The 144,179-nt window shown below is 28.8% G+C and overlaps 1 long non-coding RNA gene across 1 annotated transcript; it reads right to left on the minus strand.

The window, feature by feature from the left end:
* Positions 1 to 39,830: 39,830 nt before the first annotated feature.
* Positions 39,831 to 108,718, minus strand: LOC142328166 (uncharacterized). Its single transcript, XR_012757208.1, has 3 exons — positions 108,640 to 108,718; positions 67,826 to 67,937; positions 39,831 to 39,955 (listed from the first exon to the last, which is right to left on the minus strand). It is a non-coding gene; the product is annotated as an uncharacterized LOC142328166 (long non-coding RNA).
* Between the last annotated feature and the right edge of the window lie 35,461 nt (positions 108,719 to 144,179).

A 144,179-nucleotide genomic window follows, 5' to 3' on the forward strand; every position in this document is an offset into this window, starting at 1 on the left:
GAGCAGCTCAAATCCGAGCGAAATCTTTCACTAACCATAACTCGTAAACAAAGCATTTTAGAACATGTATTATATGAAATTTTTCAATTATTCTCAATAGTAAATTAGGTTATGAAAGTTTCGGAACAACGTGATACACCTTTGTGTGTGTGTGTGTGTGTGTGTGTGCGCGCGCGCGATATTTACTGGTGGCAATTTTTTTTTTCTTTCACTGTAGTAGATTTCTGCATTTTTGTTTTGAAATACCATTATAAAAATGTGTTTTTATTTTTGAATCTTTATTATTTCTGTATTTTACTTTGATAGCTTTTTATTTTTTGGTGTTCTTCGAAGTTAACGTGTTTTAATTTTTGGTAATACCACATTCTTTTTAATGTTAGAAGATGAAAAAAATTATATCTTTAAACAATGAATGTGACAGAGAATATTTAAAAAGAGATAAATACACGCATAAAATAATAAAGTAAATAATTATTATATTTACAAGTTCAGAAAAATAATACATTTAAAAAAAACGGTTGAAAATTTCAAGTTTCCAATTTTCTTTTTTACTTCCTTGTACGAAGAAAAAGAAGTATTGTGATCGTAAAACATCTCGGTTTTCAGATTACAACGGAAATATCCATTCTGACTAGTTTCGGCGTGACGTCTGTACGTACGTATGTGTGTATATATCTCTCATAACTCAAAAACAGTTAGCCGTAGAATGTTGAAATTTTGAATTTAGGACTGCTGTAACATCTAATTGTGTACCTGCCCTTTTGATTTCATATGACTAAACCAAAAGTGTCCAAAAAAGCACAAAACCAAAGAAAATTGTATTTTGGACTTTTTCTTAACTGCAGCCTTCATTGAGAGCTTTTCAACGATATATCACAAATGGTACCTATTGGTTCCAGAGTTATAGCCCAATAAAAGTTTAATTAATGAAATATTTGGGATTTACAAGGAGAAGGCAGATCGTTTTAAATCCGACTTCATCTCTTTTTATAACTTTTTTTTTTTTAATTTGATTATACTGATTTATTAATTATTAACTTCCGATTATAAAAAAAAAATCAATAAATAATTACAATAAGTTATTAATGATATCAAATTTCCATTTTATGTACTTTTCATTTAAAAAAACACGTGTATATGAAATTTAATAGGCGTACAAGGAAGACATGTGGTGTCCACATCAGATTTTTCTTTATATAACAGCAATACGTGATCCAATTATGGCTGTTGAATGAATATTTTTAGTATATGAAAAATTTCAAATCTGACAGGAATTCAAACCTAAAACCGGATGTAAGGAAGAAACCTATCACTCACTTGCAGAGGTGGACTGTTTGATAATTAATTTTGTTTTCATTCTTTTCTCCTATTTATTTGGCACATGATTTTTTTAGATTTAATCAATAAGAGTTTAATATTTTAAATAATCTGGATATCCTAATAAGTTTTCCCCAGCAAACTTTTTAATAAAATTTCCTATTCGGAAGGCCACATAATTTTTTTTTACAATATCTTATTGAAGGGTCTAGATTCAAGTTTTCGGGAGATTAGAATTATTTTATTTTACACTTTCCCTTCTTCCTCTATCTGATTGATTTATTTGTAGATTTCTAAACTTCATAATGTCTGATCATATTAAAAGTAAAAAGTAAAAATTCTTCATGAAATTTAATACTTTACAAAACGCAAGGTGTAAGTTAACTTAATTGCTAAAATTTGTAACATAATTTTATTTTATTTTAATGTTATTTATTTATCTTTGTGTGCAATAACATAAAGATAAAAAGAATGATTATGTATTAAATCATGACATGAGGAACCAATGAATGATCTCTTCAATAATTGCTTTGACAAGAAACTTCTTTTAGAACTGATACAGTATTTGTTTCAGTTGCATATGCTATTTATAAGTCATAATAAATAGCCGGCCTCCGTAGCGCGAGTGGTAGCCTCCCGGCCTTTCATCCGTTGATTTCGGGTTCGAATCCCGGTTAGGCATGGCATTTTCATACGCTACAAAAAATTTTCGTTCATATCATACTGTGAAGTAGTACTTAACGGTAGTCCCTCAGGTTAAAAAAAAAAAGTCATAAAGAATAATTTTGATTCATAGTACCAGATGCTATTGTTATAACTCTTAGGATTTTTGACTGGATCAAGTGGATGTAGATAATATTTCTAACTTTTACGAACCACAAATTTGAACTCCATACATTCAGATCGTTTTTAGAAAATATTTGGATGTTAATTTGAACAAACGTTTACTGAGGTTTGTAATAAACAATGAAGAAAGGAATAATATCAAAATTTAAATGATATACGTTATAAAATCATTTATTAATGAACGTTACCGAGGCAGTAATGACAAAATTTTCAGAAATTATTATACTTTAAAAGATATTATTGCAGTTAGAAGAATTTATTGAAGCGTTACGGGAGGTTAGTGAGCGAATGAGTGAGATAGTAAATGAGTTAGGAGATACGAACCCGAATGTTTTATGGTTGAGGTCTGAAAACCTCCCACAATCGTTTACAGTATTGTCAATAAATGTAATCACCATTCGTCTATAAATCACTCGGGTATTTTACAGCGCCTGTTTGTTGAGGTGTAAAATAAACGTGTTACGAGTTTCGGACGCCGCTGCCGCCGCTGGATAGCAGACTGTCCAATGAGTAGAGGAGGAGAACAGTTAGCGTTAGTGATAGGGTTGTACGGTAAGCGGGGGGTTTACATTAAAGGTTCACGCTGTTCAGAACGATAGACTAGTACGCAATTCAAATTATGGATGAGCATATAAAACATATCAACAGATTACGAATGGGCAAAACTGTTAACAATAAAACATTATTATAATAACATATACAAATATCGTAAAATGTTAGATATTTATGAAGAATATTTGATGCAGACCGATTTGTATTAAAATCTATGTATAACAACTTCACAAAATATTAAGAAATTATAGCCTATTTATAATTACAGAAGTAAACTGACTTTTCGTTTAATCCACGTTAATAATTTTTTTAAAATTAAAGTTAAATCTTAAAATATGATGAATTTATTTTGTCAATTTAAATAACAATAAATATCTCGAGAAATGTTTAATCGATACTTACGAAATAATAATTCAAGAATGAATTATAAATATTAAAATTTTATAAAAATTAAAATTAATTTTATAAATTATTAAAATTTTAATTAATGAAATATTTGGATCTTATAAGAGGAAGAAGTCACATAGGTTCGAATCCGACTTCATCTCCTTTTTTTATTTAAATATATTGATTTATTAATAATTATTAACTTCTGATTGTAAAAAAAATTACATTTAATAATAACATTAAAAACAAATATGAAAAAATCTGAAGTTATTAGTGAAATAAAATTTTATGTACTTTTAAAAATGTGTATATATAATTTAATTGACATACAAGGAAGTCATGTGGTATGCATATGCACTTGCTACTTGCTCAAGTGTCTTCCCAATAAACACTTATATTTCAAGATTTAGATCAATCAACATCCAGATCTCCTTTTTCATTTTTTATCACCTCTATTACTCCAGATAGCTACTTTAAGGAAGTCGCTCGCGTTTTTTTCTCTCTTGTGGAATCCATTCAAATACCTTTAAAATCATCTAAATGCATCTATTCTCCGAACTTGTCCATATCATTAAACTCTTCTCTAAATCATCAATTACTATACTTGTAGAGGTCAATCGCCTCTCTTTTTATTTAATTCTTATGTATTGCAACTTAGAAACTCTGCAAGGTCTTCCTAGTGCTTCCATCTCAATAGCTACTAATCTTTTTTCATTCCCTTTCCTTATGTCCGAAGTTTTCAAACCATGAAACAGGATAATTTTATATCACAGTGGTATATACGGTACTTTTTATGTATTTTTTGACCACTAAATGGGATTAAATTTTTGAATAGCAAACCTTTCTTGAATTATACTGTATTGTGATCTCTTTTAAATTATTTCTTTACTGTGAAAGTATGGAACCAGTATATACAAATGTATTATATCCCAAGGCGATATTTCCTTCTACTTTTAAATCCTCTCCTTTAATACGAGTAATAGAATCAAACTTTTCTTCTTATTATTATCTTTATTTCCATTATTCTAAATAAAATTTCTGTTTTCATCTCTGTTTTTCTTCACGTAAAAACAAAAATTGTAATCTTCATCAGTTAAATGTGAAATTATAATTGTATGAAAATATCCAAGTATCATGAATTTGTTTGATGTTAGTTTTTTCTTTTGATTTATTTTTGAAGAATTTCTTGGAATAATAATTAAAGTAATAATAATTTATATAACGTATAATTTTTTCTTTCTACATGAAGGGTATATAAAAATTGTTAACTAAAGTAAAATCTAATTAAAAAAAGTGTATACATATATATTTACATTAAAATATTTCAAATGAGACAAAATTTTATCTAAACTCGTATTAAGCAAAACGAAAAAAAGAGATTACCTAGGATCTTATGCAATTTTTATATAAAAACACTCAACTTGAACGTTTAACAAACATTAAATATTAAGGAAAAGAGCTTCTAGAATATCACAGTATATTTTGCATCCTCAACGGAACTACAATCGATAAAACTTTCCATCTAACATAACATATCATCGAAAAACGAAACAAACACCGCTCAAAATCGAACGGTCCCTACATAGTTACATATATATACTATTGTTTACATGCCGGTGCATGGTATACATTACTCAAGCCCTTCTAAAATACTCGTTTATCATTCTAAAGCTTTTAACGGCCACCTCGTTGGATCAACGTTTACCGTATGCCCTTTAAAAAAAAAAAAAGAAAGGAAGAATGAAAGAATATATTTTCACAAATTTACTTTTTCTTTTAACATTATATATACATAGGGGATAAAAAAAAACCGAAACGACAAAACAATTTTAACTAAAAGGTTTTTTTTTAATGAACTTACTGGACTGTAAAGAAACATTTCACATACGTAGGTTTATAAATATTTATCAGTATGATATATAGAAGAGAAATTTGTTGCTTAAATAATTTCTGTTGGTATAACGTAAAAATTAAAAAAAAAAAGGAATACGAAGTCAGATGAACAGATTATATAAAATGTTTGATGAATTTACTCGAATATGTTGGTTTTCTTGAGACGTTATCAGGATTGATCTTTTCCTAAGATTTTTTAGTATGTTGAAAAGAATTCCAAATAAAATGAAATTAAGATGCATGTAAAGGAGATATTTCAATCCATGAATTTATAAGTTGTTTAAATTTTGAATCATACTTTACTCGTATTATATCCTCTGCTCTATTTTTAGTCTTATTTTAATGAATTTCTCTGAAAGTAATGATGTTCATCATATAAACTGTCTCTGTATTGAACAGAAGAAATTTGACAAACTAAGACTGATATATTTACTAAATTTCTGTGAATTTGGCGTAATGATGAAATTCTAATCTGTTCATTGAAAAAATTTTTCGGTACCGACTTTTTGTAATAAGTTTGGCATGGAATGCTTGTAATATGTTCAGTATCAACTGTGTACTTTCAGGAATGGTTTGTATAGCATATCAAGTCTTTTATTAAAATTATTTAAATAAATTTATTATTTTCCCGGCGGATATAGCTAGAATGGCGATATTAAATGGAAAAGTATGGTGATCATGTCAAAAAATGGGATATAGGGTTTTTGCAAATCTACGTATTAGTATATCTAGAAAAAGACATATGTATGTACTTTCGTATGTATGTCGTACTACCTTTTTAATTTTTTTTTTCAAAAACCCGTTAAGAAGGAGGGAACTTATCTAAAAAAAAAACGATTTAGATTTTCTTCAAAGGCATTTTAGTAAAAACTTTATTAAAAGTGAAATTGTTACCTAGACTGCATAAATAAATAACGAAAAATATTTTTTTGAGAAAATCAGCTCCACCTCTTAAAATTGAAATATATATTTTTTCTTCTTTTGATCTATCTTCATTCGGTTTAAATATTTTTTCAAATTTTTTTTAAAATTCATACAACATATATAGAGCTATCGAGAAGTATCTAAATTTTATTTAAATTACAGACCCCGGCCTAAAATTCAGAAAAATCTTTTTTATTTTTCTTATTTAGCCTCTATTGATGAGGTTGTTAAATTTGTTTATGTTTAGAAAAATGTTTTCTTAAAATTTATTCCCCACTTCAAAAACATATTTATTCTTTTTTTTTTCTATTTAATTTTAATTATTAATAGACAGGAAAGTCATTAAATACTTTGACAGGTTTTTTCTGGTTATTAATATTGATTTCAGCTACCTCTGTTTATTTTCTATTAAAACAGAAATCAATATAGTTTTCTATTTAATTTTGAGATAAATTGATCTGTTTTCTGACTACTCTTTTATCGTCTGTTATCGAAGAAGTCCATGGTCCGTGTTCTGATGATATAGGTTGTTTCTCTTAAGTTACGCTAAAAACGTTTCACACTATGCGTACAAACTCGGAATTGAAAGTATGAATAATCATTTAAAAAATACAAAAAATTTACTCGTATTCAGTGATCTTTATTGTGTTTAATTCAAGTAGTAACAGTTTATGAACTCAGTTTTGGTATTATATTAATTTTACGTAATCATAATATAGAATAAATGTATTTATACATATAAATATAAACGTAAATTTTAAATATATAAATATGTATTTGCGGAAATTTAAGTTGAATATTCTTCAGATTTTAAACGAAATCTATGCAGTCCTATTTAATTCTAATATATATAAATATAGATTTATGGCTAGTGACTTTTTCTTTTTTCTACAGATGAGTATACAAATGATTAGTAATATATACACCTAGTTATTAAATATCGTTTCAGTCTGCGATTTAATTTTTTTACTACCTTTAATAAAAAGATAATAATGACAAGAATATGAGTATTTTGTGAAAGAGTAATAAAGAAATTTCTTTTATTCAGAATTTTTAATATCAATTTATACGATGATGATTAGAATAGAATTTTTAAGGTCTATTAAGTAGATTAAATCCACACTCAAGTTGGTGGATAATACAATTTTTATTCTTTATGATAAAATATCAGGATATAATAAGAAAATGAAGATAAGAAAAGAAAATAAATAGACAAAGTCAGAATCCATGAAGTGGAACGGAGTGGTTTTACAGGGTTTTATGTCTCGTTTGGAAATGTCACAACTGCCTTTCGACCGCCTGTTATCTACTCAAGGAACTGAAAATGTCACCTGTGTTATTGGATGGAAATAAATATAGAGAAGGAGAGAATGTTTCTTTACTGCGAAATCTTGTCAACAAAATAATATCTCCCTCACCTAATGTTGACTTCTTAGCAGAAAGCATCTTTTGAAACAATGAAATAAATACAAACGATCTTTCTTATATCAACTTTTATACATCATCAGTATATTGGACCATTAACGATTATTTCTGTTTGATTACTTGATTTTCCTATTTTAGAAATAAATGTTAATATCTATTTATTTTTTCTTATTACAAGTTTAATTAATATAAAAAGTATTTAATTATAATACTGCTTAAAATTATTTGTTCTATAAACTTAAAAAAATCTGATGTGGACACCACATGACTTCCTTGAACGCCTATTAAATTACATATAAACATTTAAAAAACATAAAAAGTACATAAACTTTTATTTCATTAATAAACTTCAGATTTTTTTAATATTTTTTTTTTAATTGTTATTATTGAATTATTATTTATTGTAATTCTTTTTACTATTAGTGGTTAATAATTATTAATAAATCAATATATTTAAGTTAAAAAAACAAAAAGAAGATGAAGTTGGATTCGAACCGATGTCCCTTCCCCTTGTAAGATCCAAATATCTTAATAATTAAAACTTTATTTGGCAATAACTCTGGAACTAGTTAGAAATTAAGTACCGCTTATGATATATTGTTGAAATGCTCTCAATGAGGGCTTATTACTGCAGTTAAAAAAGTCTAAAATCCATTTTATTTTGGATTTTGGGCTTTCTTTGAAGACTTTTGGTCAAGTTGAATGCAATCAAAAAGGCAGATGCATAACTATACGAGGTGTGATAAAAAAATACGGTAAATGAATTTTTATAGCGGCAACTGCCGACGCTACATCCATATGCTGTAATTTGTCCAATTGCGTGATCAACTGAGACAGGCAGGGACAAGTTGTAACACGTTCGAGCTTGCCAGTCAGCTGCCAGAGCCGCTAGAGTGAGGTTGTGTTTATCGTGTCTGTCGCGCAACATTGATTTTGAACAACGCATTAACATTAAGTTTTGTTTTAAGTTGCAAGAGTGCCAAAGAAGCTCACGAAATGTTAGAATCGGTGTACGGCGATAATGTGGTAACTTTGAAGATTGTGTACAAGTGGTATGACTGATTTAAGCGTGCGGGACGTCCAGTAACCTCAAAAAAAGTTGAAAATGTGCAAAAAGTGGAAACAATGGTTCGTTCAAACAGGCGAATGACTATTCGAGAGCTATCGGAAGACCTTAACATCTCGTACGGATCCGTTCAAAGCATTTTAACTAATGAATTGCAAATGAGACGAGTGAGTGCTTCACTCGGGTGGTGAGTTCTTCACCACGACAACGCGCCGTGTCACACCTCGCTTCTCATTCGCGAGTTTTTGGCCGAAAAAAGTGTTCCTGTCTGTCCACATCCACCATACTCACCGCATTTAGCACCATGCGACTTTTGGCTCTTCCCAAAAATTAAAACTGTGCTTAAAGGAAAACGTTTTGACACCATTGCTGACATTGAGAGGGCCACGACCGAGCAGCTGAAAGCCCTTCCGAAAGACGCCTTCCAGAAATGCCTCCAGTCATGGAGTCAACGTTGGGATAAGTGCATTGCTAGCCAAGGACAGTACTTTGAAGGAGATTAAATCGAATTCTATGTTATTACTTTTTTTAATAAAAAATTATTTACCGTATTTTTTGATCACACCTCGTATGTTACAATAGTCCTAAATCCAAAATTTCAACATCCTATGGCTAATCGTTTTTGAGTTATGCGAGAGACATATTCACATACGTACGTACAGACGTCACGCCGAAGCTAATCAAAATGGATTCAGGGATGGTTAAAATGGATATTTCCGTTTAAATCTGAAAATATATCAATGTTTAAACAATCATCATCACCAAATAACCAGGAAATAATCAGGAAATAATATATGTTTAAATATAATAACAAAAAAGAGATAATGATGAAGGATAATTGGAAAAGAATTTTAAAAAAAATAAACAGGAATTAGACAATTTGAAATTTTACTTCATCAACAATGGTACAATAATGTCATTGTTACTAGCAGTGGAGAACTGATAATGTATTATATTTTGCTCGTGCAAGAAATAACATTTTTAATTAGTTTATACCTCCTAAAAAAAAACTGTATGTTTTCCAATCCTGTATACAGGACGTTTAATAGAAAATGGTAAGAAAATTTGAGTAGGATATCTCTAGTGTTTAAGTATTTTAAACTAACTTCATGCTTTCGATTAAAATTTTTAATTATTACTTTTTAGAATTTTTTTTTATAACGAAAAACATCCATTTCGTATTTTTTATTTATTAATTATCTCTTCATAATTTCTTTTAATTCATTTATTTATTTTCATAATTTTTTTATAATCTTTCTTCATTATTCACTAAATGATGATATTTTAATAATAAAAATGGCCTAGTTTTAGATGTAATTAATTTTATTTTTAACGATTCTTGAGCGCTTTCAAGTTTTCAAAATCAATAAATAAAATTAACTATTATATTGAAATATTTACATGCTGTTGAATAGGTTAAAAAGAATGAGAAATATTTTCTTATGTCGACAACACACGACTTCCTTTTACGCCTATTAAATTACACTTGCACTTTTTTTTTTAAATGATAATTACATAACATTTTATTTAATTAAAAACTTTTTTTTTGTTATTATTGAATTATTATCCATTATAAAAAATTTTTTAAGGTGAGAGGTTATTAATTATTATAAATCAATATATTTAAATTTAAAAAAAGTTAAAAAAAGGGGATGAAGTCTGATTCGAACAGATGTGCCTTCCCCTAAGATCCAAATATTTCGTTAATTAAAAGTTTATTTTTTGGACACTTTTGGTTCAGTCGATTGTAATCAATAGGGGAGATGCGCAACTAGATGTAACAACAGTCCCAAATCCAAAATTTCAACATCCTACGGCTAGTCGTTTTTGAGTTATGCGAAATACATACATACATACATACGTACGTACGTACGTACAGACGTCACGCCGAAACTAGTTGAAATGGATTCTGGAATGGTCAAGATGGGTATTTCCGTTGAAATCTGGAAACCAAAATTTTTCGCAATCACAATACTTACTTTACTTCGTACAAGGAAGTTTTGTGATTCAATTTTTTTGTTATTATTTGCGAGTTCGTGTTTTCCATGATATTTACCTGTAAAAATTGTTAAACATTTTTACATTTTGTACAATTAGTTTTAAGTAGAACAAGTTATGTACAGAAAAGTCTTTTTAAATTAACATTATTTCAACTAAGATGTTAATAACTTCTAATGGAGGTCTAAATGAACGGCTTTTATAGTCACTTGGATATTTCCGTACGGTGTCTATATCAGGAAATGGTCAAACTGAAGTTGTTTTCAATTGTTCATTAATTTCTGGAAGAAAACAATTTTTAATGTACGATTATCAGAAATATCTTTGTTTCCATCTGATTTATCCAAATGGAAATAAACCCACATATTATTTATTCTGGAAAAGTTATTATCATTTATAAAAAATTATATTTATGAAAAAGCCCCGTATTATTATTATTTGGTAAGAGCCTCCTTACTAGAAGAGCGGTCCTTGCGTTATTCTCCAACTGAAATTATGTGTCTTGTGCAGTAGTTTCTCACAGGATAAATCGTTCTTTTCCCCATCCACCTCTTTCCATTATTCTTGACACCTTTTTACCCTTTACCAATTGTGTTAATGAAGTGTGATACTGCTAGCTTTTCCACAATGAGAATTCTGTGAGCGGTAGAGGTAGGGTATCGTTAGAGTTATCTGTTAAGGGCCCCGATAACCGAAATTGGGATTCAATTTCTGTTCTTATGGTTAAGAAATTTGCCTGAGCCTCTTATTCCTACCTAAAATACGAAATACATCTTAACGTTATAACCTGAAAACATACACACACATTATATATATATTTTAATGATTATGTTTATTCATTCTTCCTTCACAGCTGAATAAAGTTAGTTTTTCTTAATTTAATTATAATGCACTACTATACTTCGTCTTTCTTACAAATATCTATTTACTATAAATAACTTAAAATGCGTTAATTAGTTTATAGAAATATATGTACACATTATTTTGAATCTAAGTTTTAATACTAAATTGAGAAATATCATGACACTTTTCTTTGTATTAAATTTAAATCCTGATAAAACGGTAAATAAAGATTTCATTAAAAATAAGAAGGAATATACGACAAAAAACGAATTACTGCCCAACACTTTAATAAAGAAAAACAAAAAAATATGAAATAAAAAATCGAACAAGATTTGTCAGAATAATCCATCTTCACTAATGAATTAAAATTTAATCTAAAGAAAATTATAAGCAAAAACCAAATAAAAATAAAGAAAATTACAATCCCCAATCTAGCATCCCCGTCGCGGCTTCACTCGTGCTATATGTTTACTGTATGGTCAGGGGATATTTAGCTGGTCCATAGCTCACTTCGCTCGCCCCTCCCGTCTAGCCAGAAGTCCCTGACTTTGGAACCCGCTGTATTCATTAAACTCATGCTTGTGAAAATAATAATGATAAATAAAAATGAAAGCCTGTTCACTTTATAAAAAATATCCGTGCAGTGTAATTTCTTCTGAGCAATATTTGATCTGTACAAGACCCGAAATTTTGAGTGACCTAAGAATGTGGGTTTCAAAACAGTCAACCTTCATGTTAGAAATATTAGTATTAGGTAAAAATATATTTTGCCTGGTTCTTAGCGTTACCCGATAAACACCACTAGGAAGTGACCGTAATTAATTTCTCATTTTTTTGTTGAATATTTTAACTACTTTTATGTTTTTAATCAAGTAACCGGAGACAGATGCAGCCAGTCGCAACGTACATACAGTAACGGTGGCTGTGTTGGTTGAGCTGTCGCGCCGAACTACGCCGCACTCCTTAAATAATATAATTAAAAAAATAGAAAATGGTTTTTAGATATTTATTTCAAGAGTATTTGTAAGCCCCAATCTAGTGAATATCTCGTTTAGTATAGCCGGAAATGGAAAATTTGCTATCATATATTCTTCATAGAATTTAAAATATTATCTACATGCTATTCAATTATCTAAAATTTACTCTTCCGAATTTAAATCACATCAAACTTTTAAGTAAAGTTTTTAAGACCTAAAATTTTAGTTCTAATTAAAATGTTTGAAGTTATTTTTGTTGCGATAACTCCATTAGGATTAATTTTAGTGAGTCTATCAGATTTCTTTTTTAATACAGAGTTACTTTTTGAACGAAATGGAAAATGGACAATGAAATTGTTCTTCATGAATTTCGTAAGGTAAAATAATTTAGTCCAATAGCCCTATTTTTTCCTTTATCGAGTTCACTTTTATTTGGAAAAGGTACTGTGTTATGCAAAGATCAACGATGAGTCGATTTTATTAAAATTAAATTTAAAAATCATCCCAATTTTTTTACAACATATTCAATAATTCTGGTTTGAAAAAAAAATAGAATAAAAAATCACGATAAGTGGGATGCACCAAAAATAGAGAATGGGGAACGTTCAGCATTGTCAGTCAGTAGAAGATGTATTGGAAATTGCGCGTTCTCCATCTTTCTTTTCCATTTGATTTATGGCTGTATTTTCCGTTTCCCTTAGTTTGATGGATTTCCACTGAATATCGTATGCAAAATTTTCCTTTCACATGTATATATTTGTTCATGCTTTTATTCTAACAATGTTTGGCTGACTAAGTACATTTTCTATTCGATTGATTGTAAATAAATATTTATGATAGTTTAAATTAAATAAATTTTTTAATAAATTATTTTAAACAATATCTCATAACTCAAAAATCTCCAGTTAAAACTCTAACAAAATACGTACATTAGGATGTTACGTAGTAATAAATCCCAATACTTTAACGATGAAATAATATTCTATAAATTTCCGTTGCTATGCGTTTTGATTTAAAAATATTTACGTATTATATGAATTCAAACTTCTTTATTTATTAATTAGTTTCAAATTATCAAATAAAAGAATTATTACGTATTGTTTGTAAATCTTTTTTGTGTATATATTTCTAATAACTATACAAAACAATGAAATATAAACAACATGAAGCTTGGATGATTTGATGTTCGAATTTCATTTGTGTTTTTTGTTGGTATTAACCCACAATAAACACAAATAAACACAATAAACTGAACAAAATTATTTGTTCAGTTACGGATCGGCAATAAGTCTGGATGATATTAATATATCCAAGGGATAAGGGATGATATATTATATATCCAATATATCCATTAATGGTATCTAATTTGATTTTTGGTAATTTTAGTAAAAGTAATTTTTATAAATTATTTTAACTATTATAATATTTTTCATGTGTAATTTAATGTCTGTCATATATTATACCTGTTGGATCAAAAAATGTGTTAAAATTTCGGTCTATTAATAATAGGTTGTTTAGGAAAAAAGTACCTGATATCATCATATCATGTGCTTTGCAACTGGAATGAGCAGACAATCATCTAGTCATAAACTTTATTTGCTCTCAAGGACGAACCACATCTATGATGATTTGGTTGATAATTACACAAAAAGCATTGAAAAGTTTTCCTTGGAACAAACAGGGAAACACACACATAATGTTGCATATAAGTAGGGTTACATGTAAGATGTACAAGGTACTTTCTCTTTTTTTTATTTCAGTAGGAAATAAAGGTAGCATTTTTAAGAATGATTTCCGGCATAATTATAGAAAAAGTTATGTTTTTTGAATGAGATATTTACAAAAAAAAATCTATTTGAATGAGGAAACTGTGTAGCAAAATAGTTGAAAAGCAGAATCACGTTTCTCCGGAGCAGTGCTCACGTACAAATGTAAAAATCAATTATAGCAGACCATGGAAAAATCAATTCTACCAGAGAAAACTCGAAATTTATTTCATAAAATTTAGTAAGTTAGTATAAATCCTTTAAGAAAGCTTTGATCAGTTTAAATGTAAAAATTATGATAAATAACATATATCATTTTACTTGTGTTTGCATAGAAATTTATACGCAAAAATAATCACACGTAAAATGAAATAAAAGCTTTCTTTATTTAAAAAAGGACAAATATAATGAATTGATAACGGGTGCGTAAAGCGATTGTAGCCACCCACGGTCTGTTAAGACTGTAACAAATTGAAAAGGGCGCCACCAAAATTAAATCCATCCGTGACAGGTTTTGAAAAATCCATTGAAAACCACCCTAGCGAAATCAAAATGCGCTCGTTCACTTTAAAGTAAGGGGTGAACGAGGTAAAGGGTTTTGTTATTAGATATGTAAAGTCAAAGGATTCTGCGTCAAATGTCACTCTGTATTTCTCTTTTTCATCCCCTTAAGTAACATCTGTTCTAAAATACCCTCAAAAGGCAAACACACTTGCAAGCACATACATTTATTTACATGCACACACGTAAAATATTACACACATACTAACAATATTACTAACACAGCAGTAAAACACTCATACCATATTTTAAATTCATTTCACCTTATTCAATTTTCATTAGATTGCTTAGTCAACTGTGTACACTTTAAAACCCCAAATGGCCAACTACAAAATAAAAAAAAGGGCAAGAAAGAAATGTAAAAATATAATTTTGACGGTCGTTTTTCCTTTACTGACAATGAAGCCATAAATTTGTAAAATTAAATAATGTAAAAATTGAATAATGTACTCTTTTATAATTACCTAATAAGTTAAAACCTAATACGCAATTCTTTAAATTACTAACGTGTAACTCATTCTTCAGAAAGTTTAAATAATTCAAGAAATATTACTTCTTAATTTTTTTTTTCAACAACTAGTATAATTACAATTATACGTGTTAAGGAGGTTCCTAAGGAGCTCCCAAAATAATTAATTCACAATAATAGTTACAAGTAATCTTAAAGTCCAATATAAAATTTCCAGTCCAGTCTTAAATCCTAAAAATATTTATCTCAACCCCCCGGAGTCCACAGAAACCAATCATTAATAATAAAACTAAAAATAATACTACTAGATTTGGCGTTGACAAATTTCTGACTGCCATGCAGTAGTCCCTAAGTCAACTTCATGGAGACGTCCCTGCTGTTATCGAGTATATTAATTGCTAAGTGATTGAGGTGATTTTCTGGTCTCTGCAGATATTTTACACTATGCTGCCGTACAATCTCATCAACCGACGGAAGCTCTAGATAATAGTGAATTTTCATCATTTCGCGTGAACCATGCACGATCCTTCAGCAATTGCCCTCGTTAGTTTTGGTCGCATGATTGCCTTGTAAATTAATATCTTGTTGGATAACGTGAGGCCTGAATTTTTCCGTAGCAGACAATGTAGTTAGTTCCCTATTATTCCTTGCGTTTAGTTGTTTTCTCTTCCTCATGTGACACTTCCAGGTCAAACGCCGATCTAGGTACCGCACAATCTCTGTTTGTGTGATCTAGACACCATAGAAGAACGCTTGACTAATTCCGTTCGGTTCCCAATATCCGTATCTTTTAATGGAAGACCACTAAATATACTTGATACAGGTAATTCGCCATTGCTAGGACTATGTATCACAGTCTGTTTCCTCGGCATAGTTATGGCCCTTCACTGACTATTACTAGGTTGGGATTCCATAATTACACTCTTGTTATCACTCAAATTTCCCGATAGATTGTTTGCTATGTCGTCTCTAACAAGTACGTAAATAAACGAAACAAGTAAACATAAAAAGCAAACAAACAAAAAAAATCCTTAGCAACAGAGAGGTAGATTGAAAAGATTCTCTAATACTACAAATAAAAATACCTATTGGGAAATAATTTCCAAAACGCAACTGCAGGCATTAAAAAAACATAACAAAACATAATAACATAAACATAAATTATAGTTAGAATCAACAAACACACTGCTACCATAGAGAACAGCTGATGAGAAATATCTGACAAAAATTTAAAAATATATTTTAATAAATATAAAGTAAATTTTATTTTTAAAATATATTGTTTTATATTTTTTTTTTGTTCTAATTAAAAATTTGTAGGCCTACGAAACACCGCTGGCCTTAGTATAGAAATAAGCCTTTTTCAACAAATTAAAAAAAAGTTGTACTTTTTGTTAAAAAAGGCTTATTTCTATTTCTAAAAAGCACATTCTAGACGCATATTTTGATAAAAATAAGAAACAATGGAGAGAAATGGACTATCTCAAATTCAGCAAAACATATTACATTTCATACAAATTTATTCAACAAACTTTATTAAAATTTTATGTAAAGATATCAGAGTAATATTGCAAAACATATAACAGCTAATATTAAAATTATGACGATTTAAAGAAATATATTCAAATAAACTACGTGGAAATATAATATTTAAAAAAAAAACTTCTATTTAAGTTACCAGAAAAAACTTACCACGCCCACTAAAGAAATAGCGTAATATTGAGAAAAAAGTCTGTTAAGTTATAAAGAAAACTTACCACGCCTACTACAGGAAGTTTTCTATAAAATAATAAAGAACAATCAAAATCAATACATTTGGTAAACTAAAAGAGACTTGGACACGTGAAAAACATTTTTTTTTTTATAAGATTGAGGTACATTTCTTTTTTAAAATTCAGTTATAGAAAGTATTCTCAGTTATAAAATGATTGTATTATTTGATCAGGTATAAGAAAACACAAACAAATTATTTAGTCTAAATATCATTACAAAGTATATTTTAATTTCATGTTATACACGCTTCAATTTCCTCACAAAACAGGGGGTAAGCTCGAATTTATACGAGTAGTTCAATTATTACTCATATTACTCATTAATAATACTCATTTCTACCAGGCTGAAAAAAGACCGTATAATATAAACCCAGGATTATATTATAATCCTGGGTTATATTATAAAGACAACGTTAAAATAGGAAAAGGTATCTCAGTAAATTGCCTAGGCTTTGCAGACGATTTAGCCCTACTATCCCAAAATATAGAAGAGGCGAGATATCAACTGTCAACACTGGAAGAGATTGCAGGAAAAATTGGTCTAAAAATTTCATACGAAAAAACCAAAATTATGGTGAGAGACCCACTACGCATAAGCAAAGTAAAAATAAACAATAATGACATAGAATTAGTAGAAAACTTTAAATATTTGAGGGAAAACATCACACACAACCTCCAAGAAAATCCAAACTGGAATGAAAGAATAAATAAACTCATCAAAGCCACAATAAAAACACAAAACATCTATAACAAAAAATGCATGTCCGTAGACACAAAAATAAGGCATTATAACTCAGTTATCCGACCAGAAAAGGTTTACCGACAAACTGGAAAAGATTGAAAGACAGATACTACGACGATACATCGGGAAAAGCATTAAAAAAGACGGGATTTGGAGAATTATTCCAAACGAAGAGTTTACAAAACGATCATTCCGATAACTAATAAATTTAGAAAGAAGAGAATTTCCTTTCTAGGACATATTTTCAGAATGGAAGAGACCAGACTTATCAGACGGGTAATCGAACTTTTCTGGAACAAGAAAAGCAGACCAAACTACACGAGGTACAGAAAGACCTTGTATTACAGAAAGGTAATACGAGGTACAGAAAGACATGGAGGAATTAGACATAACCCGTGAAAACCTAAAAACGAAAACCAGAAACTACGAGAAATTAAAAAATAAAGAAACAAGATTCCTATCAAAACCCAAGTAAACAATAAGCCAGGTGTACTCTGAACAAGAAAGGGCAAGATCTGAAACCCTTAGAAATTACTGGCAAAAAAGAAAAGCTGAAAAAACAATAACAAATCAGCAAGAAAAGAAAGAACTTGCCAAAAAAAATGAACTAAAGTGATCCATTATGGTCTTAAATGTAAAAAAAGGATTAATAAAAATGGTTTTTGTTTTTACCGATATATATAACTACAGAATAAATTTCATTGAAATTAATATATGCTGTATTAGTGTATATAAAATTGTACATGAGAAAATTTGATGAAGATTGTTTGAGTTGTTCCTGAGATATGCTCAAATTAAGTTCAACAGACAACATAACCTGGATTTACGGTATTGTTTTCGGTCGCATGGTGAGATTGGAAGGGGGAATGAATTTTGTGTGAGTTTTGAGGTTTGAGAATTACGAAGATAACATCATGTACAAAATTTTATGGCACGAAGATTTCAAAAATAACATTCATTTATAAAATGCGTGGCTCAAAAATCACCGAAATTAATAGACATTTATATAATACTTTACTGTCTATCGTCTTTTGTTAATTGTGGTATAATTTTAAATATAGCTGTCATGTAACTAATTCATACATAACTCAAATCAGTGGGTGCCAAATGAAAACATCAAACATAGATCATAAATCAAACGTAAAACATCAAACATATTCGTAGTTTCGAGACTGTGAATTACAACGCCACACGTTTTTTTACAACACTATAGCTCTTAAAGTAAATTGAATACAGTTGTTCTGTTACGAGTAAATTTTCCAGGACGTTCACGTACTACGCATCCGTTTAATTCTTCTTACCTTCTATTGAGTGAACTTATGAAGAACAACAGGAATAGACACCAATCCTACCACTGGTCATTATTCTTTTATTACCAGAAATAAAATTTTATATTTTTATTTTTCTCGTTTTCATATATATCGGAAAACGCAGTATTTCCACCAAATATATGGGACAAGTTTCACAACTAGTTAAGAAAGAACTGCTGTGAATATTTTCAGTTTGCATTTTAACAGTAAAATCGGACTTGAAATTTGAATTGAGTTGCTACGTAACACAAACATTCATTTCACACAAATCCTTGTTGAAATCCAGTTACCGAAATCTGATCTTACGCCCAGAAAGTTACTGCTATTTTTGTTTCATCCTATATATGTGGAGTAGGTGTTTTCTATAAATGAAACTTGGAAAGAGTTGTGTTAGAAATAGACTGACATATTAACATTTAACTTCACTTCTGAAAATCAACGCATACCAGTTCGAACCAAAGAGAAACTTTTAGAAACGCAGTCATAGTCTCATTAATGACATTATGTTCTTAATTTTTCTGTCATTAATAGGGCTTAATTTTATGAGAATTTTCAAAATACACTATTGTTATTTTTAATAAATTATAATGGCTGTCTAATTTTTTTATTTTTTCTTCGACCCATCTTGAAGACATTTGTCTATCACTGTACTAGGCTATACTTGTATTTGCAGAAAGTAATGGAAGGACGGCCTATGCAAAACATCAATCAATGTTTTACAATAGTTAATTAATCCATAATTTATTTAGTTATTTCTGGATTATATAATTAAATACAGTTTAGTAAGGTGTAAAATGGTGTTTAGTTTACCTTTAAAAGAACAGAAATTTATAGAATTCAATGAAGTTATTATTTTATTAAAAAAATGTAAATTCATTATTTAATATATATATATATATGAGAGAGAGAGAGAGAGAGAGAGAGAGAGAGAGAGAGAGAGAGAAACGTAACGTGCGTATAATTAATTAAATAATGTAAAGAACGAATTTACTCGTCAAACTTCTTAAGCTATTTAATTAATGAATAAAAAATTAAGTTAGTAAAATTTTGACATATCTAATTTAAACTAAAATAAAAAATTGAACACAGAATATCAAGATAACAATGTTAAATCAGATTGTATTAATCATTACTACAGTAGATTTTGACAGACATGTAAAAGGAGGAGTAGTCTGAAGGATATAGAAAAGAGGAAGAATACGAGTCGCTCTGGGACCATGAAATTAAAACGTCGTCAATACACGCTGAGGGAGACAATAGTGTTGGGTCGGGGTAAATCAGGATGTACAAGGGATGTTCTGCTCAGAAATGTTACTACCCGTTCCACTCTACAGGCTTTTAAACTAATTAAATTTATGGATGAAACAGTTTTAAAAAGAATATTCCATGTGGTAGGGGTTACAGTACAAGCAGATTATGATGTCCCACTGTGCCTTAAAGCATTTTATCCTTTTGTATACAATTTTTAACCTGTACTTTAATAAGACCTAAAATATTATATTCCCTCGTTAAATTCCAATAGATTTGTATAAAAAGTAATAATAATAACGATAAAATATAAGGGTATTATTATCAACTGAGTTATCTCATTTTTAAAAAATTATTTTACCATGGATGTATATATATATATATACATTCGTTAAAAAATAATAATAAAATGAGAAAGATTTTCAACGTTTATATTAAAAACTGATCCCATTTAATCAATTTAAGTAATTCTTTAATTATATTATTATTTTTTAATGTTTTACAAATTATTTTTCTTTTTTACCTGTTTTAACTATTTAGGATTGAATAAATGTATGCAGTTAGAGCTCATGAGTAATTCCCAATTTAAAATTTTACTTTTTCTTTCTTTTTCTAAAATAAACAAACTATTGTGCCTAGTTTTACATGTTTTGTTAGGTATTAATTTGTTGAACAAACGGATTTTTCTTAAGACTAAATCTTTTAATTAAGATAACAAAAACTTATAAAATATTACCCATGTTTAAAATATTCTTTCCCGAGAAAAATTATTTTGAAAATACATACATATATATATATATAAATAAAGCTGAATTTTATAAAAACAATTTGTATGAATTTAATAAAATTTTACTCTTTTGAGGGTTAAAGTACCCTATCTCGTTCATATTCACTTTTCGTAAATTTATGTATGAAAATGTAAATGTTCGTTTCTTCAAAATCTTAAATCTCCGAAAGTTCTTCACCGATTGCATTGAAATTTTGACACTACATTGCATTCAAATACACGCATGCTTTTCTATACCTACTATTATATAGATGCCATACCTACAGCGCTATGTGTTGGACGTAAAAGCAACACACGCTTTACTAAATATTTTACGATTCCAGTTCAGTGTTTCCGATATGTGTGTCCGCTATAGACTAAAAAAACTACTAGACCGATTTACGTGCGAGGAAAAAGAGAGAAAACGAAATTGGAAAAGGGAAATAGGGAAAAATCGGAAAAGGGAAGAAGGAGAAAATGGAAAAAAAATAAAAAAAAGGGAAAACGGGGAAAATTAATATAAAGGGGAAAGAGGAATAGGGAAAAGCAAACAAGTGAAAGACAATTGGGGAAAATGAAAGGGAATGGCGAAAGGAAAGGGGAAACGGGAAAGGGAAGAGGATTTGATACAAATGAAAATGGGGAAAGGGGGAAGGAAAGGGGAAAATGGAAAAGGGAGAAAGGGTAATAGGGAAAAAGGAAAGGTTAAATTTTGTTAAGTTTCGTAATGTCCATTTTGTTAATGTTTTATCAAACATTCAATTGTGTTCATTTAATCAATATACATAATCAAATCTAGCAATAGCGAAGCATTACCGGTTCTGCTAGTAGAAAATAAAGATAATCTTTAAAACAGTATATTTCCATTTAAAATAGTAAATCATAATCACTATAAATGTTTTATTTTGTATGTTCTCTGTTTTCATGGTAGCGCTCTGATTTATATCCTGAAGCTTCGGTTCGGGTCAGGTTTGGCATTTTTTCATTACCTAAAATTTAATTTCTCATTATAAAAAAAGGAGTTGGCAAGAAGCTGTAATTGGGAATTAGATGAAACTGTTGTGGAATACAAATAAATATTTATTAAATTAAATAATTTTTTATTCGTAAAACTAATATCATTAAAAAATGATAAACATTTTGCAACGTCCTGACAATATCCCGTGGGGGAAGACACCCGCCTTGTGACGATCCCTGTCTCTACACCGCCCCCTCCGTTCTTAGCACTGATGGGATTTACCGTAGGTCAATTTTAGACTCTCTAAACTTAATAACACAACATTCATCAGTTTGGCTTCTGTAAAGATGCCAAACAGACATTTCCATCTGTGTTTTTACTATCCAACTTACTATCGCCTTCGTATGGCCTCTTCCAACCACAACCAACTACCATAACTTACAACCCCCAACTATCAAATTAAACAATTCACGAAAGCGCGATCTCGGCACCTTCCTGTAACACCGAAGGTTTATACAAAAATTCTTCCTATATCTAACTTAATTGGACTATACACTCAGATCTTTTCTTAATTTAGTCTTTAAACACCAAAAATATTAATCTAGTACCAACAAAACAAGTGTTGATCGCAACGACAATTAATCATGTACTATTTCACCTTTTTTTTATACAATGAAACTACTTTTATGTTAATGAATTGCTGATAATTACTTTATACTATCCAGTCAGGGGATTTATACTTCACTCGCCCTCCTTCTAAAGTCAGGGGACGGAGCTACCGGAACCCCCACTGTGTTCGTTATCCTCATGATTATGTGAATAATACTGATAAATAATAATTAAAGCCTGAAAAGCTCTCTTTCCTCCAACACTTCCCTCATTCTTGCCGTAGAAGCTCTGAAGCTTCTACAGCTCAAGCTACAGCTCTAATCTGAACGCAGCGCTCTGGGTCAGCAGCTAACCGAGAATCACGCATTTCAGCTCTTTCATAGGGTCGAGGTGTCCTCATTAGTTTAGCAGACTTTGAATAATAAGAAAGGTTAATTCTCTTTCTTGAAGGCATGTATTTTAACTTTTGCCAATCTAATATCGTCAGCCAAAAAAAAGATAAAACAAAACCCATAAAAGTTCACTAAATGTACTTATTAAACTAATTACAATTACAATAATAATAATACAGATCTTAATTCATATCTCTTTTCTGTTACCATGGTAACAGAAATATAACTTTTTACAGAAATATAACCATAAAATGATTAATTCTGCTTAATAAATATCTTTATCTTAATCTCCATGAGGAATGTCGTCATAATTCTTATGTAAATAATGACCAAGCCCCAAGCCTCTAAGGTATAAATCTGCAAAGTTCTATGAAAGTCTGTCCAATAGTTTTTGCGTGATGCGCGCACACGATCGACTATATTATATGTAACTTTATTATATGTAGATAGATAATTCTTCAAAGTTAGAATTTTTTCGATAAATTTCTCACTTAATAAAATTATTTTTCTGCTACCTATCTATGAAAGATATATTAATTTCTATAATAAGATTTTTTTTTTATCTGTTTAACCTCATTCATCCTCTGCGCCTTTCAGAGGATGATATGTATGAATTTAAATGAAATGTAGTCTTGTACAGTCTCAGGTCGACATTTCTGAAATGTGTAGTTAACTGAAACCCAATCACCAAAGAACACCCGTATTCACGATCTAATATTCAAATCCGTATAAAAGTAACTGCCTTTACTAGGATTTGAACTTTACAACTTTCGACTTCCAAATCACTTCGCTGATTTACGAAGGCACATTCACCACTAGACCAACCCGGTAGGTTCAACAAGTTGAATTTATTTAATTATACTTTTATTCTGGTTATTCGTAACATGAAACAGTTGGAGTAAAGAGAAAAAAAATACTTTATTTTAGAAAGAGTTGAAGGAAAACTTCTTAAAAATTTAATGAAATCCTTTTTGGTAATCAGATATGAATAGTAGATTATGGATACTACCGGTGTTCTTTGGTGATTGAGATTCAATTAACCATACGTCTTAGGAATGGTCAGCCTGAGTTTTTTTTTAAATTACACATTTACTGGTACAGTTACATTAAACTTTATTATGTAATTAATAAAATGTATTAATTTTATTAGTCTTTATGTTCCCTATCTCCATTACTTTTTAATCTTTACATGGAACTAGAAGTTAATGATGTTAAAGAACAATTTAGATTCGGAGTAAAAGTACAAGGTGAAAAGATAAAGATGCTACGATTTGCTGATGATATAGTAATTCTAGCCGAGAGTAAAAAGGATTTAGAAGAAACAATGAACGGCATAAATGAAGTCCTACGCAAGAACTATCGCACGAAAATAAACAAGAACAAAACAAAAGTAATGAAATGTTGTAGAAATAACAAATATGGACCACTGAATGTGAAAATAGGAGGAGAAAAGATTACGGAGGTAGAAGAATTTTGTTATTTGGGAAGTAGAATTACTAAAGATGGACGAAGCAGGAGCGATATAAACTGCCGAATAGCACAAGCTAAACGAGCCTTCAGTAAGAAATATAATTTGTTTACATCAAAAATTAATTTAAATGTCAGGAAAAGATTTTTGAAAGTGTATGTTTGGAGTGTCGCTTTATATGGAAGTGAAACTTGGACAATCGGAGTATCTGAGAAGAAAAGATTAGAAGCTTTTGAAATATGGTGCTATAGGAGAATCTTAAAAATCAGATGGGTGGATAAAGTGACAAATGAAGAGGTATTGCGGCAAATATATGAAGAAGCATTTAGAAAAATATAGTTAAAAGAAAAAACAGACTTATAGGCCACATACTAAGGCATCCTGGAATAGTCGATTTAATATTGGAAGGACAGGTAGAAGGAAAAAAATTGTGTAGGCAGGCCACGTTTGGAATATGTAAAACAAATTGTTATGGATGTAGGATGTAGAGGGTATACTGAAATGAAACGACTAGCACTAGATAGGGAATCTTGGAGAGCTGCATCACACTAGTCAAATAACTGAAGACAAAAAAAAAAAAATAGTCTTTATTTATATCATATTTATTAGTCTTATTTTTTTCTCAGCGTTTCATCGTTTTCCTTTTTTACTAATGCGTTTATTGTTGCTGTACTCTTATTTAACTTTATTAAATACATTAATAATTCCTTAGTAAATGTTGCAAAAAAGTCAATACAGAACAAGGAGAATTTATTTACATGTTTTGACAAAATGCTGGAAGTAAATGACATGAGATAGAAAAATTTTGATACGGTTATTAAAGAGAGGGATTCCTTCATATAAGAGATACTTGGCATATTCTTATCTGCTTGAAAAACATCAGTAACGCAGTAACGGGGTAGAAAACATGGTTTCTTATCGCTAGTTCATACTAAGGTTGAGAGATTTTCTACATTGATGCTAAAGAAAGCTGTGAAAGCGCTTATCTTAAAAGATGAGGGTAGTATATATATATATATATATATATATATATATATATATTATATATATGAAGTCTATGTAATGGAAGCGGCGTCCGACTGTAAATCGTATAGCAGAAGACTTGATGTGCAGAAATCTGAGACAAACCGACTGTGAATCCCAAGCTAAATATTGGGCTACACTAATAACAGTAAAATATAAGGAGATATACACCACCCACTAGGCAGGCAGGCATTCTTAGAAAACCTCCTTCCTAACTCCTTATTCCTTACTTCTCTTCGGTGCAGTTATACAACGCCCCATTGAACTTTGTGCTTTCTAGTTTTCTTTCTCTTCCACACCCTTATTTCTCATCACTCTATTTAGCACTTTCCATTTATTTTTTTCCTTCATTATTAATAATTTTGCTTAGTTTCTCGGATATACTTTTGTTTATAAATTTTTATGCTTCTTTTTTTTTTAACATTTCATGATTATCCAAAATTTATAATCAATAAAAAGAAAAGTTACGATTTAAAAAATAGCTTTGTTATTTAAAATATAGCTTTGAAATTTTTTTATAAGTATTTCTTTCATTTTGTAAAAAAAAAATATTACACATTTTAATATTCTTACATATATATTTTTTTGTCTTCATTCATTTGACTGGTTTCATGCATTTTTCCAAAATTCCCTATCTAGTGCTAGTCGTTTCATTTCAGTATGCCTCCTATATCCTACATCCCTAACAATTTGTTTGAATCTTAAAATAACTAAAACAATACCATTTTGGCAAGCCCTTAAAATCGTATACACACACATACAATAGAATTTCTTTACGAAACTATATCAGAATAATACTAGTTTATTTTTACTTTCCTGTCTAGCGTTATAGCACCGGATCTTGACGAATATTTTCCGTATAATCGTATGCACGCGTGTATGTTCGGTGTAGCACCCTAATTCACCTTATACCTCCAGAATTACTCGACCGACTTTGACCAAACTTGGTCAGATTACTTCTATATATGGCTATTAGATTAACTTAAAAGGCCTAGGGAGTGAGGCTGTAGAGCAAGGTCACCTTCAGTATCTCGAGATTTCGCCTATTTTTCTTAGGCACATTAGTTAACAATTAAAAAATAATATTTCAAAATAATTTGCAAAACCACATTCCCATTCCAAAAGATGCTCTAAATAAACTAGTGGCTAAGTGGATATACTGCGTCATTAGTACCCCCTCTCACCACAAGGAGCGCTAGTGTAGCACTGATGTACAGCTGCAATAGTCGTCTGCTATAAGATCGGTACAATTAAATAAATGAATAATATTTAAAGTTTAAAAAAATATTTTAAGTGGCCGCTATTACCGCCACACCCGCGCAAATGAAATACGGTAAAGTAACATGATAAATCATTTAAAAAAATGTGTGTGTACGCCATGCATCAGAAAAAAGCCACGTTTGTTCTTTTAAAATAGTGAAAAATTGTACGTAAACAGAATGAATAACACAACCACGAAAAATGATTCTAATCTACATAAGCTAGAACTAAAACATATCAATGATTTGTGAATTATATTTTACTACTTTATCGCTTAGGAAATTAAGTTATTCCAGTTTTTCATTTCACGAATCACAAAATCTAATCAGTATGTGGACTAGAAACTATGTAACGTCACCTCACGACATGAAGGATAGAAGAGAATTCTGAACTTCTATTATCAATATTTTTATTATGATGAAGCTCCGTGGGTTTTCTTAGATATGTACTTTCTAGGCACTTACACTGAAAATTTATTTCATAAAATATTTTTATATTTAAGATTAATAATCATTATTAACATTTGACAATTCTTGTTTGGTTTTTAGCAAAAAAAAATACATATCAATAAAAAAAATATTTTTAAAAACATAAAAATCCCAAATGTATAAGATTACTATATCAAAATAATAACATGTAAATAAATTATTAAGTCAGTTTTACCTCTTTTTCCTAATTCTAAATTAATATTTACTTGCTTATACGAAGTAAAGGAAGTATTGTGATCGCGACTAGTTTCGGCGTGACATATGTACGTATGTGTGTACATATGTATCTCGCATAACTCAAAAACGATTAGCCGTAGGATGTTGAAATTTTGGATTTAGAACTGTTGTAACATCTAGTTTTGCACCACCCCTTTTGATTCCAATCGACTGGACCAAAATTGTCAAAAAAAAGCCCAAAATCCAAATTTTTTGGACTTTATCATAACTGCAGTAATTTTTTTTGTTTCACGCCGGAAGTGGAAAGATTTGCCTCAACCAAACGCCCAGGGTGTGTGGGGTGTGGGGTGTCGGTGTGTGGGGTGTCGGTGTGTGGGGTTCACCGACCGCCTTCTGCATTGGGACTCCCTCACGCAACGTGATGCTGGAATTGCCACCGATAGCATAACCTCAGCACCACGTGCGTCACGGCCACATCTCACAGTCATACAAATATTTACACCTCTCATTCACACTCTATTTACAAATATATATATATAAAAACTATACATAACTCTAGTGATGCCGACCCCCAGACGGCAAGGCCGCGTCCGCCGGAAGCCATCGAGATGACGAGATGACAATGCAAGGGCAGTCCCGCCATCCACCCCCAAGTGCTGGCGCCCCATCACCGCCCCCACCTGACATCTTCATTGTCCTCCACGTGTTCTTCAACTAATTTTTGCCCAAGTACTCCTCGGAACCATTGAACACATATAATCCAGCCCTCACCGGAAGAATAGCATCAACTGCATGACACCCTCCGGTGAGTCCAAATCTTCCTGAGGTTTCTCCTCCAGCCAACTTGGGCAGTCAAAAAATGTATGTCTTACGGAATCCACCGCACCGCAGTGTTGGCAGCTATCCGTCTGTCTTCTTACAATTTACGGAGGTAGGCCCCAAACGACCCGTGACCCGACAGCCACTGAGCCGTCCAGAATTCCACCTCCCCATGCGTTCTGCTAACCTACTCTGAAACATCAGGAATAACTGCAGTAATAAGCTCTCATTGACAGTTTTTCAACGATGTATCATAAGTGGTACTTATTTTCATTGACTTTAGAGTTATAGACAAATATTTGGTTTTTACAAAGGGAAAGTACATCCGTTCGAATCAGACTTCATCTCATTTTTTTTTATCTTTGTTTAATTTAATATATTTCAATAGGAGTTCAAGGAAATGATGCTGCGTCCACATCAGATTTGTACAGATCCTTAATTATATAAAAAAAAGAATAACAGTAATTAAACCAAAAGAAACATAAAATAGAAAAAAAAACGCAAAAAAAGTTACGAATAAAAAGTTTTATTCGTAACACGTTGCCGGAAATTTTTCCCAAAATATATTCAAAAAATGACCGTTAAATCATCTTCCCATCCGGTCAATAATATTTTTTTCTCATTATTGTATTGCAATTTTATTACAACCACACCTGAGAAAAATTTTAACTAATTTTCAACAGTTACAGTAACGATAAAAATAATAAGAAAAATAAGAAAGCAGTTGAAATGTTAGGCACGATGTATATTTTAGAATTTATATACTAGTAGATGAAAGAATATCAGCAGGAGGGGGTTTTTGAAACACTTCTATCTCTATCCATTAACGCCTAGAGGGTAAATAAGAGTAAGAGAGGTGAGTGAGTAAAGAGTACGGGGGATGATTACAGGGTAAGGAAGAAGGATAAGGAGAGAGAGCTTGATGATTTATGTTGAACCTTCCATAGAAATAATAATATGTTCATTCTTGGGAGGCTTTCAGCTGTTGTGGCCGCTTTATTCAAGTAAATATCGAGTGTCCTATATGGTTATAGTAAATATATATATATGTATATAATTGTATGCAAACCTATGCATATAAGGTGTTAGATAGGACTTACCCCCCGTCGGTTAGGGATGCGGGTTCTTAAAGGGCTGTCATTAGGAACGGGTCAACGATCTCACAATATATCGTTGCGACATCCTATAAGGTGACAACCATGATTAATGACCAAGGCTTAAGAATCTCGATAATAGGCGTTTCGCCATTATTATTATTATTACTATCATTATTATTATTCCAACACAAACTTATATCTGATATGCGGTATTACATGTTTATTTATTTGGATAACTCCTACATATGAAAAAGAATTCATATTTTAACTTGTTTGTGGTATAACACGTAACAACATTTCATCTACAAAAAAAATCCCTTCTTAACTTGTCAATTTTAATTGTTCTTATTAAACCTCATATGACATTTTTACAATTGATTAGATTTGTAGAGCGTATAAATAATAAAAAAGCCAGTTTTCTTTTTTTTTTACAACATGTGAGATTTGCAATAATAATAAACATTTGCATATATGATGGACAAGGTAGGCAACCGTGCAAAATATATTTTGCGATATTCATAATGCAGCAGCAACTATAGATTACAAAAGAACGTGTTTCTTTTATAATCTTACTTGTTATTTTACGTGACATTTAACGACAAACAATTAAAATTTATATTTATCTTATAATATCTTATATTACAATAGCTTAGCAACAAAATAAAATTCATTGAATTGCTTTAATCTTCTTTATTTATTTACGACAATAAAAAATTTGAATGACAAAAATTATATATGAATAGATCAAACGAACTATACGAATTTCCTTCGAACAAAATCACATGCTTCAATAAGAAGTAATAAATTATTACACAACTACAAGAATACACAATTCAATTAGCAAATCTCTGATAATGCTATACCCAAAAAAAGCAAAAAGTTAATGAAAAAAAATTTGTTTTCAACCTCAAATTGCATGGCCAGTGTTTAATGAAAGAAAAAATGAAACTAAATTGAAAAAATTTGAAACTGAAAAAATTTAATGAAAGAAATTCAACTGAATTTAAAAATAGGAGATTCTTCATAATTAAATGTGTAAATCCTTTTAATTTATATATTTATTATTTATGTTCATTCTTATTTATCCTTCATCAATTGAACCGATTTTTATTATAATTATTTTATTTTATAGAGGAAGTCCTACAGGTGACCTTATTGTAAATTTTACTACATAATTAGTGGAATAATATTACTAATAATTAGTGGAAGATTTTATAAATCAAAAAATAATATTTTCTTCAAAGGTAATGAAGGTATTTTAATTTTTCTGTTGCCTTAGTTGTTTGACATTGGATTTTATAGTAATGTAATGAAGGATGATACATTCTGTAATGACTTTAGACTTTAATTTCTTTATTAAAAGCAGAAAATATTATGTTTAAGATAGGTGGTGACCACTTAGTTGACTATTCCAAGAGGATCAATATTTCCATTATATTTATACCAATTTAAAATGGTTTTAAATTTTTTTATTAAAAGCAGAAAATATTATGTTTAAGATAGGTGGTGACCACTTAGTTGACTATTCCAAGGGGATCAATATTTCCATTATATTTATACCAATTTAAAATGGTTTTAAATGTCCTAATAAAAATGGTTTTCTGGCGCAATTTAGACAGATTCATATCATTATTTCTTGAAACTCATCAAACAAATGTCAAAAAATTTAAAGGGAATTTCACACACACACACACACACACACACACACACACACACACACACACACACACACACACACAAATTCTTTTCTTGTAAAAAATGAACTAAAAATATTAATAAAAATAATTTAAATAAATCCTAAAAAATAAACCAACAATAAATATAAAAACTAAATAAATAAATATCCTATAAATATAAAATTTGAATAGGTCATTTCAAATAAATTAAATGTCATCACTGTAAATTTTCGGGAAAAATTATTAAAAAATATTAACATTAATTTTGGCAAATTCTATTTTTTTAATTTTTACTTTTATTTAGTAAAATATCAAACTTTTATTCTGTGCTCAATTAAATTACTAAATTTAAGCGCATGAAAATTTAGAAACAAAATTATTAATTGTATTTTTCTATATTGTAATGAAGAGGTTTTTGTTATCTCTATTAGTTAATTCAACAATCAGAAACCAAAGATATTTTCTTCTTCCGTAATATAAAATCAGTGTTGTTAGATATTTGAAGATATATATATTAGACATTTTAAGATATTTAATATTGTCCTAGCACTGGTTATTTAATCTTATATAGTGGAAAAAATAATGATCCATAAAATTAAACCAAAAAACCTTTAAAAAACTTAATAACAATCAATATTTTTAAACTTTTATCGGCTCCCCTACCTCTAGTATTGCCTCCAAAGTATTTTTTTTGTGTCACCTATTCCAGGAGGACATAAAAGTATATTCGGTTAAAAATATGTAATAAATAAAACCATAGGTTTTCTCGATTTTTTGGACTGGGGGGAAAATGTTCTAAGGGGAAGCATGTACGCATGTACTAAGCTTATTATAAAGTGGGATTTTGTTCGCAAAATTTTGAGAAAATTTGTTCCCAAAAAAAATCTATCTACCCAATCCCCTGCAGATATTAACCTCACAATTTTATCAATAAATTGCTCCGCACAAGTCTCTACAAAATTTAATTTTAATTAAAATCGGTTTATTCAATCAAAAGTTTATTAAGCTTCAAACACACCAACGCACTTACAAGTCGAGAAATGCATAAAAAACATACCCCATTTTGTGACTGGTTGATTACTATACTTTTTTTCTTTCAGCACAGCTCTAGACTTATGATGCCAAGAAATTAAAAAAGTACAGATTGATAGTTTTTAACTTATCTGCAATTCAAACATACTTTATAATTAAAGATTAATAATATGAAAGAAATATATCATTAAAAAATATCAAAAAATAGTAATTATTGTGTAAAGGAAAAAAATTTATGAAAAAAAAAGGTAATAAAAAAATAAATTTAGGGACATTAATCAAAATTAAAATAGGAAAGGCAAAATGCTTAAAAAAAGTACTGTTTACAAAAGAAATACATAACTAATATGACTGAATTAATTAAAAATAAATCTAACAAATTCAAAACTTGAAAAATGTAAAGAAAAGGGTTCCTTAGTGTTCAGTTATTGTTTATTAATTTAATTTTATTATATATTTTTTAAGCTTTTTTGCATTTATTTTTTTTTGCATTTTTAATTAATTCCTCTACTACTATTTATCAGTCAAATGCGCATTTTTTCTTTCTTTTTTTTTGTAGATGTCCATTATGTTTAATCAGTCCTATTATCTTTATTGTAATTCTTTCTTTATATTTATAAAATTAATACCACTGATGAAGTACTAAGGAAATCTTAAAAGAATAATATGTCCAGATTTGTTTTAGAGAGTGAAATAAAATAGAGCGATTTTCAGATAACAGGAATAAATAATAAATATGTTGCATTTTTCCTGTTATAAAAGTAGTAAAATTTTCATTTAATTTTCTACTCAATGAAAAAAAGGGATGAACCCCTAGATGAACGTGATGAAGTACCCATATCTTCAAAGCATCATTTCTCACTAAGAATGTTTTTATTGTACTATTTCTGGATATCTCCTTCGTATTTTTCTCTTAACAAGGGGTTGGAGATTGACCAGTACGTGACGCAAGTACACCTCCTGCGGCTGCTGACCACGAAGTACCCTCTACTGTCCATAATATTAGCCTTGTTAGTTTGCGCTCTTGGGTATGATTATTATTATTGTAGTTTACACGTACCTCTCTTAGTTTCCACGCTAGTAGATATATATGGGTAATACAGAATAAAACCACAAAGGGTTTCTATTACTACTTTTATTCATTGTTATACAATGTTGTTTGTCTCTACCAAGCTGGTCATTTTGAAATTGAGAGAAGTTCTCACTGATGTGAAATAAAATTAAGCTTGATTAAAAATTTAGGTAAAGTTTAGAGTAGAATATTCCCTGGAACAAACTTTAAGGATAGTTTTTAGAGCACAAGAAACAATACTTAAGAAAAAATAGTTTCTGTATAAATAACATTGAACAAGGAAGTAAAAAGAAATTATAGCTAGAAATAGCTAGAAATTATAGCTAGAAATTATAGTCAAAATTATAGCTCTTTATGGCAGAGATTGAGAAACAAAAAAGAAAAAGATTAGAGATGCTCGTTGACATTTAATATAATAAAAAAAATTTTAAAACCAATTAGGTTGATAAAATAAAGAAGGATGAAGAAATTTACTTTAAAGCAAATTGGGTAAGAGAAAAGCTGATAACAGAATCTAATTAAAAAGAATTAGGTCGATAAATCATTCAGGTTAAGTTGATTTTGTAATGAAATGTTTTGCAGACTGTAGAACCTATAAAGAAAGAAAAAAATCAGAAAAAGATAAGTTCATATTACGTAGTAAATATTTTTAAATTAAAAAATTACAAAGAACAGAAAGGAATAGCGAGTAAATAATTTAAAAAAAATTACAAATGAATTCTTGTACTCGAGTATAGATAAATTATTGTAAAATACAGGGAAGCATAAACGCGCGCACGGTTATAAAGAACATAAAAACTCCCCCATCTCGATCTTTCTCTCTCTCATATTAATGATAATGAAAATTAAATTCAGTAATAATGAAGTAACAGAGGCAGTGGTATATGTACAGTTATACGAGTAGTGTAATTTAACAAATCTCAAATTGAATGATAAGAGTTATTTATTAAACTGAGAGATCATTAATTATCCCTCTCTTTGATGACGATCTCTGGCGGGCGCGAGTGGAACTGGATCATTTAGCCGGAGCGTGGTGGCATGGCAGACTCTACATGATTGATGTTAGACCGCCACAACTGCTGCGCTTCTTATTGAACACACGACTGACTGACTACCCCTTTCCTTCTTAAACCTTATCATTAAACATTATCAGCACTTCATTATCTTATCCCCATTTACATCTTAACAATTATTCATTTATAGAAGGTCTTTATCAACTAATGTTATTCTGTGTTCATAACTCTTCTTCATTTCAGTTAGCATTGTTATCATTCACGTTGAAATGAAAGGAAATTTATTAATTCTACAACCTTTATATGTTAGATATATCGTCCCCATTAATTTAAAACCAGAAGAAAATAAACAAGAATAATAAAAAATTAATAGGATTGTATTTAGTGAAGGTTATTGAACTTTAGTTAAAGCAAACTATCGACTAAAAAAAAATAAAGTTTAAAAAACAAGATTTCATTAATATGAACTTTAAATTTTAATACCGCTACTTATTAAATCCATTAATGTCAATTTCATAATGAAAAGATGTATAATTAATCCTCATTTGAATAATTACCAAATAAAATATTACAAAAACTTCACCTTAATTATGTTGTCGCTTAATTGATTATGTCTTCTTTATTATGATAATGAGGCCATAATTTTAAATTCTAATAAAACATTTAAAAAGGTCTTTAAAAAAATTACTAGAAAAAAATATAATACTGTGTATAAAATATATATACTCTGTAGTTAGAGTTAAATAGCAAAATATTTTAATTAATTGACAGTAGTAGATTAGAACTTCTACTTTCAAAACTTAAACTGCTAACTCACTTTGTGAGATAAAAAATGTAAAAGAGATGTTTGCCGTCAGATCACTCAGACCAAAAACGCCTTTTATAATATGAAATGTCTATTCACATCCAGTCCTATATTACTCTTAACACAAAAGCGCTTATTAAAAAGCTTTGTTTGTGAAGACATAAGACTCAGAAAAATTAGGACAATGGTAAAGTTGGAAAAACCTTCAAAGTGCGGTTGGTGTTTCGACGAATTTTCTAGATTAATAAGGTAACAAAAAACGAAAAGTTCAAACATAAATACAAGAAATCCACACTTTTATAAAAGGGCTCAAGAAACGGGTTGGTCGTTCGTTTCATCATTCGGCCTTATCCATCACAATACTAAAAATAATGGTTTGTCTTGGCGGGAACAAAAATAATCTGTCCGGTTACTTGTTCAGATCTTTTCCAAAGATCCAGCCCCTGACGGCCGAACGTGGCACGAACGCAACGCACCGGGGTAGCGCGACGGGCTCGGCGGAATCTGCAGTTGCGGGTTGGCGTGGGAACAGCGTTATATTAAGTGTGTGTGCGCGCGCGCGTGTGTGTACAATTACTTAAAGAATAAATAATTAATATTTTGAGAAATTTTTTAAGAAATAGTTAGCTCCGCAACTGCAGATGGAGCGAGCGGCCAGTGTTGCCGAGAGCTGCGGAGTCCCGGCAACGGAAGAATCAGTGGAAGAGAGGAAGTGGTCAACTAGGAAGAGCGTTCTTGATCAATATCAAAGGGTGCCATATATATTACCAAATCAAACAACTGGCTTTCGAGTGAAAACCTTTGATGGATGATCTTGCTATCCACCATCCCTTGATTTGACGAGAAAAGTAGATTTATCCATTAGAATTGTTCAATTTATTCCTTTTTTATTTCATCAATATAATGTTTTGAAATTTTTATTTACCATTCATAATTTATATAATTAACATGTATGATTTTGTACAAATGTTCATTTCCGTATATATTTACGAATTGAGGTTTACCAAATCTTAAATACTGCTGGTTAGAATTACCACTTTAGTAGTATCCTTATGTAAAAAAAGAAGCTTAGTTATATAAAAATTATGAAAATGAAAATATTCAGCCATTTGAATTGAACTTAGTAAAACTCTGTAAATGCGGGTATAAAACAAATTTCTGTATCCTTGTTTTAAAAGTTCAGTCAAATTCAAACTGGCTAAATTCATTAAACTCTAAAAAAGGGTGGGTATAGAACATATACCTGCATCCTTGATAATACTGATAATAATTTTGTTAATCTGTTTTTTGATTAAGGAAAACGAATATGAAATCAGAATCTTTCTATCACCCACCATTTTTGAAAATGTTTTAAATTTTAATTAAAGGATTTTTTTCATTTTTCAAAGTATAGTTAGTTCACGTTTTATTGTTTAACTTTTTTAACATAATTTGTAAGCTATAAATAAAAAAATACTAGGCAAAGAATTAAATCACATCATAGTCACATATTATGACATCATATCTAATACTGAAAAGTGAGCCTTCATGGCCAAAATTAATCATGTCTGTGCAGTTCAAAACACGTAGCTAAAAACACAGCTAAAAACACGTAGCTAAAAACACAGTTTGTATTAAGAGTTATTGTTTAAGAGTGCTGTGTCATAATGCCTGAAAACCTAAGGTTTGGCATAAACCAAAGGATCAAGTGTGTCTAGAATTTCTAAAAAATCTAAATATACAGTAAAATATACTTCATTGCAATCTGAAATCAGGACTATACCTCACAGTGAAATTATTGTAGTTCCTGAGCCACCTGTGATTGTATGTTTCAAAAGTAGCGATGAAGAATCAGGAAGTACTGAAGAAGAAAATGATTTTGATTCTGAGTTATCTTCCAATAAGCCACATCTTATATCACAAGGTGAATTAAAAGATTTGGTTAGGAATTTAAATTTATCAAAAAATCAAGCTGAACTGTTAGGATCAAGACTGCAAGGTTGGAATTTACTTCGAAAAAATACAAAAATGTAGGGCTTTCAAAGCCGACAAGAACTTTCTGAGTACTCTAATGATGAAAATAATTTGATTTATTGCACAGATATTTATGAGCTTGACAAGTTCAACCTGAGCACTGGCACCTTTTCATAGATTCTTCCAGGTGCAGTTTAAAAGTGGTTCTACTACACAACGGTAACAAATATCCTTCGATACCAATCGCTTGTGATATTAGTTGAAAGAGACATACGATGTGATGAAAGACGTTGTTGAAAAAATAAATTACAATAAACATAGCTGGAACATATGTGGTGATTTGAAAGTTATAGTTATTTTGTTAGGCATGCAGAAGGCTATACTACGTACATGTGTTCTCTTTGCGAATGGGACAGCCGAGCTAGGAATAAACATTGTTACCAAAGAGTGAAGGAAACGAAACAACTTAATTCCTAATGTAAAAAATATTATTCATGAGCCCTTAGTTGAACCCAAAAAAATATTTTTACCCCCTCTCCATATCAAGTTAGGACTAATTAAAAAATTTGTAAAAGCAATGAAGGATAGTCCCAGATTTTTGTACATTAGGCAGAAATATGTGAACGTAAATGAAGGAAAATTTAAAGGATTATTTGTTGGTCTTCAAATAAGAGAGTTGGTCAGTATTTAACTCAATGTTAAATAATATAGAAAGTGCAGCTTGGACTTCGTTAAAGCCGATTACTGTTGGACATTAATTCGGGATCGAAATCATTCGAACAGGTATGGCCATGCAAAATTAGAAATTTTACAGATTTTAACTATACTTTTCCTTAACTTTTTTTGAAGCGTAATTTATTTAAAATTAAGGGTGATGTACGGAATATAATGTACGGAAAAAAGCAGCAATTCAAGAAATGGTATTGCACTTAGAGAAACATTAATTTTTTTTTTTGTCTTATCAGTATAATTATAATATTGTCGCGTGTTCGCGGCTAAATTAGGATTGATATTTTGACATTTAGAATGTTTATATAATTACAGTTTATTGGTTTAAAAACATAAGTAAAACACGACAGATTAATGATAATAACAAAGGCGATAATAATAATAATAAACGACAATAATAAAAAAATTAATGAAAAATAGTAAATAAACATATAATAATCATAGTAATCACAACTACAATAAAAATCAGAATAATAGACAATATTGGTAATAGTAAACAATAATACTATTACATGTCAATAACAACAAATAATCATAAGTTTCAGTAGTAATAATAAATAGAGATTACAAACAAAACAGAATTTTAAATAGTCAGGATTTATTTACAGGTAGATTCTATTTATCTACCTGTAAATAAATCCTGACTATTTAAAATTCTGTTTTGTTTGTAATCTCTATTTATTATTACTACTGAAACTTATGATTATTTGTTGTTATTGACATGTAATAGTATTATTGTTTACTATTACCAATATTGTCTATTATTCTGATTTTTATTGTAATAGAATAGAAAAGCTAGTCACATAGTTTTGTATTAATAAAAAATTGATTAGAGTGATCAAAATAGATATTAAATATTAAATATAAAATAGATATAAATTTGATTAAAATAGATAAGACAAGTATAAAGTTTACTGAAAATACCTTTGCTGTTCACAAATAAAACTACCATTTATGAATAAAATTTAGTACATTTCTTTCACTTATAGTTCGGTAACTCACCGAACCGATTACTAAAATTACTCGAGATGTCACCTTAATCGTACCGAACTTAATTCACACTAAAATTTCTCTCCTTCACTGTTCTCCTTGCAGAATGCTCTCGCTGACTGACGTCTCGCAGAATCACACAGCAGCCTATCCTTGTTGAACTGATGTTGAAACGTCTCGCTAGACTGGTTCGCAAAATTGAATTTGTTTGCAAAACTGAATTTAATTTGTCTTCAGTCTTCCTCGTAGTATTTATACTCCTAATCCTCTTTACCTGCCGGGCCGGGCCCAACTCGAAGCGTCAGAATGATCGACCGACTCCTTTCGTTCCCATGAATTCCTTAACCTAGTCCGGTAACTTTTCTCACGGTACAAATATTTTTTTACTTCAGCGGGCAGTATTACAAAAGACGATTGTTAAACAGACCTGTAACCTTTACTAAAAGGGTTTATTTTAGCCCCTTCTATATGGTAGGATTCCTACCATTATTATTTTTCCCTATTTTCTTCTGAATTGGCAGGAATCCGTTATACCGGTTTTCTTACAATATGATTACTTTAAATTCACCCACCAAATTCAAACTCGGCGAGTTAATGGAATAGTTTAAATTAATTCATATCAAATTCCAAACATTGCTCATAAATTTGTGTACTATCGTAATGAATAGAATGCAACAAAATCGTGAAATATTGCTACTGTTATTTTTCAAAATAATAAATATTCTCAAAGAAATTATTAAAAAAAAAACAAAAGCTGAAAACAAAGTTGTTATAGTTCCCTGCATTCATTTTTTGTTGTTATATAGTAGAAAAATTAATACATGAAAATTTAAAAAATAAACTACCCACTCCCAAAATCATATTCCAAGAAATTTTTTTAACTTGATGAAGAGAGAAAAAAATACACGTACATATATACGTACGAACATTACTCCCACATTTTGGCGTCCCTGGGTCATGACGTCAAGAAATGAAAAAAAACCATACCCCATTTTTTTATTGATTAACTTTCCTTGATTGATATTCCCCACTTTTTTTATTTATTACCCGTCCTTGATTGATTTTCCTTTCTGCAGCGTATTCCCTACTTTTTTGGGGCTCCCTGGGTCATCCTTAGGTTATTAAACGTCGAGAAATGCGACAAAAACCATACCTCATTTTTTGGCTGATTACCGCACTTTCCTTCTTGCAGCATAGATCTGTAGACATGATGCCAGGAAAGTAAAACTGTAAATAATAACGAAGATTTACGTAAAATTAGAAGTTGTGTACAGTAATACGCAACTTTTATTTATTTTTAAAATTTTTATACTTACTGTTTTATTTACATTTCTCTTTTCTTGCAGTTAGCGCTTTTTATATATATTTGAATGGTTCACGTGAAAATATAAATAAAGAAATAGTAGTTTAAAGAGATTTTTATATTAATGACAAAGATGATAAATAAGATATGCCTTTTTTATATTTAATTTTTTCTATTAATCTATACATCACATATACGTCCTGCTGGATCAAAGCTCTTTGCGGAAGGGCTAAAAATATAGAAAATGAATAAATGTACAGAAAGTGAGAAAATTAATTTTTTTAGACTAATTATTATATATAGTAAAGTAAAATAAGTTATGACAGGAAATCAGTTATGTAAGGAAATGGAGTGATGGTTTATGAAGGGGATTAACGATACAAACAACAATAGAATATTTGATTCAATAACTCAACCGGTCTTTGAATTCAAACTAGGATTATTTTACCAAAAAATGGAAAATATAACCTATATTTATACATATGTATTTGTACTAGAAGGGAACAGTTCAATAGTTATAGTAACATTGTATATTATTACTATTATTAACTGCTGATGACGCAATTCATCTCTATACATATAGATCAATGTAATTTGCATGTGTTGTGTTCAACGGGAACATTATTGAAGTACTTATTTTATTTATTAGAATTAACAGTCGCAGCTGGGAGAATAAGCTACCTATAGTAACGTTCCCACTAGAGACCTCTCCCCCAATCCAAGTAGATTATCTAATTTTTCTTATAACTGGAAATATCAACAGTTTATTTCATATGTATACATATTACGAAACTATTATTCACATATGTTATATGTTTATTATATATTTATATATAGAATATATAGAAAACAGTATTTTATATTTTCACAATATGTTTGTATTCTCATTTCGTGTTTTATTTATTTACACAGTAAAATTTTTTATAACACTTACCAGTAGTAACAAAGTAATATTACTTTTATAATAACAAACTTGTTTAACTGTTACAAAGATGTTACTTCTATATAAACATGTAAACGTACATCCGATGCAATTCTACTATTGTATTTCTTTCCCTATGTAATATAATACAGATAGTATACAATATATGTAATTTAAATATTTATATGTAATATAAATGTATTATATAAATGTAATATTTATATGTATTATATTTATATGTATTATATTTATATGTATTATATTTATATGTAATATATGTAATTTAAATTGAATTGTTTATTATAAAAAATATACATTTACAATTTATTTTATTTTAAAATATACATGCAATTTGCATAATAAATATTGCATCTTTAATTATATAGTCTATATCTGTGTGAACATAAGAAAAACATTTTAGAATTCTAGATAATACTCCTATTTAAACATTTACAAGTTAAAATTATCAACGTAGTAGAAAAACTTGATAAAAAAAGAATTTAATAAAAAATAAATTGATTAGAAAATCTAGCAGATTTGTTACTTAATTTTCGCAGCAAGCAATAAAATTACCAGTATTTAAATTTTAACTTAAATTTTTCCTTATTGAAGAATTTGAAAAAAATATTATTAAACTTATTGAAATAACATTCAATATACTAAGCGTGCCAAAAGAGAAGATATGCGATGTGCGGGTAACTGGCTCGAGTAACAATGATTCTCATGTTTGTAATAGTAATAATATTAATGATAAAAAATATTAATTACTTTATTAATAGGGTACTTTATTAATAGGGTACTTTATTAATAGGGGTTTTCACCGGATCTTAACGTTTTGACAACTAAGGAACCCAAAAAACTAAAAAAAAACGGATGAAAATTTTCGGAATTTTAATGTTCGACTATACATGTGTTCGGGATTGGCTTCTAAATCACCTTATATCTCCAGAACTACAAGACCGATTTTAACCAAACTTGGTCAGATTGCTTCTATATATGGGGCATTGATGTCATTAAATTTTGAACTTAAAAGATCAAGGGAGTGAGGCTATAGAGCAAGGTCACTTTCAGTATCTCGAGATTTCGCCTAATTAAGGTTATATTTTTCTTAGGCACATTTGTTAACAATGAAAAAATAACAATGAAATTACATTAGATTAGTTAGTACCGACCGTTGTCGCTAGTACCGCCTCACCCGCGCGAATGATAAATGCGGTATACGCGCGCGCTTTAGTTAGAACCATTGATTAAACAAACGATAAAATATTTTAAGCCATGTATCAGAAACAAATGTATTGTCGACTTTTTTTAAATAGAAACGAAAAGATTTACCTCACATTTTATATTATAAGAGTATATTTTTAATCAAAGAATTCTAAGCATGATACATAGATACGTAGGTGTGTGTGTGTGTGTGTGTGCGCGCGCGCGGATAAATATATATATATAATATAATTTACCTATGTGCGCGCGCGCGGATAAATATATATATAATATAATTTACCTAACCTGACGTCAACGGACTATTAACTCTATGTTCATATGAAATCGTTAGTATACAAGAAAAAAGAAATTAAGTAACTAAAAAAGAATTGCTAACAATTTTCAACGCACTGGAAATTATAAATAAACTATCGTAATACGGTAAAATAAGCCATTCAAGGAATTCTAAATCAAGCCGAATGCTGTGAACATTTTGAACAACTATTTTAATAGTAGTAATTTAGTAAAAGTTTCTAAATATTTATTCTAAATGATTGTGTTTCTAGATATTTTCTAATACTGAGGTGATTCTTGTTTTGGTTTAAAATTATAAGTTTGTTTTGGTTTAAAATTATAAGTTATTTTTCTGGGCTGATCATGAATTAATCAATTTAATTAATTTGTATTCATAGATATAAATTTTCTCAGAATCCTCTACAAAAATTTGTTGTTTATATTTTATTTTACGGTGCTTAGTTTTCAGTGTTTTACAATAATAATAAATAACAAAGATTCAGTTCTCGGACTTATTTAGATCAAATTCTATATGAGACTTTCAAATTTACCTCTTAATTTAAATTCTATGAATAATATCACCAAGGCTATGTTTAACTGTTGGAAATCAGAGAAAACGTTTTTGATAATTGTAACTTGGATCCATGTTTATATGGACTTATTTCTGTTTATTTTCACTTTTAGAACCGTTCATTCAAGAGATATTCTACATACAACTTTTTAATTATTTAGCTTTTATATGGCGTTTTAATAGAAACAGAAAAATTTTCTTACATTTCATACCACCGTAAATGAGCTTATTTTACCACCGTAAAAAGCTTGTTCTAATAAGCGAATTTGGAATATAAAACGAGCGTTTGGTTCGCTATAACGATCAAAGTATAAGCGGAAGTTAAAACTGTAGAATCAAAATTTTATTTTCCTCCAGGCGAACGAGATTGTACGGAAACCAAAATGTGACCAAATTCCAAAAACTAAGAATATGTATCTTTTTAGTGGCTTATAAAAAGTGCATCACGAAGTTCTTCCGGGACTTTCATAATCTATTCTACTCGTAAAAATAATGGAAAAAGTTCATATAAGCATATGTCCTAAAATGCTTCGTTACGGCTAGTGAAAGATTTTGCTCAGATTTTAGCTATCCCGGTGAAATGAGGTCGTACTGAAATTTTTAGGACGTTAATTAAGGAGGAGAATTAATGATTTCTTATGGTTTTCGACCTGGAATAAAATGTGTCTAAGAAGGAATATATGTAAACATATATATAATATTAAATGAAATGTTACCTCACTACAGGTTCCATTATATTACAAATTAATAAAATAAATAAGAAAAAAACCACACTAATGTGATTAAAATAATACTTGACAGGCAGTGTTGTTTGGAATTAATTAAATACATTTTTATAAAAAATTTTACTCTACATTAAAATTTTACTTTGTGTTGGATTTAATTAATATCACTGTTAATTATAAATAATTTTAGTTGTTCTATTACCCTGCAATTTTAAAACTGGAATACAGATCTAAGGTTTTATGGTTTATATCGTTTCTCTTTTTTCATTGTTTTCATAGATTCAGGTTTAATTTCCACATGAATATAATTTTCAATGACTAAATATATTAACAAAGGGGAACAGAAATATTCGCTGTCAGAAACGGTCCTTTTAACTATTGCTAGTTGGTGCTATTAGTGCATATACGATTGGAGAAAGGTTGCATTGCACACCTTTCAGTAAAGAAAAGGACGTTCTGTTATAAGTCAGAATAGATTTATATTTGAAACCCTGAAAAAGGAACTACAGGATAAAACAAAATTACTTTTATTAATCTGAAAAATATTGTACGCATAAATTACTCCAGACAACCTCTGGTAAGCCTTACCTTTACAGCTTTTAATCAAGTAGTATTTTACAACGTAATTTTTCGTATCGTTACATTCTGATACATTGACTAAATCATGTTCTGTAAGGGCTTGCTGAATTTAACATTAGCTTAAATTATTTTATTTAATTAGCATTATATAACTAAAGTGCAACTATAATCGAGAAAGACAATTTTGGATCATTGTAATTTTATTCCATTAATTCTATCCGTGTATTTCTCTATGTCGGAATACCCCGAAACTAAATGAGCTTATTTTAACCGGACGTAGAAATTTACAAATTAACACTCAATTTTTTTACTCGTTTTAGGAAGCAATTTACAAAGCAAAAATTACAAAAGTATAAAGTTAAACCCACATCCTCTTGGGTGAAATTGTTCCTAATTTACATGCTCAGGATTCATCTTTAAAACATTTGAAATTACCAAAATAAATTTGAAACAATCTGTATTGGGAATTTAGCTTTTTCACTTAAACTCAAGAGTTTCATCTGCCATTTAGTGAAATTATTTTATTTATTTATTCGCTTGCCGTGAATGGATAAGAAAAATTTCGGGACAATAATAAAAAAATAGTTGAATGAATGTTTTTTTAATTTTGTCTGTAAGAATCTGGAAATAGGTACCCGGAAGAACACCGGATAGTTCAGCAAAACTATTTGTAAAAACTCCCCGCACCCTCGATGTTATAAATTTCCAATACGTATAATTTTCTAAAATGTAGGAAAAGAAATGTTGAATGTAACCTTTTGTTTATTGTTTATAGGCATAAGTGTGTTAGCCCATAAGTGTGAAATTGTATGTAATAACTTGTGTATTACAGGAATTGACAACTTTTTGAAAACACCGAATGACCTTTTTTATTTCAATTCGGTTTTTTGAAAAAAATAATAACTTCGGTTATAATGTTATTTATTTCGGTTGGAATTATCATTATTGTTTTATTCAATGAATGATAATTGAAATAAAAATAAATATAAGAAAAGTGGATAATTTTTATTTTAGTGACACTATTTCGCGTCGCGTCGCGTCGTACTCGTTGACGAGTAAGGGTTTGTTGTACAATTACGACTAACACCACGTGTGGTAGAATGTGATGCGCTACATTTAGTATATGTCACTCTTAACGGTATGTGACAAGAATGTACACTTTTTTTGTAAACATGAAGTGTTCCCTTTGTATCATCAAACTGACTCAAAAATTGTTGCTGTCCGCTTTTCACGATAAGATGGAATTCTTAGGGAATGATTGCGTTAAGAAAAGACAAGTAATCTTATTTCTTTACAGACCGACCGTAACTTAGGTAGTTTAAGTGACTGACATCCGAATTATAGTACAACACCTCACTTCTTAAACATATGAAGACAAAATTCTAAAGCTAGTTTCCTCTTTTCAATTCCTTTTAGTCATAGCTACCCTGTAAAAATAGGAACTTAATAAATTAGTATGTCTTTCTCTCTCACTTCTATTTTTTCATTAATCTATATATCAAGAAATTTAAAAATTCGTTTTTGTAAGAAACGTCTGTTAATGTACTGTAGCCGGCAATAAGCGTGCCACTCAATTTTATTTTAACACCCGGCACTTACTTTACACAATTTCAGCTGCGAAGCAATTCTTTGGTTGCATAAACTGCATAAATTAAGTAATGCCGGATAACCAATTACTAATAATCACTTCCTTTATTTACCTTCAAAATTTATATTTCATAAATTAAACATTGCATTTATGTTTTTAGTTAAGTTCACATTTATTCACATGTTAAATATGTGTCAAATACATTTCAATTGTGTCAAAATGATCTCATGTTATCTACACCTACGCGTTACCATATATATCAAATAAGTTAGAAAATTATCCAAATTAATAGAAAACTTTGTAATGCAATTCATTAGGTCAACAACCAAACAAAAACAAAATCAGAAAACCTCGACGTTTCGTCCAAGATGTAGGATTTTATCAAAACAAATCACAAAAATAATTTTTTTATATTTGTCTAACGAAGTAATAAAGCTTAGTTATTATATATATATATATATATATATATATATGTGTGAGTGTGTGTGTGTGTGTGTGTGTTTTCATTCCTTAATTTACAAAAGAACGATTCCTTAATTTTTGCAAAAGAACGATTATACATCGTAGGTTTAGTATAAGAAAAAAAAAATTTTAAACTACAAAACAATGGAATTACGATAATAAATGGAACGTGTAATTTAAAAAGTATATTTCATTAAAATAAGACAGACTATTTTATAACTTGAATTCAAATATAATACCTTTCCTGGCTCGAATTCAGTTTATCAAATTAATTTTTTTACTTGTAAATTTAACTCATTGTAAATTATCGGCTTGTATTTAATTTTTTTCACGCTTAAAATTTATTGAAGATGATTAAGATAACTGTTTATTTTTGTACCCAAGAGACAGTTTTGACTAGGAGCGTTTCGTTTAAGCCGTTATGATACTATTCTCATAGCAATCTATTTTAGATATTGTTTCAAAATTATTCACTTTTTATATCATAGCAATCTATTTTAGATATTGTTTCAAAATTATTCACTTTTTATAAACAAATTTTCCTCAATGAAAGATTCTTATTTTGAATAATGAAAAATCATTTTTTTTTTACCCTACTCTATTTCTTGTTCAACTTTTGTTGTACCTTGCATCAATAGTTAAAAAGTATTGGTGACACCAATACTTGTAACAAGCCACTCTGGATAACTTTGCATGAATAGTTTAACAGAGATTGGCGTTACCATAGCAACAAGACACTCCCACCTCTGTTATAAAGGCAACAATGGCAAATCACCAAATTATTTATAATCTTATTCAAAATAATATTTAATTATTAAACAGGATAATTTGTAGACGTACTAGATAGAAATCAATGTGGGTTGAATAAGAGTGCGGAAACAAGAGAATCATAATTTTGAGATTGATTTGGGATAGTAGGCTTAAACAAATATGATCACATGAAGTGTTTGGAACGATGAAATTGAAATAAAGTTAATAAATGATATTTTAAGAAAAACTACGATTGAATTTAAAAAGAAAGTAATTTGTAATAAATAACAGAAACAGTTGCGCGAAGATATAAGGAAAGCCGTATTTATTATTAAAAATAACCGAAAAGTTTCTCGTTATTAAAAATTTCCTTACTGCTTTTAAATAAACATTTATAAGGGGAAATAATATTTTGAAAGAAAGCTTAATAGCTATGTGCTAATTATCCAAAATAAAAGACCAATATGTTAAGAATCATTGATCATAATGTTCTTATTTTCTGAGCTGAAAATGAGTTAAAAGAAATAATCTGTGATACAAATACACTGATAAGAGAGAAATTAAATTTTATAGTGAATAAGAAAAGAGAATAATGATACGTGGCGGAAAGGAAAATAATGGAATATGAGGTGTATAAAATATACACCTCGCTGAATACCATGAGGTATTCAGAGATTTTTTTTGTTGATATTCCAGTCAAAATTTTGCAGTTGTTTCCGAACCAACAATAACGTTTTCATTAAACCGTACTCCATTGAACTATATATCTAATAAATAAATAAATAAAAAAAAACAATCTTGTTTTTTAAAAACAAGAAGTTTTTAAAAACAAGAACTAAAAAAAACAAACAAGTTCACTTGTCAGCAAGTATCAAACCATTCTACAACACCGGAGGTTGCAAAAAAAAACAGAATTTTTTTTAAAATTAGTTCCAGATACAGTAAAAAATAATGTTTTTTAATTAAAGATGAAGGGGCACATCATTTTACAGCCAACAATTCTGTCTGCTCATGACGGGTTATATTTCATACTTTTGATCAGTGAAGATGAAAAATCGATTGTTTTCTTGTAAAGATAACAACTAGCAGACCTGGCAATGCTTCGCATATGAGTATATACGAATATATAGATTAAATGAACACAATTGAAAGTTTGATAAAACATTAACAAAATGAACATTACGGGACCTCTCAAAATTAAACCTTTCCGTTTTTCCCTTTTTCCTTTCTTCTTTTTTCCCTTTTCCTTTTCCCATTTTTTCATTTTCATTTTTACCATATTCCCTTTACATTCCCCCATTTCCCCCTTTCCAACTCCTTCCCCGTTTCTCTTTCTGTTATTTCTCTTTAACTTTCCTCTTTACCCCCCTTTTCCCTGTTTTCTCCTTTTTATTTTATCCATTTTCCCCTTTTCTAACCTTTTTCAATTTTTCCCTTTCACCCTCTTTCCTCGCGCGTAAATCGGTCCAGTAGTTTTTTTAGTCTATAGCGGACACATATATCGGAAACACTGAAATGGAATCGTAAAATATTCAGTACAATGCATGTTGCTTTTACGTCCAACAGATAGGGCTGTTTTTCAAAAAGGCATGTTTTTACCTGTCACAGCTGTGACATCTGTATAATGGTAGGTATGTAAAAACACGCGCGTATTCGAATGCAACGTTGTGTCAAACTTTTAAAGCAATCGGTGAAGAACTTTCGGAAATCTAAAAAAATAAGAAGATAAAGTAAATATTTAAATGGAAAGATTTGTCATACCCGTAAAATGGACCATGCTATAAATTTAAAAATGAAACAAAATCAATTAAAATTATCATAAAATTTCAAGCATTAATCAGATAAACTCAATTCTTGAAGCATACGAGATATTGAAATAATTGGGACAAAGTTACAGTATATTTTCTCTCTAATTGGATCATACATGACCACAACATTTTAAATTTAATTTTACTGAATGGAAGACCTCACTAGGACTAAATTATTATCACAGAAAGACTATAGTCAAAAAACATTTACAATATAAATGAATCAATAAAATATTTACATAAATTTTTAGAAGTATACCAGAAACAATAATTCGCTACTTCTATGATATTACCAAAATACTACTTATTCGTAACTTTTTAAGTATTCTGTAGAAAATAAAATGAAAAATATAGGTCTAACACTCTCTAATCCAATAACTATATTGTGTAAATGTTTAAAATTTTAATAGGTTTAACTTGAAGTATAAATGTTCGTTTACCAGGTAACAGCGTACATTGTTTTTGAAAACATTGTTAAAATTAGTTTAATGAATTGAAAACATAGCAACCAAAATAATTGAAGTCGGCAAGTCTACTATTAGTTCTATTCTTACCAAAAACATAAGAACTTATCTCTTATAGGGGAAAGTTTAGGGGAATTTTGCTGCAAATTGCCTCGAGTAAGAAAAGCAGAAATATACACACATACAAAATGAATACTAAACCAAAAATAATAACACCCGAGTTAGAAGGAGCACTACATTCAATTCACCCTCATCTCTCTCGAAAACATTGTGCATCTAGCGTTTATTCTCACACCTCATTACATGGGTTGCATTGAGCTCTTTGCATTCATCTACTTTTATTACAACCCATCTTAAAATTGCTAAAATAACCGGAAATATTTTGAGGTTTTTTTTAGCCTGCAGTTAAGTTTTCTGATTGCAATTTTCTTCTTTCGCGGTAAGTAGACTATTTACGAAGCTATTTTTATTATAGTGATTTTATGCATCAAATATCATTCCTTTGTTCATCTCATAAACCAGGTCGTGCTTGTTTTATTTAAATAAAAGTTTAACTTTTATAAAACAGACTATGTAAATTTTTTTAAAATAAAACTTACGTAAAGGTAATATTTAAATAACTTTGAAAAAAATGTTTTTCAATTTATTCTAAATATTAAAAACAAAATGTTTGATTCAAAGGAGAAGGTAGAGGACAAAATATAAAAAGAGAATAAGAAATAACTTGAAAATTACAATTTGTTTTAAATTATAGCACGCTATTCCTCAAAAAACATTTCCAATGTTGAAAAAGCAGAAGTCAGACTTATTTACAAAAATCTTTTACAAAACTGCACTGCGACAAAAGCTATGATTTTGATGTGATAATATAATATGATTATATAATAATGATATTGTCGCAATATAACAGTACTTTACACCGAATTAGAATATCTCAATAAATTGTTAGGAATGATATATTTAATACTGAACAATTAATTAGAAGCGTCGTTGGTTTAGGGGAGTCGGATGAATTTTATTGCAATGTTCACCTACTCGAAATATCTGGCGCCTCGAGTTGAAATGTTCAATTATTTACGTTTTCGTCTTTATCATGTCTTTTTTTTTTGAAATCATGGTAATCATAAGTCTTTTTCATGAAATTATGGTAATCGCATGAAGAAAATGAAATATATTTAGAAATTTTAATGTAAGTAACTGATTAAGTGCCCCATTTTCTAATCCAAAATTAGTAAAATTCAGTTCTCGGGTAGCATTTTTAATATTTGTAAAAAAAGTCACAGAAATGTATTTTTACTTTTAATACACGGCTAATAATGAGATTTTTTCATTTAAGGATAAAAATCAAGAAAAATTTTATAATTTGAAAGTACATCGTTCTACAGTTCACAATTCATTAAAAAATAAAATTTTCATTCTTTTCCTCAAGTGACAATTGGTTTTGTAATGTTCGTATTCAGAGCCTGTTGATTAGATGTATACAAATTATGAGAAAGTTATTTTTATTGAAGTTAGTGATTTTACCAGTACATCAATTAAACTGGAAAATTTACTAGAGTAAATACTTCAGAAGGTCTCAATATTCATTATTATTATAATGAATATTATTTCATAATATTCATTATGAAATAATGAGTTTACTATGGTTAGTAAACATACTGTTTTCAGAATGTATTACAAAATTATTGACACTGAGAACGTTAATATTACAAACGAGTTAGTAAATTTAAATTCATAGTGTAAAACTGCACTCAGGAGCAAAGAATCTGTGTCAAAAATTTGGAGGATCAGACGGGGAAGAACCGCCAGGACAACATTGCCATAAAGCCATAAAGCATTGTATATTTACTTGAGACCAGTAATATTACTTTTGGACATTTTATAATGTAGAAACCAAAAAATTTTGGTGCCTACTCACTTAAATATAAAATTCGATCACAACGTTTAATAAATAGTCTTAGGTATTAATTAAGTACTGAGTTACTAAATCAAGAAATTTTTCTGTAATAGTATTAGTTGAATATATTAAGTATAATAAAGTAGTATTTTAAATCTGAGATATGTTGGGACATAAGAATGAACTAAAATAAAATTTAATAAATATGAAAAATAATTTCCAGTAATTGATATGATTCTGTTTATGAAATAATATAATAAAATAGTGACAAGTTCAGGTGGTGTAAATTATAACTTCACGTTTTATATTTGCTCTATAAATGATTTACCGATTGAAAATGTTGATGAAGAAAATATCATGATACTGATACGGTATTTTTCATCTAAATCTTATTAAAATTTTCAAAGGCTGAACGCCAGATATTTACGAGAGCGCACTGCAATAAAACTTTTTAGACTGCGCTGCGCCAACAACCCTGTCAGTAGTCATTCAATATTAAATATATCACTTCTACAAATTTACTGACATTCTGTTTCGGAGTAAATTAATGGCTTACTACGATGATATTATTTTTTGTTGCAGTGCAGTTTTGTAGAAGATACTAAATCTGGCTTCCTCCTTTATGACACTGAAAATATTTTTCAGGAGTGATATCAGTGCTTTTTGTTCAACAATGTTTATCATCAAATTGCATGAAATTCAATAAGTTAATAAGAGAGCGAGAACTGATTTCACATCGTTTTCAATCGGATAAAACAGATTTGGTAAGGTTAGTTATAAAAAAAAAACCACGAAAAATCATATTATTATCGTTTGTTTTTTTTTCATAAAATTATATGTATTTTACAATAAATAATATAATCGAATATTTTATTATAAATTTAAAAATAATTGATAAGGTATGTATGTATTTTTAATAATATTTTTACTCTGTTTTTTTTTTTATGTTATATTTACTTATTAATTTGTATCATTTTTACTTAAGCATAATATATAAATACGGACGAATATAAGAACATAATGCCAACTGCTGACAAAATTGTGAAACCCACGGCCTCTAATGATCAGAAAAAAAGTTTTCGGACTTAATTTGAGAATATCTATATAAATAAAAATGTAAAGGTTGGTTTCGAAAGGGTAAAGGAGAAAAAAGTAAAGGGGAAAGAGAAAAGGGTAAAAGGAAATAAGGGAAAGATAAATGAGAGAATGAAACGTAAGGAGGAAAGAAGGGGAAATTTGGGGAAAGGGAATATGACAACAATGAAAACGAGGAAAAGAAAAGGGGGAAAGGAGAGGGGAAAAGGGAAAGAGGTGAAAATGAAAGGTTAAATTTTGTGAAATTACGTAATGTTCATTTTGTTAATGTTTTATCAAACTATCAATTCTGTTCATTTAATCTATAGATTTGTTATATATATATATATATATATATATATATATACTCAAATCTAGCAATAGCGAACCATTGCCGGGTCTGTTAGTAAATTTATAAAAAACACAATTAATTTACATTTGTCATATTTCTTAAATTCTTCTCACTAAATAAAACGAAAAACTTGCCTCTTAAATATAAATATTACAAAACAAATGACTAAAAATATTAAAGAAATTATACATCTTTTTTTTTTTTGCAACATTAATTTATTGTAATCAAATTAGATGTATATTAACTAAACAGTTGTTAAAAAGTAAATAAATCATACAAAATGGTTTATTATTTATTTTAAAACTTGTAATGGTTTAGTGTTATTTTTATGAGTTAAAAAGGTAGTTAAATACCAACAGTTAAAATGATTACGTCAGGAATGTTTTGTTGGAATGAAAAAAAAATAATGGGTTAGAACACTTAAAATATAATCACTACTTTAGCTGTCTTAAAGAACGAGTGTAAATCATATGGATAAACGCTATTTAAAAAGCGAATTAAAAAAAAAATCACACAAAAAATAAGTTAACCTAACTTAGAATAACAAGTTTTATATTCATACACCTATCTATCAAGTTTAATTTCAATGGTTGACATTAAAACTGTTGTTTACACCGCCATAAACAACGCGTGCCAGTTCACGCTTGTTAAAATATTTGTCTGGTTAAGTCTACGATCAATCTAATAAATGCAGTGCGTCTATAAGTGGATTTTAAAATATGTGGCTTTCATACGTACTTAATCTACAACAGAACAGAACTTTTGTAGGAAGCGGTCTTTTAAAGATATTGACATAAATTGCTGCCTCTATTTCGGTCTTGTGACATTTCTTACTGAGAAATTGGAAGGGTAGTTAGTTTATTAGGGGAGTTTCTAGCTAGGCGTTCATGCAAGAATACAAAAATCTAATGCAGACCACACCATATACAATGTCAAACAATACCACCCAAAGAAGATAAAATCGGAACTCTGTATAATGCAGTATGAAAACTTCTTTATAAAATTCCCCTTCCGATAATTGTTACACGCAGTAAAAATTTGCTGTAGAAGTAAGTTTATGATGAAATGAAAAACACTGTATTGAATTTACAAAATATATTTGAACGTGATAGTAATTCTCGCTGAAAAATAATGGAAATTTCATTGTACGTATTTTTTAAACCAAATAACCTTTTAAACCACCTTCCATCGATTAATTTTATATACGACCAATTAACATCGATTAACTAACTGTAAGACCACCAACTAAGTAAAGAAGATTATTTTATATTAAGACTTTATATATTACATTATCGTAGAATAAGCTAAATCTTGACCGTCATGAATTCTGTATGTTAGATTAGAATATATGTAACACGCATTTAATTTTTTTACAAAGTTACAAAAGTTATTGCATTATGTAGTGGTCAGAGGTAAACACATTATCTTTTTTATTTTAAAGAATTAGGATTTCACCTTTGAGAAATTTACAAGCACATAAATGATCAATCCAGTTTTTTTATTGGTAGGGGCAATAAAACGTTAATCTTAGACCATAGGGGGACTAAAACAAGAGGAATTACTAAGACGTAAGTATAGAAAAACCTAAAAGCACTCTTCTTTTTCATATTTGTTTTTTAAAAATCCTTATTTTTTTCTTAAGACTGTTCTTTAATTTGCTTTTGAATGATATTATTATTATTATTATTATTGTAACCATGATTAAGGTTACTTTTTGTTCTTTTTATTTAATCTCCATTTAATTAAATATGTAAGAGATTTTCTTTCTAAATTTTAATCTTTTAAATTATTATTTATTCTCTAATATTAACATTCACATTAGTATTTTTTATTAATTATATAATATCTATTATTAATTCTAATTAGTAGATTATTTTATTAAAGTTAATTAAAAAAATTTAATTGCAATTGAATAGCTAATAGTTTTTGTTCATATTTGCATAAAGCCCACCGGGATGTTCTATTAACTTGTCTCAAATTAGTTGTTTAACAGCTGAAAGTATCTGAATACTAGACAGTGGATACCGGTGTACTTTGGTGGTTGGTGTTCAATTAACCATACGTCTCAGGAATGGTCGGACTAAGTCTGTACAAGACTATACCTCCTCATTTATATGTCATACATATCATCCTCATTTAATTGGACCATGGAGGGTTGCTTACTGTTCAGATTGTATCGTACACATTAGGAAAATAACTAAATTTTTGTTTTAGTTTAAAATTTAAACTTCCGTAGTTAAAATCATCATTTAAACAATTTTTTTTTTCATACAACTGAAATTTTTCCTCCAGTAAAATTCTATAAAATTGGTTCTTGTGACACATTGTGCAGTAGAAATTAAAAATTTGAGATTTATATATTACAGAACCTGAATAAATTTTTTTATTACAAACTTTTTGGAGAGATGGGCTTAGTAAATAAGTTCATATTGTCATAATATTGATGACTAGAAATGTAGCAGTTAAATTCAAAGTTAGAGCTAAGCTACCGTTTTTCAAGTTGGCGAAAAAATTACGTAGAGTAATGACATTTGTATATTTACAATAGGATATATTTATCTAGTTTTGGGCACATAGAAAGACAAGATTTAAATCCTTTCCTGTTAATATGTTTTTAATCAAACTCTAATTCGTAATTCTAAGGGCTTAAACGATTACACCCATTACTTATTTTATTTAAATCAAGATTTTAAGGAAATATTTTAACCTAGTACATAAAACGCTTTCCTAATAAATAGATTAAGTCTGATTTGAACAAAAAAAACATGTAGATTGTTGTCTTAATACAAATAATGAGACAGATTATGGAAAAAATGCAAAGTTCAATCTATATAAAAAATACAAAAAAATGTTCTGATGAATTAATATATAGATTGGTTAATTAACTAATATAAAATACATTGACTGCGCCAAAGATGATTTTTTGAAAAATTTCCTCTTATTAATAATAAGACGATTTTTCATCAAATTTTAAAGCTCAATATTAGATTTATCAGCAGGCGTTCTATTTTAGATAATAAAAGAAATAACTACTGCTGAACATCTGCCAAGATAATCTACAAGTATGTTACCGGATATCATCTTCTACAGAAGTCCGCTAATAATCGGGTTACATCTCTTACATCCCTCGATATAAGCTAACCGTAGTCACCCCCAATGTCCTCTCAACACTATAATCTTGTTCCGCAATAAGGATGCTGCTTGCCCACTTCATCTCCAAAAATCGTATTATTAAATATTGGTCCAGATTCAATCTTCATCTACCCCTACTAAAGTTACTTGTTTCCTTTTTCCTTTACATTTCCTTTATAGAAAAGGAAATTTTTTATTTGTATAAATTCCTTATAAAGATAAAATGTGTTTTTAAAATTGAATCACTTTAAATCTTAAGAAGTAACCCCTTAAACAAAAAAAATATTTTATTCATAAAAGTGCTGACTTAATTAACAAACATTTCAAAGTAGAATAAGCTGATGTGCACACATGTAATGAACAATATAAAAAAATATCTGAAAAGATGAAAAAAAGTACAAAAAATGTTCAAAGTTGAGTATAGAACTAAAAAACCTGTTTTAACTTTCTATTAATATTTTTTTTTAAATTTGGATATTACCTGTGCTTCATTAGAACATATTTTGGTACTTTAACAGAAATTGTATTCTAAAAAAATAATTTACAAGAGCCTTTATATCAAAGATCCTAAAATTGTTTTTGAAGACTGCATTGGTCGCACATAAATTTAGCTGCAAGAATAATAAGATTATTAAGAATTCTTGATGACTTAATCCTAGCATCTAATTATTGATGCAAGCTAATTGTTGCATATGGGGCTAACAACTGATCGTACTACAAGTAATCCACCCCACCTTAAATACTGTGTCTTGGCAATGATCATCATGAAATAATTTGATTATTAACACTAGATTTTTGATCTGGAAGGAGCAGTCTTCAAAAAATTTCAATTTCTTCGTTTAAAGTAGTAATTGCAATTCAAGGAAAAACTTGACCTTTGATCCCGTGTCGCCACACCACCTATAGGTCACCTTCGCCATCACCATTACCACCACCACCAAGTAAAAGCGTCGCCTTGTCACCACCCATCAGCCATCGTCTCCAGGCTCCTCCACTTTTCCTTAGAGCGTAATTTAAGGCATATTTACCACGATCATGTAACACCGGACATGACGTTTAACGTCAAACGTCACGCAAAAGACAAACAGCCACTGCTACTTTTACTTCTAACGTCTACTTTACAGAATTTGTTACTGATTAAAAAAGCGCAAACGCTAGTCCGCACGCTTTTGAAAAGCCCGTGCGCTAGCCTGCAAAACCCTCTTCGCTTGCCTGTACGATTTTGGAAAAGCCTGGGCGCTAGCAAGCCTGCTAGTCTGTACGCTTCCGTTGGTGGGTCCACTTACGTTTCTATTTGTGCTAGCGGATCCGCTTTTTTCACACTTAGATTTTTTTCACGTGCAAGGAGCACGTATCACATATTCTAAGCACTCAGATTTGGAAAACAGGGCTGAAGAGTACAGAATATTGGCAGAAAGACCTTGGGAGAGAGTAAAGTCATTCAACGCTAGTGTTGGTGAAAAAGCTGCAGATCGGGTGGTAAAACATGAAAGCAAAGAACAAAGTCTGCGGTTCGGTAAACGTAGAACACGTAAACGCGGTGAAGGCAGCGTTTGTGACCTACCTTTAAATGTACCCTTCATGCCGTACCGGTTGTGGAATCAAGAAGAGGAAAACGACAAATGAGGCTGACAAGAAAGTCAATGAAGATGTCACTACTAAAACTCTTCTCCGCAGACTTCTGTGTTTATAAGAGACGCGATATCCGAAAAAATAAACTCAGTAGTGTGTCGAGTATTGTTAACTTAGACAAGATCGAGTACTTGTATGGTAACGGAAACTTGAACCCACCTTCGGAGCTGGTATTTTAAGACATCGAACGAAACACTTTTAAATATCTTGTATAACTACGAACGCATACACGAATTAGATTCATTTAACTGCGGAAATGTTCACCTTGGCCTTCTCTCGGGAAAGTAATGTTTCTACTTTCGGGATTACCTACAATAATATACCTAATGTCAAGAAAGATAAAATCGATATGTTTTATTATGATGTCGAGAAGAATATCGAATTTCCCGAAGGCATGTATGAAATCAAAGACACAGTACATAAGATACTATAAAAATACGAAATGACCAATCAAATATACGGTGAAAATGATGTGAATCCAGTCGCAAATAAAAACTTATTTCTGAAGTGATGAAAACCCAAAAGCAGAAATCGGCGTATATTGTAACAACTAAAATGTCTTTAAAACCATTTGTATTACATATCTTATTCGATAAGAAAACTACAAGATGGAGTCTGAACTGTTTTTTAAAAGTTGATTTTACTCGACCGAACAGAGTTTGTTCAATATTAGGCTTCCATTTTGTCGCTTTAGATCTATATAATTTTTTTTCAACCTCCGGGGCCACCATTAGGTATTGATTCAGAGGATGAGATGACAACTTTTGTAGTAATCACCCAATGTAATTACCCAAGATAAATTAATTTGAGTATCCGGGATTGTTTAATTTAGTAGTTCAGGGAAGTGTAGGGAAAATACAGATAAAAATATGTAAAAAATGAAGAAAAAACAAGGATTAGAATAGTAGATAATAATCTCCTTCAGGCACGACAGTTTTCATACTTCACAAAATTTCCATTTTAAAATTCCCACGCACAAGCTTTATGTGGTGAATTAAAAAATAATGTAGAAATGCCATCAAATCAGTCAATCAACTGATGAAAAAACGGTATTTGTAAAAATTCATTTAATAAATTCAAAACGATGTCTCATTTTGATCTTGCCATTATATATATATATATATATATATATATATATAGGCATTATACAGCTCTAACAAAATGTTTTATTTTCAAGAGCCACAAATATTAAATTAAAAATAATCGAAGTACGATAAATCGCTTCAGAATTGCAAAAACAATTACAAAGGTCAGTCAGTAGGAAAAAGGAATTAGATAAAATGAGTGAGATAGAGAAAAGCGTAAGACAGAAGACTTAATCCCATCAGACCAGCTCTAATGATCTCACACGCCAATAAAACCAGTATCACAATAAAAGCTAACCCTTCACTGTTTACGGCCTTCTACGTTAACGGCGGACCGACGCCCCCAATTTGGTGGTCGCTAGTCAAACGCCCTTTTTCTAACCCCGGGGGTCCATCATAATGGTCTCTCCAAATTAGGGGGCCCACAATACTCCCGGTCAGAAAAGCTGTACAGTCTGCGTTGTCATTGTAACGGATCACTTTTTATTAGTTTTCAGTTTATTCTGCTCATGAGTTTCCTTTGCTACTAAAGTTTAATGGACAGTTGTATTTGCACCCCATTGTGCTTAGTTTTATGTCTCGTCCGGGAAATGACTATTATCCTAGTCATAATTAACTGAACATTATTATGCATGACTGACATCTGAAGTACAACAAAACTCATCTCATAAAGTCACCTACTAGGATTTATACAGAAAACCATTAATGGTTGTATTTAAAACGAAACATTCCTTTAACTATTATTATCATCATCTTTTGTCTAGTTTATGTAATTAGAATAAGTAAAAAAAAAGATTACTGTCTGCATACCTTTCTAATTTAATGACATTTACAATGCCCACAACTTGACGTAGATTATATAAATTGAGAATTATTCAATACTAATCAATACTCTATATATTATATAGTTATCTGTTCTGAGGAAAGTCCTTGTACCATATTTATCACCATTTATTTCTATTTCCATCTAAAATTTTGAGTTCCTAACAGATTCGTCGGAAAAATGGTAATCCAAAAAATAATTTTAACCACAAATCAACTTTTGAATTTTTAACGAATATGTAAATCTAAGTCACCACCACCACTGAATACTAGCACTGAATAAGATGAAACCAGCAGTATTGAAATCCAGTTGCTATTTTGAAATCCAGTAGCAGTAGTACGGGTTGAAAATCGGTTTTTACATATAGTTTAAATAACCTTTTATAACATCAAGTTGTTTTTACTAATAATAAATAAAATTTACTCAAAAATGTATAAATCGTCTTAAAAAAATTGACTATTTTAAAAGGCTATAACACAAATGTTAACCAACAATATGGGATTGTGTTTGCCAGCAAAACATCAACTTTCTTCAAACTCGAAAATAAGTTGAAACCTGGGTGTAGTTAAAATCTCTCATCCGGATAACAGCTCTCTGTAATGTTTTAGATTCATATATTTTATTATATACAGAATTTTGGGAATTCCTAATAATGGGGGCACAGTTTTATCAATAGCAGATTACGCAAAGAATAATCTTTTGAGGCCAATTGATAAGAGTCCCCTCTACTTCGGTATACAGCTAACGCTGATATCACATTTAATCTCATTTGACTTGTGATCGTGGTTGTAGTTATTAAGATTAAGAATTTTTTAACGATTTTTTCATCAATATAAATCATAGTCTAAAGTACTATTTTATCAGTTAATTAGATTAATGGCACGAAATACAAATTGAAGCTTTACTCTGGACCATTTATCAGTTGAACTTATTGGTAAACTAGTAGCTCGAATAATGAGGTAGCTGATTTTTCTCATGTCTAACTAGCTTAACTGGTTACATCAACACTTATTCAAGTAAAGTCTTGCTTCAACAGGAATGCATTTTTATTGATTTTTTTTTTGAATTTTTATTGACTTTTCTGAATTCTTATAGCTCAAAACAGGTAAATTTACCTGTTTTTAACCCAATTACAAAATTAAATTCTGAAAAGATTGACAGAAACATATTAATTGGTCAATCATGAACTATGATTTAATAAAAGTAGTAAATTTATTGATTTTGATATTTAACGTCTTGAATTCACAGTATAGTGAATTTATTTTTCTAATTTTATTTAGAATACATGATTTATTTTTTTGTTTTTTTTCTTTAGGACAAACATTAAAACATACATTTAAATTTATTACAATTACTTTCGTTAATATTTTTCAAGATATTTTTACTCGTATTTAACGTTAAACATTAGAAACAAATTAAATTTATTCCTTATAAGAATTAAACAAACCTCCAATATGCTTGGCATTTAGCAAACAAACTGTATAAACGAGTAATCTGAACCTGACAATTTATTAACAGGACATGCAAACCTACTTAGTGATAGTAGAAAATTTGATAGATGTTTATTAAAGTTCGGGGAAAGATGCTGAAAAGGAATTTTGGGAAAGCAAAAGTGGAATTTTGGAAAACAAAACAAATTCTCCCACAAAGTGGGAGAATTTATTTATAGAATATTGGGCAATGGAAAAAATTTATAATATCATAATAAGCAAATTTTTACAAATTTTTATTCATGACTTAAGGATAAAGAAATTGATATAATATTAAACTAGTATTTTATAACTATTTTTAATAAATTTTATATATATTACTGTTCACAGTAATTGGATTTCAAGTATATTATTTAATTTCTTTGAATTGTTTGTAATAATAACTAATAATAGGAATTATTGTTAATTATTTTTAATTTAATTAGAGAAGAAAGTGAGAACGGGCAGAAAATTGTCAAGGGTGCCCTATTCTTGAGATCAAGCATATATATGATTTATCAACCGATTTGAACAAATAAGGTGTTATTTTGCTCACAATAAAGGGCTTAATCACATTTTATCTAATACATTTTATTCATCAAAACTAATATTTACGGAGGTATTAATAATTAAATAATTTTAATTCCCGTCATTTTGGAATTTTTACAGGTAAGCTTTTCAAATTTATTTTTCAGAAGATGCTTTTGGGTACTTATATACCAACTTTCATTAAAATATCTCAAATCGTTCTTAAGATATAATTTTTTACTGAAAAATGTACAGTACAGTGGACAAGGGAAAATGAAGCGATATAGGGAATTTATCTGTACAAATGTTTTTGTTTATTTTGATGCTCTGAATAAGTCCCTTTAATTTGAGTTATCTTTTATCAAAAAATGAATAAAATTTGCATGTATGTATTTTTATTTTTATCACTATTTTTTATATAAAAAATCCTACTTGAAGTACGTTTTTGTGTTTATACTAGTATAAATACTAGTATAGACACTAGTATATTTATACTAGTATAAATAAAATATCTTATGTCTTATCTTACATCTAGTATAAATAAAATATCTTATATCTTTCTGATATGACGAATTTTTTTATATGACGTATTTCGGTTTTGCAGAGTAGAGAAAATATTATATAGGTTCTTAAAATTTTTATGTACGCTATGTTTTAAAAACTGAGAAAAATTTTTTGATATATATATATATATATTTCGTGAAAATCAGTTCAGATTTTCAGAAAATATCGGGTTCAGACAAACATAACTCCATGAAAAATATTACTTTGGAGTAATCTGATAAAAAAAAAAATCATATTGAAATATTGTTTATTTTACAGTATAATATTTTATAACTAGCACCTAACGCACTAAATTTCATTCGGGAACCTTTTCGTGGAAGATATTTTTGCGAGATCTTTCCCCATAAGAAATGTATAGTGATGTTGTCGCTTATGCGATGCGATATTTCCCGAAAATGGGAGACCATAAGCTTTAATTTTTTTTTTTAAATTGGTACAGTGGTTGGGTCTGGGGGACTCGTCAAAGTTTTTGCCGATTAATTTAAATATATAGATTTATTACATTTTTAATAGGAAATTAAGTGTTTTAGTTCTAAAACATCTCAAACATAGAGTTATGAAAATCAATTATTTTTGTATTTTCAAAGGGAAAACCATTTTGAAAATTTTTCCCCGAGTAAAAATTTAACATAAATACAGATGAACCAAATTGATTAATAAAACAGAATATAAATGTCTGGTGAGAAAGTAAAAATAAATAAATTTGAATGCGTGTTTGCTTTACCCTTAATTGCCCTTTTTTCAGTAGAGTGTAACAAACACATTAACACAGAAGAGAATTTCTGTTCTCTGCGTAAATGGTCCATTTAGACTCTCATGTATTATTGTTAGAGCATCCCTATCATAAAACTGTCGCTATTAGAATATCCTTACGTTATAAATAAAGACTTCTTTGTTTTTATGTAAATAATATGATTATAAATTAACATTACGGCATTATCACTTAGAATATCTATAATAACTAAATATTGGGATAATCTATAGTGATATATTTGTAATAAAATTATAGGACGTAAAAAAAATAATAATTTAGGAATTGATTGTTATTAATCTTTTCTGTTATACTATTAAATATTAAGTAAGGTTTTTTTTTTAAATAAAATAATTAAATCCGATAAAACATATTTTAAAACATCAAGAATTAATTTTAAACAAGCGCACTTTTAGTAAAAAAAAGTTAGTAACATAGAAATATTTATACATTAATAATTTGTGATAATAAATTCAATTACGAATACATTCGTAACAGCTGCATAAAAAATAAGATTCATGACATTAAAATTATTACTGGAAAAAATGGATTAAGGTTACGGTGTTTTGAAATAAATAAAAAAATATGAATTATCGTTAATACAACCTTCAAGGAGTGTAAATTAAATGATAGACATTAAGTACGAATAGCGGACGACCAATTTTTATGACTCGTCGCGCCGCACCGCGTTTCTAAAACTTAAAAAGAGTAGAGGGAACTGAGAACGCTCGAGTCGTCAAAGAATCAATTTCGCAGAACGCATATTTCATCTAGACAGCAGCCGTGCATTAACTCGCGTCACATGCAAACTCTGGCATTTTATTACGCAATTGCCTAAAAACATAATAAAAATCTAAAGAAGCAGTTCTATTCATCCAAGAAAAAAAATATAAGCATAAAGGAATATAAAGATAAAACCTTCCAATGTAGACTTCAACATCATACTTGTATTTCATCTTGCATTGTTCGTCACAGATGCCATAAAAAAAAGTTAGAAAATCAGAGTAAGAAATGAAGCGGCTTTCTTTATGATATGAATTCATAACATTTTTTTTTTTTTTTTTTTATGAAATTAGATATGCCGAATATATTTAGATATTTTATGAATCGTACCATTTGTATATGATTCATTGCACAGCGCGAAATCAAAGTCATCTGGTACACTCCATAGGTTTGAAATTAATCAATGGCGTTATTTTATCTTTCATACGGAGTAGAGTATATACTTACAAAATAAACCATATTTTATCAATAAGATTTTGAATTCATCATCATATCTATCAAATTTTGTCATAGTTGCATGATGGATGGTTTGTAGACAAAAAAAACTTGAGTAATTTTTTGGTACACAAATCTCGAGTTTTTATGAATTATTCAAAAGACTTTCAATACTTCATATTGAATTATCTCAGAAAATATACAAAAAGCAAAATGTTAATCTTAAAATTATTTCTACTGAATATTTTTCTACAAAATTAATAATTCTCAATTAAATGACAAAGTGTAGAAAAGCACCGTATCAACAAAAATTGACTACTTTCAAATATTAACACCATGTATTTGTAAATATAACAGCCTCACTGATAAAAATTTTCATTTTAGATAATGTATTTTGAATGCACGATATGAATTATTTTATGTTTTAATAAAATTCCCGTTTTATGCAATTATTAAAAAAAAATAAAAAAAATAGCTTTGCTCATATTTTAATAATTTCAGTAAACACAAATTTAATGAAAAAATTTCCTTCAGAACTAATTTTTCTCTCTTAGAAATTTTTTCATTAAAATTCCTAAGAAACTCAATTATCTATCAGTTAAAAAATTAAAAAAATTGTTTCATAAAAGAGTAGAAGGAAGTAAAGGATCAATATTTGTTTATATCTATTTTGGCGTTTAGTTAACAGTCGCATCACTGTAAAGTGATTATATTCTTTTGTAATTAACGATCAAGATTTCCACGTGTAAAAGAACTATACACAAAAGAAATTATATATATATTTTTTTTTCGATGAAAGAAACAAAGTGAATCAGTCCCCAGACTTACACGCAATTGAAAATCTTTGGGCAATGGTTAAAAAATAAATCTAAAAAATGAATTGTATCACAAATATTGAACTCAAAATAAATCAATAATATTGGTTTGGTTTCATGATGAAGAAATGAAAAAAAAAGTGTAAATCACATTTTATGATTGTTTTTGTTTGTACACCAACCAAAATTACAATCTTACAAAATAACAGGTTAGTTCCTGATTTAATATATATATATATATATGTTAATTTCCTTATTTCTTTATTTGTACAGGTATATTTTTTTTTATAAATAAAGCAACTTTTTATTAAATAACATTTGTGTTCGGATTAATTTGCAGGCTATCGTACAGTTTTCTAAACAGAAAAAGAACTAATAATTTTGTTGTATATATAAATTATTATATTTATTTATTACATTTTTTAAACGTATTTATTAAACTTCAAGAACAAATATAAATTAAATTCCAATAAAAAAGTGATTTCCATAAATAAATGCTATTTATTTCCTTCCCCCTTTTTTATATTCTTTTCGAAGTGAATATAAAGAAATGAAACAGTGATAGCAAATAAAACAGATTATAAAAAAGGAAATAAAAAATATAAAAACAGAAAAGTCAATTTCCGTGGTGAAATGGTAGCGTCTAGCCCTTTCATACGGGGTACCTGGGTTTTATCCTGGTCAGATATAGTCGTTTTCATATAATAAACTTCCAGTTTATTTTATCACGCATAATCTTGTATTGTAAGCTTCTGTGGTGTGAATTAATTCATCATTAAAAAACCGATATTTCTGTTTATAATTTGTGTTAGTGGGGATACATATCACGAAATAATTTATAATATCGCATCAAAACATTGAGAAGTACAACTTTTATTATTATAATAACCTATAAATGATATTCAGTTTTATCGGATGATTTCATTATTCATTCAATCACTTTTTAATTAATTAATTAGGAGTTTAAAAAATCTGATTTTAAATTACTGCTAGGAGGGTATTATGATAAAAAAATAAGATTAAATTTAAAGTTATTAAATTTAAAGTTAATCTCCAAATAAAATTATATAATCAGTTCAAAAAAAAATGCTGAAGTTTATTTTTTTCAGTTTCTACCATGAATAAAAATTATTCTTAAAATTAAATCCAGAAAAGATTTTATTCATTTTAAATTACATTTAAAAGTAACCTTATTAATGATAATAGCCAAGATATATAATAAACGATCTTGTCATGAAATGCGTGTTATCATTCAGTTAGTGTTTTACCAGTACGCTAAAGGAGGGGGGTTAAAAAAATAAATGAATAACTGGGAAAGAATGATGGGGTTGCTTCTATTAAGAATAAACGATAGGGCTGTCCTGAACTTATATGATCCAATCACCTGTTTGTTAGATAGCCCTAAGGCAATATAAAAACAGGGACAGACATAAAACATGTCAAAACAGCGTCAAAACCAAAAAAATGGTTATACCATATGATCGAGATTGCACACGCGTGGTCTGCCCTATCAACTGCCTGCATCGACATCAGGGAACTAGAGGTGGATGGTAAAAAAAAAGCACTTTCATTCCCTCACAATTCTTCCCACAGCCCATCTCATCGTTACTGTATGCATAAAAAATTTGTTCTTTTCACAAAATTATTCAAGATTTTTCACAGTGCATCATGCGTGTCATTTTTCATTCCATATGTAAATATATACATACACACTGTGGATAAAAGATAATAATCTATGGAAAGCAATTAGGGTTAAGCAGGGAGAGGTACTTGACGTTAATGGTACACAGAAAGATGATAGGTTATTAAAAAAAATATATTTTTCATTTAAATGAACAAAATTGGTATTTTTCATAAATGAAAAATACCATTTTAAAAATGTCATTTAGGCCTTCTATATAAAAAACGTATTTTCATAGGTTCATAAATGTATTATCTACTTGTGGAAATCGTATTAAAAAATACAGTTTTGAATATAAGAGGATAATAAAATAAAAAATTTTTTACAAATAAAATTTGGTAAAGTTAATTTAAAAGTTAAGCAGTAACTGTAAATCTGATCAAATATTCTCTTATTAAAAATAATGTAACTTCAAATAATTTTTGAAACAACAATGTTTTTAATGATTTCATATGATATCTTATCTATTTCATATCTCTATTTCATATCTTCCGTAATCTTGATATAATTAAACGTAAGCCAGTAACCTAAATAAAATATTTAGATAAATGAAAGAGCGGAAATGGAGTACTTTTTTAAAATTTCCGCAATGATATTTTTAAAAAAAGCCAGTGAAAAATGTCTAGTTTTTTATTTAAAAGAGAATAACCAAAAAAATATTAGAAAATCAATTTTTACTATAAAATGAAAGTTTAATTCCCAGAAAAATTTGATACTCTATTTAATATGGAACTGAATATAGCTAAATAATTTTTTTTTAGACCGGTGTTCTTTGGTGGTTGGGTTTCAATTAACTACACATGTCAGGAATGGTCGAACGGTCGAACTGAGAATGTACAAGACTACACTTCATTTACACTCATACATATCATCCTCATTCATCCTCTGAAGAATTATCTAAACGGTAGTTACCGGAGGCTAAACAGGAAAAAGATAGTTATTTGGACAACAAATTTTTTCTTTTTTATTCAAATGTCAAATCTACATGAAACTTTTGTTTGTTCATAAGCTTATGAAACAAAATAAAGTAAAATAATTTTTTAATTACTTTTGTAATTTTACTGGAAAATGAATATAATTTTTCATGATATACATAACTTCAATACCATTAAAAACTTGGGAAAACGATGGATCTATTTCATGAAATTCTCAGTTAACTGGTTATTTACTAAACTTCTACTAACCAACAAAAGTTTTAATAATAATCATTTATAAATGAGACGGGGAGTAAGATAACGCTCAGCAGCGAATCGGCATTTGAAAATTTTAAATTGAAAAAGAGAACATCTCATTTTAGATTTCGTTATTAATTTTTACTCCCAATTTCGAACGAAAAAAATCTTTTGAGACATAGAGAATCAAGTTCAGTAACGTATAAATATGTTAAGAATTTAACAAATGTTACGAATTTTCTCTATTTAACAAATTTTAGGAATTTATATTTCTATGAACATAGAATTCCATGTACGCCCGATTTTTAGAAAATTACAAACGGAAACAGGTAATGAGAGAATGTAAACATTTGATAATTTTTTTAAATATTTTAATAAAAAACTGATTAACTGTTCAAAATGTATGAAATTTCGGCTACTGTCAGTTATTTTAATTGCATACGGTTTTTTGTTTTTTAAACTATTAGAATCAACGACACCTTAAATTTACAAATTAATAAAACATAATAGAAGACTGATTAAACAAACTAAATTACTTACCAAAAATGTGAATGGAATTTGAGGTTACATTAATCAGCTAACGAGCATTCAAAATCGAGACAATTGTAAGACTCTTCATTTTCTTTAATTTTTATAACAATCAACATCAAATCTAAAAAAAAAAAAACTCTTTTTAGTGCTCATCTCGATAGATTTAAAGAAATGACAAAAATTACTGAATATTTTATACATTTATATCATAATATTATATATACTAATATTTTATACCTTTAGTGGGAAATGAAAGAATTCATGATATGATTCAACAAAATTTAATTAATGACCAGTACAGATCGTTTGAACAACTGAAGAGTTTATTACTTTTAAATTATAAAAATTGGTTGAGTACTACAAAAATTCAACTACCCAATAGCATTCATAAAAGGTGATTTATGATTAACTTCTTAGCCTAACTATAAATATTTTTGACAACATTATCTATCTTAAATATAAGTAACTAATTTGTTTAAAATATTAGATATTGTTTAGCTACTACAAAATTCATCAGATAAACAGTTTAGAAATTAGCATTTATAAGCGTGACGTCAAATCAGATAACAATAATCGGTGATCGTCAATTGGAAATCGTACTCATTAAACGAGATAACTTTCTTAGATTTCGTTTTTAAATCTTCAATTTAAATTTAAAAAACACAATTGTAATTACAATTCATTAGTTTTAAGAAAAAACAGATCTAAAAAATGTATTGATCTCATAATAATAAAACAAGACCTAGAACAAGCAGGATTTTTTAGGGTTCATATGACTAAATTATTTAACATAATTTTTGTTATGTTGAATGAAAATAAATGAAAAATCATATGATATTAGAACCTATAATCATATTAAAATTTTTGCTTTTGCTTTAAAATTTTATATACACTCAGTTTTATATTAAAAAACTATAAGTAAACCGGTTGAAAAATCATTAACGTGAAAGAGAAAGTTTCCATTGAACCCTTCAATAGAATACACACATATAAGCAATTATATACTTTAAGTGAAAATTGTATTAAGTGTAAATGTATGAACAACATTCACTGAAAAAAATTAAAATAGAACTATGAATAACTTAAAAATAATAAATATAAGTAGAAAAATGTGAAATAACACAACAAAATATGATCAACTCTTAAAACAAATGAAGAAAATGAGATGAAGTCTCTTAAAACAAATGAGATGAAGAAAAGTATAAAAATATAAAGTTCAAAATATAAATTACAGCTTAACAACCATGAGAACTATCTTGTAATGAACTTAATAGATAATAACGAGGATATTAGACGTTTGAAACAAATCCAAGTCATGGATCTTGGAGATAATGTATATGTAGTGAAGAAATTCTTCCCTCAACTTTTATAAATGAAGAAAAATAAAAGTTGAGGGAAGAATTTCTTCACTAGATATACATTATCTCCAAGATCCATGACTTGGATTTGTTTCAAACGTCTAATATCCTCGTTATTATCTATTAAGTTCATTACAAGATAGTTCTCATGGTTGTTAAGCTGTAAATTATATTTTGAACTGAATAGTTGAATCCCCTCATAAATGTATAGCAACTTCAGATACTCATGGATCACATTGTATCTTACAAACCACAGCGTTTCTGTATTGCTTCTAATTAATTTATTCTGGAACTACTGAATAATTTCAATGTAGCTGTTGAATGTTGTTCCCCGAAGCTGGATTCCATAGGTACATACCGGCTTCATAAGTACCTTGTACAATAACTATTTGTTGGACAACGATAACTAAGGCCTCCTGCCTAATGAACAATACATCCGTTTAAACCTAATGTTTAGCTGCTTCCTTTTTTCTCTTACTTGTTGTTTCCAAGTCATTTTCAGAAAAAATATATGCTGTTTTTAATTGAAAAACAGTTTCACTCCTTTAAAATTTATATTTAAAACACTTTATAAAAAATTAAAAACAACTAACTTACATTTAATTTGGCGAAAATTTAAAGAATTTGTAAAAGGACTATTTTTTAGTATGTGATTTTTAAGTCGGATTCATCATTTAAAAATTTTATTTACAAAATTATTTTATAAAAAAAGTTTTTCCCTTATAAACGCTTTTTTTTCTCTTAAACTGCTAAAACGTTGATAAGTAAGAGAGGAATAAAAGAAAGACGTAAAGTTTTGCTACGAGTATGAGATAGGATTTAATGAAATGCGGATATATTCATTTCCATACTCATACACACATTATCCTAAGTTTTTCAACTAATTTTTTTGAAATTTTGAATTAAAATACGTTGAATTTGTACATAATGATATACTGTATATCATTGCACTTTAATACTCCAATAAAAAGCAATGTCGATGACAAAAAGAAGGAAAAGTTATCCTCAAATAATCTATATAAATAATTTGTTCTTCATATAAAAAATATAAATTCTATATTTTTCGAAAAATTTAATAAGTGATTAGAGGAAATTTCTTTAAAAAACAACAGACAAAAAAAGAATCGTTGAAGGATAAACAAAAATTTCCTACATTATTAGAATGATTTTTGTAATTTTGCAATCCTACCAAAAATATCTAAAATGGAACAAGCTTGTAAATGTTTTCAATTATCACTTACAAAGTATTTTACAATACTGATTGCAAAATAAACACCTTATCAAATTTATAACTTTTTTTTAAAAATAAAAATGTGCAATAAAAGGAAAAATTGACTAAGAGACGATTGGTTTGAAGTAATCGAAAATACGGCAATAATATTAATGAGCTGAAAAACTAAGAAAGAAAATTGCTTCATTCAGTACTTACAACTAGTTTAATTTTATACGATTCCTACTCTATAGATCATCTTATCATTCAAGAAGTAAATGATCATATTTTATTTTCATTTCTTTGAATCAACCAATTCAGTTATTATAGCTTAATAATCAAATCATAAAAATAATTTTGAAATATTTTACTACTATTACACATAGTATTGGTAATAATATAAATTAATTAAAAAATAACTATTATGGCAAGAAATTAATAAAATATTCAACTTTTAAATATATGTATAAAAATAAAATTATGTGCAAAAGGGCTTCTACTTTAATATTTTACTCAATTAATCTGGCTGGCTGTTGCTATAGAGCTGCTTTCGTAAAGGGGATAAAATCCGTCAGAATGGACGTGTGTTAGAAGGGTTGCTAGTTTGGTAGTTGTGGGTCATTAGTCAAAACTGCCCCCATCTAATCTCTTCTTGATTAGACTATGTTAATCCTATTTATTCATTGACCTTCATTACATTTGCAAAATCTTAGAGACGTTGATTAATTGAAGTAAAAATTAAACTGATTTAGAAGATTTACATTGTTTTAACCTGATGAAATGAAATCTCTTGTCACGACTCTTGGTTGTTATATTTAAATAGATTAAACGTGACTTGTATCAGTGGGTGTAAGTGAATAATTCAAATAATGCAAAAAGGTACTTTTGACATTAAGATAAACAAACTGAATTTTTCTTTAATAAGAACCGCTTTATTTAGTTGCAGAAAAAAGTTTTTTTTACCTAGTAAAATCTGTATCAATATCCAAATGTATCAGTAACGCAGCATCGGTTCATCAGCACGCAGAAGAAAATCGGTTCGTTCAATCCTGAGATATAAGGCCAAATGTAGTGCGACACACATAAGTGCATAAGTACTCATATATATACATAATTATCTTTTTTAGGTTTGGATGATCTAATTGAACCATAAAACGTAAAGATTTGCAGAAATCCTGATACCCCATTATTGACAAAATCACCATACCATACTTACTCCTATTCTAGCTGTATTTACTGGAAAAGTAAAAGTAAAATGTTCAAATATGAAAAAAAAATGGAAGCTGTCCAACTCATATCAATCACTAGGCAAAATTTATAAATAAAAATAGTAGAATCGTTTTAATGATACTGAATAACTTCAGTTACTATAACATTTTAAGCTGTTTTAACTGACCTTAAATTAAATTCACAAGTTGTTATCCTTAAAAAACAAACATAAAATTTTTTGTTGTTGGTTTACTTCTGCTTGAGGGTCCATTTTTAAATTTCAATTTTTGTGTTAAATATGTAGAAAGAGAGAATATTTCTTTTGTAATTTAAGAAAGTAATTTGACTAGGATTTGACCCATTAGATATCATTTTAATGCATTATTTTTATGTTGGAAGTCCCTGATACTGTTGGATTTTTCAAAAGTAAAATTATTTTCATATAATAATACTTGGTTTTTTCTTAATAATAAAATTAAGGTATTTTTTTTTTTTACTGGAGGCCAAAGACGGTATTTTAATATTATTGTATCCTAACAGAGCAGAATCGTTAATATTTTTCTATAATTCATGAACTGTCAAACACGATTATACATAATACAAAATTGATGTAATATTATACTCATATTAAAGATGTCATTAATTATTCCATAAAACAAGCTTACATATATAGGCTATTGGATAAAACAAATAAATAAAAATAAAAATTAACTCATTTTTAATTAGAAATTCAATGGAATTTCAATTTATTGCTGAGTAGGATAGAAATTACAATCAGCAATACAGGAATATAAGGGGAGAAGTGAGATTTTACAGCTCAGTTAATTCTCTCTGATAAGGGGGAAACGAAGAGAGATATGTCAATATTATAGAGCAGACACTGATTGTTTAGTGCACCGAGTTGCATTGCATAGAACTGCACTATACCATATACCGGATATCAATAATACATGGTGTATATTTGTCTGGTTACATACATTATCCTGGACGGTTAGCAATAGATAATCCCGCATAGCTATTGGTTGATTGGAATTCTCCTGTTACCTTACATCACAACTTCCGTTCCATATAGGTTAGGTGATCGACGAGCTGGTAACCAGTGCTTTAATCAAAACTACATCATGTGGTCACAAATTACCGACAATAATATTAGTTGCAACAGTATTATTATTTCTAATATTACCAAAAAGATTTCCATAAGTTATTAAATTACGCTGTAAATTGAAATTAAAAAAAATGTGTATATAACACCAAATATTAAGACCATAACATTATAACACCATAATATTATTAATTTAGTCATACATATAAAATCCAATCAATCGTTAAAATAAAATAAGTAATTTTAATAAACAAAACGGAGTCTGTATGAGTTTGTTTCTTTGTTGAAATTTGCTTAAATCTTATGACTCAATCTGTTACCAGTATATTTAGAGTTGAGAAAGGTTCAGGCATATAATTGTATAGATAATACGTTACTGGGTAAGCAGTAAGCTTACAAATGAGTATGTTATTATTTCACAATTTCATTTGACTAAATTAACTTCTGCAATAGTCTACATGGTTTCTGAAAAAATTTTTGGAATACGCTGAATTTTATTCGGTACTTCATATATCAAAATTAGATGAAATTTTCTAAAGACATCATTTAAAAGATAATAAAAAAATAATAATTCTTATTTGTAGGCGAATTTGTAATTTATACTAATTTGTAAGTAATTCTAAATAGTTCTAAAAATCAGATATAAATAGTTTACAGAAGTCGATTTTTTAACGTATAACTTCTTTAAAAGTATAACGTAATATAGAATCTATTTTTAATTTCTTTGAAATAAAATAAAGTTATACATAAATATATTTTCAGTTATTAACTAAATCATGTTCTGTTGTAGATATCTGCATGATTCTAGAGAATGTAATTTACAAGATAATTGAAATTTCTTTCAATTTTTTGTTTATCAAAATAAGGGATCAGTTTTATAGAAATGAGAAACAGACAGAAAATTTTGTTTTACATTATTATAAGATATTTAAAACAGGAAACTAGGAAACAGGAAACTATATGTAAAACAGGAAAATATGTAAAAACAGGAGATTTCTGTGTTAGAAACATTTTATTGCCAAAAATTTCGTGTTTGTGAGGTTTTTATTAAAAAAGAAGAAGGAAAAAGAACATATATCCATTACTGAGTAGAAACAATGTTAGTGTAGAGCGAACTGTTTCTCGACAGGTAGAGGTAATTAATTTGATGTTTTACACTACTCGATTAAACCTTTACTATCACTGACATAAGTAAAGCATCCGAAGGATAAACTCTACTATTCAAAGTTGCTTTTAAGTTACATCCAATTTCTTTGATAAACAAAATGAAAGTATTATTTGTAAGGGTTTACATAAAATGTAATAAATAAAATGGGTTTTCTGTGAGCTCCGTAGGCCAATATTGTAATATAACAGCATCGGTTCAATTTCTAAACTAACTTTGTTCCGAACTACACATTATTTTAAACTTATTCTCTAAATCTATTTTCCTGAAACAGCAGCTTCCGAACATGAAAAACATAAGATATAACCAAATAGTATTAAATAATCTACATAAAAATATTAATCCTGTAATGCAAAATAAGTGATATAACTTATAAAACATTAAAAAAAAAAATATTTGTTAACTAAATAGGTTTTGTAACAGTACAATAAAATAGTATCTGAGTTTATTTTATCTAAAATTTTACCATTCTAATGTAATTCACCGAATTCATTCACTAGCATCACATTACTCCTTTTTTTTAAGTACCATTAATAGATCCATGATTCAATTCTGCTACAGCATTTTCTGAATTAAATTTTTGTTAACTAAATTATTTAGGTATCTCCATGTAGCCTTTTTAAATCAGTGAGTGTTATATTTGTATGACAACGAAATTTAAGAATTTAATACAGTATTCAATAGTCAATAAATGCAGTTTGGGAAAATATTAAATGTTAAGTACTAAATATGTTTTATAAAATGTTTTTTTCGATGCGAGATAAAAATTCGAAAAAAATTTTATACGTGATAAACGCTATTCGAGAAGAAACCATATTCAGGAAAACGGGTAAAATCACAATTTTTTTGATATTAATATTATGCTTACAGTATTGACTTATTTATTTATATCAATGCAAAAGATACTTAGAGGTAAAAATGCTGTCTATCATAACGTTTTTGTCAATATAGCAATAGAAATACCAATTGATTATGTTTTTTTATTAGGATCTAAGAGGAAATGGAAAACCACATGATTTCTGATAGCAGAATTTTCTAGTTTGTAACGAAAAATAAGTAATATTTGGAAAATTTATAAAGCTTCTTCAAATTCATATTAGCCTAGTTCCATTTAACGCATTAAAAAGATAAATTTTAGCATTAATTGTTTTTATTTGTATTAAAAATGTTTTAAAATTTACAATCGATATTCTACGTAAACATATTATTTAAATTTATAGCGTGTTTTTTTTAATTTTATTTCATTATTAGTTTTAAAAATAAAAAAATATATATTTAAAAAATATTATCCCACCCACGTTTATTTTGAATGGCATTAATTGATGTCGCATATCTTAAAAAAAAAAGTTACAATACTTATGACAGAAAGAATTTCTTTTCATGATAAAGATGGAATGTGTGATCTTTCATGAATGAAGGAATGAATGTTTATTTTATAAAATGTGTACGTGAATATAAATATGCAAAACAAGTCAGCCTATGTGTCGTTCAAAATATTTTCATTTAAAACATTATAATGCTTCTATACATATATAAATTCCATTCTGTCTGAGTAGTATCCCCAGTTACAGTACCTTATTCATCATATAGTCTGAAGATGAATACGTGGGATTATTTATCCCCCGGGTGAAGATCGCCTCAGGATGAAACGAATGGTGGACAGGATAGGGTCACAAAGAGGTCATATCTACTCTTTTTTTTTACTTGGTCATATATTGTTTATCGTCATCATCATCATATGTATTAGGGTGAATCATGTGACAAGTTGGAGAACACTCTTTGAATTTAATGTCGCTGGAAAGCATAACTCAATATCAATCTCTTACCTTGTACCTCAGCCGCTTACTAAATTCTTCATTTTCAAATCATCTTCGAGACATCTACCTTTATTTTTATTCATATATACTATATTTCAATGAGCTGCGGTATTCTTTGATCTCTTACATCAAAGTACACCTGATCTTAAGCTTCATTTCTTTTGTCATTCTACGTTATCAAAAGTTCATTTTAAATAAATTTGTATTTACTTAATACATTTCAATAAAATTAATTTTATTTTTTTAAACAAGCTCTAAAGACTTTAAAAAAAACATAGAAGCAATCAAACGTAGTAACAAACGTTCGATGCTATTATGAAAATGTAAATTAATTTGTGGTGAGTTGTAAAATTAACATCATAAAATACACAGTACTACTCTAATAACATGTATGGTACTAAGTGTAATCTAATAAAATCTAATTTTTTTGTAAAAAGAATTCGTTATTAATTATTTATAAAGAATTGAATAATTATTATATCTTTAAATGATTATTTGAATACGTTTTATTCTCTACAATATATTTTTTTAAAGGTTTTAAATTAAGTTAACCTCTAAATGTAATGAAGTCTTTTAAAATAAATTTTTTAATTAAATTGTTTAATAGATTTTTTTAATTTTAATTTATTTTAAGATGTAAATAGGAGTTTAAAATATAAAGCAGTTTAAAATTCTAAAGGAAATATAAATGAAATTAAAGTTTTTCAAATATATTTCTTTTATATATCCTCATTTAATTTATATCTGTTCACAGAAAAACAAACCATCTGTTTAAATAAGTTAACTATTTAAACATTTATTGTTCTTTTTCAGTAAAATTAAAAACATAAATATTTAAATAAAATAATTAAAAAACATGGAAAATTTTATTTCGTATCTTATTTTATCTTAATTTTTCTCTAAAATTATCTTATTACTCCAAATACGAGTAAAGGATTTTTTAATTTTTTCTTAATTAAAATGTATAAGATTTTATTACGATAAAAGTTTAGATAAAATCATGATCTTTAAACAAAAAAATGTGTTTTTAATAATTCATGGAACATTTAAAACTAAAAAACTTGTCAAATGTAAATGAAATATAGTTTTTTTTACTGAAAAAATGATTTTTTGCTCAACTTAGTTACATTTTTAAAATTTAAATAAATTATGCATATCCTTGTACGAAGTAAAGGAAGTATTGTGATAGCAAAAAATTTTGGTTTTTCAGATTTCAACGGAAATATCTATTATTTTAAAATTTAAATATACTGATTTATTAATAATCAATAATAAATAATGATTAATTAATAACTATTAACCTCTGATTGTAAAAAAATGTGTATATGTAATTTTAATAGGCGTACAAGCAAGTCATGTGGTATCCACATAAGATTTTTTTTTCATGACATACCTAAATAAGTGATATTTTACACAAATTACACATTCATTCTCTTTATCATCAGAATTGGTTGTACAATAATGAGGATCATTTCTATCAGAAAAGTAACTCCAGATTATAGCATTGTTTCTCTGGTTAATTACATGAATCACATCCAAAAGAAAGACTAGACATATAAAAAACAAATCAATTTTTTCCCTTCTATGGAAATTAATGCATTAGGTACACTACCTTAACTTAATAGGGAGGGACTTAATACTGTTTCTTTAAACAGTGATTTTTAATATACGATTTTATTAAAATATCAATATTATTCATTAGAATTTTAAATAATACTTTTTTATTCATTAAAATTTTAAATAATACTTTTTTGCATATATATTTAGGACCTGCAGATAATTAATATATAAAATTAATTATTAAACAGATTTTAACTTATTTTAAAGAGTTTGATGTTATTTATTACGATTTTAGGAATATTAGTTAAGGATATACTCTGAAACATTGTTCAAGTTTTGACTAGAATATTCTCTAGTATAAAAAAAAAATATATATATAACTTTTTGGTTAACATTTTTTATCGTATGCTGTATATATATTTTATTTTTACTAAGCAGACATATAATTTTTATTATGGTCTTCCATATATTTCTCATAGGAATATCACCTACATGGTTTATAACACCAATGGAATGCTTTAACAGCATCATCAGGAAATGAAACTTATCCACTACACGTTTTGTAAGTCACAGTAGATGATAATGTTACGTATTAAAGTATATATTTACGAAACGCATGCAAAATTGTGTGTTATCCGGTCTAAGTTTAGGCTTATATTAAAATTTTATTAATTTTTATTTTTTTTTTTATCCAACGCAGAAAACATGTTATCAGATTACACATTTATTTGTTCATTTATGTGTTTTGAACCGAGTGAGTTTTTGTTCTATATATATATATATCCATATTATATTACACATATACTGTTTAAAATATATATATATATATATATATATATATATATATATATATATATATATATATATATAATTACTGGCAATCTGACCACTTTGGGACCGGGAATATAGAACCTTACTGTACAGCTGGCCTATTAAGCGATACTAACGATAAATGACGAGATATAGACAAATAGAATGCAATACATAATAATTATTAAACACTATTAACGCTTTATTATTCAGAATTTTGTTTCTAATACATTATTAAGGTTATATAAATAACGTTATTAAATTGTTTTTTTAATATTATACCGTTAATAAGAAAAAGCATGATAAAATAGAAATGAGCCAGAATAATGAGTGCGTGTTATGGTCAGAAAAATATCTATTTTAATGTATCTTACTTGCTTAAACATCTTAAAATTTTATCAATTTTGTCATATAACTTGAATGAATTACCTACTGTGTAGAACTGTACCTATAAACTCTTTTTCCTAGTGATTAAGCAGTTTCCTCCTACCCTTTGAAATGGTTAAACGACTTACATCACTATATATATATATCTTAATATACTCTAAAGTTTTAGCAATATAATTAGTAATATTATTCATTTAAATTTGTAATATTTTTTTCATTCATTTATTCTTTCTTCATTATAATTTACTGTTGCTTTATAACAGTTACTAGTGAATGATAATGTATTTTGCAGCGTGTGACTAACCTTGGACCTCCCGATAAAAGTAGTTACTAAAATTATTAACATTTTAGATAAATATATAAAATTTCAAGATTGCAAGTTTGATAATTTTCAATTTACAAGGTGAATAAAATGAAATAAAATACAAAAATATGCAACACACATCAATGCATTAGTACTCACTTTACTCCTATTATAAATAACAATAATACGTCAGAAAAATGTTGAATTTACCTTAAAAATCAGAAAGGACTACAGACTTGAAGGAAAAAACAATTAAAAGAGAAACATCTACAAAAGAGATATATAAAATGCGTGTGTATGTCACTGAACTCCTCCTAAACGGCTGGACCGATTTTGATGAAATTTTTTATGTGTGTTCAAGAGGATTCGAGAATGGTTTAGATTCACAATTTGATACGATAGAAAATGTTGTTTTAATTAATTTATTTATTCATGTGTTGTTGATCTTGGGATGGCTAAGGTTCAAAGCTGGATCCGATAGGCAGCGCTGCGATCGCGTTTTAGATTTATTTTAATTTTTGGCTTATCAGTCAGACCCAGTAGTTGGTGCTGCAATCAGATTCTAGGAAATATTTTTATTTTGTTGCTTTTTCTCATATCAGTTGCTTGCGTCTTAGCTTAGTGTTGTTATTACATTAAAATTCGTATTTTTAACGGACTACTGTGTTTAAAGAGTAGTTTGAATTAAATCCGATAGGTAGTGCTGGTCTGACAATTGGATTTATTTACATTCTGACTTTTATAAAGTGAAAGGATAAATTTTATGAAGTTCTGTAATGTTTTGTAAGTTTCTTAATGTTCAGTATTAATTGTAATGATTTTGCAGTCACAACTCTTTTCGTTAAAAAATTATTTTCCACCGAATACTGTGATTAGGGTGTGGAATGAATTAAATCCGATAGGTAGTGCTGTTGTCTTGCCATTTGGATTTATTTACATTCTGTGAAAGGTTAAATTTTGTGAAGTTCCTAATATTCAGTTTTTAAGGTTTTATGAAACTTTCGATTGTGTTCATTTAATCTGTATGTATACTCAAATCTAGTGATAGCGAAGCATTGCCGAGTCTGCTAGAATTGCGCGCTTATTGAGAATATTATATTATATTAGTTTTATAGTTTTAATATTATATTAGTTTTAAAGTTTTAAAGTGTAATTGAAAAATATACATCATGCAAATTTGAAAGGTGCAGTATTGAAGTGAGTATTTTACATGAATTTTAATGATGTATACACCTGCATTCAATAACAATCAACTTAACCTACAAATTTAAATTGTCAGTTCTCATTTGATTCTATGCAACTTATGAATATTGAACGGCTCTTTGAAAATAAAAATGTAAGTTCGTAAAATGAATTATAATATTTATAAAATTAAAATAAAAGTTACTTATAATAATTATAGTTTAGTATATTTAAAAAATTGAAATTATAATTTTTGTAGCTGATTAATTACATAAAAAATTTTCTAAAATTGTATTAAATTTACAATTATCTAAAATTTGGTAAAATAGATGTTAAAATAAAGAATGAGAAAAATGAGAAAAATTTCTACTGAAATTTTAACTATTTTGTTTTTTTTACAGTGCTTTAATTTTTATATTAATTGATTAATTAAGCATGATTATAGAACTCAAAATTATTAAACAAAAAAACTATGTAGGAGGTACTTTTTAGAATGATCTTAAGGGAAAATTATCAGTAATGTGGATGAAAATTTATTAATTACACTAATTATTAATTTTACGACAATTCGATTTTTTAATTCAATTTTCGTCAGACATCTGAATATTTAGTGAAAATAAATATTAACCATACTAGACATAATTAATCAATAAACCCATTAAAATAATACAACAATCACAAACTTATAATATTCATACTAATAGTCATATTAATGAAATTTCGTTCACATTCCTGCTAATTTTAACTTAAATAAGTTACTTATTATGCAACAATTGTACATTGTTGCACAATGCCACGTCAGGACAACTGTCAAGCTGACAAATTCTAAAACGCGATTGATCAACAACACATGAATAAATAAATTAAAAAAACGTTTTCTATCGTATCAAATTGTAAATCTAAACCATTCTCGAATCCCCTTGAACACACACAAAAAATTCATCAAAATCGGTCCAGCTGTTTAGGAGGAGTTCAGTGACATACTCATGCACACAAGAAATATATATATATAAAGATACATTTCAAATAAAGTCCCATTTACGGATTAAATATAAAAAAAGAATGATGTTACAAAGAAAAACAAAATTAATCCTGTATTACCGTTTTAATTAACTTTATAAAAAAAATATTATTGATATTTCGAATGCTGGGTTTAGAATTCCGAGATTAAGTGTAAGGGATCATCATCATCTCCTACGCCTGAATCAGAGAACGCGTCTTTCGCCGTTGGTTAAAGGTATTAAACATGGATATTGGTATTTTTGATACGAACTTCGTTAAGCTGGTCAAACATCAGATAGGTATATGTAATAGAATTCGTTTAAGAACCAATGATATTGAAATGCTATATAAGTTAATTATATATTGTATCATTTGTCTTTTTGTACAATATACAAAAGCTTTGCTGTTCTATTGTACAAAATAAAACTAAATAAATAAATAATAGTTATTATTATTATATAGCTTCTTACTGAAGGCAGCTTACTGAAGCTGCCTTCAGTAAGAAATATAATTTGTTTACATCAAAAATTAATTTAAATGTCAGGAAAAGATTTTTGAAAGTGTATGTTTGGAGTGTCGCTTTATATGGAAGTGAAACTTGGACAATCGGAGTATCTGAGAAGAAAAGATTAGAAGCTTTTGAAATGTGGTGCTATAGGAGAATCTTAAAAATCAGATGGGTGGATAAAGTGACAAATGAAGAGGTATTACGGCAAATAGATGAAGAAAGAAGCATTTGGAAAAATATAGTTAAAAGAAGAGACAGACTTATAGGCCACATACTAAGGCATCCTGGAATAGTCGCTTTAATATTGGAAGGACAGGTAGAAGGGAAAAATTGTGTAGGAAGGCCACGTTTGGAATATGTAAAACAAATTGTTAGGGATGTAGGATGTAGAGGATACACTGAAATGAAACGACTAGCACTAGATAGGGAATCTTGGAGAGCTGCATCAAACCAGTCAAATGACTGAAGACAAAAAAAAAAAAAATTATGTAGCTAACAAATTTTTTAAATAAATCAAAGCTTAATATATTTTCATAGAACCTGTTCTTTTTCCGTTTTCACTGTGATTACTATAAACAACGGTACTTCATATACAGAGTGATATTACTAAATAGAAACGGCTTTATATTTTAAAAGTGACGGATACTAGGAGGTAGACACAAATACGTTACAACATATTTAGAAAATTACTAAGTTACTAAACTAAATTACTGAAGTTATTGCTTTGTACTTTATGATGTGTTTGAAATATTTTTCAGCCATCTTCTTTCAATGTCAGGTGTGATTTTTCAAAGTCTACAGCTGCATACAAACGCACAATTCTGCTAATTTATAAACATTTATTATCTAGATTAATTTATTTAAAATTTATAAAAATAGATTAATTTATTTAAAATTTATAAAAATAAATGGAGTAGTAAGTTATTCACTAACCCACCGGCTTGGTACACTTGTCGTCGTAAATCAACCGATTTCGAAGTCGAAAGTTCTCAGGTTCAAATCCTAATAAAAATAGTTGTTTTTATTCGGATCTGAATACTTGATTGTGGATACCGGTGTTCTTTGGTGGTTGAATTTGAATTAACCGTACATCTCAGGAATGAATTCTTGTTGAAGAATATACATTTACCGGCACAATTAAATTACACTGATTAGTCACTGATTACTTTAATTTTTGATGCGATTATAAATAAATATATTACATCAAAGATCTTTGGTATATACTATTAAATCTTTCTCATAATGACATTCTTTGATCGTATATTAAATTGATTCAAAAATGTTAATGTAGTTTATACTCTTTAACCATAATTTTTTTAAATAGCAAATCCCTTTTAATGTAAAAATTAAAAGCGACAAACAAATAATGCTTATATTAAAGCCGATATGCGTGGCGGAGTGTTAGCGTTTCAGCCTTTCATCCCAAGGTCCCGGGTTCAAATTCCGGTCAGGTATGATATTTTTCATACTCTAAAAAATTCCATTCCCATATTTCTACGAACAAGCTTCAAAGTTGCTGTAGCGAATTAATTAATCAAGCAAAAAATGTTTAAATAAAAATAATGAAATCTAAATTAACATTCTACATAGACACCACAGAAAGTGATTGATAGCTTTGAAGCGTTTTAAATGACCACGCGATATTCACATTAGAAATATCCATTTCTGTTTCATAAAAGTAACATCCATACATGCAGTCTGTACATTATTATTTTCTTATCATATAATAATTGCTCCCTAATCATGTATCCTTTGGTTGTTACTATATATATATATCAATCATGCCTTTTAAAACATAAACCCCCATTATAATCTTTTTAACGCTTTACTACTCCAACCCCAAATTATAATACAACCCTTTTTTTGTCCTTCTTAAATATGGACCTCTAAAAGTAAATATACCTTCTCATAGATAATCCATAAATAATTAACAATTAGATTAACTTTAATTTGTTTTTAATATATTTGTAGAACACACGCGCACGTACGCGCATATATAAACATAAAAGCTTTTTAACAATCTGTTAGATATATTTCACTCCAAATTGCGTTTATTTCTTTTATTTCAGTTAATGTTCTCTGTGAATTATACAAATTCAAATATGTTTTATAGTGGTAATAATTGGTGAATTTCATGATTGTTTTTCGTGACGAGTAAATACCGTATGGATTTTGAATGGAGGGTTTACACTGGGTGGTCTTTGTTTTTGTTAGTGTCTTAAAAAGTTTATTTTTGTGGTTTTCAACCGCAAATATATTGGTGGAATCAAATTGTACTGAATTTTATAAAATGAGCCAAATAAAAAATGTGGAATTAGTAAATAAATATATCTAAATTTTTCCAAACTGACTTTCTCTAAAATTGATAGAACAATTTTGAAATTATAACCAGAATTAGTCCAGTTGGTAACCTTAATTTATCTCCATTGTAAAACCTTTAAAAATGTAATTTCGAATATAAACTTATATTATCAGTGGAACCTATTAACACATAAAAAAATGAAAAATGAACATTTCGAAGCTCTTTGTAAATTTATACAAATGTTTTATATATTTCTTTAGATATTGGAGTAATTAAGCATGCATTTTTCAATGAAATATTGTTCTTTAACTTATTTTTTAATAAGATGTCAATATTACTTTCTTCAAGTCTGCTCCTTTCCCATCTCATTACATATTTTGTAACACAAAAGGGGATTTTGTATTCATAAATCTACAATTTTCTCTATTCCCTTTAGTTCATTGACTTTTCCAGTTCTTAAACAAACACTGGAGGATTTATTTTAGACGGAAAATCCTTTTTTCCAAATTATAACAGTATAACTTAAAAAAATAATCAATCCTTAAAACATATAATGAAAAGGTTTTCGTATCCTAAAAATATATCAGCTTTTATATATATATATATATATATATTCATCCTTGCACATTATTTTCTTCTTGTTTTAGATTTATTTAATAGTACCAAGTAAAACAAATTTTTAGGGATGTAGCATGTAGGGGGTATCCAGAAATGAAACGACTGCTACTAGATAGGGAATCTTGGTGAGCTGCATCAAACCAGTCAAATGGCTGGAGACAAAAAAAAATTAGTACCAGATCTTCGTTTTTAAAAAAATAAACTTAAAAAATAATTTTTCATTATTAATCTGTTTACTAATAAATCTTGTGCAAGTAAAATTCAAAATATTGTAAAGTGTAAATTATAAATTCACAAAATAATAACTAAACTTAAGAAAATTATAACACATTAAGAAATACTACCAAATTACTGCATTACACCTTATTTTATATTACTTTCAATTTGGCTCTACTTCAAGAAGTTGAAATTCAAGAAAAGTCGGGTACCATTATACTTTTTGTTGCGTTTCTTGGAAACGGATTTATTTATTTAACTTTATTTTGTTTAAATTTATTTCCATTTAACCTCTGGATAAGTCTACAAAAACAGAAAAAAACTCCGCTAATATGGAATACTCGATACGCGTATTTTGCGCAATATAATTCAAAAAGGAAGAAACGTGTAAATAAATATCAAAAAGGAATGGAGAAAAAGATATTAAATAACTGCTAATCTAAATATGATTCTTTAGAATCTGTAATGGAAGGTTATGTATTTTTATACTATATTTATTTTGAACAAAAGTTTCCTCTAGTTCTGGTAGTAAATTAATTGTAGACTGTATCAGTGGAAACGTTTTCAAGCAAAAAATTTGTGGTATGTAAACGGATAATTTATATGTTTTTTCAGTTTTTACTTCATTTTTCTTTTCATTAACGTTGATTATTAAAGTGTAATGATACATAGTTTGAAGTAATTCCTACATTCAAATTATTTTATTAACTCAAACTTTAAAGAACTAGAAAATTAGACGGAAAAAATACATAACACCTTCCATTATAGATTCTAAAGAATCATATTTAGATTAGCAATTTTTTACTTTCCCGTCTAGCACTATAGCAGAGCTGTGGCTTTAGAAGGGAAAGAATTTTAATCGTTTCAATTTGGCCATAACGGTTTTCACCAGATCTTGACTTTATGATACTTAAGAAACCCAAAAAACCCAAAGCCGGAAACTTTTTACCGATCCGGATGGAAATTTTCCGGATGTTCGTGTGAACGTGTTTGGTGTCGCACTTTAGATCACATATCTCCAGAACTACTCGACCGATTTTGATCAAACTTGGTCAGATTACTTCTATATATGAGGCATTTAATGTCATTAAATTTTCAACGTAAAAGATCAAGGGGGCGAGGAAATAGAGCGAGGTCACTCTCAATATCTCGAAATTTCGCCTAATTAAGGTTTTATTTTTATTAGGTACATTTGATAATAATTAAAAATAATATAATTTTCAAAAAAAAATATTTTTGCAAAATCGCAACCCACCCCAAAAATGATCTAAATGAACTAGTGGCTAAGTGGATATACTGCGTCATTAGTACCACCGCTCACCAGAAGGAGCGCTAGTGTTGCACTGACGTTCAGCTGATGTAGTTGTCTATGATGTGATGTCACAGGTGAGCGGTAAAATTAAAGAAATGAGTAAATAATATCTAAAGTCTAAAAAAGTATTTAAAGTGGCCGCTAGTACCGTCACACCCTTGCGAATGAGATATGGTATGTGTGCACGCTTTAGATAGAATCAATGAATTAAATAAATAAAAAATCTTACATTTAAATAAAATGATAAATTTTTTTAATTAAGTTGTGTATGTAAGTCGTACATCAGAAAAGAACCGCGTGACGAGAACGTCCTACAGCTCTGTTGTCAGCTTTTTCTTTACAATTCCTTTAAAACTCAATTTAGAGCATATAAAACAAAAAAATAGACACTAAATGCTTGTCTAAAACAACGATATAAATGTAAACAGAGAAAGAGAATATGACTTTTGTGATAAAGAAGTTTAGAAACTACTCTTTTAGTGTTCTAGTCAAAGGGAGTAAGAACCCAGGAGAGTTTTAAAATGTAGTGTGGTCTTAAAGTTAGGAGTTTATTTGCAAGCCATACTGTAGAATTAGTCGCAATCCCTTGGAGAGAAAAAGAAAACAGGTAGTAGACTGAGTAGTAGCAATAATAATCCCGGATGAAGCCGGGTACGGTCATAAACCAACATTATTTACGGATCACAATTCATGACATGCCTAATGTTAGCTCTACCCGTAATTGTAATCAGAAGTAAAATATTTTCTTCTATATTCTGTAGTTGTATATGTAGTAACAAAAACTAAATTCATTTAAACTTAAATTAGAATTTAAAATTATATTTAATATTATGAAAATATATAATATATATATCTATATATCTAAATATATAATATATATATATATAATATATCTATATTTAAAAATTTGTAATTAGTTTCCCTAATTCCCAAACTTATAAGAATAAGAATTTCTATTTATTTCAGAATCTTAAACTTTCCAGTTTTATGGCTGAGCCACTAAGTTATTCAGGATAAATATTTCCACCTTTATCTCAGGAATATTAAGGTTAATAATAATATCTAATAATATCTTAGTTTACTAAGGTTCTATTTTTTCTTTTCCCTGTTTAGTCTCCGGTAACTACCGTTTAGATAATTCTTCAGAGGATGAATGAGGATGATATGTATGAGTGTAAATGAAGTGTAGTCTTGTACATTCTCAGTTCGACCATTCCTGAGATGTGTGGTTAATTGAAACCCAACCACCAAAGAACTCCGATATCCACGATCTAGTATTCAAATCCATGTAAAAATAACTGGCTTTACTAGGACTTCAACGCTGGAACTCTCGACTTCCATATCAGCTGATTTGGGAAGACGCGTTAACCACTAGACCAACCCGGTGGGTTACTATGGTTCTCTTAGCTTCCCAATAATTCACAATGCTTACAGCCAAGCATAAATTACATACTGTTTGGTTTAATAACTTAAAGATTATATCGTAAACCGACTTAAGTTAAAGTAGTAAAAATTGCAAAATCTTATTTTGGCAATCATCATAATCCATTCAACACATTATTTTTTTTTTAATGACTAAATTAAAATCTCTTAGATGCCATTAATTTTTTTTTCATCTTTGCTTTGTGTTCAGTTTCTGTCGCGTAGTGTTTAATAGCCTGATCTTATTCTAATATACGAGATGCGACAATAAAGCAATGAGACTGATATGAAAAAAAAAATGTTGCTTACCGTTTTAGTCATGTTTAGTGTTGTCTCACCCTTCAAAGTAGTTCCCTGCTGATTGCACACACCTATTCCAGCGCTTCTGCCATTGATGGTAACATTTCTGGAACTCATCTTCTGTAATATCCTCCAAGACCCTCGTCACAGCTTTTTGGACATCTTGTGTTGTTTGAAAATGGCGTCCCTTGACCGCCATTTTGACTCATGGAAATAGAAAAAAGTCGCACGGAGCGATATCTGGTGAATAAGGTGGCTGAGGTAGTACTGAAATTTGTTTGAGGTTAAAAATTGCTGTAATGACATAGCAGTATGGGATGGCGCATTATCCTGATGCAGAATCCAATTATCAGCAATGTTGGCACGGACACGAAGAACTCGTTTACGAAGTCTTTCTAAAATTTCTTTGTAGAAATATTGGTTAACTGTTGTCCAGGAGGCGCGCACTCTTTATAAACAATTTTCTTGGAATCGAAGAAGCACACAAGCATGCATTTCACTTTTGACTTTGACATGCGAGCTTCTTTTGGTCTGGGTGATCCCTTTGAGCACCATTGCGAACTTTGGCGTTTTGTCTCTGGATCGTATTGAAAAATCCAACCTTCATCACCAGTGATAACACGGCTCAACAAATCTGGATTGATTTCCGTTTGCTCTAACAGATCGGCTGCCACATTTCTCCGTGTTTCTCGCTGTTGTGTGAGATTTTTGGGGACCATTTTTGCACAAATCTTTCTCATACCAAGATCTTCAGTTAATATTAGACGAACCGTTTCTCGATTGATGTTGAGTTCTTCTGCAATCATTTTCACGGATAATCTTCGATCAGATCGTACGATTTCACGCACCCTGGTCAAGTTGACATCTGTCCGTGAGGTTGATGGTCGTCCACTGCGGTTTTCATCTTCAACATTCGTTCTGCCTTCACTAAAAATGTTATGCAACCGAAAAACTTGAGCTCTTGACATAACCTCCTCTCCAAAAGCCTTCTGAAGCTTACCATAAGTTGTCGTCGCGTTTTCACCCAATTTAACGCAAAAAGAAGTGGCATATCGTTGCGCAATATTTTGCGGTTTCAGTTTTGTGACGAGAGACACAAACACGTGTTCACTTATTACAGCACAACTCACGACTGAGCAGTTGCATCAATGTTCCGCTTGGACTACAAGTAGCTTATAGACCGAGGTCAAAGATGATGTGGCTACGCAAGAGTTGCCACATCTTGCAAAGAAAAATCGGTCTCATTACTTTATTGTCGCACCTCGTATAAAGTATTATCATGTGAAAATTAGAAAAAATTTGTAAGAACAAATTAGTAAGTAAAAATTGCAAAAATATTATTTTGGCAATCATTATAACCAATAATTAAGCTACCTTGAATTTTGGACTCTCAAATTTTAAAGAAACTGGAAATACTTTTTTTTTTACTTTTTCAATCTCAACTTTAATAAAACTAATTTTGGTGTATAATAGTTTTATAAAAATTTTTTTTAAATACGCCAAATTTGCAGAATTACATATAATGTAATTCTCATCATTCTCATTTATTATGATGATTCTCATCATACAGTTTACTTTTTAGAACTATTTTATTTACAATTTCGTACGAAATTTTACGATTAAAACAATATTTTTTTTGTAAATTTTTAGAAATCTTTTTAGACATTTTACGATGTCTAAAGACATTTCCGCTACAGGTGTAGCGGAAAATTCATACATTAATTCTGGATTTTTTTACACATTCATCCTACGTTTTATACATACATATATATATATATATATATATATATAATCTAATTATCAGTCCTAACATATCCTGCCAATTATTTCTTTTGGTTCTGATTAGATTTATTTCGAAACAATTTGTTTTATAAGATTTAAATCTACACCTACCTTCAAAAAACTGTAAGGGACTTCAAAAAATAAAGGAAGTCGGGACGAAACGTGGCGACGTCTAGAGCCAGGCAGGTCCTTGCCTAGGACAACTTGGCTCGCCCGTAAGCAAGAGCGAGGAAGTCGGGGTGCTTCCGATGATGGTACGGAGAACCCTGATGGTATAAGAGGGCGTGTTGAGAGGAATGGCATGCGAAATGAATGTCTGGAACTTAATAGATTAGGGCCGGGAAGGTGAGCTCCCCTGAGGAGGACCATCTCGGCTATCCAGAACGGAAGTCGGATTGTTTCTATGATCCATGGGAGACCCGGGCCGCTGTGGGGGCCAAATCAGAGTGGGACAATCTGCTGCCACACACTCCGGAGCAATCGAGATAATGCTTTAAGGCTGTACCGGTAGTCTATACCTACCTACGACAAAGAGGCAATTACCTACATTATCTTACTATTACGACAACCTATGTGTGAGTGTGTAATATATATAATGATTCCTGTGTAAGGTTTTTTTTTACCAGGAATGTAATAATTTAGTTCTAAACTGTAGGATTTTATTAGTTGTATAAAAACTAGATTATAAAAAAAAAAAAGTTATGCAACTAAAAATAATATTTTAATATGCAATTACAAAATAATTAAATATCTAATGTAACCAATTAAATAACATAAGATATGAGTTATTAAATAAGATAATCAGAGCGCAGTACTTCTATATATATATATATTATTATCTATATATTTATTCAAATCTATTCAAGTCGTTATAGAAATACTTCTACATAGAAGTGTATTAATCTAACACAATGAAAACCTAATATTATCTACAATAAAAGACAAGCGGTTTTGGTTATCTAAACAAAGTAAAGAATATTGTGAATGCCTTGTCACAACGAATAGAACATGTTTATCATATGGATTGAAGGAAGCCTAATATTTAATACGACAAAATGTCTCCAAAGAGTAACGTAGACATATAATATATTATTATTATTATTTCAGTGAATAAAAGAAGTACAAAAGTTTTTGTGGTTGGTTGGTCGGTAGGTAGAGTATATATATATATATTGAACGACAAAGAGATTGAGGGTAAATCTTGTTTTCTTTTCCCCTTCATCTAGCCAAGTATGCAGCATAGATAATAGTAATAATAATATTAATAACACAGGCATACATCGAAATTCTTTCAATGTCTCATAGGTTATGCATTCTTATATAAAAAAAAAAAAAACAGTTTTATTGTTATATTTCTTTCAAAATTATTCTTTAAACAATTGAATATTTGTTTTATTTTCATACCATTTCATATTTATATTTAATATTTTGATATTGCATATTACTGTTTCTTTTGTAGCACGGTAACACATTAAAAATAGATTTTTTTTTAACACAGTTGTATGAACACATACAATTAAAAGTAAAAGAAAAACCGTTTTATTTAAATATTTTTAATATTATATAGATGCGCACACAAACTCGCGCACGCGCACATATAGACACAAAGGGATCTCATGAATAAACGGAACAAATCTCGAGTACAAGTGAGAAAAATCACAAAGGTCTCTTGATTGTTAATAAGATGTTATTACGCTTCCTCGCACCTCTAATGGTATCCTCCGGACAACGTACTTTACCTAGTGGAAAGTTTCACAAATGGTTATGAAACCAGAAACTGGGTAAACCTGTTCATGATGTATACTTTTACTGGGCACTAAGTCGCTTATTTTGTAGAAGATTTTAAGAGATTATTTCTTCGAAGGATGTGACCTATTCTGGAGCAGAGTCACGTTATTTGAGATCGGTTTCCGTAATGGGTGCTCTATTAAGCAAACGCAAACTTAACGTCATCAGCAGGAGCTTAGAGGAGAAGAGATACTGTTCGGCAACCTTCTTAGTTATCCAATAATCATTTGACAAGGTATGGCTAACTGGGCTTTTATATAATTTGAAAAGAGCCTTCCACAACCTTGTTCTTCGTAGCAACCTGAATTGGCGTTTCTTCCAGGTAAAATATAATCAAGCATTATCTGCGATCTTTGACACTAAATTGGGGGTTCCGCAAGTCTAAGCTTTGGTACCTGTTTTATACTTATCTTCCCTGCCGACCTTCCGTTGAAAATGGAGTCACGGTCGCTTCCTTTGTCGATGGATATTCTGGTTGTTGATGACAACCCAACTGTGACCTAAACTAATTTATAATTCGAATTGAATTTAATTAGCACGTACTGGGTACATAGAAGATTAAAATTTAGTCAAGCTAAGTCAAGGCATGTGATATTGAAAGTGTAACGTACCTGGCTCTTCACTTGGACCGGGGTTTGACGTGAAAGGTTCAAGTGAGGGAGTAGAGAAAGCAACTTAACATAAAGTAAAAGGAAATATACTGGTTGCTCGACAAGAAGTCTGATTTATCTTTGTGTAATAAGCTACTCATACTCAGAAATTTTGAAATCTGTATGGATATATAGCGTCCAACTATGGGGTACGGGAAGGAAGTCAAATGTTAAAATCATAAAGCGGTTTCAGAACAAACTAGCGAGGTGTATATCTGAGGCGCCGTTGTTTGCTAAAAACAGTGAATCCACGAATATTTGGGTCTACGGTACATTAAGGAAGAAATAACAATGTTTCAATATGAGTATGAACTTCGTCTAATTTACCACCTTAACCACTTGACGCAAACCTACACTTGGCCGTAAACATACTAGATAACAGTGAGGATATATAAGCCAGGTTCCAAAGCTAAGCCTTGCGGAACCCCCAACTTACTGTCGAAGAACGCAGATAATCCTTGATTATATTTTACCTTGAAGAAACGCCAATTCAGGTTGCTACAAAGAACAAGGTAATAAGTTTGTGGATGGCTCTTTTTCAAATAAGACATATAAATAATATTTCTGTTTAAATTTCTGTTGAGATATTAAGTAGCTACACATTTGGAGCTTTGTAACTCCATAATGTAATTACACCGTTGAGTGTTGTGCATTATTCAGTCCTTCGTTCCTTCCTTTCTGTTTCTGTTTTCACTTTCATTTTTCAGTTTTTCTTTTTTGATTATTTTTTCTTTTCTAAATGTTCTGTTGCTTTTATAATTTTTGTTATTGTTATTCTTAAAAAAAACCATCTTTTGTACGTACTACATTCTTCCATAAGTTCTACTACATACAGTACTAGTGTGTAATTTTTGAGGATTTTCAATGTGAATTCCTTTATGTGATATATATGAAATATAATTTACTTAAGGTTCCTACAACAATGTAACCGATTGTAAAGAAAACTTTGTAAACAAAAAAAATTATATTTATTATATAAAGAGGGAACGATTGTTTGTATATAAACAAGAACCACTAAAACTAATTGCCACCAAATTTGAACAGTAAAACGAAAAATTATTTATTAAAACGTGTAAAAAATGAATAATTTACATCAACATAATCAAAAGTAGTGGAAATTTGCCGGTTAAAACACAAACTTTAATGAATTGAACTAAATGAACTGTGAACTCTGAGCTGGGTTTGAACTGAATGATTCAAATTAACCGAGTGAATAAAAAAAAAAAAAAAAATAGAATTAAATTTAGAATAGAATGAAATTTTTAATAATATGAACTAAATTTAAAAGTCTCTGTTTAATAATAATGGGCTTCCCGTGGGGACTTCGTGTCAGGCTAGAGTGTTGAGGAGATTGATGCGAGCACGAGGTGCTAAACTAATCATCACCATCAACTGGTAACAAACAAGGTGCCCCTAGGACGTTATTTTCGTTGGTGCAGTGTGGTGTTCTTATAATATCTCTGCAACCAATTGTCCAATCTTCTAAATTCAAACGGGTATTTGTTTGTAGGTTGAAGGTTAACTGTTGCATGCATCAGGTACACTCTCGATCTAACAGATCACATATATATTTTACACATATATTTTTGTGAGACAAGTATATGAAATTTTTTTTAAAGTTGTAATATTGCGTTTTTCGTTATTCCCTGATCAACTTCCTGTATTGAAATTTTATAAAGTAAAATACAGGGCCTTTTTTTTCAACCTTTACATTTTTTGAGTAAACAAATGTTTAACAAAGCAGATATTCTTTCTCATATTCTTTCATGTTTTAATTTATTTCTTATTTAGGGTTGTGGTCCTGAGTAACTATCAGAACATTTGTTTTCATTAAAATGATATTTATTGGTTGAGAAGAGGTATTTTTTATACAGTGAAGTATAATATATTAGCCCTGGATATGTGTATATTTAATATTTATAAAGAGGTTTGTAAGGAATGTAGAACTGTAAAGGGTAGACCATATTGTAAGAAAAATCAAGAATGGTAATATCTTTCATGTAGATGGTGATATAGGAAAAGACTGAAAATATTATTAACAACGAAGAGGGACATGTTATGATATGATAGGAGATAAAAGAAATATCTACTTGAAATGAACAGTGAAGATAAAAATATTGGATATACTTTACAACCCGTATTGAAATTTTACAAAATACATATATGATTTTGGGGATAAAAAGGTTGAGACAAATGTTTCTTTCATCTTCATCTAAATAATTATGTAGAATGAAGAATTATATAAATAATACAGGTATAAATGGAATTTATTACAATATATCATACATTTTTGCAACAATTTTGTAGGAAATGATAATAAGGGATGAAACAAAATCAATAATGAAGAAAAAAAGGGGAAATATTTTATATAACAAAATTATATTATATTACGTATTACATTAGGATTTACAGTAAAATGTATGCTAAACAAATATATACATAAATTCAACAAAAAAATACGGATATGAAAAGAAAAAAGCCATGTATTTATTGTAATTACACGAATATAATATTTATAGAGCATTACAGTATAGTATTTATACTTATTTATAGTATATTATATTATAAAATGTAAAATAGTATTATTATTATTATTATTATTATTATTATAGTATAGTATATTTATAGTATTATTGTATTTATATTTATTTATTATAGAGCATTTTAATATTTTATAGAGCGTTAGCATTGAACATAAACATTAAAAAATTATATTTTTAATAATTATTTCTTTGGAGGGGGGTCTTTTTTCATCTTTATTAACTCTTGGTAATTCATTCATCAGAATAGATTGTTAATATATTTACGTATTTAGCAAAACATGTATTTCGTTAAGTTTTCTTTAAGCCTCTACTAAATAGAGTTAAAAATATTTATTACATAACTGATTTGAGTGTAATTTTCTGCCCTTCCTAACACTCCCACTCTAACATTCTAGTTGACGCGTTTCGAAATACTTCCATTCTCAAAACTGCTTACAGTATTTAGTCTTACTGATTTTGGATCGTCCAATAAATACCGATTTCAAGCTCCTCCCACTACCCATTCCTACTGTCATGGCCACACCCGTTATAATGGTTATAAAATTTTATTGAAACTAACCGTTCTGATTCTTTATTTTAACAATTTCAAGTTTTTAAATATTACATTGGATTGAGTGATTTTTTTCGCAGAAAATGATGAAAGTGGAATGAAAAACATTATATATAAAGGAACAAATAAGAACTCATCCGATTAATATTTAAAAATTTTAAATTGCTAAAATAAAGAATCAGAAAGATTAGTTTCAAAAAATTGTATAACTGTTAGAGCGGGAAGGAAAAAGCAGAAGAAGCCATGATAGAGAATGGGAGTGAGAGGAGAGTTTAACATCGCGATTTATGAATGGAGGTCCTTCGAAATGCGTCAAATACGAATGTTAGCGTGACTAGAAAATTATACTCAAATCAATTATGATGATCCTGGTGGAAATATAAAATAGTGTGAAAAATAATTCTATTCCGTAGCATATAATCATTTAATAATATTAAAAATTCCTTTTTTAATTGACATAAAATTAAAAAAATAATAATACCACAAAAAACTAGTCTTTATGTTCTAAATAATTTATTACTCATGTGATAAGAGTAGACTATAATAATAAAATAATTATATTATAAAAAGATAATAAAAACAGAGGAATAATAAAATTTTACTTTTATTATTCCATAATTATAAAATATATAATTAAATAATAAAAGAAATCGTATTGTAGGTTGCAAGTCAAAGAAATTTAAATACAACAATTTTTTATTTAAAGATGAAAGTGTAATAAACTACGTTTTAAAACTGATCGTAAATAAATTTAACTTGACATTACATTAAAGAAGTAGAGTTAAGTTTTAAGTATTGTTTAACGACGGTTAATTTTAGATTGTACGATTTCAAGATGATTAAAAACGGTTACGGGTACGGTTAATAACTTTACGTAATATTCTAACAACTCAGTGTAGCCGCTGCTAAGTCCGTGAACTTCATCGTAACTTGTATTTACAACAATAATAAAACAAACATTTTATCGGTTGTGAAAAAGCGCTATAACCCTTTTTGTAATTATAAAGTAGCATAGAATGGGTACTGTAGTGGGTAAGGAAAATGGGTTGGTTGTTATAAAATAAGGAATTTAATTTAGTTTAATTAACTAAAGAGCGACTATTAAAACTGTTAGTCGGCTCGATTCGTTATACTGTTAAAAAAATAAAAATTTAAACATAATGTCACTGCGGATATGTTATTGACTTCCATAAGAGAAGTTACAGGATTGTTGTTACACGCAACAGTTTAAGTATAGCCTACCGTTGTTGGTTTCGCTAAACTTTCATTACAACTTACAGTATAACTGCTAACAATCGAAATGAGGGTGTAATAATCGTACCCTCACTTTACAGCGTACAGAAACATCTAAAACTATTCATTACACATATACTTTACACATTATTTGTTTACTAAAATCCTAATATTTTTACCACAAATTATTATTTTATATTATTATAGAAACCTAGAAGCAGGAATGCTTTTGAAACTATCCATTAAGTAGTGTAAAAGAAATAAGAAAAATGTACATATTTGATAAAAAAATTTTCTGTAGTTCCGTCATCTTTAAAAAAATTGTATTCACTTAAATACTGTAAATTTATTTCGCATTAATTAATGTTAAATTTAAAAAAATGAACTATAATATTAATTACACTGAAAGAAAAACTTTATTATTTTATGAAATCTTGCAGGAATGGTGTAATTTTAATTTTCAATATTCACATTAAAATAACATTTTTCTGTATGAAATAATTCATATTTATTATTGTACAAAACAATACTTTATTAACCAAAAAATTATATATAAAAAAATGACTTAAATTAACAGAAAAAACCATTTACAGAAATATTTATATAAATATTGAGAAATCACAAAAGTTCTTGCCAATTTCAGTTAAAATTCTTTGGATTTTTCTGATTGACAACTAGTGTGTATGCACAATATATAACTCTACCATCAAGCTGTGGATTTTTCATTTATTTTCTTCCGATTTCATTAGCAAAACCAAAATTATTCACGCATCAATGAATCAATGATTATCAATATTCTGCCATAATTCGGGTATTTGTCAACCGATTTAAAAAAATAAAATGTCATTTTGTTCAAAATAAAAGATATAATATTTTAGAACAAACATAAATTTTGTTTACGGAGATATAACGGATTGAAAAATAAACATGGCCGCCATTTTCCAATTTGTAAAGGTATTTAATTCCTGATTTTTTGCTAATTTTAAAACTTTATTATCAAGACGCTTACCAAATATTAATGTGCTTCGTTATCCGAACTTGAGATATAAATTTTTATATAAAAATAACAAAATGGTGGACAGGGGAAGAACGAAGGAGAAATCGCCATTGCTGATATTTTCTGTTTGATTTAACAAGTAGAATCCGAAAAAGTTCAGTCAGTCCACCATGTTAGAAACACCCTGTTTGTATATATATATATGTGTGTGTTGTGTGTGTGTGTGCGCGCGCGTGTGTGTGTGATGGTACTAAAATAATCATTACCATTAAAGAATAATATATATTATTCATTATAAAATTCTTTTATTTGATTACAAACAAAATCCTCTAGTTCTTCGATGATAATTGTAAAAGATTATCTCTGTAACCAGTATGAAAATAGTTTATGGTTCAATGAAAACCTACTAAGTCAGCAATTCAACGTACTATAAGAAAACTTTACGAAGGTCATTTCGAGAAAACGGAAATTTCAAAGCTGACTCCAGCAATTTAGACGTTAAGTTCTACAACCCGAAGCGGTTTATAGACACATTTCCTGGACGGTCTGCCACCCTTCTCTTTGTATGTGTATAAATACGCATGGGAGTTTCAGCATTACTCGTTTCATTTAACTTCTTAATTCCAGGTACTTTTTTTTGGTTTGTTATTCTCAACGGGGCAACTTTAAACAGAGTAATAAAACAAGAGTAATAACTTTTATTTCGTCGTTTTGAAAACAGTATTGTATTTTTGATTGGTTACAATAAATTTAAGGATTAACTGGCAGTTTAGGCTGCATCAAATAACTTAATATAAATAATTCAGACTGTCTGCGTGAATATGGTTATGGTTGTTTGTATTAACATTCACTTAAAAAATAAGTAGAAGTTAGGTAATAAGAATGTTTCTTTTATCTTTGGTTGGATAATGTTAAAGAAGTATGTAACGTATTCTCAACGTCTTTTGCAACAAATATTTTAGAAAAAAAGTTTTTTAAATGGAAATCAAAGAAAATAGAATTCTATATAAGGTTAATAGTACTAATACATATTAATTATATACAACTTCAATCGGGCGCTTTTCTCCTATATTACGGGAACAATTTTTTGTAACTTAATATGCTTCAAATAAATTTTAGAAAAAAACTTTAAAGAGAAAAAGAATTAAAGTAAAGATAATTTTTGTACGAAATTTTTTTTTCAGTATTGGTTGAGGTTTCCTTTTATGCTATAAAATAAGTAATTCGTTTATTTCAAAGTAAATTAACTCAATGCATAAATGTATTTAATATACGAATATATTATGTCTGTGATATCATAATTCTAGTGTAGAGTATATTAACTACTGTAAATAATTCGTTTTATTCATCATTTCAACAAATATTTTATTATTTTACCTCGAATTATTGCGAAACAAAATGTTGAAACTGCTAGAAAAATTTCAGTTACTAATCTAATCCTGAAAATTCATATTACCCAAGGATAGTGGGAAACGATAAGAGTTAATAAAGTTTGTATTGCACAAATTTCTTCTTATAGGTGCTTTACAACAGGATCATTTTATAATCAGCTTTTACTAGATCTGGTTGAAATTTGGTATATGTATATTTTATGGAAGCATTTATATATAAAAAATAATAAATTCATAAATATAAATACCAGAAATTTTTATTATATATATATATTGACTTGCCAACATAATATATATATATTTTTTGCGAAAAATCTATTAAAGATTTGTAGAATTCTTATTTTTAAAATATAAGAAATTAAAAATAGTTTTCCCTGTCATAAATATAAAATGGTAATGTGAGTAAAAATAAAAGCGATTGGTGGCCATAGTTACAAACGGTTGTAATAAACCAATAAACGCCCTTACAAAATATATTTAAATATACTCAAAATATGATAAATAATACATAAACCCTTTTTCTGTAACTGTAATGTACTCCACTCTTATGCGAGGTGTGGCTATTAAATTACGAGACTATTGCTGTTAGATATTTTATTTTAAATTTATACATATTCAGTTACAACGCTCCTTCCGAATTTTGCATTGTACAAAACAGTGCTGGAAGTGAGCTCTTCTGTGAGCTCTTTCATGACGCGTGCCGCCTTTTCCTTTACAGCTTCAACGGTCTGAAATCTTGTTCCTTTTGATGCATATTTGATCTTGGGAACAGATAAAAGTACGTTACATGGTATCAGGTCAGGAGAATAAGGCGTTGTCTAACACTGGGATATATTATACTTGGTTAGAAACGTCTTGACAGGCAATGCAGAGTGAGCCGGTGCGTTGTCCTGTTGAAAAACCCATGACTTGTTCTTACACAATTCGGGTCGTTTTTTTCTTACTTTTTCACGGAGTTGAGCAAGGACCTTGAATAAAGAGAATAATAGTTCGTCAGATCAGATCAGATTACCAATTATTTCAATATTTCTATCCGTTTTTGACGTGGAAGGGCGACCCCGGCGAACATCATCTTCAACGTCTTCTCGGCTATCTTGGTAACGCTTAAATCACTCAAAAACCCGCGCACGTGATAAACATTCATTGACGTATACTTTTTTTTTTAATAAAATATAATTTTCCAAGTTTCTTATGAAACTTCACGACAATTCTTTGCTCTAATAAAACACTTATCAAAATCAATGGAAGTTAAACAGAAGCAAATAATATCAAATATACATTTACGAGCTTCAAACATTTAACATTCTTTCTAGTTTAAAATATTAAGGATAACATATTAAAAAAGAAGACACTAATTATTTTCAAATAATTGTTATTTATATCAATTACAATTTTAAAAAATCTGAATTTTGGGGATGTTTTACCCATTTATGCTAGTAAAACGAAACAGCACAAATTGTAAAACTGAATAACTTATGGTATTTCATTAGATGATATAAACCACCGTTTTACGGGTTATTTAATCAAATAATTTATTTATGAATTAAAACGAATTTAGTCTCATGCAAACATATCTTCCAACTGCTGAACGCTGACACAAAAGATTTTTATTGTTAACTGGCTAATCAGTCAAATTTTCTGTAAAAAAACACGACGGCCAATAAACAGCATTTTTGATAAACAATACAGCTCTTACTCTATAACATAGGAAAATTAAAGAGCACGCGAATAACAATTTTGTATATAGTATAATTTTTTTCAATTTTTGAAAATATATATATATTTATATAATCTATGACACTCCCGGTAACGTAAAGATTCCAAAGCGGGGTCATACATCTAAATCGGTTCAGTCGTTGAGCTGCTACGGTGAACAAACCTAGATACATACACATACCCTAAATAAGTTATACTTCTTTTTGATAATCATGTAAAAAGTAGACTCACGCTCTTAACTTTATTATGTATACACTCTTAACTTTATTATGTATATTTCTCTCTTTTCTCCAACGTTTTATATTTGTATAATTGTAATTCCATTTCCCCATCATGAATAAATATTTATTACGTAGTTGGATAATGATACAACTACAATTTTTATAATTATTATTTTTTATAAATATTTCTTATATATCATATTTCTTTAGAACGAATGAATTTTAACTATTAAAAATAAAATCTGGAATTTATTAATCCTACTACATTGAATGAATGATAGAATAGTTTTGTAATATCTATAATGTGATAATCTGACAATATTACAATAGATTTTAATATTTAAATTAATTATCAATTAGATAAATTATTTATTTTTTTAATTCGATAAGAGGATCTTTCAATTACATTTCCAGTAAAAGAGGATTAGAATTATTAAGATTACAGAAATAAAAAAATGACATCAATCAAAGCAATCAATCATGAGATTGGTATGTCACATAATTTTTTTTTTTCTAACGCAATATTTCCGTTACGATGAAAGTATTTAAAGGTCTGTCTGTCACCGTTGGTTCGAATATAACAAATAGTAAGAGATAGACAGCTTATGTGCAAGAGGGGTTAGATGCGTATAGTAATGTGGAGATGGACGAGAGAGTAATAGCTTTAGGGGGTATGAAAATCCCCCCTTTTATTAGCGGGGGTAACATGAACCAGAAACGGGCAGCGATGATGATAAAGCAGAGAGACTATTAGTGACAGGATTAACGTGGGCCTCCCGAACACCCTGCCCGTAGGCGAGAACCTGTGCAGGAATGCCAACCGCTGATAAAGTTTACAGTCGGGCCACAATCAATTGTAAAGCGGCCGGTTTATTACTCAATACGAGTTACATATATGAGTACGACAGAGAAAGAGGATTTATATAAGAGAGAAATATAAAGGATGAAAGATAGAAAGAGACAAACGATTAAACAACACGTTCATAATTGCTTCCTCTTCTCGTGAATAAACCGGGATTAGAAACTTGTTTATTACGACCGACTTGCTGTTAGTTTTACGTTTATGCTACTACCGTAAACGAAAAGCTCATCAACCGTAAATCTCTACGAATATATTTGTTTTCTTGCAACCGCTTGTTTCTTATGTTTTGATGATTACTACTACGGCGAGTGTAAAACTACGTTACATCTTTTTCATAAAATATCAGAATTACCACTAAAAATAATAAACAAGAAAATATACCATAATTTTAATGAATTCGTCTTTATTTCGTTATATATTACAGGATTGATTTAAACTACTTTTATGAAATTTTATTAGATATAATTCGTTTATTATTAAGACGATTCTAATAAATTTTTGAAATAAATTTATTCAGGTATTAGAAAACACTAAAATGGTAATATATCATGAAAGGGATTAAAGATAAGATCTAATGGAAATTTTCACTTGTGTGAAAATCTACAAAAAAGGTAACATCGAAAATGTCATTAAAAGTATTCCCATTGAAAACATTTTGAAAATAGAATTAGTTAAAGTTCACAAAATTGTATTAGTTTAATAAGATCATTTAGAAGTTAAAATATGTTTCTTTAGATAAAAATACAAATGGATAAATAAATACATAAGAAAAAAGGTAATAAGTTAAAAGCACAAATATGATTTTTTTAATTTACCACTTGGAAGGGTTTAATTTTAATCTCTAGACAAACATCCAGAAAGTACGCAGATATTCGTACTAATCGACTAATAGTTTCCATTGTGATTTTTCTGAGTCTGAATCTGAATTAATTTCTGATTTTAGTATTGAGTATAGATCTTTTAGGTTTCCTTTAATATATCGGTTGCCAGCTTTTCAAACAACCGTTTGATAAAAAGGAATCTGTAATTAATGTTTGATGGTAGAATTATCTTTATGTAAGATTGTACGGGTTACGTAATTGCTTGTACCTATAGCTTATATTCAAGAATCTCTTAACCAATTTGAACAATTTTTTTGTCGGTGTATTTATTAAACTATTAGGAAATTTTACCGTGTAAGTTTATTAATGTAGAATTAAATTAAAACTATAAATAAAAATATTAATGTAGAATTATCCTCTTTATTTCATAAAGAGGCAAGTAACTTAGTTCGTAGGGTGTAAGTAGTCTATATAATTAGATTATATGGAAATTTCTAACACTCTTAGGCGTATCGCACAGAACTGAAGAAAAAACCCTCTATTTTGTATCATTTTATGGTAGCTCTCTCGATTTGTTTTTTTCTATTTGTACAATATTATAAAATCTGATCTGGGCCCCACATGACTTCCTTATAAGCCGATTAAATTAAATTTACACATATTTTTAAAATAAAAAGAACATAAAATTTTATTTCATTAAAAACTTAGGACAGGACTGTTGTAATATCTAGTTGTCCACCTTTCCTTTTGATTGCAATCAACTGAACCAAAACTGTCCAAAAAGGCCCAAAATTAAAAAAAAAAAATGTATTTTGGGCTTTTTCTTAACTGCATTAATAAGCCTTCATTGAGAGCTTTTCAACAATATATCATAAGTGGTACTTATTTTCATTGGTTTAGAGTTATAACCAAATAAAATTTTAATTAATGAAACATTTGGATGTTACAACGGGAAGGCACACCGGTTCGAATTAGCATATCCTTTTTTTAACATTTTTTAAAAATGTGTTGCTATATTTAATAATAATTCACCTCTGATTGTAAAAAGATTTTTACGATTAATAATAATTCAATAATAAAAAGAATGAAAAAATATCAGAAGTTATTAATGAAATATAATTCATGTAAATTCCATTAAAAAAAAAAGGGTAAATGTAATTTAATAGGGGTAGAAGGAAGTGTAGTGTCCACATTATTTTTTGTTTTAAGATTTGTTCTCAAAGCAAGAACAGGGTTACGTCCAATTACAGTTACTTTATGAAAAATTAATTTTTCAGTGTATGAAACTGTCAAGCCCGACTGGATTTGAACCAAGACCTTCGATATTAAAGGCAAAAATGCTACCACTCCACCAAGGAGATCGCCAAGGTGACACTTAAAATTTAAACCCTTAAAAAGTTTGATACTGTAACATTTCTAACTAAAATGCAATCGGTAAAGTATGCATAGTGTATGTTATACCATACGTTTTAATGGAAATGTACACATGAAAATATGGTCGATATTTTGATTAATAATAATAAAACGGTATTTTAAATTAATTGAATCTAATAAAGTAAGCAACATTAATTACAAGTTCAAATATTATTTGACAGTACAATATAATTGTTATTTTGATTACGATATATAACTGTTATTGATAGCTACGTTTGTTTGTTTAATTCATTTAATATATTCAGAGGGAAGACTATTGATACAATGTAACATTAGTCGAGCTTAGTTTTCATAATGCAACGTAAAGTGAGAAACCTCTTATCAGTATAAGGGTTGATTTATGTAAATATGCGTGTATTTTAAGTGAGCTATTGAAGAGATGTTAGGGATGTTGTTTATTTAGAAGATGTTTGTTTAAAACAAAGAGTTTGTGTCTGGTTGTTCCTTGTTTTCAATGTCCTGTGGCGTTACAAGAGACTTGCATTAGGTGAGGTGTCATTTTCAGGCAAAGAATGTTTATAGATATTGACTGACAAAGTGCCATTTCACTTCTTATCTAAACACTTTGAAAATATAGCAGCAAATTACGTAATGAAAATATCTAAAAGTGGTGGATAAACAATGTTTAGTAAATGGATGCGATTTAATAATAATAATTATGATAATACTTGAAGAATATAACACAATTTAATTATATAAATAATAGATACTTTATTTTTTTTATATGCATCAATTTGGATTCCAACATTTAGATAAAATATTATAAAAGCTGGTTTTTGAAATTAACAGATAAGCCTAGTCTAATACTACGGTGTATTTTTATTAATTTTTTTCGTATCATAATAACGTGTAATAAAAATAGTCAACTCAATAACATATGTAATATTTAGTATAAACTGTTCGACAATGTATTGAGTTTTAATAAGCAATTAACTCATTGGCCTTGATCATGTTATAGATGAATTCTGCTATCTGATGAAGTGTGATTTAGCAAGTACTCTTCAAGCACCCTATTCATAACACATCCAGTTAGTAATTGGAAAGTTGTTTTTCGTAGGTATAGATAAATCTCTCAAACAGGTTCTTTACCAATTCATCTACCACTGAAAGTTTATTAATGTTCGTCTTTTTCTTGTAATTAACCGATAAAGTTCTATAGCAATTATATGATATGTTTATAATATAAAATGTTAGTATAATTAACTCAAAGTTAGATTAATTAAAACATTAATTGAAACGTATGAACATATGGCGTTCAAATATGGGGTACGGCAAGCAAGACAAATGTTGAAATCATACAGCGGTTTCAGAAAAAACTAGCAAGGTGTATAAGTGAGGTGTCATGGATGGCCGAAAACAGTAAAATCCATGAATATTTGGGTCTACGATAAGTCAAGGAAGAAATACAACATTTCAGTTTGAAATACGAACTTCGGCTACGTTAATCACTTAGCCGTAGACCTTTTGAACAACGGTGAGGATTTTAGAAGACTTAAGCGGCTACACATTCTGGACCTTAACACTATAATGTAATTATTCAATCATTCATTCCCTTCCTCTTTGTTTCTGTCTACGTTCATTTTTAACTTTTTCTTTAATGTTTCATCAATTTGAAATTTGTGATAATTGTTACTGTTAAAGTACATCTTTTCAAAACTCCCTGGTGTAGGTTTTACCTTCTCTTTCTACTCTCAGACAGCACTAGCATGTAATTTTTGAGAAATTTCAATGGGGATTCCTTTTTAATATAAATATATGGGATATAATTTAAATTTATTTAAGGTTTCAACAAAAATGGAATAAAGAGATCATTAAATCCTGTTTTTAATCTGATATTGAATTTTTTTTTGGCATTTTTACGTAATAATGAAAAACTTATAGGAAGAGCAGTTGATTTTATTTTCTGTTTTTTTTTCCCAACACCTGGATCATAGAAAATTCTAAAGCATAATAATCAATTTTATGAATGACACAACAAAATAAGCAAAATGACTCACCATATATTTTTTAGTTTGCTGGAATTTGTATATTTTTAGTGCCCTGCTGTAAGATTATCCTTTTATTGTACCAGTAATGGTACAATAAAATTATCCTTAATTGTACAATAATGCTCAACACGATATATAAAAATAAATGTCTTACTTTCTCGTAAACCGAATCATCTTATTCTCTGCAACGCGAAAAACATTCTTTTTTATGGTAGAAGTTAATAAGAATATATGTTTTTAAGAATATATGACTATATGACTCATCTTAGAGATATAAAATATGTATGTATAAATGTATGTGTAAACACATAAAAATTTTAATATTTTTTTATTTAATATATTAGTATATGTGAACTATATTTACTGGTATTAAACTATTACCTGAAACCCCAAAAATCTTTTTTTACTATCCAAAAACTTTTTCTAACGTTTTTAAGAAAATTAAAAAAAAAATCTTATTCTACGTAGAAATACAATAAATATTAAATATTTACAATGGTTTTTTTTTTTACCTAAAACTTTAGTTTCAAAGAATGTTATTTTTGATGCAATGCGGAAGATTCTATAAAAATTAAATTTCGAGTTTATTTTACAATTAACCATAAAAAATGGGCTTAAAAAATAATAATCTAAGTAGATATACACATTCATACTGCATACATAAAAGGAAGGTTTCACCAAAGGATTTTTTTCAAATCATCCAAAACAACATTTATTAACAATTTTTAATAATTATCTATATATCCATGGTTATTAGATAATTCATTCGGTTATGTATAAATTAAATAAAATTAAATATTTTTTGCTATCAGCATAGTTTATATCTATCAAATTAATAAACATACTAAAGAAATAAGCCACATATTAAGAAATAATAAAATTTCTTTTCTCCAAAATTGATGTAGCTTTTATTTATCGACTTCAATATTATATACACGAGATTATAATAGTACTAAAATAATACTGATTGTTATAACATCGGTTATCAATCATAATGCGTATAGAATATAGTGGGACATTTCTCTTGGGAATAGTGGCAGCCATGAGGGATTAATAAATATGTAACAGCGTAATATGAAAATCCCCCTCCATACGTGAATTCCACTATTTTAATTTCCTTACAACTGCTACTATAGGCTATGTGTGTATGCGCTTTAATGCAAGTAATTTTGCAACGAATCTTTTATGAATATTTGTCACATGTGTGGCACAAATAACTAATCGTATCTATAATACTAATAATTGTAATATATCGCTCCTGAATCTGTTCTATACAACACCAAAGGTAAAACTTAATTTAAAAGAGAAATTATTAAACGGAAAGTTATATTAAATAAAATATGCATGTATAATCATACTTATTTTTTAAACTACGTTTCAAAAATCAATCTAAATACTAAAAAATCAAAATTTCATGAAATTTTGATTTTTTAGTATTTATTAATTAATTAATTTATTATTATTTAATTATTAATTAATTTATTATTTAATTAATTTCATTATTAAACGATTTTTAAAATCATAATTGTGAAAATGTAGTTAAGTAAATTAGTAAACTCATTATTCCGTATGGTTTCAGGTTTTCTGTTCACCTTTGTGGTTATAACCAAGAGAAGATTAAAATTTAAAATTTAATACAAACCATGTACTTTTACATAGTTTTTTAGCCCCAAAAATATTTATTATAGAGCACAGTGTTACTTATTTTCAAACAGAAAGACATGTACATAACTGAGATTTTTTATATAATCAAACGAGTAATAAAAATGAAAACAAAAATCTAAAAGCATATTTTTCAGTTTTTATAAATAATTCTCATTTATTAACACTGGATAATTTGGTACAGTATAGGGACTGTCAACTTGGTTCGTCTTTTTACCAGATTTTTAAAAATATTTTTTTATTATTATTTCTTTTAAACCCACATAATTTTTGGTTTTCCGATAACTATATTTTCTTTTTATAAAGTGATAAAGTGATGCACACAGTAAAAATAATTTACAAAAACCTTTTAGTTGATTTCTTTTAATTATAATTCTTCTTCTGATATGTACCTTATTCCGTAACAATTTAACAAAATAATTTTTTTCATGTACTATATCATGATCTCATTTATAGCATAACTCATCCATCATATATGTCTTTTCTTTCACATGAAAACTACAAATATTTTAATTTATGTTTTTATTGTATAATATCACTCTCGGATTTTACTTTTATTAACTTAGAGATTTAAATTTTTTTTCTGTTGTAATTTTAGAAATAAAGGGACCTGTTACACATATTTTTACAATAAATATTATTAAATTTCTTTTGGCAAAGGATTAAATTTGACAAAACAGCATTTATGTAGTATCCAAATCACTTTTGAAAATAACATTTCCTTTACTTGTTTTGTTGAAGTGCAAGTTTAGTACACGTAACTCAAAAAATAATAAAATTAAAAATGATTTGTAAAATTTTTAAGTAAAAATCAAAAAACTTTTAAATTTAATAATTAAAATAAAATATATACGCAACCAAATTTGTAGGAAAATTTAATTCTAATTTGAAACATAAGGTAGAGCTCAATGTTTAATGTTTTCTTTCTTCAGAAAAAGTTCGCAAGAATAAAATTTTGGGTAGAAATGTATCAATGCACTCCATTACTTATAAAAAAATAATATTCCATATTAATATTCAAAATATATGGATTAAAATTCCGTAAAAAATAACTTATAATTAAAAAGATTCTAAGTTTTGCCATAAGTATAAATAATACTAATGCATGTGTGTGCGAGCGTGGCGTGTTTGTATGTACGAGTCATTGCAAAGTTTAATCATGGCGTACATTATAATAGAAAATCTAGAGTACAGTTACAACTTAATTGGAAACATTGTAGATTTTGTAGGGTGACGATTTGCCTTGCCACGTCTACATTAAAATACAGATAACAAATGGAAATGATTATAGAAGGAGTTTTATCCGGAAATACCGACAAATCGCCTCTGAAATGCGGTAACGACATGTATTAATTTAGAAAGAGAGATAGAAAGAGAAAACGAGAAATGCAAAATAATTACCAGATAAGAGAGTAGGGTTGAACCCTCTATCTACAATTTGGCAGGTTCATCTTCAACCACTCAGAAAATTGCTACTTTTATGTTACACATAAACCACTATGACAGTTAGGTAATACGGTATGAATCAAGGTTGAAACAACTCCCATTAAACAAGTATTAACTCACAACGTAGAATAAAATATACTCATTACTGCCAACAGCCACACCTGAGCTATACATGTCAGACTAAAACAAAAAACAAGTTGTTTTATGTAAAAAATAATCAAGTAAAAATTAAACTTATGTTTTACATTTTAACCTCCTTTTGACAATTCAGTAAATTACATCAAGCAGTTTAACTTATGAAATAAATAAATTGAAGGAAGGAGCACGTCTTGGTTTCTGAGCTTCTTTTAAATTTGTCCTGAGTTAATTTACAGGCTTTCAGCTTGTCTGTGCATTGACTAAACTGCAGAAAGAACGACAGTCTGAGATGAGCCTGTAATAAAGTTCACAATTAGTATCATTCTCAGGCAAAATCTAAGGAAACTGACATGTGGCTGTTTCTGCCTTTCTGATCCGGCTGGGTTGAAAGTGCTTAAAAAAGAAGTGATTTTTATTGGGCATGACTTATTCCGGTATCACCCATGTTATATCGCTGTGATATTTTATTAAATGCATCATCAGTTATATGTTTCGATTGTAATATGAGTTTAAATGTAATTAAGTTTAAACTACAACTTGAATTTAAATGTTTTAATATCCTTGGGGCTAAATTTATTATGTTCTAATTACTGGAAAGTGCACAGTAATTATCATGGCCGACGTCCCCTTAGGGCTTGTTTTCCCTTGCTTGGATAATTTTAAATAAAGAACTGTAATAGAAGGATAATATCTATTAATTTCGTTTCAATCTAGCTAATAAACTGATCAACAGTTCACAACAAATTCTTATGATTAGTACAAAGGGCTGGTTTAGCCTTATAAAACTTAGCTGAGGACCACCCAAAGTGTTGCCTAAGCTTTTTACAGCAACACTGAATTAAAGTTAAACCAACCTTTCGGCTGTTGACCTTACATGAGTTAAAAGATGTTATTCCATGTGTGTGTGTGTGTATATATATATATATATATATATATTGTGTCTGTGCGCGCGAACATACATTTAAAATATATTACCGATGTCAATTCAATCTGTACTCTCATCAGAATTTTTACCATTCAGTTGCTACATTTCCTCTGATAAAATGAACAACGCAGTATGTTAATGTGTCTTTCTGAACATAACATTTATTATGATTTAACATTAAGATTGTCTCCAGTATTAATTGTTATTGTCATGCAACGTTGACTTTGACAAAACTGTCTGTTTCCGAATCAATTTCACTTGTGATTGCCACCCTGTAAGCCTACCGCGTCATTTGTTACTTGATTTAATTCTATAACCAACTCTCTCGCTCTTTTTACATTTCGTCTAGGGTGAAAATCATCTCATTTTTCACTCTTGATGATTTCCATTTCGCTTTTTAGATAGGAAATTAAAATACTAATGTTCTTTATCAATTAAATGGATTTTCTTTAAACGGTAATTGTTTAAAATAAAATTTAATATTTGTTACAACTGATATAGTTTGATTTTTAACAATAAATTTTAGTACAAAACAAACTGTTATAGAGTTTAATTATATAATTTAAATATGTAATATTTCATTACAATTATTTAATTTAATATATCAATCCTCACAATTTTACTTATTCTTACATGTAAGAAAAAAAATTCTAGATTACTTTTTCTTTTTCTGAATAATGTTTTTTTCTGGTCAGACTAAGGTAGTTTTATAAATATTATTTTATAGAATATCCAATTTTTTAAATAAAATTAATCACTTATTCAATGGAAACTAGAAATAAAAGAAAACATATAAATCAAAGAAGTTCTGTTTCATTCCTCCTTCGATTTCACTTCATCCTGCTTTTTTTTATTATTTTTTCGTTAAATTTATATCCCTAGACATGTAGTCTTACAACCATTTATCAATTGGAAATTATTACTAGATAGGACTGTTATACGGAACCCTGTTTTAAAAATACAAAAAGAAAACAAGAGAGGAATTTCTGCGAATTTATGTTGTAAATACTAAATAAAAAAATTGTTCCTGTTTTATATTAGTTAAAAGATTAATATCTTCCTTTACAAATAAATTTATATTTACGTTACAAATTAAAATCGCTTTATTAAATAAATGAATTTATTAAAAGATTCTAAAAACTGTTATAGATAAGATATATTAAATTGGACATAGCTATTAAAAATGAACAGGAAGTTATAACATTGAAAAACTGGACGCTTAGATACCTAAATAAAAATGTTAATGATGTGAATTCTTTTTTATTTTTAGAGAAAAATAAAAAGCTTTAAAATGTGTATTTTAATAAATTAAATAAGTTACATCAAAGGTCTGTAAGTCCAGTTAAAGTTATTCCTTTTGTTTTTATGTTAGAAATTAAATGTTTAATGTACGGAAAAATTTTCAAGCCTGTCCAAGAAGTCTGCAAAGAAAATCCGCAATAATGTTAAACTTTTTATAAACGCATAAGGGATGATTATACTCACCTTATAACTTTATTGACGTCATTATTTATGTATAATTATTGATATTATAAATTAATTTTATCTTATACTTGTTCGTTACTTTATGTTTTGCTTTTAATACTGTATTAATACAACACAAAACAGGAATAAAAGGAGAAAGTAGACTGACACAGTCCAAGGGACCTGCCTCAGTCCAGATGATAATGAGTGTGATAACAAGGACTATGACTTTTATGAAACCTGCGTATGATTTATTTTCAGTTTTTGGGGTAAAATAAAATAAAAAATGATTGGATAACTTGTGTAAAGAAAAGATACTAACTTAGTATTTTATAATGAATTTATCTATTAATAAGTTTTATTTTATTAATATGATAATTATTAGCTATTTTTGATATAGCTAATAGTTGACAATAACGACTTAATATCTAATTAGTGTATTTTTATAAATGATATTCCATTCATGGGTCATTTTATTTCTTAATCATTTTTGCTAAAAAGAATTATTTTTAAAATTACACAATTTATATGCTCATTTTGAAAACCTTTAAAAGTAAATATGAACAATATAGAATAAAATATAGTTATTAGGTTGCAGAAAAACTGATATTGGAAAAATAAAAGACAACAGCAATTCAGATTATGTTCTAGAACATGCAAAAATATGATGATTACTTAGATCATTAGTTATGATGATCATCAGTCACAATAACACATGTGTAGTTATTTTAAAATGATATTTATCATTCAAATACTGTATCATATTTGTCGTAACATGATATTTTAAAAATTACTATTTACAGTATCTTATCCAGCTTTTCAAAGCTAACATACATTTTTAATTATCTTTATATTTATACAAAAGGATATCTGTTTGTTATATTTCTGTAAAAGTTAAATGGAATATCAGTCTAAATAAAAAAACGTGCATTTCGATTTCTATTTAATTACAACAGCCTTTAAGCATTCGTTATGCGTTTCGCTTAAATTTAAAAATATGAGTTAAAAAGTGGTAGGAACCATATTTTGAAAGCGGACCCAATACTTAATTTTAATCTTATTAATTACTAATATCTTTACATAAATTATTTATAGAATAAGTAACAGAATAGAATATTAAATCGCTAATGTTTATCTTATCTGTCATTGTAGTAATTATATTTCAACCTGTTTTATTTTATCATATTTACATCATCGTTGGCTGCGTACTAGTCATTGTGGTCAATTAATTCATCGTTTATTGTGTACCCTGCTGTGCTTGTCAGTATTCGCAATTTTCATCTGACTTGGGTTTGATTGACTTAATCTGTGAGGTGCAAAATAAATATGCCATTCGTTTTTTACATACTAAAAGGATTTTTGCGTACAGGGTCATGAAATAACTCTCATTACAAAACAGCGAAGATAAATGATGTTGCCCAAAGGCGAGTTGTCGCTATTCTGCTAGTTTAAAGATCGGTAGGTGGCTGTAATTCCGGTAGGGTGAGATTGGAAGTTGTTTATTTCCTGTTAGCATAGTAAAAATGTTTTTTAGTTACTTTTCTAATAATTAGCTTTAGAGTTCCTAATTAATAATACAAATAAGTACTATTAATAATATTAATAGTACAAATAATTATTTTTGCAAAAATTAAACACGCTAAGTGGCGTAGGTGTCGAGATTTTCTTCTTCTATATATATAAAAGACAATGTTCGTACGTGTGTCCGCTACAAACTAAAAAACTACTGGACCGATTTACGGGCGGGAAAAAGGGGAAAAAGATAGGAAATAGAGAAATTTAAAAATGGAAATGGAAAGGAGAACTGGGGAAAGGGGAAAATGGTGAAAAGGGATAAAGTGAAAGGTTAAATTCTTAAATTCCTTAATGTTCAGTTGTTTAATGTTTTATCAAACTTTCAATTGTATTCATTAATACTATATGTATATATATCCCCAAATCTAGCAATAGCGAAGAATTGCCGGGTCTGCAAGTATATATATATATATATATATATATATATATAAAAATGAATGTTTGTTTTTTGCCCGTATGCGTTCCTATACCATTCATCCGATTGCGATGAAACTTTGGTGAGTTGTACGCACACCCCTCGAAGGTTTCTGAATTAGTTAGGATCCGCTAGGCGGCACTGAGATCGAGATATTTTGGAATATTGTATTTATGATCCGATTGGGCTCATATTCAGAATGTATATTATTTACGTGAAAAGAAATATCTTTGCAAAAGAAATGAACCCGCTAGGTGGCGCTGTGGTTGAGATATTTGAAAAAATTGCATTTGTGGTCCGATTTGGTTCATATTCAGAATATATATTAATTACGGGAAAAGAAATATTTTGCGAAAAATTGAAAAAGGGAAAAAGGAAAGAAGGGAAAAAAGGAAGAAGGGAAAAAGGGAAGAATAAATTTTGGAATGTCCCGTAATTTTCAGTTTTTTAATGTTTTATCAAACTTTCATTTGTGTTCTTTAATCTATTTATATACTTAAATCTAGCAATGGTGAAGCATTGCCGGGTCAACTAGTTATAGATATAAATTAACCAAACTTAACATTCGCTCGCATGCTTACTAACCTCGACTAATTAACAGTAATATTTTGATTACTTAAATAATAATAAATAACTTCTCCAATTTACTGAATTTATTATTTAAATACTCAAAACAATAATGTATTAATTAGTCAAGGTTAGCGAGCGTAGGTTACGTTTGGTTAAATTATATTTATAAAATAAATAAATGATTATAAAAGTTAGAAAAATGTTTAAGCGTTGTGGGCATATAACTTATTTTTTCTATTATAGTGGCAGTTTAGGAAATGTGTCCTCCTACGAAATAAGACCCGAAAAAACGGATATTTTCCTTACTCTCAATTTTGTACTGTTATTTTGAAGCAAATTGCTACATCATTCATCAAAAAAGATTTAACACGTTTAATATACGAATTTTTATCTACCACCCTATTCTGTATCCATTAATACAAATGAAAAATAAAATTTTTTTCAATCGTACTTTCATGGGATATATATTTGTTTTATATTACTTTACAAAGCGATTATCGGTTAAAAGAAATAAGGTTGTTGTTTGATTTTACGACATACTGCATACAACATAATAGCAAACAAACTAACAATCAAACAAATATGTAAACGTACAGACAAATAAACCATTAATTATTATGTTTGCATTACTGAAGCGACTATCATACCGTGTAGTCGCAGAGATATACGATCGGAATTGTACGTACACAATCTACATATGTTGAATAACATCGACCATTACTAATTAATGACTCACCTGGTAGCAATACTATTTGCAAAATGATGTAGATATATATATATATATATTCAATGTAAACTGCAACGATTGTTATTTTAATATTTTACAAACGATGCTCTCTTAGTCAACTGTATTGATGTATATATATGGAGAAGTGAACGTACGCACAATTACAACTCTCGGTTAGTAATTGCTAACCCACTGTAAGCAAATATACCCTTCTCTTACCCCACTCCTTTCCCAACAATCGCTCATATACCTCATCTCAACTGTTAACCAACGTCCCTTCCAGCCAAGTTTCCATTTGCTTAATTGTACTCCGTTCATATATCTATATACATACACAAATACATAAAATGGTATGTACTCTGTTTCCCCAAAAAACAACACTAAATCTAACCACAGATTCATAAATCTGTTTTAAAATAAAAATTATACAGTACTAACACAGTGATGAAGATAGGAGCGAATGAACTTTTTTTTATGAGTTTCGTTTATGAGTTAATATATTTAACTGTAGATAATAAATATTTTAACGAAATTATTTATGCCGTAACAGGAGACAGTTAAGAATTAATAAAACTGTTAAATATATAAAAATTAAAATTACTCAAAAGTGAAATATATTTTTTATTTTCTTAATGTGTACATTGCAATCTGTTTGACTAGTGAACCCCAACACCTAATGTGATGATGATATATATAAAACATGTAAATGAGATGTAGTTTTGTACAGGCTCAGGCCGACATCCCTGTGTGGTTAATTGAACCCCAACCAAAAGGTACATTGGTATCCATTGTTAGTATTCATATACCGTATAAAATCAACTAACCTTTACTAGTAATTGAACCTCAGAACCTTCGATTTCGAAATTCAGCTGTTAAACAACTGATTCGCGACGACGAGTTAACCACTAGACCAGCCTAGTGAGCTACACTGAAATATATGTATTAAATAATTTAATAATAGAGTGTATTTACAATTTTCAATATTATAGAATAATTTTTAGTTATAAAATATTGTAACAGTATTGTAACTGTGATCTTGAAGTTAAGTGAAGTGAATAATATTACAAAAATTTTTAAAAACTTGCTTTATACTTTTTAGTCATACTTTAATTAGTAGGTTAATTTTGATTTCAAACTATTCTTCGCACCTGCAATTTTAATTTACATCCGTACGGGGGGATGTTTGGAAAAGTAATGGTGGAATATTGTATTGTCACCCGACCTTAGTAACTGTGCAAAATTTCATCAATAGGCAATGTCAGGAAGTATGTTAAATTAGGATGCAAGATTTGAGGACAAACATATAAAAAATTACTGAAAAAAATTAAAAAGTGAAAAAACATTGTGAGTTAAAACAATGATAAGTTTTGAAAAAATGAGTCTACACACCTGTAAAATCATACTTTATGAATTATGTTAGTAATTTTATAAGTTAATTAAACTGAAATTTATATCTATGTGCTAAAGTTACATAAAATATATTAGTTCTTGAAAAATTTACATTTAAACTTAGTGAAGAAAATTAATAAAACATAAAAAATTATGATGATAATGATGTATGTGATTTAATGTTGTTTAGAAATGTTAGTAAAGTCAAATTTAACCTCATTAGTTTGGTTTCAATTTTAAAACCAAACTAATGAGGTTAAATTTGGCTTTACTAACAATTGAAACAAAAAGTTTATATTTAATTTATTACAAAAATGAGCTTAGATTGCAAAAAATTGGATAAAAGTATCTTTTCCTCTTTGCAATACTGTTTGCTGCAATTCCTCTTTACTGACTCAAACTGTTTCTCTGAAGAAACTGCAATACTCTTGACAGTTTTTATAAATTGAACAAGCTTTAATTGTTATTTATCAGTGTTATTCATAAAAGTATGAGGAAAATGAACAGCTTTAGCTTTCTTTCTAGCCTGAACCCCCCTCTAATGAACATCCCCGAGCCTGAACCCTAGTGAAGGTACAAGCGAGGAATCCAGAAGGAAAGAGCGTGCGAAGCGAACTTTGACCAGCACTCTTACGATGCCTACAAAGACGAAGTGAGTCACAAAACTTCTAAACTTTTAACTTGTGTATTATATTGTCCCCTATGAGAGAGTGAACACATTGTCTCAAAATATAGCGCACCGCAATGAAGGGATTTTTTGTGAACACTCAATTACAATTTGTAGTTTGTAACGTCATATGGTCATACCAGTCGATATACTGAAATTTTATCCTTTGTTCTATTTCGTAATACGCCTAACATGGTAGTTTATTATTCTTAAACATGGCTGAGCGTTTTTTTAATAATTTATTTGTAAATGTTTTTTTTATTTACGTTGCTTAAAACTAAAATCATTTTAATATTGACAACAGAATAGACGAAAGTCATTCCAGATTATAAAAAAAAGAATTTAAAATTTTTTAGATTATAGAAATCTACCATTTACTGTAATCTTTTTGTTGTTCTATTCTATTCTAAAATTAAGTTAAAACATTTAACAATTTCTAGCATGAAATAAACTTGATTTTAAGATACTTCGAATGTTTTTCTCTAAAACTTCTTCGGAATTTTTCGTTTATGCACATATTTAGATCTAAATAATGAATAATAAATTTTTTTGTAATGTAATAGCATAAGTACTATTTGTCAAGGATAAAGGACAGAATGATTGTACTGATTAACAACAGACTGATTAGTTTTAAAAGTTATCAATAATATAATAGAAATATGTTTTCGAAAAAAATAAAATTCATTAATGATCGTAGTAAAATTTGAGAAATAGATTAATATGAGTAAGAAAAGGTACGGTTCTAAACTCCAGAAGGGATGGTGGAATTAAATTGAGGGAACATTGAGTACTGATGCGAGTCTCCTGAATTATTAAGGGTAGCAGTTACGCTACGCCAACATCTAAATAATTCACCCTGCCTCACTCTACTATTTCATCATGACTACCCTTTGTGAATGTCATTACCACCTTGGCGACCACCAAGTGACCACCTGTCATCACTAATGCAGTTAACTGAAAGGAATCTAATGCTGTTGGCTGGAACCTAACCTCTTATCCTTAAATTATATCTCCTCGGACGAATCCCAACCCCTTATATATTTCTCTTACAAACCCTTTCGTTTTAAGGTTTTTTAATTAAAATGTTTAATAAATATTCATAATTAATTAACAAAATATTAATTGGAATAGCTGATAAATCTCTCTTATGGAATTCAATAGAAAAGGTTATAGAAAATATAACTATGAAATATAAAAAACAAAACTATTTCAACTTGTAAAAGAATCATACAGTTATTAAAATAGATCATGAAAAACAACAGATAACAACAAGACGGAAGGAGGTAACGATGTAACATTATAACATCACCATTGATCATAAAAAACATGGTAAATGAAATCATTTATCCAACTGAAACTAAAAAATGAACTAAATGTATACCTGTTGGAACTAAAAAATGAACTAAATGTAATAACAGGTATAAAACAGTAATTCAGTTCAAAAATAAATAACAGAAAAACTATGTATTAAAATGGTTGATAATAAAGAGATAATAACATTAGGTTACATAATAGATCATAATTTACCAAATTTAACAGCTTATACAATTAAATATTTAGTATTGTCCAAAAATTAAAATACCGAAAGCGCGCAATGGTAAAAATATTTAATTTAAATATTTATTTATGTAAACGAAAACCCATATTGTAAATATAGATTAAAGAATTAGAAAGGATTTTTTTAAATATCAATATCATTAAATAATATATATTATCCTTAAAATGTCGTGACACTGTTATAGGAGTAATATTTTCATCAAATAGTCGTTTATAAGATATTTTTTAAGGAAGGTCACAAACTTCACGATTAATTTCCTGTATGTGTAAAAAAAATATAATTATTTTTTTGCTACCAGAAAAAATATACTTCAATCTTAAAAAAAATCAGTTTCGGTACGCCGGAAAGCGGAGGTAGAAAAATTGTTTCAGACAAAGGTAACAGATGTTAGTGAAGATTAGGTATAGCAATGTAACCCACCGGGGGTTGATCTAGTAGTGAACGCGTCTTCCCAAGTGGAAGTCGAGAGTTCCACCGTTCAAGCCCTAGTAAAGGCAGTTACTTTTATACGGATCTGAATACTATATCGTGGATAACGGTGTTCTTTGGTGTTTTTGGTTTCAATTAATTACACATCTCTGGAATGGTCGACCTGAGACGGTATAAGACTACACTTTATTTACACTCGTACATATCATCCTCAGAAGTAATACCTTACGTGGTTCCAGAGGCTAAACAGGAAAAAATGTATCTCACTGTGCCTGCCTCCGTGGCGCTAGTAGTAGCGTCTCGTTCTTTCATCCGGAGGTCCGGGGTTCAATTCCCGGTCAGGCATGGCACTTTCACAAGCTACAAAAATGTTCATTCATTTCATTCTCTGAAGCAATACGTAACGGTGGTCCCGGAGGATAAGAAAAAGTATTGCGGTGAATTTTAACCTTTCTGTGAATCTTTTTTTGAAAAATTTCCCTGTTTTAGTAGCATTTTATAATAACTTAAATTACACAGTGTTCCATAAATCTCCCATACGAAAAATATAAATTATTTTATGAAAACCATTTTATATATAAATTATTAATTATTTTTATGTCTTTTAATTATGAAAACTTATGGGAAACCCTGAGAATACTTTACCATTTTAGAGAATAAATTAGTCAACGAGGTAAATTTTTTATTTATAATACGAGGCATTCATATTATTCTATCGATAAAAAAATTATACCTCCGGAAAACGATTCGCTTAAAATTCCGTTCTTTAAAATTAAGTGATTTTACATAATTACTTTAAAGGAAATAACATAACAGAAACCTTGTTTTCTTTTTCTTAAATATTAAAAGAACTGAAATGCGTAGGTTTATATCAATAACACTAATAATATATTACCGGCTGAAAATTTATGTACCTGATCCAAATTTTAACCAAGTTTTAAAAATTAAGAAAAAAAAAATTTTAAATGAAAAAACTATCAAGATAATTCTAATGTTACGTCAATTTATCATCTAGAAATCCATTTCTATTGCTGTGTCTTAGGATGACAATATGTAAATAGTAAAAGAATAGGTGTTAAAAAAATTAAAACAAACAAACCGTACCATCAACCTTTCTACAGAGAGATATTTTTACTAGTGGCTCATAAATCGAAATTCCCGTTTAAAAATGAATTAACTGTTTATTCATACCTTGTATTTGTAGCACCATAATTTAATCAGCAGAACGATGAACCTGTCTTAAATTAATTTATTCGTTATTTTATTTATTTATTTTACCACAATAAATTTTCTTTATATAAAACTGAAAATTATTCATCTTTTGTAAAATAACTTAACACAAGACTATTTTATAATGTAACTAACTATGAAAACGCAGAATGAAATAAAATAATGTATTTCGTATTAGTATATGACGTGAAATATTTTTTACTTTAAAATGTGGTATTTTTTCAGATTTTTAATTTTTGCTGAATTATTTAGCACAAATTTTAAAATTGCTTTAATTTTTCAACGAAAAAATAAAGAATCTGCTAAATCATCGTAAGTAATCTGTTTAGCATCCAACTTATTAACCGATATTACTTATATGTAATATATTAGCGTACATTATTTTAATTTGACGAAAGATCATTATAAAATAAAAAAATTAATTTAAATAATACAAATAACCATTTATTTGCAATAATAAAATATCATTTTAATAAAGATTAACCTTTTATTTTAAACAATGAAAGCACTGTATATACTCAGTAATATCTCTCAGTAGATTTTTGGAAGCATACATTTTCTTATTAATATGAAAGCGTACGAGGGACATTTTCGTTAGCCTAATTGTAATATAAACTAAAAAAAGTTGTTTATTAAAATTTCAATGTAACTAAGTTTAAAGAAGGAGAAAAGACATTATAATTAACACTTTTTCATTCAGTTTTATAATCCCATCCAAGAGCTCCAAGCTCATGTATTTAATTATTCACAAACAGAAAGGAAAATAATTATTAAATCTGTATTTTTTGATGTCAAACCTAAATTAACGGAAAGTACTAGGTTTTCATTTCTTTTTTTTTGTTTTTTAATTTATTGCCGTTTTTTTAAATCATGGTTTAATTTTAAGTATATAATTTTCAGACGTTTATTACAGCTATTTAGGAAGAATAGCATATCAAACAAATCCATTCTTAATTGTGTTACGGTTTAACTTACGTGGAGCAGCTGAAGTACAAGGGGCAATTATCAGGAGTTATTTTCTTTGAATGTAATGATATTTATTGTTAAGTATATTAATTATTTGAGGAAAAGAGTGAATATATTAATTTTAAAGTAAAATATCATGTAAATTTCAATAGACTTAACTATACTATTCAATAGACTGTATATTTACCTCAGTTAAGAAGCTAACGGGAAATTATTTCATCCCTAATTTTCAAAAGTAAGCATGCTATGAGATGCTAGTTATTCGTGAGAATGAATATTTCATATTTATGAGTAACTTGTGATATTACACTCACCGAAATCAATAAAGACTGAATTCTTCGATAAAAAATTACAAATTATAATTAAAAAATTACTGATTTATAAATGTTTTTAAACTATTAGAGATTATATTTTAGCTACCTTTGGAAAAATTACTCTCAGTTTTTGTGTAAACAATACTAAATGAAATTAGATGTAAAGCACATAAGCACAAATGTATATTACTGTATTTTAATTTAAAATACTACTATTTACTTATTATTTAAAGAAAAGGTTTTATTAAATTTATTTCTTATTCACAATTTTATTACTTCCAAATCAATTCAAACGTTATGAAAATCCTCCTCTCTAGTTAAAGATGTAACGGGAGAAAGCCATTAAGTATTTTAAGTAAGCCATAAATAGAGAAATTAATCCTAATTTAAAATGGAAGCTGAGATAATTACAAAAAAGATTTTATTCACCTATATTAAGCAAAATTAATAATAAAAACGTAGTAAAATGTTCAGAAAAATCTAGATTTTTTCATCAATTTATGAAATATAGGTAAAATTTAAAAAAACCTTCAGAGGACTCCAGGGACTAATATATATTCTTATAAGAAAAAAATAAAGAAAACCATATATCTTTAGCCATAGAATATTTCTTTAGGGCTGTTTATAGTCAATAGGCTAATCCTTCAGTGTTCTTTATTTTAGATTCCCTATGGGAATAATTCATATTAAACAAAATGACGTATCGAGTACAATTTGAAACGGTCAAAACTGACTTCAAAAATACCAGTATATCATTTGTCCAGGGAAAAGAGTCCACTCAACTTCTTATCTAAACTGGACTATAATATTTTCTTGTATTGTTTCCTTCATCAAATTCCCTAAGGAATAACTAAGAAGGGAACCTTACATCTCGGTTTCCCTCTTTAAAAAATATAACCAGTAGTTCAGAACTGTCTGTGGCAGGTTATTATACTGTAGATATGTTTACTACTACTCTTTCCGCTTGATTTCATCAATTTAATCAATCGTAACTCTCAAATCGTTTCTTCTTCCTCGTCGTTTGATTTCATTTTATTTCTTTTTTCTTACATTATATTTCATTTTATGATGATCTTTTATAAAGACTTAACTTATTTTCCGGTTATCAGTTAATAACAAGGATAAGCGAAGTTGATAAAAAGAAAAAGAATGAAAAAAATATTAATACAACTAAATTTTATTAACTAATAAATATCTAAAAAAGATTATATGTTATGATTTATTTTAATGAAATTCATAATGTTTTTGAAATAAATTATCACTATTAAATACGGATTTATTAATTTTTATTTGCAAGGAGGGCGTAAATGGTTAACAGTGTAAGTCACCAGAACTCCTAAAGAAGAATAAGTATTTTTACAAACAACATAATTCAAGGTCAGGCTTACTAGGGACGAAGGCATACTAAGGAAAGAGGGATTTCCTACTATCCTCTCCACTTAGCTGAATGTATAACCCATTAAAATTTAGGTGAAATTTAACCCTCATAACCATACCTTCACTTATTTCACCATAGGAACCCGCTATTGAAATAAATATTATTACTCTCTTAAAAGTAACTCAGTATATACAGTACCTCAAATCAGTTGAGCAGATAATATATACATATTTACAATTTTTTTTTTAAATTTCGCAATTAAAATCAAACGTACTAGCAAAATTAAAAAAAAAAGATGCAAAACAAATCTACCAGGATTTTGATATAATCACTTCATGTAAATAAGTCGCACACAAAATGAATGAAAAAATGATTGACTTTTCGTTTTTTTTTTCATTGTTTCCTATTCAAAAATTTCAAAAATAGTTACACTTAAAAAAACGCACTACAATAAAAAATAAAAATAAAATAAAAAACCAAAAAGGTCATAAAAACATGTTCTAAAATGCTTTGTTTCCGAGTTACGGCTAGTGAAAGATTTCGTTAGAATTTCAGCTACCCTGGTGAAATGAGGTCAAAATTTTTAGCTCGTTATTGAGGGACAGAATACGTGATTTCTTATGGTTTTTGCCTGAAAATCTAATATAGATCCTAGAACCGTATCTCAGTAGTTACAGAGAAATCTGAGTGAAAAGCAATAGGTTGGGGTAAAAACCCGTGTTTTTTGTTAATAAATAACTATTAATGGGTAATAAAAAATAAAAATTTTAAACGAAACTCGTAGAGAATTTAATTCTGAACAAAGTCGTGCGAGATAAGTTATCTTCGAATTTTATTTAGAAAAAGTACTTTCAGTACTATTGTTACATTTGTCAGAAAAGTATATATTAAATGTAAAAAAAAAACAAATTATTTTTTGCTGATGTGAGAAAAGGCGAAAGTTTCCCATTCGATGGTTTGGAGGACACTTAAACAAAACAAGTTTTATCCTTATCATAAACAGCCCGTTAAAAATTCACATCCAAGAGACCACTTCGCTTGGAGTTCTACAACTGATGGAATACAAATCGACAACACTACAACTATGTTTTTTTTTACCGACGAGGCAAATTTCAATCTGAGATGATGTCAACAAATTACGCAATGAGCATACATAACAGAAGTAAATTTTCATGAAACGCAATTTACAACACCATTTTTGCGTCAATGTATGGTGCGGCCTTCTTCACAATCAGCTGTTTGGACTGTTCATATTAACTCGCCGCTTAAATGCTTGAGGCCTACTTACTCTTTCTTTAGGAAGAATTGCCGCTGCTGCATGAAGATGATCTAGTGCGGAAATGCAAAGTATACTTCCAACAGGATGGCATGTCTTCCCGCTTCTTTTGTACCGTTCACATTTACTTATCATTACTTGAAAAATAAATCGGTTGTGGAGGTCCACATCGATATTTAAGTAATGGTGAAATTATTGTTGTGCTATCATGACATTGGCATAGGCAAAAAGGCTACTTTTTGGATTAGAGAACGTGAGCGGGGGCAAAAAGGCTACTTTTTGGATTAGAGAACGTGAGCGGGTTTTTTTTTTCTTTTAGTCGCAGATTATGAAAAAATTGGTTTCTCCTTGATCTGTGAGCTCCAAGAACCGTAAAATTATAATTTACCAAAGTTTAAATGTACACCAACATTTCGTGATTATATTTCTACATAAAAAAAATATATATATATATTTGAAGAAAAGTACGTTATTACTTTCGGTCACTTGGTTGAGGAGGGGGTAAAAATGAGTTTTTCTTTATGTTTTGAGGTGTGAGGAGAATGAAAATAGCATTCATTTAAAATGGGAGTTTCCTTATATACATGTCCAGAATATATCACGAAGGTTTCCCAAGACTTTCATAACTTATTCTACTTGTGAAAACAATGGAAAAAGTGCATATAAACATATGTCTTAAAATGCTTAGTTTGCGAGTTACGGCTGGTGAAAGATTTTGCTTGCTTTGATTTCAACAACCCCGGTGAAATGATGTCGTACTGAAGTTTTTAGTTCATTAATTAAAAGGCAGAATTAGTGATCTATCATGGTTTTTGACCGGAAAAATCTAATAAAATAAGTTCCAGAAACATATCTCAGTATTTTTTGAAAAATCTGGGGTGAAAAACAATAAATTGGGGTAAAAATCCCTGTTTTTAATGTTGACGTAAGTAACTGTTAAATGAGTAATAAACACATAAAAAATTTGATTCTCAACAAAAGGGTGTAAGATAAATTGATTAAAACAACATAAAGTTAGAAAAATTCGAACTGTATTGTAACCAGTACGCTAGACCAAAGCAGTTTATAATAATTGTCAAATGAGCCCGCCATTTTCAACAAATTTCTTGGCACGTTTTATACTGGATTTTCTATCTAGTTTTTGGATCTAGTTCTTCAGGGCTTTCTTTCTAGTTCGATGGTGTGCCTCCCCATTTCTATTGTGCCGTTTCCATTCGCTTAAATCATCATTTCCCTGAGAAATGGATCGTCGTGGAGGTCTACATGCCTGGCCACCAATATCGGCTGATCTATAATCTTTGATTTTTGTGTGGGGATAATGCGGACAATTAATTCCTCACGAGAATGTATTTTTGTTTTGTATTAAATATCTTTCATCCATACCTAGACATAAAAATCATTTCTGGCGTAAAAATCATAACATAAATATTATCTACAATACAGATCAGATTTTGACTAAAGTTTTTTTTCGAATCGAAAGCCTGTAGCGACGAAAAAACAGCTAAAATCACTGGAAAACACAAGCACCAAGCTTTATTTAAAATCTATAAAATAAAAACTGTGAATAAAGTTTTGCAAACACTAGCGTGCAGAGAAAAAATACATGTAGTTGGAAATTGGAAAAATAAACAAATAGAAATCAATATAAAACAAGCAATTAAAAAAAAAAAAAAATTAACAACGTATGAATATTCATTCATATAGCGTCGTATAGTAAAAGGGCTTCTAATTAAATGTAAACCCTTACAGATTTAATAAATTTAAAAATTTGTCTATTTCTGAGATATCATGGCCAGTTTTAATGTACGACGCAATTCTGCTCCATTACCGATAACTTTCTTGGAGACATGAACGATGATTCGGACACTTTCAAACGATTTTGAACCGGCAACTTTTTATTCAACAGATGAAAAAGACAAAGGACTTTTGTCTACTTTTTTACGATGACCATTCCTCTTATTGTCAATAACTGTCAACAACACATTTTTCCAAACCGCTTTCAGACGATTCACAAAGCACTTTAGAATGAATTACAATACCCGACAAAAGTCTTAAGAGAAAAAGAAAGTAGAGGTAAGAATTAATATGGCAGTGGCGGTAAATTTTAACCGATCAAAAATTCTTCGCTATTTGAATATTGTATGAATAGATTAACAATATGACACACTTAAAAAGCTAAATAGTAAGCGATAGTTTATAAATAACATTGTGTCGTATAATTAAGTAAATGTGTAATTAATTCCCTTAAAAAAAATTCTACAAATATATACACACATATAGTTGAAATTAAAACATTAAATAAAGTCTAAAAAACTAATAAATATTTTTAACCTGTTTGTAGGTTTATTATAGTAGTGGTATAATAGTGGTAAGTAGTAGTTGTCAGATTAATAAAAAAAAAAAGGATAAAACGATAGGTTTTTTAAAGTCGTAATCATTTCAGCATTATAACAGATTAAATAAAAAAGTAGAGAAAAAAGATAAATTAAAAGATAAATTTTTATTTTTTTTGCTGAATTGATCAGTGACAGCTTTCATGATTGATTATTATTTATACGAATAAAAGTTTTGGATTGTTTTGAAAAGAGAGGTTAATAGTACAATGATTATGTGAGGGAATAAGTCACCTCCACAGCGGTAAAACAGCCTACTTATAAATATAAAAATCTGATATGGATACCCCATGACTTCCTTGTATGCCTATTAAATTACATTTACACATTTTTGATACTTTTTAATTTTTTTTTTTTTTGTTACAACTATTCATCGCAAAAAAGTTTCACAACGAGAGGTTAATAATTAATTATTAATAAATCAATATGTTTAAATTAAAAAAAAGTTGTTTGATTCGAATTCACCTCAGATCCAAATATTACATGAATAAAACTTTTATTTAGCTATAACTGTGGAACCATTGAACATAAGTACCACTTATGTATATCGTTGGAAAGCTCTCGATGAGGGCTTATTACTGCAGTTAAGAAAAAGTACAAAATCCAAATTTTAGATTTTGAGCTTTCTTGGACACTTTTGGTACACTCGATTGCAATCAAAAAGGGAGGTGCATAACTACATGTTACAACAGTCCTAAATCCAAAATTTCAACATTCTACGGCTAATTAATATTAAATGTATAATTATTAGCGTATATCATCGGGCAAACGGAGTATTTACAACTTTTTTTTCAGTTTGCATTTATATAGTTTTTAAACTTGATTATTTTTAAATCCTTCATAAATGATAGATCAACTTTTTTAATTTCAAATAATACTAGCCGGTCAGGGCTCGCTTCACTCGCCCTTCGGGTTTAACCAGGACTCCCGCTGTGTTCGTTATCCTCATACTTGTGAAAATAATGTTGATAAGTAGCAATTAAAGCCTGAAAAGCTCTGTTCCCTCCAACGATTCCCTCATTCTTAACGTAGGTCTGTTAGTTCCCTCATATCCCCCCAAGGGGGCTAGGTTCTCCTAGCTTAAATTTATGGCTTAAAGTCTTCACTGGGATAAGACAAATGAATATTTGAAAACAATAAGTCAGTTGGTTTTCGGGTGATGGTGTGAAACCCCCTCATACCACTCCCTAAGATGCTGGGCCCCGATCTATGGCTTTAAACCTTCCCAGGGATAACTCAAATATTTCGGAAAATTTGAAAGTAACTGGTCGGTTGTTTCTCGCGTGATGTTCTGATACTCCCTCCCTCATCATACTTCTCCATAAGATGCTGGACCTCAATCTTTGGCTTACAAATCTACCCTCGGATAGCTCAAATATTTTCTGAAAATTTGAAAATAATCTGTTCGTTGATTCTCGCGCAATGCTCTGGTTATCCTTCATTCCTCCTAAATTATTTCAAAAAATTATCAAGTTTGGTGAAAAGTACTAAATGGTGTCATTAGATCATTTTTGGCCCTGTATCAGAATATAACATTTATTTTTCTCAATTTCTTATTATTGATACGCGCGCATGTGCACATACGCACACACTCAACTTTTAATAATACGCATTACCCTTTTTTTATTACAGTAAATAGTATATAAATTACAAGGCATAAACAAAAAAAAAATCATTCAATTTTATGATAAATTAGGACCGTTTAGAAAAAAAATTCGATTAACTCAGATGAAGTGTATGAACAAACCTGATTTGCGCACATCGTTATCGTATCGTGAGGTTTTACTGCTTCTGTAAACTTCTAAAGTAATTTATCAGTCGTCGCGTTTAACACATGCTAAATCTTTCTTTAAAAGTCTGAAGCTTAATTGTATTTGCGAATGGTTTTACCAATCACTTTAGTGTGAAAATATCAGTACCGTAAAAGAAATGATTCCAAAAAAATATTTTAATATTAAAGAATTATCCTTTTACATTCTTGGCATGATAGCTCTAAAACTATGCTGCAAGAAGGAAAGTATGGGAATGTCAAAAAATGGGGTATGGATTTTTGCAAATCTGAAGGTTAATTACTCAGGAACCTCAAAAAAACAAAAAATATGGAAGTGCCTACGTACAAAGGTGTTGGCAAGTTGGCTAAAAACGTTTCACTGAAACCGAAACTTTAAGGAAATATGTTTGTAAAGTTTTGGGGTCAATAACTCCTGGAGGTGGGGTAGATCGATTTTTGGGGTAAATTTTCTCAAGATTTTGCAAACATAACCCCATTTTATAATAAGCTGAGTTCCTGAGAGTACCTATCTTATTTTTTATTTTTGGGCCCAAATTTTTATCATTTATCCAAAAATCGAAAAATCTACCTTTTATTTACAGCATATTTTTTAATCAAATATTTTTATATCTTCCCAGAAATATGGTGGTAGTGCAAATTACCTGGGAAAAATATTGTGGTAGAAGCCGTTCAAAGTTTTAAAATTTCCCCAAAAAGGAAATTTGGGGAAACGCAAAAACATCAAAAAAATGTCCTGATAATTTTAGAGGTGGGGAGTAGAAAAATTGTTTTTCTAAACATATAACTGTCTAAGAGTACTTTTCTGGCACTGGTTGTTTACTCTTAGATAGTGGAACAACTTTTCTAGTGGTAACTTTTTTCATGTATAAATCGCTGCTGCTGGTAATTTTTTTGTTTTTAATTCACTGCATAAAATGTAATTTAATTTGACTATTCGTGAGATTAAAACCCAAAATAAGCAATATAGCAAGGGTGTAAACGGTTCTTGCTATTTAAAAACATAAACCATTCCTAACGAAACGTTATTAAATATTCAAAACCACTTCAAATAAGCAGTATCAAAAATATAATTACAAAATATTAGGTAATTAAAAAATATTTAACACATAATGAAACACAAATTCAATCAAAGTTTTAAAATTTCTTCGTTACGCAAAAATAAAAATATATTCATCTTTTCGTTAAAATTTGTAAAACACATAAAAACAAGCTTTATCTTAATGCCTATCGCCTAAGTTTTCTCTTAGGCTATCATTTTTTATTCCTCTTCTCCATCTTTCTAATGGCCTTGATGTCAAATTCTGATATGTCTGAGGCCTCGGAGATGGAATCTTCAGTTCCACCGGTGGAAATCGTGAAGGATCTCCTGCTTCCGGCGTCAGACAACACCGGCTCCTGTGGCGCAGTGAGAAGTACATGATGCACTCACCGATAGAACATGTGGGGCGGCCAAAGTCCTCACTCTCTCTGCTAAAGGCCTTCGTGATTTTGAAGACTCCATTTTTGTTTTTTCTAAGTATTTTTTTAAGATTTTCACCTCTATCTTTTCACTTCCTTGAACGGGAATTTTGTAAATGTCAACTTTGGGTTCACGCTTCTTCTCTTACCTATATTAACTGTCCTTCGCCTAGGAGCTGGTCTCAAAAGAGACGAACCTTTTGCTTTGCAGCTGATGTTTTCTTCTCTTGTTTTAAGCTATCTTTTCTGATTGGACAAAGATTTTTTGTCTACGGTACGTTCAACCATACTTGCTAACGCCGGCGCCATTTTCGCAATCATATCCTTTGCACTGAAAGAAGATGCAGGAAATGACACAGCTTGTGCATATGACATTAACTTCGGCGATCTATTTTTTACAATTGCTACCGCTTATTTATATATTGGAAAATTTCTAGATCTTGCTGAATAAAAAAAATACCCCTGACAGACGCAGATAGGTGGATCCCTGCATGGGTCATAAGGATGGAACGGTTCACCACAAACACAGATCTGTTTCCTAGTGCAATGTGCCGCTGTGTGACACAAAGCACCGCAATGGTGTTGGGATGAACGGACGGACGTCTAGTTTGTGAAAGCCAGCCTTTATCTTTTCGGGCACTTTAGCTTGTTGAATGTCAATTCCTGCGACGCGGAGGGTTGTCTTTTCCATTGCGTTAGGTGTTCAATCGCTGACAAGCTACAATGCAGTTCAGCAAGTCCCACACACGACTACATCCTTCGACGTATTTAGGGTTCTGTGGGGATGATATTTCAACGTCTAATAGCTTCGTCTTTAACAACCGTAAGGATTGTAAATCGTTGACAGTTTCAACGAATAGTCCTACTGTAGTCTTCGTAACATCCTTTACGGTCCACCAGCAGCTTTCGTGATGCCTCGGGCTATCACGAAATGACTTGTCTTGCTAAAATCTCGTTCTCTTCTTTTGATTACCAAATATTTCAGTATCACTACGTTGCCTTTAGGTCTAAATTTGGTTCGATCCGTCTTGTCGACTTCCAAAAACTCACCACTCTACCACCTCTTCGCTTGTGAAGATAAAGCTCTCCAGAATGAAGGCTTTATGTGAACCCTCTGCCACGGATGTTGAAAAATCCGTAGCCTATATTTTCCCTAGTCGACATGTCACAAGTTGCGAGAGCAGCGACGGTTGGACATACCCCGGATCATAGATCCCTCCTGGGTTCCCCCAGTACGCCGCCTCTCACAGATTTAACTCAGGCCGGGGAGTTAGATACTGCCTGACCCACGATACCGACATTCTAGGGTTCGCACATAGCAGTAAGGACTCCAATATCCTTACCCATGGAACGGGACAATCCCTGTCAATGGCCCAAACGACTGACACACTGGACGACGCAAGACTCTGGCAGAGCTAGGTCTCAGCAGCCCCCGGCTACACAACTGTGAAGAGGGATGTGCACTCCCCGTACGCACTCCGCCAAGCGTCGGCAGAAAAGATCATGGTCATGCCTCCCACTCTTGCTGCAAGCAGCGAAACCGAGAAGCACAACCGAAACAAACAGCTCGGGACCACCAATCCCATACTCCACAATGAAGTTCCTCAGCTAGTCCGTTGTCCCATTCGCCAACATAAATGAAAGTACCGAAGTACTATGTCGCTGCCCGCTCCGGGCTTGTGCGTAGATGTTATTGCACGGATGTGGATTGGATTTATCCGGAGCATTATTATTATTGCTATTGTTATTACTATTATATCTATTTTATTTTATATATTGTTAGAATAAAAAATTGTATTTATAAGATATTTTTACGTTTCTTAGGCTCTCTTGAAAATTTTATTAAAAGAGTGGACACCTCTTGACGCGGACGAAACTATGACGGTCATTTGGCTGATATATTCCATTTTAACCTTCTACTTTGTACTTTGTGTTACACCAAAAATATTAAATACTACTGAAAAACTTAATTTAATAAAATACCGACTTTTATTGAGAAATTTTATTTCAACGTAATGCATTACTTCATTCTGATTTCTTCATCGTCTGTGTAGTAGACGCCAGCCTTTTCTTGCAATTACAAGTCCTATCTATCTCTCGGTAGCTCAAATACTTCTTCGTAATATTTATCTGGGAGAATAAAGGTAACCCTATTCAAAAGCGTTTTGTAATATTATATAAATAACATTTTTATGCGACTCTTTTTTAATAGTTTCGTAAAAACAAAAACAAAAATTATAATATTATATACTAACAATAAACATATTAATCAAAAATGTATCTTGCAAATGTTGCTTACAATTCAAAAGTAGTAAATTTTACATTTTGCTTACATTAATGGCATTTCCGATTTTCTCGTAACTTTAATATATTAGATTTAAACATATATGCAGAACCATTAAGATTATTTCTGTCCAAAAGGCGCCTCAATGATATAGGCGCCGTTTTAATAATTATTAATATTTTACCACTGAACTGAATACATGCATTGCGTTGTGGTTATGCAAATGCATGAGCTAGTGATATTTCATCGTTAGGCAACTGCAGCCTCATGTATCATGCACACTCGCATTAACACTTAACGCGTCCTCACTCTGTTCTATATTGTCGACGGGTTTATTGCTTCGACCGTTTTAACTCACTAGCACTAAATACTGTTCACTCCAGTTGCTCTAGTGTCTGTATGTACATATATATATATATATATATATGCTTCACATTTAATATTGCTTTAACTATTCCCCTATTGTTTCCCGACGTGGCATTTCAGAGTAATTTATGTACAAGAGGATATAAAGAACTTATATTTTTAAATTTCTTTAGAATAAAACATACATGATTTAAAAGAAAATATTTTTGTTGTTCTTCATGAATCGTTACTTAAAACTGTTAAGTAGTGCATAAAATATTCAATTGTTTATTGTAATACTATTTACTGCCGGGTAATATACAATAATCTTTATTTAAATTAATGTAAACTTTCGACATAAATTGTTATATGTTTACATATATTTAAATTTACATGTAAAAATAATAAATCTGTGCATTTTAAAATGAAAGGTTATTAGAATTGTTTTTTATATTATAACTGATAAGATCAATAATAAATAAAAATTTCCTATGGTTTTAAACGGTAAAACAGTTTCTTATTTGCTTCGTTAATGAGTTTTATTAGTTTTCTTTTATTATAGATGAACGAAATAATGTTAACAGACTGAACAGTACCAATTACTTATATAAGATCATGTTTTTTTAAAAAAGAAATAATTTTTTTTGAATGGAGCCCCCCCATTTATAGATTTATATAAAATACTGGTAGTAAATTATCACTAGAAACCATAAAACCCATTAAAAATTTGCTTAATCTGTAATATGTTTTATGAATTCCCAAAAAATAAAAAAAATAAAGATCTACAGTTAAGTTATTAACACAATTACTTATTGTACTCAAATAGGTTATAAATACTTATAAAGAGATTGTAAAATATTTTTCTTCTCTTAAGGATTTAAGGTAAGTTCTTTAAGGATTTCTATCTTCATAAATTTATTAACTATACTAAACTCTACTAATTAATTATACTAAAGTTTCTTTTTGAAGAGTTATATCCTAAAAATTAATAGAAGAAAAAATATGATATCATGTTGACTTTTCTGCATTGTTGTTTCGAATTGTAATTAATTTTAAGAAAACCAATGGAAATAATGACAAAAAGAATAAATAGAACCCCAATTTTCTTTTATTTCCTGTTAGTCCAATTTCTACGTTATATCATTTTTTTACGAGGTTATATAAAAAAGTTGATGTTAAATGTATACTATAAAACAAGAGTTCATCAGTCTATTTACACGAAATTTAAACAGATATGAGTATGTTTTTTTTTTATAACGGTTGAAATGTGTCAGCTAAAACTTGCTTAACAAATTTTGTCTTAATAAATAAATTATATTTTGTTAATGGGCAAAGGTAAAGGCAATAAGTTTCTGAAATTTTCCGTTATATATATAAAAAAAAAATATATATATAAAAAAAAAATATATATATTTTGGTTCAGTAAATGTTCAAATTTGTTTGGACTGAACTACACAATACTACTATAGTCATAATTTCAATTAAAATGAAATAGATAAAACTAATTAAAAAACAATAAAACATTTTTTTCGTAATAAATCTTAAATATTGCGTATAAATGATAGGCACCTAAAAAATTTATATTACATAATTTAATACAGTTGTATAATTAGAAAGAAATATTTTGTTATAAAAGAAGATTTATCTGATTCATTTTTTGTTTAAAATAAAAAATAAAAACGTAATCTTTTATAATACGAAAGGACAAAGGATAGTCTCCAGAGACAATATTGAAGTTCCTTTTGATGATAGGGCACTTAGTACTTATCGGATGACAAAAAAGAGAGAAAAAGAATACAGCAAATGCGAGAGTGTGAGAGGGACGGAAAGAATTGTAAATGGGAATAGAAGGAGGTTATTTCATCTGTTTCTATCCGACGAAGTGGATTTTTATTTTTGCTATCTTATACCGTGAGATATTATTATAGTGTGGACAATAGAAACTACTAGTATAAGGGAAGAAAAAAAAGGAAGAAAATCGGGTGCATTGGAGTGGAAGGACACCATACCACCCTTCTTTTACTTTAAGAGTTCCTTCATTCTCCCTCTGTACTGAAGCAATAGCAACAGCCAGAAACCATCCTTCTATAATGATACTCGGTCTGTAATTTCTTTTCTCTTAAAAAAAAAGAAAAAGAAACTTTTCCAAAACAACTGAAAAATATTTCACTTTCTTTACGGTGCCCTATGCACGCCTCTTTTTTAAGTACTTTCCTGAATGAATATTAACGTTCCTTTTTTATGAATTATTTTAATCTTTTAAAAATTAAAAGTCTTAAAATATTAACAAATTTATTCATATCCAACAATTTAAAATTATAAAATTTAAAATTATAATATAATGAATAAATTAATTTTCATAGTTTTCTTTTCGTTATTTTCTCATCAATAGCATCAGATTAGATTGCTACAAATGTACTTTTCTCTTCTTAAATCACAAATTAAATTAATATTTAATTAAAAAAAACATCTCAATACAGAAGTAGCGTATTTATTTGTAATCAATAGCGCATTACTGATTTGTAATCACTAAGGAAATGTTGTAAACAAAAAGTATTATGTAATATTTCTTAAAGAAACCGTCTGGAAAATAAATTTCAAAAAAATTGGAGATTCTGTTACAGTAGGGACTTAGGAACAAAAGAGACAAGAAATATACTGCCTAAGCCAATAATACTGGGGATAGGTGTATGTAAAACGAGCTAAAGGAATAAATGTATAGAAAGGATAGTTTTCAGAGACAATATACCACGTATATATCAAAAATATGCCAAATGGGTTAAATTAATGGAAATATTAAAATCCAACAAATAGAAGAAAGTTAAAATATTAAAGAATTAACGACCGTTAGTTGCTCAAACTAAGTGAGCGTTTCATCCTAAACATTGGAGTCAGATAAGAATTTTATATAGAGCGATTCACGAAGAATGTAAAAATATTCATTAAATTTCCTACTGGTGAATATAAAGAAGAAAATTCACATAAATATAGATTCAGAAACGCTTCGTTAGCGAGTGTTGGCTGGCAAAAGATTTCGCCCCGATTTCTGCGCCTTCGGTAAAATTAAGCAATACTGTAACTTGAGATCCAAATTAAGGGGTAAATTTATTGATTTTATATGAAATCTGACCTGAAAAATTGAATTTTTACTCCAATCAAGTAAAGAATTTGATTCTCTGTAAAATGGTATGAATAATAAAGAACTCAGAAATTATAGAAAAATGTAAGAATATTTATTAAAATCAAAACCTATCAAAATGTGACAAATTTAACTAGGTACGTAACGAAAAGATTTTCAATTCAGAACGAAATCTTCTGCCAGCCGATAGTCGTGTTTATGATCCTATGTTTATATGAAATTTCTTCTTTATTTTCACCAGTAGAACTTGTTCTAAAGCTTGTTACATTCTTCGTGAATCAGCCTGTATATCCTCAACCTTGTTAATAATATATATTTTGAAGGTATGATCAAAAATATTCTAGAAGAGGATGAAGGTATAAGTGTAGGAGGAAGGAAAATAAATTGAATAAGGTTAATCAGATATGTTATTCAAAGATAAAATACAGGATATTCAACAGATGATTTCAAAGTTAGAAGATTTTATGACAATGTAAAATAAAAACGAATACTAGGAAAATAATATCCATGAGGATAGAAGTCAATAAGCCAATGTGCGTCTTAACCAAAGAAGAGAAGCTTAACAAATAAAACGGTACAGATACTTCGGTATAAGAGAATATTACAAAAGTGAAAAGAATTAATAACTAATATACCAATAGCTAAGGAAGCGTTTAAAAGAACAGTTATGTAATAACATCGAGTAAAAATTGAAGATACATTTTCTAAAACATTTTTGGAGTATCCTTACGTAGTAATAATGGGTAAAAGAATCTGAAATATGGGCACTAAGCTGAAGGGAAAAAGAAGAAACAAGATATTTTAAGGCTCAAATAAAAATTAAAAAGTTATTAAAAATTATAGTTTATTTTAAAGAAGTTATCAGGAACTTAAAAATTTAGCTCGAAATAGAAGTGAATAGAAAAAAACGTAGTGCAATCGACCTGCTTTAGGGCAGATAATTTTATAATAATATAATTCCCAACATTAACTGTATAAAATAAATCCGTTAAAAAAATTTAGAACGAAACATACAATTTTTTTATTTTAATTTAAGTCTGTATTCTAAACCAGCTAAAATATTTTTTTTGAATTTTCTAGTGTACCATAACTGTATTATAAAAATAAAATTTAGTGAAGGATTACAAAAGAATAAAAAAAAACTTTTTATGAGTCATTTTTCAGAATTTTGACCTATAGTTCCTTTCCGTATAAAAGATACAAACTGGTTCCTGAAAAAGATACAACTGGTTACTGAAGAAATGTCGAATTATATACTTATTTTTTTTTTTTTTTTTAATATAAATAAGTGTCTTGTTAATAAAAGGTTAGCTATGGTTAAAAAATATTTTAAAATTTACAAATGGATTTAAAGCAAAGATTATTTACATGTCACACTTTAAATAACATTAAGTTATAAAATAAAACTACACCTTTAACCTTTAAACTCCGAATAAAAACCTTAAAAAGATATTAACTTCATAAAAGTACAATTAATAATAAGGATTATATTAATCATAATATGTTATATTATCATCTATCATAATTTTTGTATTATAATTAGCCGTACATAATATTTATCTTATATATCCTATTACAGAATTAATAAGATTACATTTTTATTAAAGTATTGTTTACAAAACAACTTTGTTTAAAAAAAAAAAATGTTATTAATGATCCTTACGTTTGCTCACATGGAACGATTAACCGTCGTGACAGAAGAACGGTTATAAAAGCAGGGAGAGAGGTTTAAAGGAAACCAAGACGGGAAGCCAAAAGATCCTGTCGCAAGACTCGATTTTTCATTCCTTCCCTCACATCACTGTCTTTTTTTATCTCTCTTTTTCATTCTATTCTATTTTCTATCTTTATCATACAACTCTTACTTTTCCACCCTAAACAGATGAAAACGAGAACCTCTCTTGCTGTTAATTCCATACAGTTTGGTCGCAGTAAAACCCCTCCGACATAGCTTGGTTAAAACAATCACGGAGGACAGAATCAATTTGGTGGATTTTGTTGATGCAGGAAACTTCATTTATCAGGGTTAAAAGAAACTGTGACGTTTGAGAGACGGCTATGTTATCTAGTGTACCATTAAAAGATCGCTGTGGGAGTATAAAATAGGGAAAGTAAAGTGTTACCAAACTTAACTGAATGCTGACCCTGAACTATTTCTACAATGGAATCTGATTGAAAAAAAGGAAATGAGAAAATCTTCGGTTTGACTGATGATGTCTCTATTTTTTTTTTTTTTTTTTTTTTTGTAAATAATACTAGAACACAAAATAAGAAGTAAATGAACGTTACAACTAATACAGTAACTTTTTTTTAAATCCTAAAAATGAAGCTCATTGAACTTAGTAGTAAAAAAAATATTAAGTAATATTATTAGTAAAAAAAAAAATTAGAGAAAGAAAACTCATTCATATTTGAAATAGATTTTCCTTAGAATAGAAACGGATACAGAGATCAAGAATTTTATATTTAAATTATTAGATTGACCCAAAAAATTGAAGAAAAAAAGAGGTTCGAAAACAATATTTTAGTAGTATTTGAGAAATATACGATAAAAAACAAAAATCTGGGGTAAAATTATTTTATGAAAAACACTAAAATAATATGAATAAATAAATAAACGAAAAAATTGTAACAAAACTTGTAAAGAATTTGATTTTAAGTAAAATGGTATTAAATAAAGAGCACAGAAACTAAATACAAAAGTAAGAATTTTGATGTTTATTAAAAAAAAACCTATCAAAATGTGGAAAATTTTAACTAGGTATTTAACGAAAAAAAATTTTCAAATTAGGACGAAATCTTTCGCCATTCTCGTTTCCTCCCGATGATGAAATTTCTTCTTTAATGTCCTAAAGTTTGCTACAATCCTCGAGAATCAGTTTGTATATTCTCAACCTCATTAATATATTATTTTAATAATTATTTAAAATTTTTATTTACATACACTTACCACACACTTCCATTTGTACATAATTAGTTTGGCCTGTTTCATAATCAGTAGAAAGGCATTACAGAAGTTATAAAATGTATATAAATACAACAAAAAATCAATCCTCTCCCATAAATTTTAGTTCATATTTTATTAGTTTTTCAAAAAAATATTATATCATGAACATCTTGCTAGATTACTATGAAGTAATTTGTTTCCTTAATCTGAATAATTTATTTATGTATTGCGTAATATAGAAAAAACGCTACGATGTAAGATATTTATTATTTCCATTGAAACAGTATAAAATTTTAAATTAGTAAAAATAAAAAATAAAGGAAGGAGTATCCTAATAGAAAGCTTAACCATTTATGTTTAGAATTACTTCGATAGAATTAACTATTTTTCATCAATCTCTATGTATAGATATTTTTTAAATGTCCCGGATAAATAAGTCAATTATTTATATGGTAAGTAAAAACTGATTTCTTACAAAATTAATAGTTAAAAAAATAGTATTATTTAATACTATATTTTTATTCTATTTGGCATTTTAATTCCTTTAAAAATTAAATAAAATATGGAAGATATTTTACGTAAGTGCTAGTACTTTGAAATCAGGGGGAGAGAACATTATATTACTGCGAAAAGTGATTGTATTCCAAAGGATGTTTTTAGTAATGCTCACCAAGGCAAGTTTAATTGTAGGAAGTCCCATAAAACATCTAATTTTGAAATTTGTAAGAGAAAGATTTCAACTGGGGTTATAGACCACTAAAATATTTTAAATTTAAAACAGATACTTGAATATTTTTAAAGAATAATATGTACAAATATTTTAAAACCTACAATACTGTGAATAGGTCAAATAACATAACATGTTACTGAATCAGGAAAAAACAACTACCATGTCAAGCATTAGTACCAGTTAAACTAGCTGAGTAGGGAGTACGCATAGCAGAAAAACTATTTGAATATTTTGCAGTTTAATTCATAGATACAAAATAAACGTTTTACGCCATTTACACTTTCATTCATACAACAAAAAAAAAAACTGTAACTACGTACACAACTTCCTTAACAAAAGGAAATATTATGTAAATTCTTTAAAAACATTTATATTAATAAGAAAATAAATAAGAAATACCGTAATAATTGAAAGCAACGAACATATTCTCAGGATCTTTGCAAAACACAGGTAGTTGACCTTGGAAACAACGTGATAGTAGTATTCCTGCAAAACATATATAAATTTCAGATACATTAACTAATAAATCTACTGGTTATCATATACATACATAGGATAGAAAATAGTTCTTATTAGTTTACTCACTCATACACAAACACGCGCACGTGTGCACATCCGTACACACATAAACTAAACTTTGAAAAATTCTTACTGAAGAACCCAAAAAAGATATTTTCTTTTAAAAAAAAATCAATATTTAGTCTCGTAACAGAACATGTATTAAGTTCAGAAATTAATAAATGTATATTTTTTTTTATTAGAATCAAAATGTTGGTCATGTCACAGATGTTAACATTTCTATTACCTATGAGTATGGTTGACATTTAATGTTGGAACCATATACTCTAAAGTTGAAAAAAGTACATTATTTATGAAGCAGACATTCAGCTGAGTAAGATTTTTATTAGGTGTGTTTACGTTCTATTTGTTTATATAACGTATAATTTTGGGCCATTACAAAACAGAGAGAGCAAAAGGCGATTTAGAGTGAGGTATGGAGATCTAAACTCGCGCTTTTTTAAATGTATATCTAATATTCAACATTTACAAATTTAAATGCCAAAATTACAAAAAAGCAAATAAGTATTTTGTTTTCACTCCTTTCTACTTATGTAACGTATGGAGTAAGCGATTCTTTTCTTTTGAATAAATGTATTAATGTTCTATTCAAATGAACGATGTAACTACAAATCAACGGTGTATAAATGTTAATGTGATATATTGAATGATTAGTTCCTGTTATTCTGTACCATTGCACCTCGAAACATCACCAATATTGGTTGTACGCCAATTCGTGATTTATATCGTTAACAAAGAAGAAGTAAATTCGTAGTGACACCTCAGAGGGCAACCAGATTAATCATAGAGACAATAGATGACATTGACTGATGCGCTCTCTACCCGCGTTTATACAACACAGAACAGTAAAGCGTTGCGTCGCGACGCTATCTACGCCGGAACTCGGCGGCTGCGGAAACAGACGCCTGCATTAGCAGCGTCCGGCTGAGTACGAGTAGGGGAGAGAAACAGAAACAGAAAGAGAGGGATAGAAAGAGGGAAATAGAGTAAGCGAGGGCTGTAATCATCTTGAAAAAGCACATTATCGTCCCTTCTTCATTATGGAAATCAATGGCAGGAACCATGTTGCACCCTCGTTTCTCGCTTACCCGTTTACCACTCGATCTTTTTCATCCTGCTAACTCTAGTGGTGTCATACTAGCGACAATTCAATATACTATCAGTTTTAGAAGAGGGGACGTAAAGTTTACCAAAAATTCTTCCTACTTCCTGTATAATATTAATGATTTAAATATATTTATACTGAATTAATTATCTATCAGTTCATCCGATAAAATACCAAAAGCGATAATATAATTTCAACAACAGCATTTTGTTACGTTTTTCATTAAGTCTTATTATTATTCTGCCTAAAATACAACATAAACATATTTATTTATTCATTATTAGCAAACAAACATACGTACGTAGTTAGTCTTAATAACATTCTAAGAATCAAAATTTCAAAATTATAGTAACTAATCTTTAAAACCAAAGTAAAAATTAACGATATTTTGTGTTTCAAGTTATAATGTTTGGTTTATAATAAGGATTAGCTGGCTTTAATTTAGAAGATCAATTAAGTAAACTAGGAAATAAGTCGCCTGAAATGTAGAATATAAAAATCAGGAGTTGACCAACTAGCATAACTATTAATGCATTAAAAAAAAATTGTAATATTAAAATATATTTTCTTCTAACATAGTTTTAATTTTAGAATAATTGTAAAACTGCATTTTAAATGTTACAGATCCTGTTAGGTAGATTTAATAAGAAAGATATCTATTATAATGGGTACCATGATTCGACTTCCGGAAAATTTCGACATATTTTCGCGTTTCACATCCCTCAGACCCCAAAATCACCCCAAAATCGTAATTTAGGAAATTCGATGAAAAATCTCGGTCCAGTTTGTTATGGCCAAAATCGGACAATGGGGTTGGAAATAGGGTGGCTTTTTTGAAAGAACAAAATACTGTTATAACTTTCTTAGTAAGTAAAACATCGAATTCGTTTAATCTTCCAATTATTCACTGGATAAAGGCCTAAAACTTATGTTAGTAAAATTTTTTGATATCACCAACCATTGGTAGAGGGGGTGGAAAAACTGGGGTTTTGAAGACAAAAAAAAAACCATCCCTACCTTAATAGACAAGTATCGAATCGATTTAAAGTGGTCGTTAGTCTACTTATGACATATAGTTGAAAAGCTCTCAATGAGGGCTTATTACTGTGCACTTAAGAAAAACTCAAATCCAAAGGTTTTGGATTTTTTGGACACATTTGGTCAAGTGGATGGCAATCAAAAGGAAAGGTGCAGAATTAGATGTTACAACAGTCCTACATCCAAACTTTCAACATTCTACGTCTAGTCGTTTTTGAGTTATTCGAGGAACATACGCACATACGTACGTACAGACGTCACGGCGAATATAGTCAAAATTGATTCAAGGATGGTCAAATGGAAATCGAAATTTTTACAATCACAATACTTAGTACAAGGATGTAAAAATCGATATTTATTTTAAAAAAATTAATTATTTTAATTGGTCCCAAATTATTTTTATTGGTAACTGGTCCCTGGTTATTGAATTCACAGCTGTAACAATTCGATTTCGCAGATCTTGAAGAGAAGCAGGCTTAATTGGTAAACCCACCGGGTTGGTCTGGTGGTTAACTCGTCATCGCAAATCAGCTGATTTTGAAGTCGAGAGATCTAAGGTTCAAATTCTAGCAAAAGCAAGAATAACGTTTTTATGAATTTGATTACTAGATAGTGGAAACCAATGTTCTTTGGTGGTTGGGAATAATTAAAGGTCCGATGTTTTATTTAAACGAAGTTATGGTTTTAAATGGACTTATATTCAAAATCAGCAAAAGATCTTTAATAATTAAAAATAAATTATTGTTTTTATTTTTATGTAAAACATCTATTTTTCAAACCGAATGAATTATCCAATTTTAAGGCGTTGTAAATGGGTAAAACCTCCCAAATTACAAAATAGTAGGTTTTATGTAAATTTTATAAGAAAGCTACCTATTGTAATGATTCGACTTTCGAAGTATTTCAACATAACTTCGTGTTTTACATCCACAAACCCCTAAACCACCGTCAACTCAAAAGTTGATATATTTCACATTCTTGTGGACACTATAACTGCCATAATTTTGGGCCAATCACTTTCAAATTGTTCCTTAAAAATAACTAATGACTAAAATCGTTAACGACTAAAATCGGAGCATGGGAATTTAAATGGTTTTTTTTAAAAAAAAAACAAAATATCGCTATAACTTTCTTATTAAGTAAAATATCGAATTTGTTTAAAGTTCCTACTTACTATTCTTTGGATAACGACCTAAACCTATTTCAGTAATGTTTTTTGACATCACCAACCAGTGGCCCAGGGGGTGGAAAAAATTGGGTTTTTTGAAGACAAAAAACATCATATCTCTCTTAATAGGCACAGTATCGAATCGGTTTAAAGTGTTCGTTAGTCATCTAAACATTATCTAAAACCTTTGTTTGAAACAATTTTTTATATGACCAACCCTTACGGCAAGGGATGACCAAAATGTTTAATATAATATCCATTCAAAAAAATATATATTTGCAGCTCTAAATAAAGTTAAGATTTCTGGTTTAAAATGAACGATGTTTTAACAATTATTACGATGCACATATAGTTTCAAAATTCTAATTAATAACAGGTTCATAAGGAGTACTGAAATATAAAAGAATTAGTAAAAATTATTGGTATCTTTACAAACCTTGTACCAGTTTGTAAAGTTATTTCGCAGAAAAGCAATGAGAAATGACTGTATATATCTCTGCTTGTGAACATCAATACACAGCACGTTGGTGTAAACTCGTGCGTAGGAATAGCAGAATACCAATCCTAGGTTCCAAGAATTCCTATCCAGATGGTGTAGAGTACGTTTAATTGCTGAATAGCCTGTTGGATAAACCCAGGTCTCTTAATCTCTCCTTAAATATGATAAAGATTTATGGATTAATAATAAAAAATAAAACTATTATAATTATACCTAGTACCAATAATAATTATAAGCGACTTTTAATAATAAATTACTCCAGTTTCTTCTTGTAGATCCACTAGGAATACTCCAAAACATTTGTATTTAAAAAAAAAACAAAGTTTGGTTCTAATACAATGAAGAAACTAGACGCGTTATTAAGAAATGTGTAGTATGATTACTAATACAACCACCGTTTAATGTTACGAGATTTTGTATAAACTAGTCATTGTAAATGGTGAACCCTATCAATTATTTTAATTATAAATTTAACCGAAATGTAATTGTAGAGATTCATGGATTCATGTGTATCATTTATGCTTAAATTAAAAATATTATGCCAGATTATTCAACCTGAGAAGAAGATCAGTGTTTTGCATATAAGCATATTATTACTGCAAAGTAATAAAATCTTAAACTGATAAATTTTATAACTATTTTTTTTTTTATATATTTATTTATAATTTTGTATGTTTTAAAGATTGATATGTATTTTAATAACAAACATTCTGATAACAGAAAAGGATTTCTGATCAGTTTATACAGGTAGTATAAAAGGAATATCATTATCAGACATTATTACTGGTAAAATTAAATACGACTATAAATATCTCAATAAATTTTATCAAATTTTTTTATTCTCTCATTGTCCCTTCAGTATAGTATAAATACTTTTCTTCAGACATATATAATTGGATACATTTAATTAAAAATTCATCCAAAAATTGTATAACAATGTTTCCATTTTATAAATTCACTACTAGTAGGGCGCCCTAACTAGCTACCTAACTTAGGA

This window comes from Lycorma delicatula, chromosome 7 (assembly GCF_047948215.1).
Source record: "Lycorma delicatula isolate Av1 chromosome 7, ASM4794821v1, whole genome shotgun sequence".
Taxonomy (NCBI): Eukaryota; Metazoa; Arthropoda; class Insecta; order Hemiptera; family Fulgoridae; genus Lycorma; species Lycorma delicatula.